The 144,179-nt window shown below is 40.9% G+C and overlaps 1 protein-coding gene across 1 annotated transcript; it reads right to left on the reverse strand.

The window, feature by feature from the left end:
* Nucleotides 1-30,058: 30,058 nt before the first annotated feature.
* Nucleotides 30,059-115,031, reverse strand: wdr11 (WD repeat domain 11). Its single transcript, XM_055646826.1, has 29 exons — nt 114,854-115,031; nt 106,228-106,339; nt 102,091-102,244; nt 100,069-100,242; nt 89,243-89,426; nt 86,456-86,621; nt 84,923-85,037; nt 82,230-82,428; nt 81,043-81,152; nt 79,222-79,398; nt 77,921-78,005; nt 75,263-75,369; nt 74,632-74,707; nt 72,677-72,785; nt 69,716-69,840; nt 68,661-68,808; nt 62,370-62,476; nt 60,775-60,889; nt 60,352-60,523; nt 57,271-57,379; nt 56,897-56,959; nt 56,682-56,747; nt 50,228-50,393; nt 47,665-47,760; nt 45,337-45,502; nt 43,564-43,661; nt 39,764-39,909; nt 38,344-38,424; nt 30,059-31,357 (listed from the first exon to the last, which is right to left on the reverse strand). The coding sequence occupies exons 1-29, from the start codon at nt 114,934-114,936 to the stop codon at nt 31,201-31,203; spliced, it is 3,666 nt and encodes a 1,221-aa protein (XP_055502801.1). The 5' UTR covers nt 114,937-115,031; the 3' UTR covers nt 30,059-31,200.
* Between the last annotated feature and the right edge of the window lie 29,148 nt (nt 115,032-144,179).

Raw genomic sequence — 144,179 nt, forward strand, 5'->3', positions numbered from 1 at the left:
ACTTATGAGCTTATGCCACTTCTTACCCGCACTTTTTAACCTGACAATATCACTTTTCATACTTTTTGGTCTTGCTCACAGCTCACTTCCCGATTCGGTTCATACAATCAGTTTTTACAGACTTGAATACATTACATGTTCTTTTCATCCACTGCGGAGTTTGTTAATACATTAATATGTTTAACGTAAAATAATATATCACTTGTCTAAATATCTCAACTTGATAAACAGGCAGTAATTATAATTGTTCATCTTTTAGTAAGAGAATTGATGAGTTATCTGAATTGATGAGTTGTCTGGATTAACTCAGCCTCTGGTTTACAGCAGAACATCCAATATTGATGAAGGTAAAAAAAACAAATTGAATTCACCACCCTTGCTTATTCCATAATATGTTGTAATAAATAATGAAAGCACTGATCTCTGCTTAGTGGTGTCACCTGAATCTCATGAGATTACTTCTTGATAATCAATCAAAAATGCTAATGTTACACATAAATTATCTGCTTCTTGAAGCATTAGACTGAATAGATTAAGCAAGGGTAGAGAGTGCAGTTCGCTGTCCATTTATTACACAAACTTAGATGAGAAAAGAACCATTGAATAGAAAAGACCATTCAACCCAAGTGATTCTGTAGATATGCAGATAAGAAAATTATGATTATTGCTTAACTTACCCATACACAGTATTTTAAAGGGTCGGTACTGGGAGAAGCATTCAGCTGAGGATTAGGTAACATTGATGCGATGATTGGCACTCAACATCAAGACCCCATTGCTATGTTCCAGAGCTTTACATTACTTTAAGTGGCGGAGCTGATAAGAGTTGCTGCCTCACAACGCCAGTGATCCGGGTTTGATCCTGACCTTCAGCGCTGTCTGCGTAGAGTTTGCACATTCTCCCAGTAACCACATGGGCTTCCTCCGGGTGCTCCAATTTCCCCCCCACATCCCAAAGGTTAAATGGTCGTTGTAAATTGTCTCGAGTGAATGCAAAACTGTGACAACATAAAACTAGTGTGAACGGGTGATCAATGAGCAAAAGAGGCTGTTCCACATTGTATTTATGTATCTATAGGTGCCTGTTGCATTGTGCTGAATAAAGATTTTGCAGTACCATAATGGAATCTTAAAATCAGTGGGTTAGTTTCAGTTTTACTCAAACCATAACGTCAAGATGAAATACGAATGAAACAGGACAGGCCATCTGCAGCCTATGCACTGAATTCAGACTTGGGGTTAGTAACACCCAACCCTGTCAACATGGCAGAGTCTTCCTTCAGGTTAGGTTTGAATTTATTATTGCCTTGTGTACCGAGGTACAGAGAAAAGCTTGGTTTTGCATGCTATCCAATCAAATCAGATAATACTATATATAAATACAATCAAGCCGCACTCAAGTACATTAGGTAGAGAGAAGGAGAAGATACGGAGTGCAGAATGTAATTCTCAGCTGTATAGGCTAACCATTCCAGATACAAAGACTGATGTCTGCAATGAGGTAGAGGCAAATCGGATAGTGCCTAAGCTTATGCAAGAACCATTCAGAAGCCTGATAACAGAGGGGAAGAAGCTGTTTCTGACTCTGATGGTGCAAGCTTTCATTCTTCTATACCTTCTGCCCTAGATGGGAGCAGGGAGAAGGAATGATCAAGGTGGGAAAGGTCTTTGATTATGTTGGCTGCTTTCCCTGATGCAGCATGGAGTCTAGATGGACTCAATGGTGGGCAGTCTGGTTTGTGTGATGGACTGGGCTACATCAACAATTATCTTCATTTGTTTTACAGTTTGGGGCAGAACTGTTCCCAAGGCAAGCTGCAATGCAACCCCATAGTATGCTACTATTTCATAAATTGCAAGAGTTGTTTCACAGACTAGCCAAGTAACAAACCTTATGTAAATGAAGAATACTGTTAATGCTGGAAAGATGGGAAGAGAAGGTCACATTTTTAAGATCTTATTTTTGCCCATCCCGATCCCCTCCACTAGTATCCCACATACATTGTGATGCATGTGCCATGGAAGATGCCTTTAAGGGACATATAAATATGCAGGGAATGCAAGGATATGGAACGCATGCAGGCAGAGGGGATTAGTTTAAATAAGTATTATGATGGTACAGACATTGTAGGCCAAAGGGCTTGTTCCTGTAGTGTACTGTGCTATGACACACAGCTACTACCAAAGTTGATGACTTTTGAGATACGTTTGGATTTTTGTGATCGTGTAAAGAGACAAACCCTTTCCCTCTCCAACCAACCGATTGCCAAAACACCTTTCCAATGAAGACATGAGCAGGACCGAGCGCTTTAGATTGGTTTAGTGATGCATCATGGAAACAGGCCCTTCAGCTCACCCAGTCCACGACGACCAATGATCACCTGTGAACTAGGTCTATCCTCACACACCAAAGACAATTTACAGAAGCCAATTCACCTACAAACTTGCACGTGTCTGGAATATGGGAGGTAACTAGAGCACCCAGAGAAAGCTCATGTGGTTGCAGGGAGAATCTACAAACTCCATACAGACAGCACCCAGTCAGGATCGAACTCAGGTCTCTGGCGTCATAAAGCAGTACTCTTCTGCTGCCCCACTGTCCTTGAGAAACAAAATCCCAATGAAACCTCAAGGGCAGCGTCCAAAGTGTCACGTGGAACTACCAGCATGCGAGATGGATTCATAAGCGAATCATCACCTTAAAAGGGCCATCCATGAGGCACTGTGAACCATCATCAGTAAATGTGTGTCATCCACTGTATGCCAAATCCTCATGGCTCTACATTTCTCTCACTCTGCTATCATCATTAAGACAGGAACCACCATTGTAGTGAGTGGATGGAGAAGAATCAGATATACCTATAACTGAGCTGCCAACCGGGTAGAATCAAATGATTAGAAGCATTCTGAATGTAAAAAACAGCACTCCATTAGTGGATCAGTTCAAGGTTTGACAGCCCTGCCACAACAAATGAATGGAGGTAGAAAAATAAATAGTCTAAGGGAAGGAAACAATCCAAGGACATTCCCAACCTCAGCTGTGGAAGAGTCCAGCTTTGTGAATGCCAAAGAAAAGGCTGAAACACTTCCAGCCAGGAATGTCAAATGGATGATTCATTGCAGCTTCCTCTTGAGCTACAATAGCACGGAAACCAATCTTCAGCCAATTTCATCCATTCCAGATGATATCAAGAATCAGCTGAGAGCTTTGGATGCTGGAATCCCAGCTATTGTGCTGAAGGTCTGTGTTCCAGCACTAATTACCCTGCTGGTCATGAATATACCTTGGATTTGATCCAAGGAGATGAAAAACAACCCATAGTGTCGCCTGTCCACTAACGAGAGGCCAATCTAATCCAGCTAATTACTGCCCAATCAGTCAACTCTTAATCAGCAGTAAAGTCATTAAACAGATGTCAACACTGTTAGAAGATGACATTGGCCCATGAATCAACTGCTCATTATTGGTCAGCTTGGCATCATTGGGACCATTCAACTCGAGACCAAATAAGAATTATGGGGACATATCATAATTTAACAAGGTGAATTCTAAAGGTGTGGTGGTATGATTGTCGTTCACATCAAAACAACATTTGATCAAGTGCTGCATTAAGGAACGTTTGCAAAACTGAAGTCAATAAGAATTGGTTTGAATCATATTTAGCAGAAAGAAAAATGGCTGTGGTTGGAGTCATAGAGACTTCCAGCACAGCAACAGGGTGCCTTGCCCAACTCATCCATGCCGTCCAAGATGCCCCTTCTAAACTAGTTCCATTTGCCCACATTTGGCCCAAATCCCTCTAACCATTTCTATCCATGTACCTGTCTAATCATCTTAGTGTCAGCACAACACAATGCAAGTCATGGCTGTCTATCGGATCAACCCTCATTGCTACTTCATCCACGACCTTCTTCCATTGTAATGGTCAGAAATGGGGATGTTTGCTGATGATTAGACAATGGTCAATTCCATTCTCAAGTCCTCACATTTAGCAAGTTCTAACAAATAGCAGACAACATTTGTTCCACTGAAGTGACAGCGTTGGCCATTTCTATCAGGAGGGAAAAGAACCCCTTCTTAATGACAAAACTGCTGATTTCCGCATCAACTTCTGGGGATTACCACTGACTGAAACTTAATGGGACCAGCCAAGATAAGAATAGATCAGCACCTTGGTATTCAGCAGTTGTGATACACCTCCAATGTCTCCAAAGACTCCACCAGCAACAAGCCATTAATTAGGAGTGTATTGGTATATTCTCCTTTTGCTGGAGCACCCAGAAGCCAAACAGTCTAGTTGATTAGCACCCCATTTGCCACCTGAACATTAATGTCCTTCATCATGTGGCCACATTGGGTCCCATCTACAAAAATCCACTGCTGTAAATCACCAGAAATCCTTTGCAGCATCTCCCAACCCTGTAACTTTTGGAAGGATGAGGACAGTCAGTGCACAAAGGCAGCACCAGTTTCAAGCATCTCTCCAAGTTATACTCAACCATGACTTGAAAATATGTCACAGTGTCTTCATCATCGTTGGTTCTATGTTCTGGAACTGCATGTGGAACTGGAAGTGAGTGCAAAGCTACACCTCATCAAAATGTACTAAAATATTTGAGTAGTTGTGAATGGAGTTGGCAAATGTTTTGAGAAAGTAGCTCACCATCACCTTTGTGTGAACAATCAGAGATGCCAATAAATGCTAGCAATCAATGCCAGTGATGTCCATAGGCCTTAATAAATAAAATATTGAATTGTGCCTTCTCAATTCAGTGGCTAACCTTCTTACTGCCCTGCCTTGCCTGTCTGAATCGTGCATCAGACTATAATGAGCATGCAGCATAGACATTTCCAACCATTTAAAAGTCCAATGGATGCTTTTAGCCACAAGCAAGGCTCCCTGCCAATACCACAGTCGCAAAATCACGCTTTACATTCTGGCTTTGTGCATTTTGGCATTCGTCAAAACCAACCAATTGAGATACAATACTGTTATTCACCTTAAACACACAGCTCTGTGTGCTGCTCCGAGATCATTTATGGATCAAGGTAATGCCGTAGGATTTACTAGTCGAATGATTGTTGAAAATTCATGATGGAGCTATCAATTGATATCTGCTGCCCCCCACTGGAACACGTATATTATTGCCATTTTCCATGCATGAAAACCGCCATCTACCTTTCATTACAACAACTGTGCCAGTTAATTGAATGCAGCTTTATTCACTTGTTTTTCACACTATTTTACTTAATAGGTTCTAATGAGATTCTAACTGACCCATTGCACATCAAGGTTTAACCTGGATCGTAACATAATTAACAAAGGATTTAAACACTTCTGTCCTCAGTCCCTCTCTCCTTACACCCAACAGTTTTGATGTATGACGTGACACATTGAACATCTTTCGGAAAATACAATACACGAAGCCAAAGTTGAATGTCACTTCAATCAAGTTCAAATGAATCAGCCACGTCCACTTATCACTGACAGAAGCAAAATGATCCAAACGTCAGTGAATTCAGCAAAGCAATAATTGTGGAGATAGGCTGTGTCTATCTGCAAAGAATCAGGAAACAACTGGTTATGCTGACCACTGGGATGGTCACAGCAATTGTGTCAAATCGATATGATCTAAATAGTTGGCAGTGATTTAAAACACAGTGAAACCATCCAAAAATCATAGAATTAAAATCCAACGACAATTATCTATCTGATTTATTAAACATATCAATTCAAAAGTAGAGCATTGCAATCATTTTACATCCATGTTCTTGCCTAGAACTCAATGTATGCAACAAATGCTTTAAAAGTGAACCAATGAAATACCTTCAGATCGGAAAATGAGTCAGAATAGGTGTTTGCAATTTGCAAGGTTTAAATGTATATGTAGAAATAGATATTACAGAACTCAAGTTACACAATTCAACTTTCAAGCTAAAAGTCACAGGAAAATTGGCCAACCAAATCTAAATGATTCCAGGTGGGAAAAATTGAAAGAGAAAGAAAGGAACACAGACAAGGGGCCTTAGTGTTGGCTCTATGTCCTTGGAGAGCTGGGAAAGCGGGGTGGAAAATGGGTCAAAAATTCCTGTTGGGATTCTCAGAAATTGGTGAAAAACTCAGTCTGGCTGCCTGGAGATTGCTATGGTAGAAGGATTTGTGAGAGCACCCATACTTATCCAGTGGATTTTCAGGAATTCTTCAATATTCAACCTATGACAGGGAAGGAAGATATTTCAGCCCATCAAGTCTAGCCAATCCTACTTATTCCCCACTAATGCCCCTGGAATCCACATTCCCATCAATATCTCCCAGCATTTTCTCCATCTGCCCACAATTTGCAGGGGTCAATTAACCTCCAGGACCACATGTTCTTAGGATGTGGGAGAGGGAACATGCACCTGAGGGAAACAGGAAAAACATGGACATTTTACTCAGATTGCACCAGTATTTGGATTGAACCTGGGTCACTGTAACTGCGAGGCAGCAGCTCTACCCGCTGCACCATTGTGCGCTCACTTGCTACTTTGCTGGCTACTTCTCAAATAGTTGCAAACATAGAGGTAGAGGAGATCTTCAAAATGAGCCAGTGTCAAATTATTGTTTTCATTTATTTTAATATGTTAATTATGTGCGTTCTAAAATTTCTAATACACTTGATTTGTAATTGTCACCCAATGTCAGAGAAATTTAGAACTCTCACACAGCCGCACAAACAAACCCCAGCTTTGCTTCCGACCAAAAAGTACTGATCACAACCCATCAGTACCCATCACATCCATACCAGTTCTCTGTGGAGCAATCCAATCAGTCGCACTTTTCCCTTAGTTCCCATGATTGTGCAATCTATTATCCCTCATATCTCCATCCATTCCCTTTTAACTCATTTGCTCCTTACCTACATTAGAGGCAATTTACAGTAACCCATGAACCTACTAGCAAATCTTTGGGATATGGTGGAAACCAGAGCTGCCTAGTAAATTCACCCAATCACAGTGAAAATGTACAAACTCCACACAGCATCCAAAATCATGAACTAAGATGGATCATTGGAGCTGCAAATGATAGACTTCTCCAATTTCAGATAATGCTTTCTCCCTCCTTCCTCTCCCCTTCCCAGTTCCCCCACAGCCCACTGTCTCCGCCTCTTCCATTTTTTCCCCGCCCCCTCCCACCCCCACATCAGTCTGAAGAAGGTCTCGACCCGAAACGTCACCTATTCCTTCGCTCCATAGATGCTGCCTCACCCGCTGAGTTTCTCCAGCATGTCCACCTTCGATTTTTCCAGCATCTGCAGCTCTTTCTTCGACACAAAATGCTGGAGTAACTCAGCGGGTCAGGCAGCTTCTCTGGAGAAAAGCAATAGGTGACGTTTTTCGGGTCGAGACCCTTCTTCAGACTGAGAGTCAGTCCCTCTCTCTGACTATCAGTTTGGTGAAGGCTCTCTACCCGAAACGTCATCTATTCCTTTTCACCAGAGATGGTACCTGACCCGCTGAGTTTCTCCAGCATTTTGTGTCTATCTTTGGTGTAAACCAGCATCTGCAGTTCCTTCTTAAATATTACTAAGTGCTAAACCACTGTGTACTCTCTTTTGTGTGGAAATCTATCTAATGCCTTCCGAGAGTAAATATAGCTTAAAATATCAAAAACAGGAGCAAGATTACACATATGCCCTCTTCAGTCATAGTCATAGAATTATACACACCCTTCGGCCAAACTTGCACATGTTGACCAAGATGCCACATCTACGCTTGTCCCACAAGCCCACATTTGGTCCATATCTGTCCAAACCTTACCTATCCATGTTAATAAATGTGAAAAGCTAAAGCAACAAGAATTAACGCAAAGAAGTATAATTTCTGATTGCCACATATATTCATTTAGTCTCACCTTGTCAGTGATATTCTCTTTGCTCTCCCCATCCCTTGCTTCACTTTCACTGTAACTGAAATGAACTTGTTTTCTCTCTTCCCCTGTGCTAGACCTAAAATTATAATTGTTTCACTTTCCAATGATGCTGCCCGACTTCTGCATGTGTTAACAGCATTTTCTGTTTTAATTCAATAAAAGGTGTCAGAGGTTATGGGGAGAAGGGAGAAATAGATCAGCCATGATTGAATGGCAGAGTAGACTTGATGGGCCGAATGGCCAAATTCTGCTCCTATCACTTATGATCTTATCAATAAAAGTGTCCTGTTCCACTTTTCGACCAGATCCTCTTATTAACTCATTCCCCCAATGTCCAAAAACCTATTGCTACATGATTTATTTCAGAATGTAATATCAGCTGCCCTCTGCTACTTGGAATTTCTCATCATCATCCTAAATGGATCACCCTTCCCCTGAGTGCAAGCTCAATGAACCAGTCTTTTGACATTTGCCCCATTAGTCTTCTGTGTTTATTTTGCATTTCAAGCACATCTAATAAATCTAACAGCTGCTTTTTAATAATTAGTTTCAGTTGACTGAAATAAAACATTCCAAAACATAAGATGCGTGCAATATTTTTTCTCCTCCTTCTGTTAGATTAGTTTGCAATATTTAATCAAATAGGCTCATAAGCATTTTTTTCCCTGTATAAGCTCTTTTTTCTAATACATTTCCTGTTAACTCTGTTAGAAATGTTATTATTGGCTTTGAATTGTAATAGGCTAATCTCCAGAAAATATTGTGCCATGCCAACAATATAAAGAATGCTCTTTCACTAAAATACCAGCCATATTTTCTTAAGATCTCTGATTACAAATTTGCAACACTGAAATCTTGCGTCTGTTTAGGCCAAAAGCCATCAAGGTCATTGGAAAAGGCAGGTCTTTGAAGCAAAAATGTATTTTTAATGGGAATGAAACAAACAACAGTTCTTAAGTCCACCCTATACCTGATTTAGAATCAGACAGTATCCTCCTTTCATTCCGTCAACTTTTTGATTCTACTTCCAAAGAAAGCAAAAACTGAGACTACCTCTTGTACAACTACCCGGGATGCACATACACACGCGTCCATGTGTGCACACGCACACACATGGACTCACACATGCACGACACATGTAAAATCACGGCTCTTGTAATGAATATTCATCTTCATGAATTTAAAGATTTCAGTCATAAATGGATGTAATTTCCCTTTTCTCAGAGGGGTGACCACACAAATTTAAAAGGTTGTCAGCACAGCTGTTATGCTGTAAAAAAATTCTGCAGCAGTCCATGTAAGATGCAGAAGAGGTTGGTAATTAAATAAAGTCATGTACAGTATAAAACCGGATTGTTTTTGCAGTAAGACTACCAAAAATAACCAAATTTTCCTTCATATCCATTTGTCTGCAAGTATACAGTAAGAAAGGACAAATAAGAAACCTAAAGGAAAAGATAAAGAATTAAAATACTAGGATCAAAAAGTAAGAGGGTTAAGAAATTAGCACACTATTCACATTTCTTAAATCTGACAATTTTACAGATGCTAATCTTATACATGTTGCAACAAAACATCTTGAAAAGCCAAAATCGAGTTTTGCTTTTAATAATCTAGCATGTTCATTTTTTTCCAATCTATTAAAGGACAATTGTCCATTGATACGCAATGGTAAATGTGCAAAGAAAATTCTGAACTGATTCCGAAACAAGGAACACTATGCAGAGTGTATTTACTGGACTAGCTTGCATTTAGCATGTGGGTATTTGATATGCACCAGAAGGTTTCAATTAATAAAAACTGAATGTTTATGCAGCTGTTTTCAATCCGGTGCAAAAGAGAAGTAACTCACAGATATTAACTGCTGAGACCGTGCATTTCACCACCTGCAAGTTATTCTAAAAGCTGTTGTGGATCTAGATTTAGAAAACAAATCCTGTGAAAATAAACTGGAATAGCAGAAAGTCAAAATCAGAGAGTCAATAATGAAATACAGATGATATCTGAAGAAAAGCTACTGATTTCATCTTACGCTTTACAAAAAAGCATCAAGGAGCCATGGAAAAGTGGATCTATTGTTACATTAGCTTGTAGGGCTGCTTTTAGCTGTGCTACCTCCGGGAGGAATGCCCCATTGGCCATGCCTCCTCTATCCCCCACCCTCTTCTACACTCAACCACAGTGCCATTGAAGGGGAAGGTCTTCCACACTCTCTGGACTTCAGTCCTTTTTATCTGTATTTTGTTCCACCTTTTTGTCATTTAAATGATAAACTTGCTCTTGGCTCTATCAATGGCATTCCTATCCTTTGTGTCCAGCTAGTTTAGAATGAAAAGAAGGCAAAGGCTCCAGTTAATACAGTTTAATTCATGAGCATCTGTTCTGTTACAACTAAAGAATGCCAAAGTTTATTTTTGCCTCCTGAGTGTCACCGCCTGCCTGTTCATTTGTTTCCTTCAGACGACCTTATGGGAAAACCCTTCATGTGTGCCTCTGAATACAAAAATATGACAGGGAATAGAATTTATGATATTTTTGTTTGAGGAAGATGTCTTGACTAGCCCCTTATGTTGAAGATGGGCTACCCAGGGAATGCTTGGCAATGTTTATCAGCAATAAAGTGGTGACTGGATTTTCCATTAGCTTTCTGTGCCATACATTATCAAATCAGGTCAACTTGAGTTTATTGTCATATGCACGCGAGGTACAGTTACAATGAAAATCTTGTGCAGTAATCATTTTCAGCACCGAAGCAGATCCTTCGATCCACCCCCCCCCCCCCCAAATGCATCAAGACCATATTGATTATCAAGCTCCTACTAACACTAATATAATACAAATCCCACATTGCAATCAGCTCTCCCCAGATTATATCACTGCAAACTTAATATAATGTGGGGCAATTTTCAAAGGCAAGTAATTTACCAAACCCACCTGTTTGCAATGGAAGGGGGAAGGGGGGGGGGGGGGGTGGGGAGAGGGGTGAAAGAAATCAGAGTACCCAGAGGAGACATGAAAACTTCACACAGTCATCACGGGTCATCAGGGTGGAACTCTGGTTAGCAGAAGACGTGAGATAGCAGGTACATCACAGTGCTGCTGCTTTTACTAACACTGGACAAAGGTCCTGGATCAATTAAAACCGGCGTCTCTGCATTGGAACTTTTGCCAGCTGATAGAAAGCATGGAACTGCATTAAAAGAAAAATGAAGGACTGGAATTTATATAACACTTTCCCTTACCTCAAAATATGTCAAAGCATTTTATAGCCAATTAAATACTGTTGTGAAACAGTAACTGGTGTAATGCTGGACACATAGTAATGAGTTGCTCATAGCATAATCCCACAAAAATCAAAGTGATTATGATAAATACAGTCTACCCTCTATTATGGCCAACTTTATAACAGATTTTGGTTATAGTGGACGGAGCACCCCCACAGTAATCAGACACCACTGTCTCCTCAAGAACACAGGCACCCCAGGAGGCCATGAAATTGGCAAGCCCATCTTCAACATAAGGGGCTAGTCAAGACATCTTCCTCAAACAAAAATATCATAAATTCTATTCCCTGTCATATTTTTGTCACTGCTTTGATCGACATTGGTGCAATGATATTCATCAACAACTATTAAAGAAGCAGCCTTTAGTATTTTTATCTTGCAGTAACAAAAAATGATTTTTAGCTGTTAAAATTAATTTTATACTGTACTTGAAAACTGCTTGTTGATGCACGGAGTGACCATTAGGTGGTTGGTTATAGCGGACATTCGGCAATAACGGACACTATTCCCCACCTATGGTCTGTAATAACAATTTTAAGTAATGCTGTTCTAGTAATGTGTAGGAAGGAACTGCAGATGCTGGTTTAAACCAAAGATAAACACATAAAGTTGGAGTAACTCAGCAGGTCATAAGCATCTCTGGAGAAAAGAAATAGGTGACATTTCAGGTTGAGACATTTCTTCACTCTGGAGAAGGGTCTTGACACAAAACGTCACTTATTCCTTTTCTCTGGAGATGCTGTCTGATCCGATGAGTTACTGCAGGATTTTGTGTCTATCCTGCTCTGGTAATGTTGGTTGTGGCAGAACTTTTAGTCAAGACATTGGTATGCACTTCCCTGTTGCTTTTAAAAAACAATTTAATGCCTCACACGATGAACAGCTCCCACTGTACTGTGTTGCTTATACTATAGACTGCTTTGTGGAGACCTACAGTGGACCTTGTGAGTTAATGGACCCCGTGTGGACCTTGAGCCCACAGCTACTAACACAGAAGAGAGCAATACCACAACTGATTTAGGCCTGGTACCCAAATATACTCCAAAATAAATTGCTCAGGATACTATTAAAATATTGAAGTTAAAGGATAAAATTATATGTTCTGGAAGTAAGAATCTGTGGAAATGGAAAGGTGCATATATCACCAGATCAGAACTGATTTAATTTTATTTCTACTTCACCTGTGGCTACATAAGAAATATAGAGCCAGACTTCTAAGTGACACAGTTCCATGCCTAAAATGAGTTGCTATTTCACAGATCCAAGTGCTCAGGTTCAATCCTGACCTTGGGTGCTGTCTGTGTGAAGTTTGCAAACTACCGTGTGAATTTGCTCGAAATATTCTGGCTTCTTTTCATCCCAAAGTTGCAGAGGTTGGCAATTTAATTAACTACTGTAAATTGTCGTTATTGTGTACATCAGGGGCCTCCAAACATTTCAGCATGAGGGCCACATTGTATATTTGGCACATATTTGCAGGCTGTAGGGAAAAATAAAGAAATGTCAGTTTTATCGATTTAATGAACTCAAAAAAGAACTTAAGTAAAACAAATGGAATAAATTCAAAACAAAACTTGTTGCCATCAATCAAGGTTAACCAACAAAATCATAAAGTTTTTGCAACCACATTCATGGGAAGGATAGAACAGCTTTTTTGATTTCAAAATTTCATTGAATTGAAGATCCAATTTTGAGGAGCCAATTATGAGGATGGACTTCAAATGCTCAAATGAATAATTCATTAAGAATTCTATATTACTGAACAAATACATGGATGAGGTAACACAAGAGTCAAGAATCCAGAGTGTTTTATTGTCATATATCCCTGACAGAACAATGACATTCTTGCCTGCAGCAGCACAACAGAATATGTAAAACCCCAAATCTATAACGTCTATCCATGTACTCCAGAGGTGCTGCCTGATCTGCTGGGCTACTCCAGCACTTTGTGTCCTTTTTTTGTAAACCTGCATCTGCAGTTCCTGGTTTAGATCCTCTGCAATTGGATCCTCGACTTCCTCATTCACAGACCACAGTCTGTTCGTATTGGTGGAAATGTGTCAGCCTCGATAACAATCAGCACGGGAGCACCTCAAGGCTCCGTGCTCAGCCCCCTGCTGTACTCACTCTATACTCATGACTGCGTAGTCAGTCATAGTGCAAACTCCATCATCAAGCTCGCTGACGACACCACTATTGTGGGACGTATCACTGATGGGGATGAGTCAGAGTATAGAAGAGACATCGAGCGACTGTCCATATGGTGCCAGCGCAATAATCTGGCTCTCAACACCAGCAAAACCAAGGAACTGATTGTGGAACGAGTAGGATGGGGACCCACAGTCCCTCTTATATAAACGGGTTGATGGTTAAAAGGGTCAAGAGCTTCAAATTCCTGGGCGTGCACATCTCTGAAGATCTTTCCTGGTCCGAGAACACTGATGCAATTATTAAGAAAGCACATCAGCGCCTCTACTTCCTGAGAAGATTACAGAGAGTCGGTTTGTCAAGGAGGACTCTAACTTCTACAGGTACACAGTAGAAAGCAAGCTGACCGGTTGCATCGTGGCTTGGTTCGGCAACTTGAGCGCCCGGGAGCGGAAAAGACTACAAAGAGTAGTAAACACTGCCCAGTCCATCATTGGCTCTGACCTCCCTTCCATCGAGGGGATCTATTGCAGTCGCTGCCTCAAAAAGGCTGCAGTATCATCAAGGATCCACACCATCCTGACCACACACTCATCTCCCCGCTACCTTCAGGTAGAAGGTACAGGAGCCTGAAGACTGCAACGACCAGGTTCAGGAAAAGCTACTTCCCCACAGCCATCAGGCTATTAGACTGGGCTCGGACAAAACTCTGAACATTAATAGCCCATTATCTGTTTATTTGCATTTTATCAGTTTATTTATTCATGTGTGTACATAATGGTATATGGACACACTGATCTTTTCCGTAGTCATGCCTACTATGTTCTGTTGTGCTGAAGCATAGCAAGAATTTCATTGTCCTACCAGGGACACATGACAATAAACTCTTGAATCTTGAGAGTTGATATGAGACATTTCAATGCACTTCATCACCATGGAAGTTAGTGCCTTGGGTCGGTACTCATTAAGGCATGTCCACTTACTCTTCTTGGGCACCAGTATTATCGATGCCCTTTTAAAGCATGGTAGGAACCACAAACCTCAGTAATGAGGGCTGATGATGCCTGCAAAAACTCCAGTCAGTTGGTTCACGCAGATTTTATGAAAGTGACCAGGTACCATCAAGTCCAGATATTTCCGAGGGTTCACCCTCCTGAAAGATCTTCTGATGTCGGCTCTGATGAGATAGGGTGAATGCAGAGTATTTTACCCAGGGTAGGTGAATCAAAAGCAAGATGACATATGCTTCAGATGAGAAGGGCAAGATTTAATACAAACCAGAGAGGCTACTGTTCACAGGTACACAAAATTGCTGGAGAAACTCAGCGGGTGCAGCAGCATCTATGGAGCGAAGGAAATAGGCGACGTTTCGGGCCGAAACCCTTCTTCAGACTGATGGGTTGTGGGGAGGGAGAAGGAAGGAAATGGGGAGGAGGAGGAGCCCGAGGGCGGGCGGATGGCAGGGTGGGAGGAGACAGCTAGAGGGTTAAGGAAGGGGAGGAGACAGCAAGGGCTAGCAAAATTGGGAGAATCCAGGCTACTGTTCACACTCAGAGATTGGTGGGTATGTGGAACAAGCTGCCAGAGGAGGCTGCTGAGGAAGGTACTGTAACAGCATTTAAAAGATATTGGACACGTTCATGGATAGGAAAGGTTGAGAGGGATATGGGCCGAAACATGAGCTTAGATGGGGCATCTTGAGCGGCATAGATGAGATGGGCCAAAGAGCACGTTTCCGTGTTGTATGACTGTATTGTTCTGAAATCACACACCTAACAATGAAATGTCAACAAAATTAAGCATTGGTGAGAAAGATCTGCTTTTACTGGAAAACAATTTGAGATTAAGTTGATCCACACACCGAATATTATTGTGGATCCATTAGATAATCAGAAGAAGCTTTTAGTTATCAAGCAACATCTTATATGAGGGAAGAATGACAAAAATTACACGTGTTGACAAATGGGTTTGAAAATCTTTACAAAAATTCAATATGAGTGGGAGGATAAGAAATTACAGCAAAGCAGTTGCCTTGATGAATGAGAATTGTTAGTTGAAAATGAGTAGCATTCGCAGTCTAACACATGACGTTTGTTCATCGACTAACAGTTTTCATCTCTTTTTAGTCTTCTGATATATTCCTAAATGTTGAAACATCTTCACTGCAATTCAATCTACTCTGCAATTACTTTACTACGTTGCTTTAGGCAACAAAACACTAACCAAATTTCCATCTCATTTCCATCCAAAGTTTTATTCCAGGGCCATGAATTAGCTTTTAATGTTTGTCTGAAGGTTTCTAATAGAGGCATTTACTCTATTCATTAATTCTCTCCCTGTCAAAATGTTACATTCCAGTAATCCATTTGGGACAGAAATTCCAGCAGCCAAAACATAGAATAATCACTGCACATAAATGTGTCCTAAGTGTACATAATTTGGGCCATGTTCATAAGTGACAGGAGCAAAATGAGGCCATTCAGCCCATCATGCCTACTCCACCATTCAATCATGGCTGATCCATTTCTCCCTCCCAATATCATTCTCCTGCCTTCTCCCCACAACCCCTGACACCCGTACTAATCACAAATCTATCTATCTTTGCTTTAAAAATATCCATTGACTTGGCCTCCACAGCCTTCTGGGGCAGAATTTCTATGTCATCATTCTGGACACCTGATGAACTTGCATGTGTACAGCATCAGGGGACAGGAGGAAATCTACTCGTAGATTCACCAGCTGCTGTTTGAGGTATGACTCTAGAGATAGTGTGGAAACAGGCCCTATGGCCCACCGAGTCTGCACCGACCAGCGATCACCCCGTACATTAGCACTATCCTACACACTTGGGACAATTCCAATTTTACTGAAGCCAATTAATCTACAAACCTGTATGTCTTTGGTGTGTGGGAGGAAACCAGAGCACCCAAAGAAAACTCACATGGTCACAGGGTGAACACACAAACTCCATACAGACAATACCGGTTATCATGATCAAACCCGTCTCTGGCATTGTACAGAGGCAACTCTACCGCTGCACCACTGTGCTGCCCTTATGCAACAACAGTAGGTTGAGAAAGGGATTTGGGGGAAAGGAATCAGTGACTAGGTATTGACAGAGAGGGTGACAGTAGTCAGAGTAAGGAAGGTAATGGCTTTAATGTGATCAAGATGATGCTGGTGATGGAGGAAGCTGGAGGACGAAACAGTGTTTAACAACAGGCCCAGGGAAAACACTCTCTGGATCTACATTCAGTTGAGCACAATTTAAAATATTTTAACAGAGGCATTTACTCTATTCATTAATCTCTGTTTGAAGAAGGGTTTCGGCCCGAAACGTCGCCTATTTTCTTCGCTCCATAGATGCTGCTGCACCCGTTGAGTTTCTCCAGCAATTTTGTGTACCTTAAAATATTTTAATGATGGTTTGCCAGTCAAACTGCTTTTAGTACCATCATTTCCAAAACATACTGGTTGCACCGAAGCAACCCTGTTTTCCCCACAGAAGACAGCAGGTTATTTTCTTCATACTGTGAAAGTCTTTATTTTGCCAAAGCCACCATGAAAGCTCTTAAAGACTAGGCATTTCGTAATTACCCAATAACACGTAAATGGATGATTGTGTATTCAAATTTCAGGACCCAAGGGCAGCATGGTGGCACAGCGGTAGAGTTGCTGTCTTACAGCACCAGAGACCCAGATTCAATCCTGACTACAAGTGCTGTCCGTATGGAGTTTGTACGTTCTCCCCGTGACCGTGTTGGTTTTTCCCAGGTGCTTGTTCCTTCCCGCACTCCAAAGACCAACAGGATTGTAGGCTAATTGGTTTCGGTAAAGATTGTAAATTGTTCCTAGTTTGTAGGATAGTGTTAGTGTGAGGGGATCACTGGTCAGCGCGGACTTGGTTGGCTGAAGGCCTGTTTCCGTGCTGTATCTCTAAACTAAACTATGATCCAAGTAACCCATCAGAATTTGGTAACTGCTCGTCTTTTTCCTGTTTTCTCACATAATTAATTGCTGCATAAAATAAAGTCCCCCCCCCCCCCCCAGTGTCTGTGTATCTTCTCAACAATGTTATTTTGAGAACCTGATTAAGTCAGAGTCATGCAGCATGGAAAAAGGCCCTTCGGCCCAACTTGCCCATGCCGACCAACATGCCCCATCTACAGTGGTCCCACCTGCCTGCTTTTGGTCCACATTCGTCTAAACCTATCTTATCTATGTACCTGTCTAAATATTTTGTGAATGTTGTGATAGTACCTGCCTCAACTACCCCCTACAGCAGCTCCTTCCATATACCTACCAATCTTTACGTTTAAAAGAAAATGCCCCTCAGGTTCCTATTAAATCCTTTCCTTCTCATCTTAATTCTATGTCCTCTGGTTCTTAATTCCCCTGCTCCGGGTAAAAGACTGTGAATTTACCCCGTCTTTTCCTCTCATGATCTTACACACCTCTACAAGTTCACCCTTCCTCCTCCTGCTCTCCAAGGAATAAAGTCCTAGCCTGCTCAACCTCTCCCTATAGCTCCATCCCTTAAATCATTTCTGCATCCTTTCCAGCTTAATGATATCTTTCCTATAACAGGGTGACAAAAACTGAAAATAATGCTCTAAATGTGGCCTCACCAATGTCTTGCACAACTGTAACATGACCTCCAAACTATGTGAAGATGTCATTAAAATTAGAAATCAAGCAATGACTAGCCCTCCAGAATAAATATTAAATACCATAGTATGCGAGGTATAATTAGTGAAGAGCCACATGATACCAAGAAAAGTAGAAATCACAAATTGATGTCTTGCTAGAATTAATGCAGAAATTGTAACAATACCCAGAAGTAACATACATGCCCTAATGTCAAGAAATTGGGACCTTGCTCTTTATTTAAGTTGTAGCTAGTTGAGACTGTTGGGAAATGTTGACATTTTATCTAATCAAATCATGTATTTATGAAAAGGAGTCGATGGTACATTAAATGTTCCAAAACATCATTACATTTTGATGGCATACTTTGATTTAATAGGATGTAGTTTTCATTAAAAAGCAGATCTTCATTTGTAAATAGGTTCTGCAAAAAACATTCAAAATGCCATGGAAGGACTTTGTAAATGGAAATGTGTTGTTTTTATTTCTATTTTTTAAGTACCTACAGTACCAACAAGTCACAGTAAACTACTCTACCACAGATTTAAATGAGTAACTTCCACAGAATCTTGCAAGATGATAATTGAAGCATGAGCGTCGGGATATTCAGTGCACGGAGAGAATTCTCTAAATCAGCCAAAGGATTTAATGAAAAAGTAATCCATTATTTCTCCTTCTTTTCCAGATCTTGCCACATAATACATATTTTTCCTTGACCTTTGCCTAATCCTCTGCCATTTGTAATTTTGGCCAATGCTCTCCTATTTACCAATACTGGTTTAAGATGATGGAAAGGGGGAGTCGTGATACAGATCTCCCAAATTATAAAGAGACAACATTGGATAAACATCGGGAAATACTTTTCACTCCAAGGATAGCCCATGAGATGAAATAAAGGATTTAGGAATTTTTGTACACAAACAGGAAGAGAGCGATCTTACAGTCTTGATGCTTTCTGTGTCTAGGAATTTAACAGTCGATTATATATTTAAGAACAGGATAGTGGCATAGCTGGTTGAGCTACTGTCTCACAGAACCACTGACCCAGTTCCTGAACCAGAGTGCTGTCTGTGTGGAGCTTGCATGTACTCATGTTCGCGTGGGTTTCCCCCACGGGTTCCGATTTCCTCCCACATCCCCGTCATGCGGGTTTGTAAGTTAATTAACCTCAGTAAAAATGACCTTAATGTATGTGTGGATGAAAAAGTGAGATAACGCAGAACTAGCGTGAACACGCGATCAATGATTGGTATCTCCCTAAGACTAAAAATGTTTAATTATACAATGACACTTATTCCCTTTCTGCTTCTTGTAACAATCCATTCCATCCTCCTAGATTCAGAGTGTTTGTCACATCCATTCTATTGATATCACTTTCCACTCCATATCTTGCTTTACCCCCTCACAGAGCCCTTGACCACATCCCTTCCACCATTCTCTCAAAACTTGGACATGGTTCACCTTCCACTCCACATTCAATGGATCTTCATCTATTTATGACACATCTACATCTGCCCTCCGCTCTAACCTTCCAGACCCCCGGACGCCTTGTTTTACAAATCTGTCGCAACACAAACTTCACTGTTGAAATGTAAACAAAGGTGCAACAATGTTTTGTGCACTTCTCTCCACCCACCCACCCACCCACCATGGGGCCCAAAAACCTTTCCAAGTGAAGCAATGATTTGCATGTACAGCTTTGATTTAGAATATTGTATTTGTTGCTTATGATGTAGTCTCCACTGGGCTGAGAGAACAAACACAGCTTTGGAGTCAGCATTACACAATATCTTTGTTCAGTTCATATTCAAGCTAGTCTCTGAATTTCCAATAATTGATTCTTTAGATCTCCATCCCACTCCTCGTACCTGTTCTATTTCAATGGGCTTAATCTTGAGAAACTGGATCCAACTAGGTGTATTGTTGCCTTTTGGTCAATACTTTTTTGTTCAACAATTTCAGATAATTGACATTTTGAGTATTTTTATTTTGGATTTCCAGCAAACCTTTTGTACTTTCACAGAATAATTCTGTTTCACCCACTCACAACATCCATTACATCTTCTTCAAAGTACTTAGGATATCAATCATATTTTTATTTCATTTGCAATTTCTCAGTATTTTACTCCCAGGGATTCATATTTATCCTTTTATGTTGTACTTTAAATCTTAACATTCTTTTCTATTGCTTGCTGATTTATTCTCTTGGGTGTTCTATCAATATTTTTAATCAACTGTTGGCACGTCCTAAATTTCTTCAAATTTTCCAGCTTACAACCCTTGCTAATGATTAGAATACTTAGGCATGGATGGATCATTAATCACATTTGTGTATCTTTCAATGAGGTGGACATGCATTGAGAAATACAAAATATTTATTTGTCGTGGTATTGTCAACTTGCTGTCAAACTTTTAAATTTAATTAGACCAAGTGCAGACCCGTTGGGTCTGTTTCCCCCAACGGGTGGTTGCGGGTTAAGGGGGGGGGGGGCATGCGGAGTCACATACACTAACTACCCCCCTTGATATTTTAATATTAATTTGCTCCTTTTACCCCATAACCACCCTATCCACTGACGCATAGCCCCCAACTCGCAGGCGCGTCTAGTGAGGGGGGGGGGGGGGGGGGGGGGGGGGGTAGTAGAGAGTGAGGGCAGAGAGAGAATGGGTAGAGACGGAGAGAAGGGGGCAGAGACAGAAGGGCAAGAGACAGAAGGAGAGGGGGGTGGAGGGGAGGAGGAGAGGGAGGCAATTGGGGCCAGGTGCAAAGGCATTGTGAGGTCAGCAGCTGGACAACCTTAATATTTTTTTTAAATGGCTGGAAGGGGGAGAGATCTCCCACCCCTGTCGCATTGTGATGTGATGGCACTGTGACTCATGCAGCAGTTTGGTTTTAGTGGGACCACGTGAAGGTTCCAATCTCCCACACCTGTCCCATTGTGGTGTCATATATGTAAATGAGATCCATCATGATTGGACATCTGTGAGGTGGCACTGTGACTCATGCAGCAGTTTGATTTTAATTTTTTTTTAATGTTTTGTGAATAATTTTATTCAAAATGAACTGAAATAGTTTAAGAAACACTGTGCTAGATCATCATGTTTACCAAAATTAATCCATTCTTCAATGTCAAGACAACCATGCTGCTTGATCAACTTAAACAATGCACTTTAATTCACTCTCAGTAATTTACCAGTAAAAGTCAGATACTGGGGCGAATCAAGCATTTCCATCATGTCAGAAGATATTTTTCCCCCAACAACAAATATCAGAAGAGACTGAACACAATGCAACTTGCTGGTGTCTTTTTGGGAAAGTCTCTGGTGTATAGATATAGATATGCCATTTATTGTCACTATACATGTACAGTGAAATTGAAAGCTGCTCGTGCATACATATAATTTAGTACAAAAAAACAAGAAACAGAAAAACAAACAACAGAAGGGAGGGGGGGGGGGATAGGTGCACAAATTCTGCGGCGCTATATACATATATACAGATGGAAGTCCGGGTGTTGGGCTGTGAAGTCAGTGCATGTGTGAATTTGAATTAAGAGTAGTTATAATTTTCGGAAAGCAACTATTTCTGAGTCTATTTGTCCTTGATTTGATGCACCTATAGCGCCTTCCAGAGGGCAGCAGGTCGAACAGTCCAAACGCAGGATGGGAGCTGTCTTTGATGATCTTCTTTGCCCTGCTTAGGCAGCGGGAGGTATAGATATCCATCAGGGAGGGGAGAGGGCAACCAATGATCTTCTGCGCTGTCCTAGTTACCCTCTGAAGCCTCTCCCTGTCTGCCATGGTGCAGCTGCCATACCATGCTGTAATGCAGTATGTCAGCAGGCTCTCGATGGACGAGCGGTAGAAGGTCAGCAGTAGGTTAGAGTCCAGGTTGTGCTTCCTGAGGACCCTCAGGAAGTGCAGCCGCTGTTGAGCCTTCTTGATGACCGCTGTTGTGTTGTCTGTCCAGGAGATATCAGCAGCGATATGGACGCCGAGAAACCGGAAGGTGTTGACCCTCTCCACACACTCGCCGTTGATGTGTAGGGGGACTAAGTCGGTGCTGTGCCTCCTGAAGTCGACAATGAGCCCTTTTGTTTTCCTGGTGTTCAGAGCCAGATTGTTTTCTGAGCACCAGGTTGCCAACTTCAGGACTTCCTCTCTGTAGGCTGCCTCGTCTCCCTTTGAAATAAGTCCGACTACAGTAGTGTCGTCAGCAAATCTGACGATGCGGTTGTTGTTGTGGGCCGGACTGCAGTCGTAGGTGTAGAGACAGTATAAGAGGGGGCTTAGCACACAGCCCTGTGGGGAGCCGGTACTCAACCTGCGAGTGGAGGAGAGGTGGGGGCCGAGTCTCACAGTCTGGGGCCGGTTGGTGAGGAAATCTTTTATCCAGGCACATGTGAGAGTGGGGAGGCTGAGAGTGACCAGTTTACCAATGAGAATGTCCGGAATGATTGTATTGAAAGCTGAGCTATAATCCACAAAGAGCATCCGGACGTAGCTCTGCCCCTGCTCCAGATGGCTCAGCACAGAGTGGAGAGCTACGGTAATGGCGTCTTCTGTGGATCTGTTTTGGCGATAAGCGAATTGGTGGGGGTCGAAGTCTGGTGGTAGATAGTCCTTGATGTGCTGGAGGACCAATCTCTCGAAGCACTTCGTGATTACCGGAGTGAGGGCCACAGGACGGTAGTCATTAAGGCTGGTGATGGGAGACTTCTTCGGCACTGGGACGATTGTGGCTGATTTTAGGCAGGACGGAATAACTGCCTGGTCCAGGGAGAGGTTGAAAATTCTGGTGAAGATGGCAGTGAGCTGGTGGGCGCACGCTTTGAGCACATTACCAGGGACTCCATCTGGGCCGGTAGCCTTTTTGGGGTTCACTGCCAGGAGCACCCGTCTGACGTCGTGCTCCCTGACAGTGAGTGGGGTAGTACAGGAGCTAGGTGAGGGTGGAAACAGGGCTGTAGCAGGTGAGTGCTGCTGTTGTGATGTTTCAAAGCGGGAGAAGAAGCAATTTAGCTTTTCTGCCAGCGGCACACTCAGGTCTTCTGACTTTGTGGCACAGCCTCTGTAGTTGGTAATGTCTTGTATGCCCCGCCATACCTCCCGTGTATTATTGCTGGACAAGTGGGACTCTATGCTCCTCTTATGGTCCGCCTTGGCTTTTTTAATATCGCTTTTCAGATCGGCTCGAGCAGCCCTGTACAGAGCTCTGTCACCTGACCTGAAGGCAGCATCGCGGGCTCCGAGGAGTGTGCAGACCTGGCTGGACATCCAGGGTTTCTGGTTTGGGAAAACCCGTATGTTTTTGTCCACAGTCACGTTACCGATGCAGAACTTGATATAGTCCAGCACCGATTCTGTGAGAGTTTCCAGATCCTGGTGTTCGAATATGTCCCAGTTTGTCTGTGTAAAGCAGTCCTGTAGATTGGAGAGTGCATTTTCAGGCCAGGTTGTAACAGATCTTATGGTGGGCCTGGCACTGCGTCTGAGGGGGGTGTAGGCTGGAGAGAGCAGGAGGGAGAGATGATCTGACTGGCCGAGTTGGGGGAGGGGAATGGCTCTATACGCGTGCTTGATATTGGTGTAGACATGATCCAGCGTGTTCACCCCTCTAGTAGAACACTTGACATGTTGATAGAATTTCGTCAGTACAGTCTTCAAATTGGCCTTATTAAAGTCCCCTGCGATTATGTGAACACCCTCGGGGTGATCCCGCTGCTGTTCGTTAATGGTGTTCAGCAGGAGAGAGAGCACCTTGTTTACATTGGCGTCAGGTGGAATATACACAGCCGTGACAATCACTACAGTTAGTTCTCTCGGTAGAAAAAAAGGCCGGCATCTTACAGACATGTACTCGAGGTCAGGGGAACAATGTTTGTCTATGATTATCCCGTTGTTGCACCAATTCTCATGCACGTATATACAGAGGCCCCCTCCCCTGCTCTTACCGGAGTCCATAGTCCTGTCCCCGCGGAGCAGAAAGCGTCCTGCTAGCTGCATGCTAGCATCAGGTATCCCCGGGTGAAGCCAGGTTTCGGTGATAATCATAACACAGCAGTCGCGGACATATCGATTTCCAGCGAGTTGTAATTCCAGGTCATCCATTTTGTGAACCAGGGATCTGGCGTTGGAGAGATACAGGCTCGGTAGAGGTGGCTTGTGTGGTCGATTTCTTAGCCTTAGCAAAGCACCGGACCTGCGGCCTCGCTTCTTCACTATGGTATCTTCACTAACCATAAAAAAAAGATGCAGTGCTTGAGTAATTCAGCAGCCAGGCAGAATCTCTGGAGGACATGGATTGGTGATATTTTGGGTTGGAACCCTTCTTCAGTCATCAATTTGATTACCATTCCTCCTCATGTTAAAATTGGCTGATTTAGTAACCGCACATTAGACGAAGAGAGCTGTAAATTCACTTTGAATTTCAATCTCATCTGATATTTGTTGTTGGGGGAAAATAGACTGATTCAGACATCAACGTATATGGGACCACTAACCACTGTGCCACTAGCTCACTCTCCAAAATCAAGTGTTAATCTTTCATCTTAGGCAGATCAATAATATTGTGACAGTCATAGGAAATGCTATAAAGAGGCACCAAAAGCAAGAAAACAGGCATGGGCAAGCCACTTACCAAATTCATTGGCTCCATTGTTCTTCAATAAAATGCTAGTTTGGAGCCTCAATACATCCAAAGGTATTCAAAAGTAAATTAAAGCCCGTTGGGTGGCATTTCTCCCCAATGGAAACAGCGATGATTTATCGGTTTGAAAAGAGAGTAAATGCAAGGGTTAACTGAAATTAGAGAAATCAATATTCATACCGTTGGGTTGTAAGCTGCCCCAGCTAAATCAGGTGACCTCTTCCACAGCCAACAATGAACCATTGTGGGCTCCGTGATCATCGCTACTGACTTTGATTTGTTCTTTTCCTGTCTTTCATTTATATGTCATTTGCACCTTTTCTTACCTCTAGTTTCCCACTCCTATGACTCTCAGGCTGAAGTAGGATCTCGACCCGAAACGTCACCTATTCCTTTTCTCCAGAGATGTGGTCTGACCTGCTGAGTTACTCCAGCATTTTGTGTTTAAACCTTTGTGGGTTTTGCTGGGTTAAACAATAGTAACCTCTGCTTAGGAGTGTTATAAAGATCAAAATCAGTGTTCAACCAAAATACTAATAATAAACCAGTCAAAATATATGAAAGCAGTGAGATTATTAAGTTAAAGAGGGAACTGCAGATGCTGGAGAATCGAAGGTTACACAGAAAAGCTGGAGAAACTCAAAATCAGCATCTTCAAACCGAAAAATACTGGGGACAATAGGGGAAAAGGAGGATAAACTGGAGGGTCAGACAGCGGGGGATATGAAGGGGAGGAGACAGCAGTGAGATTATTAAGTTAGTTTTAAGTCAAATGGTTTTATTTGGGATAGCTAGTCAATTGTTAGTTGAGGAGTCTAACAACTTGTATCTAAGTATCTTTGAGGAAATCAACATGCTGACAGAAATATTATAAAATAACTTTTTCCACACGACCAATGCAGGGAATTTTAAATAATGTGAAATTTTCCCTAACAAGCTAACCATATTGTGTTCCATTTTTATCAATTTCCAATATCCATACATTTAAAAAAAAAATTGTTTTCCAGTCCATCACAATGTTTATTTTTCCCCCAAGTTCATGGCATCTTGTGAGTGGGAAGCTACTGCAGCCCATCCAGAATAAAAATAATGGCAGAATTATATATTATCACACACTACTCAATGGACTCGAGTTAAAATATAACAATGAATGTAATTTCATTTGCAGACATGAACCCACACAGTAGAATTCCAATATGAATTAAAGGAATATCACAGTAAACACAAATTTAGAATTGCATTGAACAAGTTTGTATCTAGCTTACATGTCACTGTTCTTAGTGAATTCAGCCAAGGTGTCCCATCTCAGCCTCTGCCAATTGCCCTCATTGGGGCCATATATCCCTCTAAATCTTTCCTATCCATTTACAAGGAAACAAATTAAAATCATTACTTCACCAGCACATTTTTTATTATTTTGTTATTTTGTTTTCTAGTTTAATAAGATATCATTTCCTTCATGACTAATTTACTTTTTCAACAATCAATTACACAGTACACAACATGACAGAATTACTCAATAAAACAATCTTACCTTATAAAATGCTGCAACCCTAATTTTTACAAATCATATAAAAACTTTTTTTTTTGAAAGGGCAGCATGGTGGTGCAGCAGTAGAGTTGTTCCCTTACAGCGACAAAGACCCAGGTTCAATTCTTTACGGGTGCTGTCTGTACAGTGCTTGTATGTTCTTCCCGTGACTGTGTGCGTTTTACCTGGGTACTCCGGTTTCCTCCCACAATCCAAAGATGTACAAGTTGGTAGGTTAATTGGCGTCAGTAAAGATTGTAAATTGTCCCTAGTGTGTAGGATAGTGCTAGTGTATGGGGATCACTGGTCGGCATGGACTCGGTGGGTCGAAGGACCTGTTTCTGAGCTGTATCTCTAAACTAAAACAAAATCTTTTTACTTTATAGCATTTCAGCTTGATACAGACAATTAATAATTTCTGCAATTTGCTAAGATAAATGATAACAAGATCTCATTAAAAATGCAGAGTTCAATGAAGCCAGGAAAATTAATTCTGATAACACGATGATGATGACAGAGCTAGGCCACAGCATGACCTGATAGTAACTTCTAAATTATGAATAAACTGAATGGTAGTGGTTGAATTTTGGAATAGCCAAGTATTTTTTTTAAATATTCAGAGCATACTTAAAATATATTGGAGTCTGTTGTTAGTTAATATGTGGTCATCACTAAATATATTTTTGTTTTGGGCTCATTATGCTCATAGGTGCGTTGGTGCCATTGAGATGAGATGGGTAAAAACGATGACAGATTGCAGGTTGCACTGTGAGTTTTCAAATGAACGTGAACTGTTTAGCAGCAATGTGTGTTGAAAAGCAAGATTCGCTTGCAGACATTTTGACAAATTGTCCATGCGTGTTGTAAACGTTACCATGGAGATGAGAACATTCTGCTCATGGACATATTACTTCTGGCTTAGAGACACATTTTTGAACTTAAAGGAATTTCAAGAAAATTCTGGAAGAAATATGGTGTTAATGTAGAATCATTCACAAGTGGCCCAGTGAGAATTTCACATCGCCAGATAGAATCATTAAATCATAGAGATTGATGACACTGGAAGCCATTCAGCTCTTCATTTTTAAGTTAATCGCACCTTTCAGTACACGGTTCGTTGCCCTGCTGATCACAGGTTTATGTGCACATCCATGTGTTAGTTAAATGTGAGCTGCTCTGCCTCCACCACCTTGCAGTGAGTTTCGGACTACCTACCATTGTCTGGTGACATAAATCTTTCAACTTCACTTTTTCCTTTCTACCAATTATTTTAAATCTATGCCTCTTGGTTTTTGAGCCCTCTACCAAGGGAAATAGGTACATCCTATCCACTCTGACTGGGCCTCTCATAATTTCATATCCTTCAATTAATTTTGCCCTCAACCACCTCTGTTCCAAAGAAAATAATTCATAACTTATCCAATGTTTCCCCACAGTTGCAATTCAATCGTTAGTTAGACACAACTTGCCCTTATCAAAGCCAGACAGATTGTCCTCGATTAATTTGTGACTTTCTAAATGAAAGCGCAGATGGGCACCATCTACGGAGTTTCAAATGTGCCATAAACTGGCTTTTTTTTTCTCTTTAAATTAAAGACACCCATGAGAAAAATCAAACAACAAAAATGTTAAACCTAGCCAGGCAATATTAATGCTTGAAAATGGCAGAAGCTTTGACAGCCCTTTAGTTTTCAGAACTTGGTTTAACTTCAATTCGACGGGTTTCAAGGTGGCAGTGGAGACCAAATGTGCGACCTGCAGACTCTGCCACAAGTGGAGCACGATGGCTGATGGACGAGGTGGGTCAATAATTTGGCAGTCCTTGAGTTATGCTACAATTCTGTGTACTTCTGATAAATGAACATGGTTCTCAAAGGCATCCTGAATGGCCAGGATATGGGGCTGCTGCACTTCTTTAAGGCAGTGAATCTTTTCCTCTGCCCACAGAGTACGAACGGCTTCTAATGATGGTGGTCTGAATATGGTGTGTGTTTGAGAATCTGACGTTGGGCAGGTGAATAACTAACCTGGCTTTGATGATCATGCGGCATGTAATTAGGGTCTCAATGCTCAGTGTTTGCCTGAGAAAAGATGACTACGAAGGTTTGTTTAAACCTAAATTCTTCAGACTGATTATGGGGGGGGGGGGAGGGGGGGGGAGGGGGGGGGGGGGGGGGGGAGAGAATACATCTGAAAGAGGGGAGAGGCAGGACAAAGTACGGCAGGTAATAAATATGTGGACACATGGGGAGGGGGGGGGCTTTGACAGGCAGATAGTTGGAACAAATGCTTTCCAGCTCCCATTGATCTGATCAAATCATTCTGCACTCTTAATTATGGTAGGCAATCTTTCACCCCTTGCTTATCTACTTCTGCCTTAAAAATAATAGTCAAACTCTGCTTCCATTGTCTCTCATGAGAGAACTCCAAAGACACTCAACCCTGTGAGAGAATTCCCCTTAACTATCTTAAGTGGATGATCACTTATTTCAAAATAGTACCTTCATTACTTTTCATGTGCACCATCTGGATCTTATGCTTTATCATCACTATTTGACTTTATTGACAGATAACTCCTGAGATACAAGAAATTATCGACCTTTACTATAGTCTCATTGGAGGACCTTTTTTTGTTGGAGAGTAGTGTTGTAGTGAAAACAAATTGGCCGATAATCTTTGTTTTTAAGATTTCACATGCACAGCCCATTTTCCTGCATGCTTCAATGAATGAATACTACAGCTCTGAGGATAGAGTCGCATAGAAGGTGAGAGGAGGAGAGGCAAAAGCCTCCCATTTGTTTTGTAGACTATTTATCTACTCCTGTGGGAAGATAGTTGGATGTAAAGTGCAACACTTTAAAAAAAAGTGCACCTTCACAATCCTTAGCAACTGCAACAACAGAACTTAGGATCAAGAGAGAAATTTTAAAAATATTTAAGAAGGGTCTCGACCCGAAACGTTGCCCATTCCCTTCGCTCCATAGATGCTGCCTCATCCACTGAGTTTCTCCAGCATTTTTGTCTACCTATAATATTCACAAGGGTGCGTTTATAATTGCTCTGTGAAGAAACTGGTGTTCTATAGTAGTATATGATAGACACGATTTTATAGAATATTGTGGAAATTGATCTGAGACAAAAGATATTGAAATACAATTTCTTTAGTGTTGTTCACATCTAAAACCTGCATAGCCACCCAGTTTATAATTGCTGTGTGCAGGATGCATGGGAATTTGGCTACCTTATTCCACGCGAATCTTCTGACTGACTCATCAACGGAGATTTAGCAGATATCTCTACCAAAACAAAAGGTAACCATTTTATCTTACTTGCCCCAGCCAAACCCTTGAATGATAATGGAAGTACTTAAGGTATTGCAATGTCACCACTGAGAAAGTGTGTTTTTCTGTACAGATGATTTACTTTGCCGATAAGAAAAATGGGTAAAATATTAAAATGTGAAAAGCTGCCGTACTTTTTTTTATTTTAAAGTTATTCTTTTGATGGCACTTTAGTGGGATTGACACTTGGCATAGTAACTTAAATGCTAACATTTGATAGTGAATAATATCCTGATGGTGAACAACATTCTTTGATAGTGAACAATATCCCAATAGCACAATAAATTATGAAAAAGGGAAAAACAGAGTAGGTCTAAATTAAAGGAAAATGCTGGATATTATAGATCCCAGAGGACATTTCAACAAAAACCAAGAGTTTCCCCATACTGTCCAGGGCAACTCTAATCATTCAGTCAAAATTATTAATTGACATGTCATTCACAATAGTGTTACTGATATTATGCATAATCTGGCTGTGACATACTCCAACATTAAAACATTGACTATATTTAAAGAGTAATTTACAGATTATAAAATGCTCTAGGTTATGAAAGTGATAAATGATGCTTGCATCGTACTTTTATTGTACTGGAAAAGAAAAACAACAGGCAGATCCATACAAATGGATGAGTTTAGTTATTTCCTGTACGTAGAGAAAAAACTGCGATAGCAAAATAAATCAATTTTGTGTGATGGATGTTTGTAATCATGTTAATTGTGCACAAGTACACTGAACACAAGCAAACTTGCAATATAATTTACCAGCACGTTAGCACAAAATTATTTAAGCATATGATGAATGAAATATTTGGTTCCAATAATCACCATTTGCTCCTTTAATTTATTTTCACCTTATTCCTCCTCTTACTTTTCCTACCTTCTCTTCAGATGACAGTAACTCCTTACTGGAGAGGAGTCACCTACTTCACCCTGTGTTTGAATGTTCTCATCATTTCTGACCACTTTGTCATTGTTCACCGTACCTTCTTCTTTATACCAATGGTATCATCAGCTTCTGGCACATCAGGCCCAAGCACACAACCTCCCTAACACAGTTTTGTTTCTTCTTTTTTTGGGGGAGTAGCAATTTACACAAAGTAAACATTGAATTAAGAACAAGGTTGAACAACAATACCACGTACTTCATTTTACAAATCATTTATCCACATTTCAATAAACCTGATTATTCAAGCAACAAATACAGTTAATTGCTGTAATATTGCTAAATAGCAAGGAAACTTGAAGTGCAATGACACTCAGAAACCATTTTCTGACCTCGTATGATAAGAAGTCCACACTTTTGCCTAATGAAAAAAACCTAGTTGTCAAAGTGATAACTGCACAGACAATGTTGCTTGTGAGATTCCATATAGGCATCCATAACAAATTTATAACTAATAGGTGCTATAGAGAAATTTTAACCAGATTATTCATCAATGTGGAAGCAATAAACAAAAAATGAGTTTCCACTGTATCAAAAATTCTAAACATACCAAACAGCACTGCATGGAGAATCTCCTATACAAATGATTTTTGCCCATTTTCACTGCAACAACAACTGGAATGTATCTTAATCAGATCAAAATTAGAAACTGGAACGTGACATTTAATACATTACTTTCTAGTCATCGACTGATTAGGGTAAGCTTTGAAGCTCAAGAGGGCCACTGTTTTTTCAAAGATCAAGTCATGAAGTCGTTTTTTCTTCTCTGCTCTGATGCAGGTCCTTGAGTAGTTCAGCTCCAGCATCTCCTGCTTTAGTAGAAAAGAGAATTGCCCCTTCCTTCAGATTCAATATCTTTAAGTACCTCGCATAATCTGCATAAACTGCATTGTAAAATTTCTGTGAACCTTTATTAAGGAAAATACTTTTAAAGCACAATCATATTTCAATTGTGAAGAAATTGTGAAACTTTAATTATGGATCATCAGACATGCACTCAAAATGTTATTACGTATTAATAATTATGGACTGAATAAATTTCCTAATTGTTACAATTCTTAAATCAACACAATCGTAAACTGCTTTTCACAATTATGAATAAAACAATTATTTGTTGAACATTTCCAAGATAGATTGATTTCTGGAGGCAAAATAAAGGGGCTGTCCCACTTGGGCGAACTAATTGGCGAGTTTAGAAGAGTTTGAAAAAAAATGTCATGTTGAAGACCTCCTTCGACTATGTTGAAGACTAGCTTCGACTAGCTATGACTAACTTTGGGAAAATTGGACACCGAATAGTGGAGAGTGAAGACGACCTCCTTCAACTATGATGAAGACTGACTACGACTACCTTCGACTGCCTTCGATTACCTACAACTAACATGCCGACCTACTACGACTAAACCTACGGGTAAAAAAAGTATCGATTTTTTCCATGGCGACCTTTTTTTAACACAGGCATTTTTCAACACGTTGAAAAATTCGCCGCAACCTAGCTGAGGCCTCGAGTACACGGGGACTACACTCGAGCATGGAGGAGAGTTACAAAGACCTCCTACAACCACGTGACAACCATGCTGCGAGTACGAGTCGGGGGCAAACTCGCCAGAAACTCGGGGATTAGGTCACCCAAGTGGGACAGCCCCTTAAATCATCAAGATGTTTGAGGAAAGAGAGAGAAATTGGCATTGAGATAAATGATCAGCCGTGATAGTGCCTAGTAGTGGAACGGGTTTAAACCTGAAAATTAACCCATTCTTTCAATTTTCGACCAGTCCCGACGCGAGGTTCGATCGCCCGGCACGGGGGAGCTGACATCCCCCTGATGCGGGAGCGGATCGCCTCGACGCTGAGGGCCCGAACGCTGCCGGCTGCGGGAGTCAGGACCGTCCTGTCACCGGAGGGGTCGAGGGCCCCCGACCGAGGAAGAACAAAACGAAGGACTTGAACTTTATTTCGCCTTCCATCACAGTGAGGAATGTGTAGGAGTCACTGTGGTGGATGTTCATGTTAAAATGTGTTTTTGAGTCTGTTACTTTTAATTGTATGACTGACTTGGCCAATGAAATTCCTCGTATGTTGCAAAACATACTTGGTGAATAAAATCTGATTCTGACTTGCAGTACACAGCACTTACTGTTTCAACCTTCATGGTTTTGGATGTGGTGAGGGTGGAGGAGGAGGAGGAGGTCGAGGGGGGGGGGGGGGTAAACTGTATTTACAACAAAGGCCTGGCATGCATGCACTATATATTCAACTGGAATAATTTAAGCGCAGCTTCTTCTATTATTTGTTCAAATTGTTTTTAAATATTCTATTCCCTTATCAACATTGTAATTGTTTTTTTAATGTTAGGTTACACATGGAATAGAACACTGTTATAACGACTCTCCCAGGAGAAAATAAAAATTCTTCCACAATGAAGTGTGAACACAGATCAACATTCACGTAAGTAGCAGAGTAATTTTTGAAATTTTAAAAAGTGCTGCAGGAACTCAGCAGGTCAGGCGGCATCCGGTGGGAGAAATGGGTGTGTACCAGTGTGAGAGGGTGGGGGAGGTGGGGGGGGGGGGGGGGGGGGTGGAGGGAGGAGTAGGGGAAGAGAGGAAAGAAGGTTTTTGGTAGTATTACTTGAAATTGGAAAATGTAATGTTCATACTGTAGGTTGTTATCTAACCAAGTAGAATATGAAGTACAGGTGGGATGAAAGGTGAGGACTAAGGAAACTCTACCCTTATTCCATCTGGGAGGCAGGGAGGGGTAGTCAAAGCAGAACCGCGGAACACATTGGTGGCATGGGTGAGAGCTCCGGCCTCAACAGCAGGGGGATGCCACATTTATGGAAAAAAAGAGCATGTCTCTGATGTCCTGCAGTGCAAATCCTCAGTGTAAGCAGATGCGGAGATGGAGAAATTGAGAGTAAGGGATATTGTCCTTACTCCATTCTGACTCCCACAGATACCTTGAGTATAATCCCTCCCATCCTACCTCTTGCAAGGACACCATCCCTTACTCAATTTCTCTAACATCTGGGAGTATTTCTGCTCTCATTCTACCTCCCCCTCCCCTTCCCCACAGATGGAACAAGGATAGAGTTTCCCTGATTCCCCCCCCCCCCCACTTTATACTCCTCTAACCTCTGCATCCAACACAGCATCCTCCAACATTTCCGCCACTGTCGATATGATCACACCACTTTCCTGTTCTCAACCCATCCACTTTGAGAGATCACTCTCTCTGCAACTTTATAGTCTGCTCATCCCTCCAGTTTGTACATTGTCCCTAAGGCCTGTGTGGGTTTCCTCCGGAGAGGGATGATCCCAAGCCAAAATACTGCCCTGTCGAATCCCTCCTCATATGCTGCCTAACCCACCCACTTTGGTTTTAGCTCAAGATTCCAGCACCTGCAATGTTTTGTGTCTTAAATGTTGGAAATAATTGAGTATTAAAGGCATTTTCTGCATGTTGATTAATCCAGATGAATAATGATAATGAGCCAAATTAAATACTCAAAACATCCCCTCATTACATTTCAGCCTGATAACTAATTATTATTAATGAATAAATATCCATCTTTCCCATTAACTCTGTGAAATTAATTATCTGCATACTTAGAGAATAAGCTATTTTGTAAAGGAAAATTGCAAACCCAAGATAAGGTAGATTTTTACTGATTTTCAATCCCAGTGACAGTGACTGTGAAAAAGGATGAAATGCAAGAATGCCCAAGGGTAGGATCATAAATTGTGTCAGGCCAAAATTGTTCAGCCTTGTCAACATCTGCAGATCCATTCTCTTTGATTAAATATTTTATTAAATGGACCTATTGTTATTAGTTTAATGTTATTGTCACGTGTACTGATTTACATTGGAAAATTATGTTTTGGACTATCCAGGCAAAACATACTAAATCAGTTAGTGCAAAAGAGAAAAGACGTGTAGAACAGTGTAAATAGCTGTAGAAAAAAGTGCAGATAAAGAGCTGTAAGGAAGTAGATTGGGAAATCATCCTAGCATACGAGACAAAAATGCTGGAGAAACTCAGCAGGTGAGGCAGCATCTATGGAGAGAAGGAATAGGCGATGTTTCAGGTTGAGATCCTTCTTCGGACTGATGTGGGGGGGGAGGGGTGGAGGGACAAAGAAAGAAAGTGGTGGATACAGTAGGCTTGTAGGAGAGCTGGGAAGGAGAGAGAAAGCAAGGACTACCTGAAATTGGAGGTCTATGTTCATACCACTGGGGTGTAAACTATCCAAGAGAAATATGATGTGCTGTTCCTCCAGTTTGCGCTGGGCCTCACTCTGGCAATGGAGGAGGCCCAGGACAGAAAGGTCGGATTTGGAATGGGAGGGCGAGTTGAAGTGCTGAGCCACCGGGAGATCTGGTTGGTTATTGCGAACTGAACGGAGGTGTTGGGCGAAGCGATCGCCAAGCCTGCGCTTGATCTCAAGGATGTACAGCAGTTGACATCTGGAACAGTGGATGCAGTAGATGAGGTTGGAGGAGATGCAGGTGAACCTCTGCCTCGCCTGGAGAGACTGCTTGGGTCCTTGGAAGGAATCAAGGGGAGAGGTAAAGCAACATGTGTAGCATTTCCTGCGGTTGCAACGGAAAGTACCAGGGTAGGGGCTGATTTGGGTGGGAAGGGATGAATTAACCAGGGAATGAACAGTGACTTCTCCAATTTCAGGTGCTCCTTGCTTTCTCCCTCCTTCCCAGCTATCCCACAAGCCCACTGTCTCCGCCTCTTCCTTTCTTTTTCCCGCCGCCCCCCCGCCCCGACATCAGTCTGAAGAAGGGTCTCGACCCGAAACTTCGCCTATTCCTTCTCTCCATAGATGCTGCCTCACCCACTGAGCTTCTCCAGCATTTTTGTCTACCTTCGATTTTTCCAGCATCTGCAGTTCTTTCTTAAACTTAGCATATGAGAGGACTGTTCAAGATTCCGATTACAACAAGGAAGAAGCTGTTCTTAAATTATGTATAAGGTAAAGTGTTTGTATTCATAGCTTTTAAAACTTAATTTAGTTGGAATACAAATAACAAAAGTACACAGAGATTGAAATCACTTTGAAACCTGGTCTAAAGGACATGAAAGACACTGTTAACAAAATTAGTTAAGACGGATGAATCTCTCCCTCCTGTGGCTGTGATTGCAACTTACTTGCAAAGGCCTTGATACTAATTCAGCAAATGTGCCTCTAGTCTAGAGTGATCAGAGTGACTGGTTTGATAAATGTCAGGATCCCGTAGAAAGGAATTTGAATTTCACCAGCATAAACAATTAAAACTTGAACATGTTACATTCCATTTGGCATTTTTTACAATAACTCAAATTCAGTAAGAGTTTAATAAAAATGTAAAAAATCAGTTCAAACCTCAAATATGAGACACAGTTTCACTGTTAAAGTTCAGTCAGCACATAAACACAAAATAAATGGGAAACACTTTAGCTGTGCAGAACAAATTTTATGCTTCAATAAACACGACATGATGAAGAGAAAATGCTTGATAGACAAAAATGCTGGAGAAACTCAGCGGGTAAGGCAGCATCTATGGAGCGAAGGAAATAGGCGACGTTTCGGGTCGAGACCCGTCTTGAGACTTATGGTAGGGTGGGGGGGGGGTGGACGGGAAGAAGAAAGGAAGAGGTGGAGACAGTGCGCTGAAGGAGAGCTGTGAAGGGGAGGAGAAAGCAGGGACCTTGATTTTCCAGCATCTGCATTTCCTTCTTAAACAAGAGAAAATGCTATATTTCTCTAACACTTTTGTGCCTGGTTATAGGCAAAAGTGAACCTTTTCAAAAATAAATTCTGTTCAGACCATAGAAAAATAAAATCAGGAAGCCATTCATACCTTTCAGCTTGCCACACAGTTCAATGCAATTGTGATAGACCTTCAATCTCAGTGCCATATTCCTGCATGCACCATACACACCTCACAGAAATACCGGCAAGAAGAGCAACTGACTGAACCTACGTGAATGACATTGGAAGACTAACCTGGCATTGTCCAGTGACATATTCCTGGAATTGGCTGATGATTGCTTCCCATTCGCATGATGGTTGGGGAAAAAATAAGTTTTACAAGGAACTGCAGATGCTGGTTTATACCAAAGATAGACTCAAAGTGCTGGAGTAACCCAGCGGGTCAGGCAGCATCTTTGGTGAAAAGGGATGGGTGACGTTTTGGGTCAACTTGAAACATCGCCCATCCGTTTTCTCCAGAGATGCTGCCTGGCCCGCTGTTACTCCAGCACTTTGTGTCTAAGTTTTAGAAGGTTCTGACTGCAGGCTGTGAGAAGCATAACAGCCATGCAACAGTGGTAAGTCATTTAGTCAGGCCACTTGGGGAGCTTGTATATTGAGAGCTGAACTTCATCATACGTTGAAATAGAGGTTTTGCATGTCTTAATTTTGTCCCAAGTTTAGTCAAAATACTGACATGCGAGAATCGTCGATCTACATATGGCAAGGGTTTGGCTTGAGTCAAAGCAAAAAGCTTGTGCTGAGGAGTTTGATAGCTTATTTTACCTCACTTAAAATTCCCATTATAATCATGAAAATCGCACTCAATTGCCTCGTTATCAGACAGCTAAGGAAAATGGAACTGAAGTTTTATTTTCTAGCAAAATTCAAGGAAATTATATAGAGGGATTTTATTTTAAAATTGGGATGAATCAGACATAACTGGTAGTCATGACAGGCCCTGTATTCAGAAAAGAGGAAAATTAATTATTTTCCAAAGACTGCAGTCAAGTAAAAGGATTTTTTTTTCTCCCCCCAAGAGAATTCAGGGGTAGCAGTCTGAGAATAAACTGCTCATTCTTAGGAAGTTGCTCCTCGTGGGATCATTTGCAAATTGACTATCGCACAGAGATTATCGCATGGCAAAGAGGGGTAAAGAGTTAGAAAGGGGATCCCAGCGTCAGCTGTTGTATTAAGCTTTTACAATCTCAACTACTCGGATTAGTCATCTCACTCGAGTGTGGTGCTTGCTTAACCACAAAACATTGTCTTAAATGGAGTGGGCCCTTTTAAGAAAACATCTGACCAGTGGGCCTTACAGAGTGCAGGGTCTTTCCCAATGTACATTGAGAGGCTCTGCATTCTTAACAGCTTGGAAAGTCATAAGCCCTTCCACCAAGCTCACCACTGTCAGACAGGATCTCCTTGAACAAGCTCTGATATTCACAAATGTACAAGAATACAGAATTATTGAAATTATTACAAACACCATTAAATTAACGTGCTTCTGCAGCCATTTCATTCAAATAAAATCAATGAGCATGCTTGTCATACACAAACACTTAGCACAGGTTTGCAAGCTCTGCCCAATACGCTAGGCACTGAACACATTGCGGAAAGTTATGCTCCCCTGTTGGATTCAACATCATAGCACAGATATCCTGAATGATAACCAATGCGTCAACTCATCAATCAGAAAAAGGGTTCAGACTTGAAACAGTGTCTATCCATTTCCCTCCACAGATGCTGCCTGACCCACTTAGTCCCTCCAGCAATTTGTTTTGGTGCAGAAGCTCAGCTCACTTTCTGCTCTGGACTCTGACCTATTGGTCTATCACAAAGGTAATAACTGGCAGTTTTGAGTGGGACTGAGACATTTATGCAGAAGACCTGGATCACTGTTTCAATTACAAAATAAAAAGGTGATGATGTGAAACAAAATTGAGTGCATGGTGGACTAATACAAGGAAAGTACAGGTGATGTACATTCTCTCTTGGTTGATAAATGAATGAAAATAAACCAGCCTTCCTCAAGTCCTGATTTTGCTAATAAACAAAGAACGGGAGGATTTATTCCTGCAATCAAACATGAAACTGTGAATTAGATACTCATAATTTTCTCATTCAAATCAAAAGGATATCTGTATTTTCATTTACTTCAATAACTCCATACTTGAGACAAGCCTCCAGGAATAGTGCAGCTCTGTCAAAGTACCGCATGCTGAAATTGATAATGAAAACACACCATGGCAATGAAAAATAACATAGAATATCATAATAGAGCGCAAAAATCTTGAAAAGCTCAGAAAATAATAATTAGCCAGTAATTCCAAATGTCTACCGATTGCATCTTTGATTGCAGAACCCCTTGCGCCTCAACAGCTTTGGGCTACTTTTACAATCATTTTGAGGAGTCTCTTCCCAGTTACTTCATGCTCAAGCACAAGCTCTCTGTTGCCCGTTTGAATTTTCATACCATTTGCACATCATTCTGGTTCTGTTTTTTTTCCCCCACTAGAAGCCTCCCTGCCATTGCTTTCCATCCTCAGCTCAGTCCTTGCCAGTCAAGTGTAAGAACAGCTGGGGGATTCCTGGTGCCCACAGACCACCTTCCACATAAATCACTTGCAAGAGAACACCAATCATTACTGTAAGTGCCATCAGCTTTGACTTATTTTTGGAAGAGCATAATACTTTAAATTTAATGCTCAGAAAGTTGTTCCACAGATCATAGAACCACCTGGTAAGTTATTAACATTTAATGATGAGTTATGACTGTTTGGTATAATTAACAAGTTACATTGAACAAAGGGGGACCCGGTGTGGTGGGGGCAGCTGGGAACAAAGGGGGACCATTGGGGACTAAATGGAATACTTTGTGATTTTGTTGGTGCCCTTTAAGTGGCGACTCTTTGCATACTTGTGTATGCAAAACAAAGAATTTCACTGTGTCATGTCACTCGTAATAATAATGTATCATTCATTTAACAAGTTATTGCATTTAAAAACTGAATCAGAATGCATAGAACCCATCATTCCATCAGCAGCAGCTCTCCAAACAAAAGGTTTTCCCACAAATGCCACACGGCATCATTTTTCCCAGGACCCCAGAAAATCTTTCCCTTTCAAGTATTTATCTAATTCCTATTGAAAATCATCTCCGAATCTTCTTCAATCAACCTGTCAGTGTATTTATTGCAGCTCAGAACAGTTCACTGCAATGCGTTTCTGTTAGATGTCTCTAGTCTTTTACTCCAAACCACCATTTTCTGATTGCAAACCATCAGTCACTTGAAATAGCTTTTCCTTATTTACTCTTTCAAATCCCTTTAAGATTTTGAACAACCATTTTACTAATCCTCCGCTCCAAGAATGCACCTCAATACATTTTGGGGAAAATCCAAATAACTCAAAAAGCACCAATATCTAAATTTCAGTACGAATGTGTTAATTTTTGCCTTCGCTCTGTTATTATTAACAGCACATCTTGTTCACGAGCAAAGGTAATCTAGCAATGCATGCAAATACAAACATGTCTCAGTGGAAACAACATTTCTTACCTATGAAGCATTTCAGCAACTTTTCTAAAACAGCCCAATGAGAGAAGGACTAGGATGGCCTTTGACTTTTGATTCACTTGTGGTGAACAAAGATGGTCTACCCACCGTTTCAGCACTTCTGTACACTCCTCTGGGTTTAGACGTACCTTCATTAAAGATATTTAAATTACAATGAATATTTTCTACTGGAAAAATACCTCAAAATAACATCAAAAGACATCATAACACATTAAATGAAGAACCAGTTACGTCATTTTATGCACCAATAAGACATCCATGGTAGATAAGAAGTAAATTAAAATTATTCTTACACACAGAAAGGCTTTGAAAAGGTTTACTTGTCACACATCAATCAGTATTGTGAATTTCCAAAAAGCTGCCACAAATTCCAAAATGTTTTGTTTTTTTAATTTGACTCCTTAAATATTAACATTCATATTAATGTTCTCATTTGAATGTCTTATCAGTATAACATGAAAACACCGACCCAATCTATTTTAAAATGGGTTAAAATAGCAGAGAAGGGACAAAGAACATGAACAAGTTCATATGTTGATCTTAAGTAATTAGGGAAGGCAAGGTTTTGAGTTTGCATACCACATCACATGTTCAGGTTGATATTTACCTACATTTCTAAGCTGTCAGGTTCTCCCTTCATTGTGCACGTTAGTGTTGGCAAATTCGCCCGTACAAAATTATCAAATCACTCCTCAAAAATACAAGCTTCAGAATAGAATTCACTTGTGGAATTGATGTGGGGAAAAAAAATTAAAAATTTCAACTCTTTCTTGCAGATTACGTCATCTTTGTGATATGGCCTGTTTTCTAGGATCGCAAACTACTTTACCTCCCTCCAGAACTTGAGGTCACCTGTACTTCTGATGAACAGATCAATAACGAGATTAAACTGAGTCACCCACTTCACTTTGATATACATTTTACATCCAACGCTGTAATGCCAATTCCAATAATGAAAAATCAAGCTTGCTGTCTTAACTAGGCTCAATTATATTTTCTAACAATCACAAATATGCAGCAAGCTTACATTCAAGCAATTCCGCCATTTAAAAGAAATTCAGGAAATATCTAAGAATGCAAGCAATATCATTGAATGACTATAATTTAATATCTGGAAATTGATTAGCCTTTTCAATATCTTTACGGCCAAAAACATAAATTAAACGAATAGTTTGTTAAAGTAACAAAATAAATAGTCTTACAGTTAGACTGTCAGCAACACATTGGTAAGCAAGTCATTAACTGTTAATAATTCTAAATTAACAATGTATAATTATATTGCACAATTTTTTTGAACTAAAGGACAGTTTTATCAACATGCAGAAGATAAAATGCAAGGTAAAATTTCATAAATATTCTTAAAAGAATATCTCTCAAGATAGACACGAAAAGCTGGAGTAACAGCAGGTCAGACAGCATCTCAGGATAAATGGAATAGGTGATGTTTCTGGGCAAGACCCTTCTCCAGATCTCAATGCTGACCTGTGTAAATTATTTTTTAAAAGAGTGTAGCCAATGATTTTTCTTAACAACGATGTTTCAAACAGATTTTAATAGATATTTATATATTTTTAACTGTACTCAATTAAAAAACATTTCCCAATCACCTTAAAATAAAGCTGACAAACTGCATTGAATGCTAAGGACCCTGTCACAGTGAGAAGCAAGGGTGGAGAACTAATAGCAAACACATGGTTTTGAGAAAAACTTTGACATAAGGAGAGCCAGAAGAAAACCCGGAGACATTCTGATAGGGAACTTTAGACAACAGATGTTATGATTGACTGATCATCAAGTGGTGAAGCAGAAGAAATAAAAGGCAGTTCAAATGGAGAATCCAATATTGAATTTCAAAAGGAAATCACAAACACAGGAATGGGGCAAGGCCTCAGTATACCCAAGACCAAAGGATATCAGTAGAATTTGGAAAGAATGGGGTGGCTAGGAGTACAAGGTTTCATGTTGTATAGAGGGTTCCATAAATTGAAGATCCAGTTGGATTGAAGATGACGAGATAAATAAATAAAGCCAAATCACATTTTGAGATGACAGTCATTGGTACTGGAGTTTAGGTGAGAAGTGGGGAGGAGCTGGAGGCAAGCTTCACCGTAGAAGTTGACAGAAAAATCAGATTTAATAAAAGAGGGGAAGAACATTAATTTCAAGCTTGAGTAGTTGATCTCTCAAACTTGGTTTGTGATCGGGGAGGGGGGGTTAATGAAGTCCAGACTTAGCTACTTTGGGATCTGTGAGAAGCAAAACAAAAGTGGGTTATTTTAATTGCCATTAAATCCAAAGAAATTATTGCTTCACCCGCATTGTACATTTCAGCAAAGTAACTGGACGGTGTAGCAATCACTTGATAGTGTTTGAGAGTGTAAGGAACATGCGTGTGAACTTCAGTCAAACAGCATGGAAAATGGACCTTGGACCCAACTTGCCCATGCCAATCATGATGCCTCATCAATCGTATTCCCACCTGCCCATGTTTGGCCCATATATCCCTCTAAATGTATACTATCCATGTATTTATCCAAATGTCTTTTAAATGTTGTTATAGTACCCGCCTCCAATCATTTCATAAAGGGATGGCAATAAATTTATGAAACATGTTAAGCCTATTGTGGAAGATAATCAGCACCATTATGTTAGATGCACATTCAAGCATTGTGGAGGAAAACCCATTGAAAGTACAGGTCCACCACCAATTTCCTGGCAACTGATGGTGCAACACCTCCTATAATCCAGACAAAATTATGAGAGCGCACATGAAATCTCCTCTGGGAGTCCCCTGAAAGTGTTGCCGAAGTGTGGCTGAATTCAACCTCATCGGGACTTCCGTGACTGAATTTGCCCGTTTTGGCTGGGATTCTGGAACTCAGGTCAGCCGGAGCCAGCAGATCCATTCACACATCCAAATTCAGAGGCTTACTTTTCAGGCCGGTACCACAGCCTCCCTTCCATCCCCCCTCCCGTTCCGATATCGTTCAACTCCCATCGGAGGCCTACTCTATTTTTGGCAGATTCGGCATATCTCGGGCCGGTGGGGTCAGCCTCGTTCTTGCAGGTGGTCGCCGATCCGACCTTGATCGGGACTTCCGAGGCCGCTCATTAACTGGCATCCAGGCTGCCCATGCAACTTTTGCGATTAATTTTATTTACATTTAATATTTGTGTTATTTACGTTTCTAGCCGTCCGTGGTGTTTTAGTGACATAGGAGGGATATAATTAGTAGGTCAAAAGTGTATTGTTGTTTCATTATTACGCGACTCTTTTGATCCGGCAAAACCGATAACCCAACAAGGCCCTTGAAGCAAGGGTACTGAAAAATCAGTGCTGGACCTGTAATGCAATTCCTGTGTGTAACTAAAGAAAAACAGTGTCTTGAAGATAGAATACCAGGAGTAATAGAAAACGGATGCTTGTATCGATTGTCACTTGTGTGAAAATGCACACCGCCAGATTCGTGGACAGTTTCTTCCCAGCTGTTATCAGGCAACGGAGTCATTGTACCATAACCAGAGAGCAGTGCTAAACTACTATCTACCTCCTTGATGACCCTCAGACTATACTATATCGGATTTGCTGGCTTTACCTTGCACTAAACGTTATTCCCTTATCATGTATCTATACACTGTAAATGGATCGATTGTAATCATGTATTGTCTTTTTGCTGACTGGATAGCACGCAACAAAAAAGCTTTTCACTGTACCTCAGTACACGTGACAATAAACTAAACTGAACTGAACTTGCATCTCAATTAATTTATGAATAACTTACTTTTGCGAGCCATGCAGCTCGATTCCATTCTCCATAGGTCTGCAGATATCGACAAGCGTCTGCAGCTTTATCTATTAGGCAAAGCAGTTGGACACCTTCTACAAGCGAGAGCCAAATAAATATATTGAAAAAGCGTTCAACTGAATCAGAGAAATCATAAATGAAAATAGATTTTTTTCTTCAATTACAAAAATAACATTTTAGCATTTTCGACCTTTGTTGTTCAAATCTCCATCGCAATTTTCATATTCCTCAAGATTTTACTTTTGGTACTAACATTATTTTACATGTTCTTTTGACTTTCTAGTTTAGCTGTTTGTTTGTCCACAGCTTTCTCCTGGAAACACATGTGTTGTGTATTCTGATTTAGAACACTTTATAATACTGTTTTGTCAACCTGTTTAATCATTTGATCTTATATTTTGGGCTAGGAATCTTTCACGAACAGTTATCTTTCACTGCAATGCAGCACACACTTTGGCTCATTTTTATGTTTTTGCATTGAATCCCAATTAAGTAGAAACTAATGGAGGAATCTAGTAATTTAACAGCACTTTTTATGGCAGATAAAAAGAAAACAAATTTCAAAACGGCAACAGATGGCAAATGGATTTAATGAATTGGGGGGGGGGGATGCAATTACAGAGAATGACAATTATTTTTCAGAAGACAAGTTGCTGGCTGAAAATGTAAGAAACATAACATTTGAGTTTCTTAAATTAAATACAAATGTAAGTTGCACTTTCAGTGCTGAAGAATTTCCAGTGTTAAAAATAGGTCGAACTCTGCGTTGGAATAACTAAACGAGAATGTTCAGATTCTCTCATATTATATAGAGGCTGTGATGTAAACATTTAATTCAGGATAACAAGACTTTTTTTTTTTGATAGGCCACCAAAAGAAACAGGCAGTTAGATGTGATGGCTGTCTCAGGAATTATTGTTAATATTCATATGAGTATCCAGCACAAGTAAGTTAAGGGTTCTTCCAGGATTTCCAATTTTTTTCAAATGCTTTCTATGTTTTTGAAGATAAATTTAAGGATTTTTAACTTCCTTTACATTTTGTACTGCTGCAATGCATTGCACTTTCGAGCAGAAAACTTCAAATGTGGGAAGTTAATTGACTAGTAAATTCATTGTCTAGGGCAGTGATTTTCACTTTTTTTTTTCCAGATTGCCCACTTTAAATTAGTGGCTCACCCACATGACCCAATAATAATGGCAAGCTCTCTGGTTGCTTGTTTAAAGGAGACAGTTTCATTTAAGATCCCCCCCCAAGATCCACCTGAACATTGTAGCCATCACCTTGGAAACCAAATCTCTAGGGAACTGAAAATTTAATCAGGACAGCACAGTGGTGCAGCTTGTACAGTTGTTGCCTCGCTGTGCCAGAGACCAGGGGTCAATCTGACCTTGGATGCTATCTGGGTGGAGTTTGCAAGTTGTCTCTGTGACCATGTGGGTTTGACGTGTGGATTGGTAAATTAACTGGCCATTGTAAATTGCCCCTTGTGCGCAGGTGAGTGGTAGAATCTGGGAGGAATTGATTACAAGATGAAGAGAATAAAATTGGATTAGTGTAGTGTAGGATTAGTGTCAATCGTTGGTTGATGGTCTGTGTGGACTTGGTGAGCCTGTTTTCATGCTGTATCTCTGTGTGACTGACAGGCATTCAAATGCAACTCCAGCAAGCACAACTAACTATAATATTAAAGCTACTCCAGAGACTACTAGATATGAAAATGCACTTAGAGAACTGAAAGACTTTTACCTGCTAGTTTTCCGTTTGCTATCATGTTAGTAGCCACCAGTTTTATGGTGCTCTGGGAAGGACCTGAAGAAGTGATGGTGGTAACTAGACAAGCTTTCAGGGAGTCACAGTAATAGCTTGGATTTTCAGCGCTTGTTTCGAGCAGCAGCTGCACTGCCCTGTCCGTCTGTCAAATAAATCATCATATTTCAATGTTCTGAAGAGCAGATGTGTTGGTTATCAATGTTGCTATTTCCAATATTTCAAAGAACTAATTTAACACTAGACCTTAACAGAACAATCAAAAAAAGAATGAAGATTGGCACATCTCCAAAACTTACATTTATTTGATGCACAGCATGAACCCACAACCCATTTTCCTGCAGTAATACTGCTGTTTACAACTATCTCCATGTCTTGCCAACATAGATTTCTAGTCAGGCCACAGAGAATGAAAATCTGAATAAAGGACTTGGTCATTTTAAACATTCTCTGGTACCCTACTTAGTGTAACGGATGTACTGCCAGGAATAAACAAAACGAGGTTATTATAGCATTATATATCGAGTGATCATCGGTGTGGTTATTACTATAAAGAAACCTCTGGGCTAGGAAGAAATGGGCAGGGAAACAAAGAGTGGAGGAGAGAACAGCTTCAAACACATCCAACTGGTCATGATGAGGAATCAGAGCGGTCTATCAGCAGTGGCCACACTTATTGGCCCGGCTGGGGGCAGCTCCACCACTTAGTGCCGAGTGACCATCTGCCCAACACCAGTTCTCCAGCAAAGTGTCCTTGCCAAACCACATGGTGATTCATTAATGCGTGGAGGGGTGAAAGCGAGTCCCTCCATGTCCACTGCATACAGGTTGCTGGCACAGCACCGTACTGTCTGAGCATTTTTAATGTACATGCAACAATAGATTCTGATTAGAGGACAAGAGCACTGTAACAACTCAGCACCAAGTACAGTACCGATGCAATCAAATTCATTTTTATCAGCATATCAAAAATTTGATTAAAAAAAAAAAAATCACCATCTTATGTAAATTGCATCTTCCTGCCACATTATACAAGAAAACCACCACTCCGATAACATTGCCGGCGTGAAGTGACTGCTGACACCTCCAAGGTAGACAAAATGCTGGAGAAAGTCAGCGGGTGAGGCAGCATCTATGGGGCGAAGGAAATAGACAACTTTTCGGGTCGAGACCCTTCTTCAGACAGATGTGAGGGTGGGGCGGAAGATGAAAGGAAGAGGCGGAGACAGTAGGCTGAGGGAGAGCTGAGAAGGGGAGGAGAAAGCAGGGACTACCTGAAATTAGAGAAGTCAATGTTCATACCGCTGGGGAGCAAACTTCCCAAGCGAAATATGAGGTGCTGCTCCTCCAATTTACGGTGGTCCTCACTCTGGCCATGAAGGAGGGCCAGGACAGAAAGGTCGGATTCGGAATGCGAGGGAAGTGCTGAGCCACCGGGAGATCAGGTAGGTGAATGCGAACCGAGCGGAGGTGTTGGGCGAAGCGATCGCCAAGCCTACGCTTGGTCTCACCGATGTAGAGCAGCTGACACCTAGAGCAGTGGATGCGATAGATGAGGTTGGAGGAGATGCAGGTGAACCTCTGCCGCACCTGGAAAGACTGCTTGGGTCCTTGAATGGAGTCAAGGAGGGAGTTAAAGCGACAAATGTAGCATTTCCTGCGGTTGCAAGGGAAAGACGGGGTGGTTTGGGTGGGAAGGGACGAATTAACCAGGGAGTTACAGAGGGAGCGGTCTCTGCGGAAAGCAGACAGAGGAGGAGATGGGAAGATGGGGCCAGTGCTGGGATCCCGTTGGAGGTGGCGAAAATGTTGGAGGATTATTTGTTGTATGTGACGGCTGGTAGGGTGGAAGGTGAGGACAAAGGGGACTTTGCCCTTGTTACGAGTCGGGGGATGGAGAGTGAGAGCGGAGTTACAGGGCACAGAAGAGACCCTGGTGCGAACCTCATCTAAAGTAGAAGAGGGGAACTCCCATTCCCTGAAGAATGAAGACATCTCCGATGCCCTGGTGTGGAACACCTCATCCTGGGTGCAGATGCGGTGTAGACGGAGGAATTGGGAGTAGGGGATGGAGTCCTTACAGGAAGCAGGGTGGGAAGAAGTGTAGTCTAGATAGCCATGGGAGGATCACACCTCCAAATGGTTCTCCCAGGTACTATTCAAAGCCTCACACATTTTACTCTAAAATGGTTCACAAAGTTTTTAAACTTGTACATTAATAACTTTACATTTAAAAGTTAGGCTCTTAGCAGATTACTACAAATAATATTACATCATTATTAATTGGAGTGCATTTGGATATCTTACCTGACCTAATAAAAGCAACTGGTCTGCACATTTCCTTGTGTGATCATACGTTGTTCTCTTTGCCTCTTGCAGGTTAACTCGCTCAATTTGAGATTTCTAGAAATAAAATGTTTTATTTTTTAAACTTGTAAAATGATAAAGCATATCACAATTAAACTTATTTTCAATAATATCTTATTTTGCTGTGAAATATAAAGATTCCTCAAAACCAAGTTTATCATTTCAATCAATGAAAAATATTACATTAAGTAAACGAAGGCTGTTTTTGATTCATTTTCTTTTACTGTATTTTGACTTAAGTATCCGGTAACCTTTATTAACATTCCTTGAGTTTATGTTAGAGATACTGTGAGGAAACAGCCCCTTCAGGCAACCGAGTCCGTGCCAACCAACGATCACCTGTACACTAGTTTTTTCCTACACACTAGGACAATTTACAGAAGTTAGTCACCCTACAAAACTTGCATGTTTTTGGAATGTGGGAGGAAACCAGAGATCCTGGGGAAAACCCACGGGGTCACAGGGAGAATGTACAAACTCCATAGAGTCAGCACCCATAGTCAAGATTCAATCTGGGTCTCTGGTGCTATAAGAATGGTAAGTGGAATTTAACGCTAACAAGTGTTAGGTGCTGCACTCTGGTATGTTAAACCAGGGCAGGACTTGCACAGCAAGGATAGAAGAGGGGCACTTTGTGAAACTAGCGGAAAGCATATAGGTGTAAGGGGAGTGGGAAGCGGAGAAATGTGTAAAAATTGATGTGGGGAAAAGGGAAGCAAGGTGCAACAAAAAGGGGGGGGGGGGGGGGGGGGGGGGGGGGGGGGGGGGGGGGGGGGGGGGGGGGGGGGGGGGGGGGGGGGGGGAGGTTGTTTGTGGGTTAGTTCTCTAAAATTGGAGAATTCAATATTCCTACCGTTGGGTTGTAAGCAACCAGAGCAGAATGCGGGATGCTGTTCCTTGAATTCAATGTGGCCTCACTCTGTCAATGGAGCTGAACGGCCAGTATGGGAATGGGAAGGGGAGTTTAAATGGTTAGTAACTGGGAAATGCAATAGGCCTTGGCCGCCGAGCGCAAGTGTTCGATGAAATGATCGCTTCGGCTTCGCTTGGTCTCGCCAATGTAAAGGAAGCCACATCAGGAACCCTGAATGCAGAATAAACATAAGGATAGAAGAGGTAAACCTGAACCTGATGAGGTTTTTGAATAGATGTGAGGGAGGAGGTATAGGGTCAATAGACAATAGGTGCAGGAGTAGGCCATTCGGCCCTTCGAGCCAGCACCGCCATTCAATGTGATCATGGCTGATCATCCACAATTAGTACCCTGCTCCTGCCTTCTCCCCATATCCCCTGACTCCGCTATCATTAAGAGTCATATCTAGCTCTCCACCGCCCTCTGAGGCAGAACCACACTCACACCTCTGTGTGAGAAAAAGTGTTTCCTCGTCTCTGTTCTAAATGGCTTACCACTTATTCTTAAACTGTGGCCCCTGGTTCTGGACTCCCCCAACACTGGGAACATGTTTCCTGCCTCCATCGTGTCCAAACCCTTAATAATCTTATCTTTCAACAAGATCCCCTCTCATCCTTCTAAACTCCAGAGTATACAAGCCCAGCCACTCCATTCTCTCAGCATATGATAGTCCCGCCATCGGGAATTAACCTTGTAAACCTACGCTGCACTCCCTCAATAGCAAGAATGTCCTTCCTCAAATTAGGTCAGGTGTCACATCTCCTGTAGTTTCAAGAGAAAGTACCTGTGGAATGGGTGTTTTGGGTGGTAAGAGAGGTATGAACCAAGGAGGTGCAGAGGGAGCGGTCTCTACAGAAGTGGAAAAGGTTGAGGATAGGAAAATGTCACAGGCGGTGGCATCATGTTGAAGGTGGCGAACATGGTGGAGAATGATGTGTCAGATGTGAAGGTTGGTAGATTGAAAGCCGAGTACCACGGGAACTCACTCTTTGTTCGTTCTTTGGGGAGGGGGAACACGAGAGGAACTGCGGGACACATTGGAGATGCAGGTGAGGGATCCATCTATGAGAGCAGGGCGTAAACTACATTTATTGAAGAAAGATGACATCTCAGGTCCTGGAGTAAAACGTCTCATGTTCGGAGCAGATGTGGCGGAGATAGAGAAATTGAGAGTAGGCCATAGCATCTTTGCAAGAGGCAGGGTGGGAGGTGAGATAATCCAGATAATTGTGGGAGTTGTGGGTTTGTAGCAGATGTCAGTTGATAGTCTGTACCCGAGGATGCAGACAGAAAGATCAAGAAAGGGGAGAGAGGTGTTAGAGATAGTTCACGTGAGTGAGTTGGGGGGGGGGGGGGGGGGGGGGGGGGCAGTTAACAGTAAAGTTAATGAAAAAACGAAATCAACCATGAGGATGAAGTCTGACAGAAAACTGGACAAAACAACGGTCCACAAGCAGCAGTCCAGGGGGGAACAAAAAAAGTTTAGGAATCATCTACAAGGACAATAATCAAGTACATGACAGGTAATATGCTGGGCAACGGATCACAAGAGCAAACATCATACAACTTGTCAGCTGCAATTTGTATTACCTGGAAGTAGGAACTCTCACACAGAATATCGTAGCAAATATCCAGTGGGCTGGCCGCGTTCTCTTGTATGCCAGACGGTACAACAAGGTCTTTTCTTTTTGAGAACCTGTACAAATAATGAGCAGCAACTGTCCAGAATAGGAGTTCTGCCTCATCACCAAAGAGCCTACAAAAGGAAAAGATAGTGGAGTGATATGGAGAACATCAAGATTATGAAAGCCTTACAAAACAATGAATATTTTCACTATGTGCATATTTGTCATGAATATCAAGATCTGTTTAACCTGACATTATGTTCGGCACAATCATCATGGGCTAAACATTCCTGTGCTGTACTGTTCTATGCTCTATAATAAAAACACCCTCCAATGGTAACAGTCACCATTTCAGAAAGGTAATTGTAATGGTGATTTTATTTCCCTTTCACTATGGTTTAGAGTTAACCTATGTTCTATTTAAAGGTCAGAACGCACAGAGCACCGCAGACTAGCAGATAGCCAGGCACTCCTCACCAGGGACAAAAGAAAGGAAAGATTAGGAAAGAGGTGGGTGGAGGAGAGGATCACAAGATTCTTCAGTTCCATTTGGAAATAGGGAAAAGGAAATATAGACAAAGATATTGGGCATTAAGTTCAGACTTGAAATCCATGCCAGCATTCTCCTAGAGAGTAAATGGCCTGTCCCACTTGGCCGTCATTTACTCGACAGGCCGGTGGTGACTGACGTGCGATGGTCGCGCGCCTCATCATGCGTCCGCACAGCCGTCTGGAGAGTGTGACGTCATTTGAAGATAGACACAAAATGCAGGAGTAATTCAGCATCTCTGGAGAGAAGGAATGGATGATGTTTCGGGTCGAGACTCTTCTTCAGTCTGAAGATGGGTCTAGACCCGAAACGTCACCCATTGCTTCTCTCCAGAGATGTTGCCGGGCCGCTCAGTTACGCCAGAATTTTGTGTCTATTTCCAATCGTCTTGGCTCCGCTCTGGGAGTAGGAGTGGAGGCGGATCCGGATCCACAACGGCCGTGAGCCCCAGGCCAAACTTGGCGATCGTTTGCCTGCTTCTGCTGCTGTTGGAGGCAAGACATTGGGCCGCGCCAGGGTCTTGGGCCTGTCCCACTTTGGCCGTCAGTTACGCGACAGGCCGGTGGCGCGCGAAGATTTAGTTCAGGACGAAGTCCACAGTCATCCACACCACTCCAAACTCCTCCACATCCCCCATCCACATTAACGGCACGGAGGTGGAACGTGTTTCTAGCTTCAGGTTCCTGGGAGTCAACATCTCCGATGACCTCTCTTGGACCCACAATACCTCTACTCTGATCAAGAAGGCTCATCAGCGTCTCTTCTTCCTGAGGAGACTGAAGAAGGTCCATCTGTCTCCTCAGATCCTGGTGAACTTCTACCGCTGCACCATCGAGAGCATCCTTACCAACTGCATCACAGTATGGTATGGCAACTGCTCTGTCTCCGACCGGAAGGAATTGCAGAGGGTGGTGAAAATTGCCCAACGCATCACCGGTTCCACGCTCCCCTCCATTGAGTCTGTCCAAAGCAAGCGCTGTCTGCAGAGGGCGCTCAGCATCGCCAAGGACTGCTCTCACCCCAACCATGGACTGTTTACCCTCCTACCATCCGGGAGGCGCTACAGGTCTCTCCGTTGCCGAACCAGCAGGTCGAGGAACAGCTTGTTTCCAGCGGCTGTCACTCTGCTCAACAACGTACCTCGGTAACTGCCAATCACCACCCCCCCCCCAGACACTTATTATTTTTTTTAATTCAAATCGTTTGCTATGTCGCTCTTCAAGGGAGATGCTAAATGCATTTTGTTGTCTCTGTATTGTACACTGACAATGACAATTAAATTGAATCTGAATCTGAATCTGAATCCACACCACTCCATAAGCCTGTCCTGCGCTACCCACGTGCTACCCACACGCTAGCAGGTCAAGTAAATGGCGTGAGAATGACGGCCAAGTGGGACAGGCCCTTAACTGGTGCTCCCAGAGTGATGTTGTGAAGGCAGAATGGATGGTGACGTGATGGCAGACTGGATGGTGACGTTCGTGTACCCTGCAGTGTGGGGGGGAGGGAGGGATTGTTGGGTTCCTGTTGAGGTACACAGACAATAAAATGGGCTGCAAATATGAATTGTGATATGAGAAAGGCAACATTATGTTCCAAATCCTAGGGACTCTTGGCTAGCATGTTACAAAATGCTGATGCTCCCTATTGGGGAGATAATTCTGTCTCAGATGCAGAGTTTTGAACAATGAGACAAATCGAATTTTGGCTGTCTGAAGCGCAATTATCTCCGCCTCGGTGATGGGCGTGTGACCTAATTAAACTGCTGCAGACAAGGGTAATATATCTCGTGCCTTCCCTGGCTCCATTTGGGCTGCCTGCAGAGTCAGCAGGTTCAGTCCCCATTCCAGAACTCGAGCACTCAATCCAAGCCAAAACTGCAGGAGTGCTACATTAGTACAAAGCATTAAGCTAAGATTCTGCTTGCCAGCAGAGGCAATTTGAACAGACTCCACAGCATGGTTCCAAGACGACAGGGTAATTTTCAGTCAACCAAGTCCACACAAACATAAAACCGACCATTCATCTGAATGCTGCCTGTTGGGCACAAAACTATTAAACCCATAAATTAAAGTGAAGCACTGGGCATCAGCTTTCATTTCAAGTGTGACATTCTAAATGCAGAAAAGCGATACCAAACATGTCAGATGCCTCTTTTTGAATCGTTTTGTTGACAGCATATTGGATATTTAGAAATTATTTTTAAGTTGAAGAGATGGTAAGAAGGCTCTCGACACGAAACGTCACCCAGCCCTAATCTCCAGTGATGCTGCCGGACCCGCTGAGTTACTCCAGCATTTTGTGTCTACCTTTCATCAATACCAGTTTGACCAATCGTTTAATCTCATACTTTGTTAATACGGTAGCGCATCACCGTATAATAATTGAACAACATTAGATGTTGCTTGGGGGAAAAGCATTGAAAAATTAGTTTTAGGCTAAAAAAAGTGTTAAAATCCAATTCAAAGGCGCAATAGGTAAACAAAGGAAAATTTTGCTTTTAAAATAAAGAAACATGAAGTTTCAAAATGTAAGTTATTAACAAAGTAAGAGATCTGTATAATATAACTCCGGTGACCAATGTTCAACCCTGATGTCCAATATTACTTGTGTGGAGTTTGCACATTCTCCCTCTGTCCCATGGATTTCCCCAAAGATGCTCCCGTTTCCTCTCACATCCCAAAGATGTGATGGATGATAGGTTAATTGACCATTGTAAAATACCCCTAGTACAAGTGGATTTAATAAGAGTTAGGCACACGAAAGAGGATAAGGTGCAGGGAAAATAAAAGGCATGGCCGCAGGGAAGAGAGGGTGTATTGGGAGCACATCGTGGACCATCATGTACATGATGGGCTGAATGGTATTCTTCTATGCAACGAGGAAAAATAAATACAAGAACATAACACCCAAATGACCCAGAACACCCAGCTTACAACCCAGTGGTATGAATATTGATTTCCCTAATTTCAAGTAACCCTTGCATTCCCCCACTCTGTCTCTCCCCCATGTTAGTCATCCTGCTAGTTTTACTGTTTGTATCCCCTCGTTATCACATTCTCCACAGCCAATAATGGACCATTGTGGGCTCTTTGGCTATCGGTGACGGCTCTGATTTGTTCTGTCCCTTTTCTTGCCTCTCCCCTGCTTCTCAGTCTGAAAACGGGGTCTCGACCCGAAATGTCACCTATTCCTTTTCTCTAGAGATGCTGCCTGATCTGCTGAGTTCCTCCAGCATTTTGTGTCTACCCAAAGGAACAACATTGAAGTTCACAAGAGATAGCAAGACCTAGAAGATGTAAAGATGCAAATCTTTCTCAGCCATGAAGTAATTAGGCATGCATGAAGAGTAAAAAGATCAACCAGAAAATAAATGGATGGGAATGAATAAGAACCAGGAGGCTGGGCCAATATAGAACCATCAGTTCACATAGTATATTTTGAAAGTATATACTGTAAGAAATATGAGGGTCTGAACAACCTCACAAAATTCTCTTCATAAGAAATGTTACAAGACACGTGACAGTGCAAATTAGAATGCAAGGGGAGCAGGTGGTAAAAGCAGGAAGAATTATGAGGGCTCAATATTCATAATTTCTTAAAATATAGTTTTATAGGATACAATATTCATGGCCAAGACCTGTTCTTTGCTAAACAGTGGAATAATTCATTATAGATCTGGTTTTGAAGAATCTGGTTAATGGTGGTCTAGTGACTCGTGGGGTACCGCAAGGCTCGGTGCTGGGACCACAGCTATTTACAATATACATCAATGATTTAGATGAAGGGTTTCAAAGTAACATTAGCAAATTTGCAGATGACACAAAGTTGGGTGGCGGTGTGAACTGTGAGGAGGATGCTATGAGAATGCAGGGTGACTTGGACAGGTTGGGTGAGAGGGCAGATGCATGACAGATGCAGTTTAATGTGGATAAATGTGAGGTTATCCACTTTGGTAGCAAAAACAGGAAGGCAGATTATCAAAATGGTGTCAATTTGGGAAAAGGGGAAGTACAACGGGATCTGGGGGTCCTTGTTCATCAGTCAATGAAAGTAAGCATGCAGGTACAGCAGGCAGTGAAGAAAGCAAATGGCATGTTGCCCTTCATAACAAGAGGCGTTGAGTATAGGAGCAAAGAGGTCCTTCTGCAGTTGTATTTGGCCCTAGTGAGACCGCACCTGGAGTATTGTGTGCAGTTTTGGTCCCCTAATTTGAGGAAGGACATTCTTGCTATTGAGTGCAGCAAAGGTTTACAAGGTTAATTCCCGGGATGGCGTGACTGTCATATGCTGAGAGAATGGAGCAGCTGGGCTTGTATACTCTGGAGTTTAGAAGGATGAGTGGGAATCTTATTGAAACATATAAGATTACTATAGACACGCTAGAGACAGGAAACATGTTCCTGATGTTGGGGGAGTCCAGAACCAGGGGCCACAGTTTAAGAATAAGGGGTAAGCCATTTAGAACAGAGACGAGGAAACATTTTTTCACACAGGGAGTTGTGAGTGTGGAATTCTTTGCCTCAGAGGGCTCTGGATACTTTCAAGAGAGAGCTAGATAGGGTTCTTAAAGATAGTGGAGTCAGGGGATAGGGGGAGAGGCAGGAAGGGGTACTGATTGGGGACGATCAGCCATGATCACATTAAATGGCGGTGCTGGCTCGAAGGGCCAAATAGCCAACTCCTGCTCCTATTGTCTATTGGTCAAAATAAAAATCATGGAAGATCCATCCATGGCTGCTGGCTATTGCGCCGTTTGTTAAATTGTTTTTGACAGGATCGGATTTGTTTTGATTAACACGTGGGTTATGCAATTATCTTAAATTAAAAAACCAGCACAAAAGCAAGTTGACTTGTATTTGGTAGCTTTTTAAAGTCTAACTCTTGTACAGAATCCACATCAAGCCACATAAATGTGAACAATTCCACCTCCAATGTAAATATGCCATTGCATAACCTTTCTGAATGTCAATGATTTGTTCTAGCAATAAGTTCAGCTACTTTGTTTTTGATTTCTACGGCCTTATGAATGTTGTTTTAGCAGATACTTTAAAGGTATGGGGGAAAGATTTAATAGGAACCAGAGACCAACGAACTCGCTTTAATCAGACTTTATCAGATTTTATATTGCACTAAATGTTGTACCTTTTATCCTTTATTTGTGTACCATGCATGGCTCGATTGTAATCATGTATAGTATTTTCTTTGACTGGATAGCATGCAAACAAAAGCTTTTGACTGTACCTCAGTACACATGACAATAATAAACTAAACTAATAAACTTAACGAGGAGGAATAGTATATTCATGATCACATATGACTCTGTTTTGGTGCAGTGGCCAGTGAAGACTTGAGAGAACTGTAATACAGGTGGCAGAAGAGGTGGTAGTTTTACTGAAAGATTAGTATTGGAGTAACGGCAGAAGATGATGGGAGCAAAGAGAGAAACTTTTTCCAGAAAAGCAATTTTGAATGAGTTTGTGAATAAACCAGCAGATAGGGATTTAAAGTCAATAATCACAGGACTGAAAAATGGGAATTAGGCGATTGGGAATTATGATAGGAAAGGGACAATGGAGCAGATTGTTTCTGTGATAAAATAAGCTTAATGATGATGGGAAAGGAAATAGAGGAAATAGAAATGTAATGTAATCTCTGGGGCAATATGAATGTTAAATGAATATTACACAAAGTGTAATGCGTCCTGGGAGAGAATAGGGGGGGGCAGATTTGTGGAAAGATGCAATAGAGCCAGCACTCTTGGTTTTGGACAGGAACACTGCATGTGATGCCCTTGTGATAGCTGTTTAAATATGGGCAAGATTGAAGAATGCATTGGCCTAGCTATTCCAAGAATAATCCCACGTACCTTGCCACCAACAAACACCGTTGCAGCAGTTGGAACTCGGGATCTAGAAGGTGGTTCTGGATGTCACTGCAAAGAAAAAAGGGCATTAATACATATTATAGCTACACATACATTTGATGAAATCTTTATGTAGTAACATGTACTGTAAAGTTTTTATCCAAAGAACAGCATTTTAATGTTCGTGACATGAAATATGTCTAAAATAATGTACTCACTTTGATATAGAGTTCAATTGTTCCTGCATAAGACATTTTATTTCTTCTTTTTCAGAATATTGGCTGCAGAAAACAACAAGAAAATGTTATAAGGGTGAGAATTTGTTCCATGCAGTACATGCTGGTTTCATTTCAGGGAAAAAAAAAACAGCATCAAGTAACTACAAAATTTGTCAATATATAATTAAGGTGGAGTAGAATTTCAACACTTAATTGTTAACAATATGTTAATGCATTCTCAGCAAACATTCAAATGATTATCATAATTATCCGGAAGGATAATTGCGATAAGAACACACATTAATCTTTGTTTATACATCTGCAAGCTCCATAATCAATTCTGAAATAATAGGTTACAGTTGGCATGTACTTACATTTGCATAATATCGAGTGAATACTGTCCATTCCATGGTTGATGCAACAAGTAAGCTTTCAATACAAGACAAGATCTGGGAAGGAGGAGGTAAGGACACCAAACTGGATCTATGCAAGAAAAATATAAATATTCCAGTCATAAAACAAGCTTTTCACTGATAACCAGCAGTATGACTGCAATTAGCTGCAATTCTCTTATGTGCACAGGCTTTAATTTTGCAGGTTAAATCAAGCAGTAGGAATTCCATCATGGTTGAAAGGTGCAACATGTACATAATAAAAAATGAGGGGGGGTGGGAGGGAAGCATAAAAATTACTGAAATCAACCTTTTAACTACAAAAGCAGGCAACGCATTCAATTAATAGAGAACTGATCTTGAAGTGAAAAACTAAATTAGAAAAAAACATCATCTAGATCAATAAATACAGATGGAAAAACGTAAATATTAAAAATATTTTGTTGTATCCTGATATTGAAAATACCAGGCTGGGTTAGAGAATAAGATGACGCTGAGCTTTGGGAAGTAAAGAAGTCTGTTTAATAATGGAAAATAAATTGCAATTTGGATAATGGAGAGACCACAAGGGCACACCATCTGGCAGCAACTGGACAACCTAAACAGCTAAACATAGACATTCAGAGGCTGATGTCAGAGATTTTGTATTCTTCCACAGACTACCCCAACACAGCTGGCAGTATAATCAAAGCAAGTCAGTCAGTCCTTCAGTTCAATATTTCAATATCCCATGCCATTTTAAACTGTTTAAAAATATATATATATATTGTGGCTTCTATGCTGATATTTTATGTATAATCCAAACTATATTTAAAATTAGTTGAAACCTGAGATCTTTATTTCATAATATGACGACTTTTGAGAATTTTTCAACATTACTAATTATGATGACATTGATGTTGATGACATTGTTGCAACTCGATGCTAACAAACCATAGAACAGAAATTTGAGGACAACCAACAATAGAAATTAAAAACCCACCTAAACCTGTGAGGTCAACAGTAAGAATCATTGCTTTGCTGGTGAATGCCATTCCGTGCAATGCATGGATTGGGTTAATACTATGAACCTTTTTACGCAGTGTGGAAATGTTGAGTATAAGGCATGTTTAAAGTTTAAAGGAAATGAGTGGGGCAGATTATTTTTATTCATACATACTCAGAGGGTGGTTGGTGTCAGGATAGCACTGCCAGAGGTGATGATGGAATAGATAGTGGTGTTTAAAAGGCAGGTAGACGGGCATACGGATATGCAGGGAGTGAATCACGTCCAGGCAGATGAGCATGGTTTCTCTTGGCATCATTTTCGGTAGACAGTGTGGGCAAAGGGCCTGTTCCTGCACAGTTCTGTTTTATGTTCAGACCATTTACCAACCCTTAAAATAACCAACTATACTTCATAAAAAGGACCAACCAACATGCAGGTAAAATAATAGTGAAGATAGAATTTTAAAAAGATATTATGAATAAAAGGGAAAACATTTAAATATAGATCATATGATGATGTTTCAGGTCGAGACCCTTCTCAACCTGAAACGTCACCTATTCCTTCTCTCCAGAAATGCTGTCTGCCCCGCTGAGTTACTCCAGCTTTTTGCGTCTATCTTTCGTTTAAACCAGCATCTGCAGTTCCTTCTTACATAGATCATATGATGCTTTGCTTGAACACGATAATATTCTTCCAAAGTATTCCAAGTCTAGGAAATCCTTTTGTGTAGGAAGGAACTGCAGATGCTGGTTTAAACCGAAGATAGGCACAAAATGCTGGAGTAGCTCAGCGGGACAGACAGCATCTCTGGATAGAAGAACCTTCTATCTGAGTCTATCTGCAAAATCTTCATACCGATGCCTCTCAAAGGGGAACAATTAGAAAGAATGGTTGAAAGGTATATAAAAGATTTCAAGTCAGATTTAACCTCTCTTTGAACATTAGTAACCGCCTAACCTAATCTGAGAGAAGTGAATAAAAAGACGAGAAAATATAATTGTTGTAGTGTCGGGATTCCATCAGTAGGTGGAGTACAGGATTAACAAGGGTAAAAGTATATGAGAATTACACCCATTCATTTCCCCTTCATGTGTTTCAATAAATGGATTGCTGGTCATCTGTAATGTTGCCCAATTTTAAATAATTTACTGAAAGCATAGTAAGCTATGAAGTACAGGAGCACTCAAATAATGGTAATGACTATTTTATATCGACAGAATGCCGAAGCATTTATGGTTATGTGCACTGTTGTAACAGCTTAACATAGCTTTTTAACATAACTTCCAAATGCAGGGAAGCATATACCAATAAAGAGTCAATTTGACTAATTTGGCTGCTTGAATTACTTTGAGCAGTTATCCATCATGAAAGAAATGTTATGAATGATGTTCTGTTGAAACGACCTGCACAGGCAAAATGTTCATTCAGTTACTAGGAGAAATCTGCAATCCCTCAAATCCATTTATCTACTTCCAATCCTATTAAATTTGACGGTGAAAGAAAATAGATTTTTGACTATTTCTGTGGCACATTACTTAAGACTATATTTATACTCATGCTTTCTTCAAAAGTGTAATTCCACCAAACTTCAGATTACAAACATCACAGATGCTTAAAGAGAGGCAATTCAATCATAAATCTGTACTAGCTATGGAGATGAAGAAGACAATAAGATCAAAACATCAAAACCGGAGCCCAGGGAGCGTGCAGGAGCAGCTGGTAACTGAGCGTAACACATAAAGAGCTGAACATGAGGTTGGTGATGGAAGCGTGAGGGGAAATGGGAATCAAACTCAGCTGAGGACAAGAACTGTGGTATCATCAGGAGCATCCTTTATGAGTGGAAAACTACAAAGTCCAGGAAATGCAGCAGATGTGGGAGACGGGAGGAGAAAGTTGGCATCCACATGATGACAATACCATCTTTGGAACAGACTTTCAGTATGTATTAAAGCTTAAATGTTTTAAAAGCAAACAATTATTGGGAACATGAGCAAATATCTTTTTGCACACACAACTAAACGATAAAGCACATACAAACAATTATAGGTTTTACACTTGGGACACGTTCACACCTGTTAATTCCTGCTCATCAATCCTGTAACTTGCTGATTTCATTGCTATCTCCAGAACTCGGATACAGCCATCATCTGAAGCCAGAACAACTTTATCAGAACTGCACCAGTCTATGTCAAGGACCTTGTAGCTGACATTCCGACCTGTCCTCAAGCTGCTTACCATCTGAATCTTAAAACAAAATTGCAAAGAATCACTTTTTTTGTACAAGCCGTTGAAACTTTTCTATTAAAATTGTTTCAACAGATGCAATTTTGATCAAACACACAATGTGAAAGAAATGAAATTTGTGAAAGATTCAAGTAACAAATGTGACATTTATTAACAGCACGTGAAGCATAATGAACTAGAATGCAACGTATGTGATAGCTTATTAAAGAAAAAAAGTATAACAGGAAAAAATTGAACAACTCAAACACTACCTCCTTGGTATCCCATACTTCAACTCCATCGTTAAACATCATTAGAAGTTTCATGTTTCCCTTTCCAGGACCAAATCTAATCTTCTTTACCCAACCACGATGTGTAGGAATTCCTCTATTAAACAGCAATCAATCAAAACAAGACAAATATTTTAATGAATGAGCCTCAACATCAACAAGTAAAAATATAGATTGACATTTATCTGGTTAATCAAAAATCAACAGTTTATGTCCTATTTATGTGACACTTTGGGTCAGAACCCTTCTTCAGAAGCTGGTAATCCCAATGTGTCCATGTTCTCCAATGATGCTGCCTAACCCACTGAGTTACTCCAGCACTTTGTGACCTTTCATGAAAATCAGCATCTAAAGTTCCTTGTTTCTACAGTTTTTACTGTCCTTATTAGAATAGCACTACCAGATATTTGGAAAACTATGGTCAGCCAAGGAGAAAGGAAACAACAATTAGACTGAAGACTCTCGACCCAAAACGTCACCTATTCCTTTTCTCCAGAGATGCGGCCTGACCCACTGAGTCACTCCAGGATTTCGTATCTATTAGAGGATTCTAGATGCCCGCTATATGGTCTACATGACCTGCACACATATCCAGGTCATGTAGAGTTCATTTTATTGGAGGTCTTCTGTGGGTAAGGGAGAACCAGTGGATAAGAAAATTACCAGTGCATTTGATAAAATGCCGCAGAAACGTTATAAAGAAAAATAAATGTTCAAGGTTTAGAAGGTAAAGTTTTGGGCTGGATGAAAGGTTGACTGGCTAACAGGGAACTGAAAATAGGCATTAATGGATGTTTTACTTGTTGTCATGACGTGATGGGTGATGGGTCACAGATGCTTTGTACACTTTATATAGGATTTGGATGAAGGCACTAAACCTATGCTTGCTAAATTTACTAATGATACAAACATAGATAATACAGTAAGGTGCAAAGGAGATGTAAGGGGCTTAAAAGTGATATATAAGAGGTGAATAAATGGGCAATGAGCTTTAAACATTTTTTAGGCAATGGCAAATATTTATTTGATAAAGAAGGAAATGAAAAGCAACAAAAGGTAGTTGGAAATAAGAAGACGAGGTTACAGATCAGCCAATTGGCCACATTAGCACCTAATTTGTAAGTACTTCTATAGACAAATGATTGGGCGCAAGCAGGAGTTTCCTCGTGACAACCACAAGTAGACAACATTACTTCTGCTGCCATCCATAAGACGTTGAGGAGCATGAGTGCATCAACAAGAGCCCGCATCAACATCGCTGATTTCTGTGGGAGCCTTCATGTCCAATGTGAATGGTCAAGACTTGATGTGATGAAATACCTAGATGTATGACTGGGGGCAAAGGGCAGACCACTCAATCCCCTTTCCATCAGCCCACCACTGAAGAAGAGATCATACATAGTTTGGGATCTTCAAGGGAAACCTGTGAGCTTTGCATTGTGCCCATCAACAGATTCTGGGTGGATGGACATGAACCTCACCACAAACCAGCCAGCTGATCCTACAATATTGTGACCCTGGTGAAGCATAATCACCCAATTATTAGACATAATATTTCAGGTTCTAATTTCCCTTACCTTGAAAGCCTAGCTTTTAAGTCCCAAAAGTTCACGTTTCCATCGACATCGCCTAGCACCAGGACATCCCCCTTCCACGCAATGCACGTGATGCTGCCCATGTCTCCCTGCAAGTAGGTCAGAGTTATTTCTTTAGACCGAATGAGTAAGAAGAAAACAGCATTCAGTACACACACTGCAGATGTACATTTAACATACATTTACAAAACACCGAATTTCAGTGGCCATCGATCTTCATGCACTTGGGATTACGACAATAGGCTATCCTACAGCAGCACTTATGTACTGAATGATTCTAGCTTTAACACAGCCATATTGCAATAAATGTAATCAATATATTTTAAGAACCTTGAGATTGAAAGGCTATTTTTTTCTACTGGCACAATTATGCATACAATACTTGACAGGACTTTTTATTCCCTCTAGACTTATGCTTCAACTGAGGACCTTCTTGCCTGTTGTACATCGTTGTTCTTAAGCAATTTGAAAGTTAATTTACTTCCTTTGACAATCTACACTTACTTGGGACTTTTCAACAAGTTCATTTAGACTTTCAACAATGCTAAATTTTTAGATACAATCTTCTCCAAGGTTAAAATACCACCGGGTGGTGTCAGCAATGATTGCCTCGCCAACAGTCTGTCTGTCCCTTCCTTCTTTTTTGTGTGTTTGTGTGTTAAATGTATGTTTTTTGTATTTTTTAGCTTTAGTTTTATGGGGGGGGGGGGGGGGGGGGGGGGGGGGGGTTGGAGGAACCTTTTTCTAATCTCTGGGATGCTATTTTTATTGTATTGTAGCTCCATCCGCTCTGCGGCGTAACATTGAGATGGCAGCCTTTGTTCGAGACCAACTTTGAGAGCTCCACTGGACTTAATATCACGGAGCTCGCGGTCTCTGGTTAGAGGCCGACTTCGGGAACTCCAAGCCGCAGGAGCTTTGACCGCCCCGACGAGGGAGCTTCGATCGATCTGACAGCGGGTGGTTCGACTGCCCCGAGCGCAGGAGAATAAAGGAGGAAGAAGATTGGACTTTATTCCCTTCCATCACAGTGAGGAACATGGAATCCACGGTGGTGGGTGTTTATGTTAACTTTTATGTAATTGTGTGTCTTGTTGCTTTTTTTTTTAGTATGGACGTATGGTAATTTGAATTTCACTGTACCTTAATTGGTACGTGATAAATAAACTGACCTTGAAACCTTGAAGTTAGTAAGTAGATTACATAGAACGTAAAACAGTACAGCACATGAACAGGCCCTATTATGTGTGTCGACCATGAAGCCAAGTTAAACACACTTTCTGTGCCTGCAAGTGATACATTCCCTGCATTTCCATTTGCCTAACTAAAAAACCTCTTAAACACCACTAATGCATCTGCCTCCACCATGACCTCTGGCAAAGTGTTCCAGGCACCCACAACTCACTATTCAAATCTTGCCTCATCCATCTCCTTTAAGATTTGCCCCTCTCACCTTAAAGTTAAGCCCTCTAATCTGACATCTCCACCCCGGGATGTCTCTCAGAATTGTATATACTTCTAACAGGTCTCCCTTATGACATTCCAGACACAACCTTCTATCGTCTGTGAATAAACCAGTTCTGAATCCATATGATCAAGTCATCATGAATCACATACATCTTAATCTTTTGGACCAACCTACATTGAGAGACTTTATCAAAATGTTATGGGTGAACATATGATGAGCTTTTGATGGCACTGGGCCTCTACTCACTGGAGTTCAGAAGGATGAGGGGGTACCTCATTGAAACTTACCGAATAGTGAAAAAACCTGGATAGAGTGGATGTGGAGAGGATGTTTCACTAGTGGGAGAGTCTAGGACCAGAGTTAAGGAAGAATTTCTTTAGTCACAGGGTGGTAACTCTGTGGAATTTATTGCCACAGAAGACATTGGAGGCCGTTAATGAATATTTTTAAGGCAGAGATAGATTATTGATTAATGCAGGTGTCAGGGGTTATGGGGAGAAGGCGGGATAATGAGGTTAAGAGAGAGAGAGAGAGAGAGAGAGAGAGAGAGAGAGAGAGAGAGAGAGAGAGAGAGAGAGAGAGAGAGAGAGATAGATCAGCCATGATTGAATGGCCGAGTAGATTTGATGGACTGAATGGCCTAATTCTATTATTTAGGAAAAGTCTTACTAAAAGCCATGTATACGATAGGTACAGTGCAGGAACAGCAGGCAGTGAAGAAAGCTAATGGCATGTTGGCCTTCATTGCGAGAGGATTTGCGTTTTGGAGCAAAGAGGTCGTACTGCAGATGTACAGGGCTCTGGTGAGACCACTTCTGGAGTATTGTGTGCAGTTTTGGTCTCCTAATTTGAGGAAGGACATACTTGCTATTGAGGGAGTGCAGCATTGGTTCACCAGTTTAATTCCCGGGATGTCAGGCTGACATGTGATGAAATTATGGATTGACTGGGCTTGTATTCACTGGCATTTAGAAGGATTGGAGGGGATCTTTTAGAAACATATACAATTCTTATGGGATTGGACAGGCTAGATGCAGGAAAAATGTTCCCCGTATTGGGGGAGTTCATTTCCAGAACCAGGGGTCGCAGTTTAAGAATAAGGGGTAGGACTGAGATAAGGAAAAACCTTTTCACCGAGTTGTGAATCTGTGGAATTCTCTGCCACAGAAGGCAGTGGAGGCCAATTCACTGGATGTTTTCAGGGAGTTAGAGTTAGCTCTTCAGGCTAATGGAATCAAGGGATATGGAGAAAAAGCAGGAATTGGGTACTGATCTTCGATGATCAGCCATAATCATATTGAATGGCAGTGCTGGCTCGAAGGGCCAAATGGCCTACTCCTGCACCTATGTTTCTAATATCCACCGGCATAAAACAATCTCTTTTGTCACCTCCCTTATTAAACAAAGAAACAACATCGGCTGTTCTCCAGTCCGCCAGGACCTAGCATGTGGCCAGAGAAGGGGTAAAGATCTTCATCAAGCGTCCTGCAATTTCCTCTCTTGCCTCTCTCCATAACCTGAGATAGATCCCTAGGCCTTGGTGATTTATCCACCTTAAGACTCTTCAGAAGCCCCAACACCTTCTGGATCCCAAACTGCTCTTGAATATTAATATTCCACCACACCAACCTCACAGACCTCCATGTCCTTCACGTTGATGAATACAGAGGCAAAATAAAAGTTTAGTACCCTCTGTGCACCCTCTCATGCCAAGCATATAGTGTCTCCTTTATCCTTAAGTGCTCTTAACTTCTCCCTGGTTACACCCTTGTTTTTAACGTACATTTAAAATGCCTGGAGATTTTATCTGACTCGCCAGACATTTCATGGCCCCTTTTGGCCCTTCTCATGTTCTCTGATTTCACGTTTTTAAACCTTACATGCACTTCTTTTTGACCAAGTTTATGATTCAGTCAGTGGCTTATTTTCATTTAACTAAATAGGTTCCCATTACTGAAATAGGAATACTATCATTTTGAATAAAACATGCTTTTTCTTCCACACACTGACATTCATCAGTAGAAAAACAGACCAGAACCACAAAAAACAGAACCCATCACGACAATAATCTCAAGTGGTAGCAATAATGAGCCTCCCACAGAAATTACATTCAAGGTATATTTATGCTGACAGTATTAGGCAGCTCCGTTTGGAGAATATCAGAATGAAGATCATTAATATCATACTGTTCCCATTAAAAAATATATCATTCTCATGTTCTTAAATAAAAGTAGATTAATTGATAAATTTACAAATCAAACTGCAATTAAAACTGAAGAAAACACTATCATAAATTCACATGGGTCCTGCAACATCAAAAATTCTATACAGTGCTCTGACAGCATAGAAGCCTATTAAAATTAATGCAGCGAAAGCAACACAGTTAAGAGATGAACTTTGAAGAAACATTTCCAAAACACACATCTAGGGATTATACATCAAAAACAGGCACATAAGTATTTCCGAGCTTCTACATGGAGATGTCTACATCTGCACCGTTCATTAAGAATATCCTGGACATATCAAAGAAGCCCCATCACCTGGCTATACCTTCTGCCACTCATCACTCCTATCCCATACATCATCACTCCTCACATCATCTCACTTAATGATTACATCTTTGTTCAATTCTTGTGTAATTCTCCAATCATATCCTCTTCCTATCCTGTTTCAATCATTGTCTGGCACTAGTTAAAAACTCTCTCCCATTTTACTTTTAATTAGGTTTTCAAATTCAAAACCATCTACCATTTGGTTCTAAATTCACCATGCAACTAAACACTTAGGTCAACCTTTATCTTGAGTTATTGCATGTTAGCTGGAGTTTCACTTTAACCCTTCGTATTGTAAAATATGCACTATCTCTTGACAGCATTCTCCAAAACACAAACAGACTGATAATTCCACAGACGGATAATTCCACGCCTGGCTTATTGCCATTGTTTCTGTCCTGTTCACGGATATTAATTTGTCCGATTGCCACTCACCAATACTGGAGAGCTATTCGCAAAACTAACTAATAGAAAGGCCGAAGCCATTATCTTCTTGCTCCTTCACAAATTCCTTCTCCCTCTCCCAATCACAGTGTCATATTAGATTAAGCAATTCAACCTTAAAAACAATTGTCAACCACAGCAGCATCAGAACAAACCTTTAGAATAAATCCTGTAGACCAGCATTTCACAATATTTAGCCTGTAAACAACTATTTTACAGGAAGATGACTGAATTTCATTTTAGAATGAGGCAAACTAATACGATAAAGTTGCCTTCCTCCACAAAAGGAAAAAATTATTTGCTGTGCATGCATGCAGAATTATCTAGGGAATCAGGAATCTGGATTTCTTTTATAATATAGTCTGTGCCATGAGCACCGGCCCCTTAATGCCCAAGTGACTCAGCCAGCTGCAGTTCTTTCCACATCCATTTCTAATTATAGTTTTATGCTAGCTAGTTGCATATTTGAACTTGTGTGTTAGAGAAGGTAGTCAATATTATTCATCTAAGCGAGAAAAAAAAAGTAATGTTGTAAATAGAGTTTCCGAACAACATATGTTTGAACCCAGTTGCATGCAAATAAAATCAACTCAGAACAAAATTGAAAGCACCAATTTCATCAGAGCAAATACCTTATTCCTATCACAAGCACTTCAGCTGTTATTACTCAGTTAAGACTCCACTTAAAAGAACAGTGCACTTTGTCCCTACTTCAAAACTGTTCTACTGAGCAAGATGCTAATTGTGCACTGAAATAGGATGGCTCTACCCCAGCATGTGTTTTAACCCCATATTCAGAAAAATATGCCTAATTATAGTTTCTTCTTGCTACTTTATCAAATACAATTATCCTGTTGATTCACTGTATTATTCTCAATGATCAGTCAACAGCGATTGAACTGGTTGGAAATGGTGGATAACTAGAAATTAGAATTCATTCCACCTAGCTTCATACAAGTGTAGATGACAACAAGACCCTATGAATTAAGTGATTCAGGAAACCTACATGGGTCAATGTTGCTTGGACTACCATCACACATTCAGCAGCATGCATTCAACTCTTGAGACATCCTAACCTTTATCCGTGCAAATCCAAACCAAAGTTCTGGAGTAAGCTAGGGAGAAAACTTGCAAACAAAAGCTCAATTCTGGAGAAACCTATGCACAAGGATGCATTTATGTGGATATAAAACATCAATCCTGTATGTCTTTGAAATTTCTAATTTAGTGTTAGTCATAGTCAGTTTTTTTTGCCATGAACCCATGCAAACTGCTGGACTCGTATTACAATATTATGGGTATGACAATATTTTACAAAAACAGAAGCAACTCTCATTAAAGTCTGTGCTGAATTTGAATTCTGGCTGCTGAGGAGATCAGTCTCTGCCAAAATTACTGGATAAATGAATGTACATCAAAAGCACATTTATTACAAAACAGTAAGGGCACAGCTGGAGGTAAGGAAATATGGTCAATCAAATCCAATTTTTTCATCAACTGTGCACTCTTTACTTGATAATCTCTAGGCGATTGTTCTGCATAAACAACCCCTTATCCTGCATGTGACTGCTTTTCAAGAATATTAGGCTTCAACCTTCACTTAGAATCAATCACAAAGAATCCAATAATCGCCATCAATCATCAAATCTTTAAAACTGTAACGGAAAAATGTTCAATATATTTAGGCACTGTTATTAATAATTTTGCATCTGCTCTTATTACACCAGATGGTTAATTGTAGTTTTGATTTGTTGGTCATTTGCTGGATCATACAATTTGATGTTATTTCAATCGGTCTGCAAAACTTACATCTGGTGGAATTCGGACTCCATCCTTCATTACATTTCCTTCCACAGTGAGATGGAAGGCTTGTCCATCATTGTCAGTGAATATGAAGTGCTCACGTGCAGAGATGTTCTGGCTAAATTCAGCTTTACTTTCTGCCTCCTGTAGCAAACTGGAGAATTAACAGAGCAGATTTATTGCATTTATAGTCAATGCATCTTAATCTTGACATTTCTAATAATACATACATGGCTACTTTTAATTGACTCGAATCAAATCATTTTTAAGAACAAGCCAAACTATGATCCCACCACTCAAGCTAAATAAGGTAAAAGTGATGAACTGGAAACAGAATTAAAACTAATGTTTTTGATTCATTTAATTAGTGTCAGTCATAGTCAAAAGCAAAATGTCACTGCAGGACAAGAACTGATATCGAAGGAACTAATTGAACAGTGAAAAATACCGTAATAGGATCATTGGTACTGTTCCATTCCACAGGCATTTCTTCATGCATAGATAAATATAGATGATGCAGGCATCTTAATTGTGCAACTACCTTTTCTAATCATCATCTGCTCATCATCATCATCGGCGGTCACTCGATACAAGTATGACTGTCCTCTCATGGAGGACGCCTGTGTGTGACTTTGTTTAACGTGGGGAGACTGGTGCGCAGACACCCACCACACGGTCCTTGACAGATCTGGGTCAGAATCCAGTGGCATGGAATCCTAGATGACCAGAGACCCTTTTTCTACTGCAGCCTTCAATCGCCTTCCCAGCCATTGTGACGCTCCACTAAAGTCAGCCATCATCCTCCGCCTGTTCCACCGTTGAGGTCTTGGTTGGATTGCTCTTTGTCAGAGACCTCCCCCTCGACCTTACCGCCATGGACGACCTTACCAGGAGCATAGCTCCAGATGGCATCGCTCTCAGGATCTCAGAACCACACAAGCTTCTCCATCACGACAAGGTGACAATCGACATCATCTGCTACCCACTACATCTCCTCTTAGCGTCATGGAAAATCAATCCTGTCAGTATCAGCAGTACCCAGCCACTCTTTCTTAAGTTACCTGATCATAGGTGACTCAACATTGTTGGTTTCAGTATCAGAAACTACAGTTTGTCTGGCCATGGCTTCTCGAACTGCAAGCTGCTTTCTGCGCAAACTCTTCAAGTTATGGGAAGGGGACCACTCCTGTAGATGAAGCAGCATAGTGAATTCTTCTGTGCTTTCAAGTTATCTCAAATAATATTCCTCACTTTTTTTTAGTTCAATATATCAAATTAGACCAATCATTCTAAGCACATATACAAAAGAAAACCTATAAAATACATTGATGAGATTTGTACATCTAAGTTCCAGGGACCAAGAGTGAAAAATATAAACTCAGCTTCAGTTCTTTATTGTGCGTCTCTTTCAGTTTACCCAGTCTTTTAGTAAGAGCACAGAATGTCAAACATCTGCACCTTTCCCAATTCTATTCAGGTGTCCCTCTTACGGAAACATGCCCCACTTGTCCACTACAGGCAGCAAATCTAAAACCAGCTAGTTATCCTGGAGCATAAGGCTTACCTTCACAGCACCATCAAGCCCAGAACTCTCTCCTCCAAATATGTTTTCATATTGTGCCTTGGTGACCCTCTAAGCTTCAAAATACCACCACCCTATTCTTGAAAATGTTTCTTCACAGTAGAGAACAATTGCAAGTGGTCAAATGACGACATATGGCTTGCTTAGATGTTTGTGTGGAACAGTCTGAGTGCAAAAGCATGGACATAACAGGTTGGAGGTAGGGACAGACATGGATGTGTCAGTGTGAACTGGTGAACAGATGAAGACACATCCTGACATGCACACACAGACACGCAAAGAGACAGAGGCAAGGAGGCAGAGCAGCAGGAAATGGGCGAGCAGGGCAGGGGGCAGGGGTGGCATGAGAGAGAAAGAGCAAATGGCAGACCAGTAGGGTCATAGCAAGGAAGGTGGGGAAGATAGGAGGCAGGGACAGTGTGAGTGAACTAGAAAGAAAACATACCTTTAGGAACTGTTTTAGCAAAATATGAATGGAAGTGAAGATATAAACTACAGATGAAGAATTCTTAAATGACATGAAGTTGCTTCAAATGTTCTTTGAGATCTTATAATTTACAACACTGGTCAGTAGTAGGAGGAATACTGCTACCCTGGCACTACTGTGGGTATGCAGAACTGCAGGTTAGCCTGGTGAATGTGCATCGATCGCCCTTGGTACACGTTGTTTTTCCAAAAATAAACTTTATTCAGAATAAAAAATATAAACAAAACCAAAACTGTGTAAAGATTCTTCTCAGCGTCAAAACATTAATTACCTCGGTATTCACACCTATCTTTAAAAATAAAACACACCTGCCACATGTGGCCCCTGGGCAATATCCATCATCTTGTCTGAGGGGTATCTCCACCTGTCTCTGTCTATGTTCATCAGTGGAAGGTCTCTAGACTATGCTCCTTCCCCACAGAGCATTGGCTGCACCAAGCTTCAGTGAGTCCCTCAGCACATACTCCCGCAGTCTGGAATGGACCAGCCAGCAGCATTCCCTTAAATCTCACTGTGCTGGGAGGCCAACGTGTTTCAGAGTCTTTCACCAAGTTAATGATTTTCCAGCAGCATTTGATGGCAGTCTCTGAATGTGTCCCTGGGAGCAGTCAGTTAATCAGAATGGTATATAGTTGTTTGGGATGATCTGTGACAAGGATCCTTGCATCATTCTCCGGACCATCTTTGCAAATCCATACTCGGCAAAGAAGTGGGCCACCATCTTCCCTCCATAACAGCTATCTCATGGGCAGCATGTATCAATAGCAAGATTCCAACGGTACAGGCAGGATCTAATTAGGAGGGCCCTTTTCACTGTCAGCCAAACGAGGCCTTGGTGTTTATTGGGGAGTTATGGCGATGAGGAATTTTGCCAGACAAACTGTGCAGTCTGCTCAAGGATCCATTGAGTCCTTGTCATGCAGTGCCTACGGAATGTTCCGTGCTGATCACTGCCCGATGGACGTGGTCAAAGGTGTAGGTGTGGGAGAGGTTATCCTTGTTTTGCATCCTGCACACTAGGGACAATTTACAGAAGCCAATTAACCTACAAACCTGCACGTCTTTGGAATGTGGGAGGAAACAAGAAAAAATTCACATAGTCTCAGGAAGAACATACAAACTACGTACAGACAGCACGCAGTCATGATCCAACCAGAGTCTCTGGCACTGCAAGGCAGCAACTCTACCATCGCACCTCTGTACCGCCCAATGTTTTTAAAGACAACTTTCATTGGAATTCTGAATCTGGGTTGCAAGTACAATGATGGCGATTCCAAGCAAAGGTAGTAAATACCATCTCATTAAGTTACAAATCAAATTCCCAAGCATTGGTACATGCAAGACTAAACTATTTAGTCTTATTCCTTGCTAATTTAATCAATCAATTTATTTGTCTTCTACTGCTTGAAAAATGAAAACTTTCTTTCCGAGTTCAGTTCAGCAGGGTATCATTTGCATTCCATATCCCATCAAAATGACAGCACTGCATGGGAATATTGACAGATCATCAGGCAGGTGGTAGAAGACAATGCAGGCGAGTCCTGTGCTGAATTCAAATATGTTCATCAGGAGCTGGATTGCAGTCAGTACATGAATTCACACTGATTTTCCCACATTGAGAACAGTTAACCCGGATTTGATCACAGACCGTACGTGAGAACTTTCAATTCTCATCAACTCCTGATTGTTTCCTAGCAACCTGATGGTTGAAATGCTTCAAAATCTAGATGCTAATCCTCAGAGTAGTTTTAAAATCAACCTGATTAAATACATTGGGCTTAAAGATAATTGCCTAACTGGAATTGTATCATGTTTAGCAATTCTATACGAATTGGAACATATACATTTATATAACCACATACACACAGACATAAACATTGCACTTAAACATAAGACATAAACACTTGAGATAAACATAGCACTACATTGCAGATGGCAAATGGATGTCCATACCAATGCTGTTACTGCAGGAAAGTTCTTTGCCATTTCTCGAAGAAGAGTACAAGTTCTAATATCCCACAGCTCCAAAGGTTTATCTCTGAACACCACTACCAGGAACTGCCTAAATAAAATAAATACATCATCCTTTAGGTTAGAATGATGTGTTGTAATGATTATGTTCACCAATACATGATATAAGATGATTCACAAAAGGAAAAATCTTTATTTAAAAATTTAAAAAGTACCCACGTTTTCTCAACATGTATTTAACCAAGAGAAGCTTAAAGGGGCTGTCCCGCTTGGGCAACCTATTCCACGACTTTTGGCGAGTTTACCCTCAACTCATACTCGCAACATGGTCGACACGAGGTCGTAGGAGGTCTTTGTAACTCTCCTTCATGCTCAACAGTAGCTCCCATGTACTCAAGGCCTCAGCTAGGGCGCGGCGTTTTTTTTCAACGTTGAAAAATGCCCGCGAGGAAATAAAAGGTCGCCATGGAAAAAATCGATACATTTTTTACTCGTAGGTTTAGTCATAGTAGGTTGTGGTAGGTCGGCATGTTAGTCGTAGGTAATCGAGGGTAGTCGAAGGTAGTCGTAGATCGTCCGTCATCGTCAAAGGGAGGTCGAAAGAGATTGAAGAAGGTCGTCTTAATTCCCCACTATTCGGTGTCCAATTTTCCCGAAGTTAAGGGCCTGTTCTACTTTCACGGCCTAATTCACAACCTCTGCCGAGTTTGTCCTTGACTCATACTCGCAGCATGGTCGTAGGTAGGTCGTGATGCTAGTCGTAGGAACTCGTGGCATCAAGTAGGTCGGGCCGTTTTTCTAGTCTGATGAAAAATGTCCACGAGTTAAAAAGGTTGTGAATTAGGTCGTGAAAGTGGGACTGGCCCTTTAGTCGTAGTTAGTCGTAGCTAGTCTTCAACATAATCGAAGGAGGTCTTCCACATCGTCGAAGGAGATCTTCAACATGACATCTTTTCAAACTCTCCTAAGCTTTTCTAAACTCGCCAATTAGGTCGCCCAAGTGGGTCAGCCCCTTAAATCTCTGGATTTCTACCCTTTTGGAAATGTCATCACCCATAGATCGACGACAATTATATCTATTTATCACTAAAACTCTGCTTTTGTTTGTATGCATGCGTGCATGTGCATGATATCCCAAAACCCCGCCAAAACAGTACACGATAGCACTACAATTTTTGGCCCACTATTATCCTGGGATGTAAATGAAACAAGGAGGGGGGAGTGGGGGAGGTGGGGGGGGGGGGGAGGGGGGGGGGGGGGGGGGGGGGGCAAAGATAGAGGGGAGAGCAAAGAGGGAGGATAGAGGGAGATAGAGGGAGAGGAGGGGTGGTGGGAGGGGAGAGGCTTTCTGGAGGGAGTGACGGGGTAAAGGAAAGGAGAAGGGAGGGAGAGGCGAGGGAGGGAGTGGGGAGCGGAGGAGGAGAGGGGAAAGAGGGAGGGTGAATATGAGGGGGAGGGAGTGCTTAGTGCTGAGAGGGAATGGAGGACGATAGGGGTAGGAAGAGGGATGGTGAGGCGCAGTTGATGGAGGGTTGCCGTGACTCGCGTCACAACGGGGATCCCCTCAGGCGCCTGCAGTTGGGGGCTATGGGTCAGTGGTGGAATATTGCCATGGGAGACAGGCCCAACGGGTCCGCACCTGGTCTAGTCATTACTAAAGTTATGAACAACCGTCCTTACTACCAGCTCAAAAAGAACGTGCTCATAAATGAGCATGGATTATATTCTCAATGTAAATACTATAAGTAGCAAGGTGTCTTTTAAATGACTCCACTATCATTAGGCTCACCCAACATTGCCAGGGTTAAATATCAATGCCTTTTCTATCAAAACAGGCATAATAACAATGGTGCAAGTGCACAACTTTCAATACTACATTAGCAAAAGCCTCGAGGGTAAGTGAATAACAATGTATTTTGAAATACTGCCATACTTACTTTAAATGGGATATTTTAATCATTTCTATTGGTGGTTCATCATTCCCTCGTTCACCTCTAAATGCAATACTTCTCCCTAGGTAGAAAAATGATTTGCTGAGAATGAGAAAATCAAACCCAATGAATAGCTGGTACTATTATGGTTGACTTGGTAACATTTCTACATGCCTGCCATGTATTCTGATCAACAGTAATACAATGAAAAACAGCATCACAAAGATTTATAAGGACATATATAATGCGTATACCTATATAGAAACAAAGAATTGCAGGTCCTGGTTAATACCAAATATAGATGCAAAGTGCTGGAGTAACTCACATCTGCCTGTGCATTGTTTGTGTCTATCTTTGATTTAAACCAGCATCTGCAGTTCTATCCTATAGATCTTGATACAACTGGATTTGAATTTAGTTGAGCAATATCAATTTCTACATTGTCTACATTATTCACAAGGAATGGAGCACAAACTCCCTGTAGATAAAACAAACTTGCAGACACATCTATATCAAGATCTTTAATTTTGTCATTCTTATTTTGCTTATAAGCTTGCCATGCTTACAAATAAAACTAAATTGATTCTTCATCAATTTTCCACTTAAAAGCATGAAGTATATATTTTGTTCTTCTGACCTGTTGCTAGATCAACCAGCTGCAGTTCATTCCGCACTAATCCCAGATTATTCGGCGTTGAGGTAGCAAAAGAAAGAAAACTGGCCAGGCTTGCCCACTCAATGCCCCTAAAGAAAGATTCAGTGGTAAAAAAAAGCCAACAATCTTGTTCCCAGTTCTTCTTATTATTCTTATTATTGAGCTAGATTGGAAGCACAGCGACAGCACATGTTTATTTCTTCTGATTTACAAGTTTAAACTGAACTAGTTCAACACTGCTGGAAGCATACTTATTCTGTGCAGTGAATTAAAACATGCCTGTCAGGAAACACACTGAAAAGCTGCAAGCGGGGCAAAACTGTCGGCTTTCAGTTATTAAACCACAAAATTGCCCGTATCTTTAGTATTTCATGCATAAAAATCAACAAGAAAATCCCAAAGCCACTTTTAATGATATATCATTATCCCTCCACACAAAACCTTCACCGACTTTATCTACGCAAATAAAGAGAATTAATAAAATTGATAAAAGCTCCTAAAGTAGTTCAGCTGTGAAATGCCTTAAAATTATTATAATGCAACACAAACAAATTTTCAAAAGCATACCTTTCAATACCATAATTACTGCTTTGCAAACTTTGTCCCCACAAAAGCCTTTTTAAAATATGTGAATTACAATTTCCACATGGAAATAGGTTAAAACAATGGGTTTCATTTTTAAAAAAAAATATTTTGAAATACCAAAATCCTGCGAGTACCTCAGTCTTAATTCCACAGTAAAGCGTTCAAACTATTTAATGAACTGCAGCCTTTCCTTTTTGTATTTAATGGGAGTGGCAATTCAGCCAAATGTTGGAGATCTTTTGAACTTACACTTGACAGTAAACAATGTTGGGCAAGGAGAGCAACATCACAGGCTAATGGATCTTTGGCGGAGATGCTTTTAATAAGGGTCTAAAGTGGCCTTTATTAATAATTTCATTGACTAGCCCCAAACATTTCTACATAAAAGAATATGCTAAGCTACATTTTCCCGTCACCAACCCTTACACTGCCACTTCCAATCCACACAAATATTCATACAAAGTGTTACAATTGTTTTAAATATCAATTTTTCGTGCACTTCTCTACACGTAATTAAAATATACCTTATTTTGACAGGTTATAGCCAGTGACAAGATACATTCAGGAGATGGAAGAAGGCATTTAATTTAAAAATGTTGAGATAACAGGAGACATCAAACACCTGCTAACCTAGAAATGCATTCAACAATAATTAACCTCTGCCTCTCCGTTAAATTTATTTAGAAACAAGGAACCGCAGAAAAGGACCAAAGGATACAAAGTGCAGGTGTAACTCCGCGGGCCAGGCAGCTTCTCTGGAGAATGTGGATAGGTGACGTTTCGGGTCGGGACCTTACTTCAGACTGCTTTATTAAGATTACTTCCTCACCAGGTGGCCTTATGGCACTGGCGAGGTTAGCAGCGAGAGGCCTCAAACAGTTCATGACGCATGCCACAGAAAATCAGCTGACATTTCAAATTTACTTAGTTCTTTTAATTTATAATTTTTAGTTTAATTGGCCAAATAACACGAGTGAAAAGCCCATATTCACCTAATCTGAGGTTCCTCTAATCTATTTTAAGATTGTAGATCTCAATGTTCCTTAATCTATTGTCACTGCTTATCCCATTTTTTTGCTTCTCGATATAAGGAAGAAAAATCCTGGCTATATAAAAGTTCAAGTTTCAAGATATAAAGCAAATGTAATTTTAAAGTGTCACTCTCATTAAAGCCTGCTGTGTTTCTTGCTGTATTCCACAAATGTAACCAAGCTGACATACAGGCATTAGATGCAACCATCACAGTTGAACGCTTGCCATCAGATTCTTCCATCAACCAAGTTAACTATGCTTGCCTAGGATTTTCTTTTCAAAGTGCAGACTTTATTCTAGTGAAGAAAGCTTCTCCTTTACTGATTTTCAATACCTTTAATTGTGAGTGCAAGAAATAGTTGGCCTTAAAATGCCAAGAAAGAAAAGTACATGCACTCCTCAAAATAATTATCCATTTTACATTCCACTTTCCTTTCTGGGGAAATCCACTCTTCTAGCTGCTGCGTCGCCCCAGCAGCACAACTGTTTAATGAAGTCTGGGTTACTTTGAATAGGTCAATTTTAGACTGTCATACTTTGTGTTACAAATGAGAGTTCTTCTAATTAAACAACCAGTCAATGAAGCATAATGGAGTTTGGATTTTTATATCAGTGCAATGTTACCCGAGTGTGACTAACAACTAACGGAATCTTCCCCATTATGAAATATTAACATCATCAATATCAGTCATCCTTTAACATTAATTACATACACAAAGTGGGTTTGATAATTTGGAAGCAGCTGTTGCATCATTCCCTTTAATACCATGTCAATATGCTTTTAAAATTTGCAGTAAGGCATGTGAGTAGGCAGATGTTTATGAGCAATACTCATAACATGAAACAATGATGAAGCTCGTGGGGTAAAAGGTCACCTTCCAAAACAGAGAGTTAATTTTGCATTCTTCACGCTAATGTTTTTAAATCTCTATCTAACGCAGGTCATTTATAATTATGACTGAAAAGTAATGTATTTTTTGCGTTCCTTTTGTATACATGGAATGTTTATACCAAAAATCTTACTTGACTTCGCAGGAATGTATACTTAATTCCTTGTATAACAATCCACTTGTGAGATGATAAACCAACACAGATCCGTTGCTGGTACCTGAAATGCAAATTGATTAAATAATAACACCATTAATTCCATTGTCAACCAATTGATCGTGGAAAAAAGATGTAACATATGGACTCATTGTATAATTTTATATACTCATTGGAAGTTGAGAGTCAATTCTTGTCAATTCAGTTATCTAAACTGTGATCCAGATCAATCTTGCAAGTTCAGAGATACTCAAGTCATTGGATCTCCATGAGGCTAAGCCAAAAGCACGGATCCATCAAATGAGCTACATCACATCAAGTAGGGGACATTGGATCATTTAGAGCAAGTTACCACAATACGATTAGTGCAAATAAATTACATCCAATAGGCAGCTAATGACATTCCAAAAAAAAAAGGAAATTGAGTCTGAGGATGTATAAAGATGCAGGGGAAAAAAAATGAATCCCAATTCAAAATTGGTAATTTATATAGGGCGCCAGAGTTAAAAGTATAAAAAGCTCTCAGATCTGGATTTAAGCATAACTTTGTTACAAAACTGAAGCTAATAAAATCAATGTTCTCCGCCCAGCTCGGCCTGTGGACTCGGAAGCCGCGGTCTCCAGTACGAAGCAGCCGATTCGGAAACTCCAAGCCACGAGTGTGTTCCGATCCGTTCCGACGTCGGAGTTCCGATCATCATGGCGAGAGGGCCTGTACATTGGGCCGTCCGTAGCGACGACTGCGGAGGGTTCAAAGGCCCCGACTATGGGTGAACAAAGAGGAAGATGACTGAACTTTATTGCCTTCCCTCATAGTGAGAACGTTGATTCCGCTGTGGGGGATGTCCATGTTAAATTCTATCGCGTATTGTGTACTGTTTATTTGTATGGCTGTATGGTAACTCAAATCTTCTGTACCAATTGGTGCATGTGACAATACATGTAACTTGAGCTTGAACTTAAACTTGAACATTTCAAGTCTTGCAGTTTCTGAATAAAATTTCATAGGTTCTTAAAAAATGACAAAATATTTAAGATGTTAAAAACAATTATTTCCCAAGTTGGTTATTATTGTAATATAGTGAAGACCATGAACAAACTTGATCACTATGAGAGGCACATGCATCACAAATTTATGCATATCCTTCATGTTTTGGAGCAAGTACATGGACATTGGTGAACATGTACATTGCCTTAATCTCAGCTTTTTATTGAATGCAGAAAGGCCTTTGTCTCTCATTGTACAACCTCGTAAATAATTTCCTGTATCAAGTACTCACCAACAGCCAACAATGGCTGATAGTTCTTTATGTTCTTGGTAGTAAGGGGTGGACACATTCGGATAACAAACGGTGGCAGTGGAAGACCCGACAACAAGCCAGTCAACAGGAACTTCAGCTGAACCCCCTGCTGGTGCAGAACCTTAGGCAACACTTCATCTACTGTTAGACTTTGTCCTGTCAGAAAAATAAATTGTGAGAACATATGGTAGACACGAAATGCTGGATTAACTCCCTTCTGAACGGTCTCGACCCGAAACGTCACCCATTCCTTCTCTCCTGAGATGCTACCTGTCCTGCTGAGTTACTCCAGCATTTTGTGTCTACCTTCGATTTAAACCAGCATCTGCAGTTCTTTCCTACACATTGTGAAAACAGATCATGTGGTACATATTACAATTACATTAACCATCACATTGAAAAAGTCAAGTTCGCAGCTCAAGCCACCAAATTGTTTGCAAGCCATGCTATAGAAAATCAGCTGGCAATTTCAAATTCACCTTTAATTCTTTAAATTTATACCATTTAATTTCATTGACCACATTTTTAAAGTAGCAACAGGGAACTGCAGATGCTGGTTTACCAAAGGGAGACACAAAATGCTGAAGTATTCCAGCATTTTGTATCTTTCTATTTTTAAGTGGATTGGTTGTAGAAAATGTAAACTCTCTCTCAGAACTATACATCACTGTTTCCACTTCATGCCAATGGTACAAACCTGGACTCAGGGTTGGCTCATGGGCTTGGCCATTGATCTTCAGGAATTTCATCCAAGAAAGTGCAGGTATAAGTGTAAAAGTTGGAGTATTGCATGCAATTCTGGTCACCCCGTTACAGGGAAAATGGGTGAGGGTACAGAGGAGGTTTACCAGAATGCTGCCTGGATTAGAGGGTTTCAGCTACAGCGAGAGTTTGGACAGGCTTTAATTATTTCCTTTGGATCATCGGAGGTCGAGGGAGACCTGATGGAAGTGTATAAAATTATGAGGGCCATAGGTAGGAAAGGCAGCCAAAGCCTTTTTCCCCAGGGTGGAAATGTCCAACATGAGATAGCTACAAGGTAAAAGGGGGAATGTTTAATGCAGATATGCAGGGCAAGTATTTGTTTAAACACAGAGAATGGTGGAGGCCTGGGCCACATTGCCAGGGGTGGTGGTGGAGGTTGACACAATGGTGGTGTTTAAGAGACTATTAAATAGACACATGGAAGTGCAGGGAATAGAGGGATATAGATCATGTACAGGCAGATGAGATCAGTTTAACTAGGCATCATGTAGAAACAAAGAACTGCGGGTGCCGGTAGACAATGCTGGAGTAATTCAGCAGGTAAGGCAGCATCTCTGGAGAAAAAGGACTCGGTCTGAAGAAGGGTCCAACCCTAAACGTCACCACCCTTTTCATATTTCACCCTCTGTCTTATTTTCAGTTTAAAAGATATGAAGAGCTTATTTCACAGCGTGCAAACATGCAGTGCAATAGATATGATCAAATCTTCCATCTATTAAATGTTCTTTGCATAATAAGACAATATGCTGAATACTAGTTTCTGCATTATTAGATGTTATTCCTATTAATACCCAGACTCACTTTGAACTCAATTATTTTAGGTGTTACACAGCAATACCACACATTTTCCAGTAAACAGTGCAAGCTGAGTGGGAGTGCAGGAGAATGGGGCCCCATGAGCGAAGGGGAATGTGTGAAGCATCAACTGGTGAGTCAGAAGCAAACCATGGTATTTCCAAACAGTCAGGTAGCAGATTATTAGAGGTTTATTGTATTGTGCATTACTAAGGCAAGAGTCCAGAATATCACTGTTACCTATCATGTTATCCAAGGAGAGGTCTGCAAGCTTTTTTTGTTGGGTGCTCAAAGGAATTCCACAAAATGAAGCTGGACAGTACAACGGAGAGGCTGTGGAACTTGAGTAACTGATACAAATAGAAAATAGCAATTAATAATGCAGCTGTAAAACAAAAACATAAATATCAATATCAATACAAAATACCACTGACATGTGAATTGAGATAATCAAAATATGTTCAATACAATGACTAAATGAATTCAATAAGCAAGTTCATTTCACTACGAAAATTTGAGGTGAACCTGGGAATTGCAATGGAATAGAGCCCATACACTAGTAAAACTGGAACTGGTTGATTGAAGACAAAATGATAATAAGACATGGGAATTAAATGCCAATACATCAACAACCTCAAAAAATAGAGGAATGTTTTGTTTTATTTCGTTTAGAGATACAGCATGGAAACAACCTTCACCCCACCGAGTCCATGCCGAACAGTTCACATTAGTTCTACCGCTTTCTCATCCACTCCCTACACATTAGGGCAATTTATATTGGTCAAATAACCTACAAACTTGCATGTCTTTGGGATGTGGGAATAAACCGGAGCACCCAAAGAAAATACGGTGCTTTGAGGCAGCAGCTCAGCAGTGTGCTACTGTGCGCCTAAATGGTTAGTGATATTCTCAAATTGGAAGTAAACAGGCAAGACAAAATTTCAGTCCAACATTTATTCTCTGTTATTATGTTTAAGCAAAATAAATGAAAAAAAATCTGTATTCTGTGACTATTATAAAGCCCACTAAACACAGTGTTTTGAAAACACTTAGTTTTCCTTTTTTCCTCTCTAATCACAAGGACAATTTTGTGATGGTTAATCAGTGAATCATAAGACACGTAGAATTACTGTTATTATACTCAATTTTGGCACACGGCTTTTAACATGCGATACAATTTAGAACACAGAGCACGTTAGCATGAGTGGCTTTTGAAGAAAGTCAATCAGATTTAAGAGAATTAGACAAAGAAGAAGAAAATTAGGAAAGAGTTTCGGAAAATTGCAAGGAAATAGAATGTGATTCAAACATTAACAGATTCACAAGAGGCCAAACCATTTTCCACAAAATTTTCTACAATTCAATAAATTACTTGATACTGAATATATCAGAAATATTCTTTAAAGGGCATAGAAGACAAAATATACCTGTAATGAGGTTTTGGTCCCAATAGGCTGGATTTCAATTCCCACAACATCACTCTGCCATCACTAACAATCAATGCAGCAGAATTTTCATTGACAGCACAGCACACCATATTGAACGGACGAACTGTCTTAGTAACTCTGATAGCATCACATTGACAATGCAGATTATAAGCAAGTTCTTGAGCAGGTTGATCTGGATCTAAAGACATTACAAAAATGCTCATTTCTATGAAAGAATCGTCTGGAAGCTGATTATTTAAACAATGTTACAACTTCATCTATCTTGCCTCTATTTTCCAAAAACTTAAAATATTTTGAACATAGATAAATGAAAATTTTAGGTGGAATTATCTGGTATGATGTCTCAGGCCCTTTCCGTCTTTATATTGTTAATTCAATTTTAGTAATATTTTTCAATTTATAATACTCCTATTCAAATTTTCAGCAGTAATTGAACATAGTTCAGCCTCTGAAAAAAAGTTATTAGGCTTGATCTTACAGTTAGATCTGCAAGCCCTGGAATATTCTGACACTTTGACAGATAGAAAAACTAAGGACAGAGCGTTCCCTTCTATCAAAGCTATCATGGGATTTTAACAATTTTTATAGGCCTGTCTAATTTAGCAAACCTTTATAATGATAACATCTGTTTCAAGAGAGATTTTCATGCTGCTCTTTCGCAGTGTCAAATCTTTCCCACAGAAACATTACAATAATAATGTTCAGCCAACATTTCATGGAAAGTCAGGGTTATTTCTCTCTCTTTTGAATGCACTGCTCCTACATAAAATTCAGAATACTGTTTGTTTTATTCGTAACCTTTCCAGACTATGGCAACCACAATTTATTTAATCATTTTAATGTAGGAAACATAATAAGACACCATCGCTTTCAAAAATGTATGAATTTGCATTTCATTTTTTTCTTCACTCTTACTATTAAGCATGTTTTTTTTCCCCACTGTGGTTTATCCCAACTCCCAAGATATACTAGATAAACTGAAGATTATCTACTACCCAGACATTGATTTCTTTTACACATATATACCCTTGTGCATTCCCAAGAATGATCCATACTGATAATCATATCTACTTTTTGTACACTTCCATTTGCTCAACACCAATTGCAAGACCAAGTCTTCCTCTCGAAAACTGCTAATCCCATCTTTGACAAGTAATTTTCCTTGTGCAGAAAATCTTAGTTTACATTAGCCAATATTTTATATTCCCCCTCGTCAAAATGCACTAATTGACTTTAGCGTATTTGCTTAACTACATAAAATATGCAGCAATATTATGTTGAATCAAAAGATAAAGTTGAAAATTGTAGCATAATTTTGTTTTGCAAGAACACTTTTAAAGGCAATGAGTTTCAGAAAATAGAATAGTATCTCTTCAAATTATTAATAATAATACAACAATGTATTCCAAAATTATGTATTGAAACTATAAAACTAAACCACTATTGGGGGATTATTAGAGAGCAGTAATGAGCTAATGACTGCATTTTGACAATCTTAATGACAAAGTTTGGGTTGTATACACAGGATGAGAGTCGGCTCAAATTAGTTAAAAAATAAAATTTAGAAGAGGCAAGGGAAAATGATTGGTGAAATTTATAGTCATCAGTTGCCTAGAATAGAAAACGAAAATACTGTTTTGTGATTTTTGATGAACTTCTATAATGAAAGAATGTTTAACATACTTTCTACCCGGAGACATTAGCTGAAATATTGAGCACACCACAGCATAAAGTTCACCGAAAAAAAGCACAATGTCTTTCATGTTTATTTCAAAACATCCCAAATTGCTTTACAGCCAGCGAGATAGATTTACAACTCCTCCTACACTTTACGCTGCCTCAGGAAAACAGCCAACATAATCAAGGACCATTTTCATCCCCCGGTCATTTCCTCTTCTCCCCTCAATATAAAAGCTTGAAAGCACATACCGACAGTTTCAGGAACACCTTCTGCCCCTCTGTCATCAGACTCCTAATGATCCTCCCATAATCTAGGGTGTAGTCCCAATCTCACAACCTGCCTCAATGCAGACCTTGCACTTTAAAAAAAAATTGCACCTTCTCTGGAGCTATAATATGGCATATACTGTAACACTATATTTTGCACTCTGGTATTTTCCCCTTTGCACTACCTATTGTACTTGAGTATTGTTTGATTGTACTCGTGCTTAGTATGATTTGACTAAATAACACCAAGTTTTATATTGTATCTTGGTACACGTGACAATAATAAACCAGTACCAATATTGTCCCAATGAAAGAAATAAGAGGCCAGTTTATTCATATCAAGCTCACAAAATAGCATTGTGATGATGAGCAGATAAATGCTGATTCCAGAAAAATATTACTGTACTCTATTGGTTATATTATATAGGGTTACTTGAGACAACTTTAATGTAGTGATTCAGCTGGAAGCTTCTGCAGAGCAGTATTCCCTCAGTAAATCTTTGGAGACTTGAATTTGGAATCTCAAAGGAAAAAGTGCTACCAAATGTCTCACCCTCACAAAATGTAAACATATTTATTTTTCATAATTTTCAGCTTAACACCCAGATTGGAATACTAGATAGAAATATTTTAAACATTTCAGTCGTTGAATGCTGGTAACTTTATTCAATGGTAAATAATTAGCATTTTGTTGCCTAGTAACAATGATTAGCAGACATGCTCACCCGGCTCTTCAGCGGGGAGCGCCAGTGAACTGGAATTCGATCGACGTATTCTTAATGTTATACAACCATTTTCGTGTAAACAGAACAAAGCATCTCGTTGACGACAAGGAATGACCTAGGGCACAAAACTAAACAGCTTAAAAAATTCTACTTCTCCAAAGAATAGTGCATTTAAACAGAAGAAAATGCTTGAAGTATGTTTTCACAGACATTATGGCATAAACTTGCTGGATGGTAAATAACCAAATGAAAAATAGTGACCTCACTTGCGTCTTGTATTTTTCATTATCTTTATTTTAGTATCTGTCAACAGGAAACAGCCAGATTGTACAATTATTACAGGCACTCGGATTATAACCAGCAAGATGCGATGATGAAAATAAGCATATAAGAAATTGGAGCAGAAGTCTTGCTCCCATCGAGTCTTCTGCTCTGTTTCCCTATCCATATCTACTTCACCACCGATGCTCCACCTCTCTTGATTCAGGATACAGGCATTGAATGCATGCAACGATTGAACGGCCATTGAGTCCACGCCGACTCAGTCCCCTCACACATATACTATCCTACACATGCTAGAGACAATTTACAATTATACCAAACCATTTAACCTACAAACCTGTACATTGCTGGAGTGTGGGAGGAAGCCAGAGGTCTTGGAGAAAACCCACGCAGGCCATGGGGAGAACGTACAAACTCAATACAAACAAGCATTTGTAGTCAGGATCAAACCCAGGTCTCTGGCGCTGTAACCAACTTTATCTCTGCGCCACCTTGCCGCCACAATGGCTTTGCATTATTCTAATCTCCAGAGAGTGCAGGCTCATCCAACAGATTATTTTTGAAGGACATCCACACAACTCAGTAATTAATGTTGTAACATTTTATTGCAACATGTTTACGGAAACGCACCAATTTAGTTTTGGATTAAATTGGTACAGCAAAGCAATACTTTCATTAGTTACTGTATCGTTGCCCCACAAATTGCTCATCTTAGTATACTCTCTGAACCATGTTTTTAACCTTCTCATCTGTCTCACTCTCATGCCAAACTACACAAAGCTTGGATAACAAACCAGAAATCTTTACATTATCTCCTCAGAAAAAAACTTATTCCTATGTCACTGGTTACGACATGAATGTTACATCACTGGTTCCTACATGGATGTTTCGGCACTGATTACTACAGGCGCTGCTCCAAGTCAGCTGGAGGCAAAATGTTATCCATAACCTGGCCAAAGAGCAGTGAATAAATTCAAACATTCCCAAAGGGTACACATTTCAACCAATCTCATGTGGAAATAATGAAACTAAATAACTCTTCAATCCTTCTCCGCATTCTTATGCAGCTCTGATTTTTAACACAATTGAAAATGCAGGAACTATCATTCCATGGATTTCCAAACACCACTAATTCCAACTTCAATAATAATGTCACGAATGAACTAATGCCACAATTGCACCATTTAAATACTCTACAATATACACAATGTGTCATGTCAGAAAAGGTCAGTGCCTCTGTCAAATATTTACCTGTAGAAAAGGTGCTCCTGTTCTTTCAATTGCCACAATGCCCACAGTTTGGTTTACCTCCAGGTCAAGAATCAGGATTTCTCTGGGGTACAACAGCAGCATATGGTTCCTCTTTGATGGCATATAAGATAACTGCAGACAGTCGTTCAAAGTTACAGACTCGGCGCTGAAAACCAGACGAACATTAAAATATATAAACCCAGAAGCTTTTTTTATTATCAAACAATAAAGGATAATGAAAGTGGATACCTGGCACTGAAATAAAATATTCCATCTCAGGTCAGAAACCTCAGATGTCCAGCAATCCTGAGGGTAGAACATGTTTGGACATTAGATCTACAAGAGAGCTGAGGTATCATTTATTCCTTGTACCGTCTCCCAATGTGTTTCTCCATTGAAGTTAATGGAACTGAACCTAGATGTGGGTCGGTGGTGCTCTGTTTTGTGTTTAACACTAGCGTCTAAATTAACAATCAATTGAGACACTACTTCTGCGCAATACTGAGAGAAAACAGTACCTTCAGAAGTGTTGCCTTTTAGCAGATATACTAAATTGAGATTTTGTTTGCAAACAGGAGATTCACAAGATCTCATGACACCAAAACACAAAGGAAGATTTTTTGGGAAATTATTTACTCAACTTCATTGCTCTCCATGATGCAAATGGTGTCTGCCTATGCTCATACAACTCGCAAACTGACATGTCAAAGAAATACTTCATTGCGTTTGATATTTATGGGGACAACCCATGCTTATCAAAGGACCAAAGTAAATGCAAGCTGTTCAGCTGTCAACATTAACACAAAATGTTGAACACGTCAAACATTCTTTGTCATTTAACAATTTGCATTTACAGTAACATAATACTGAGCAAGACATAATACTGACAAACATGTCCTTCAGCTCGTTATGTCTATGCTGGCAATGATGTACTCTCTGTACTAACCCCATTTTCCAGCACATGCAATTGAAATTGAAAATATCAGTTCAGACATTAATCAAATTCACTGTCTGGACTGACAGCAATGGCATTTGTACACTTTTCCTAATTTTCTTTTACAATATTTATCAAACTAATTGCTCATATTACTATGAGATGGCAGTCATGGTGGCGCAGCGGTAGAGTTGCTGCCTTACAGCAAAATGCAGCGCCGGAGACCCGGGTTCGATCCCGACTACGGGTGCTGTCTGTATGGAGTTTGTACGGTCTCCCCATGATCTGCGTGGGTTTTCTCCGAGATCTTCGGTTTCCTCCCACACTCCAAAGACGTACAGGTTTGTAGGTTAATTGGCTTGATAAATGGAAAAATTATCCAGTATAAAATTGTCGAACTAGTATAGTCCCTGGTGGACACTTTGGAAGGAATAAGGTGCAAGGTACAATTAAAATAATTATTAAGATGAAATGTTTAGTGCTCATTTGAGCAATGGGTCATATCAAAATATGTTTTTACTACCTAGGACCCATATTGATAGGCAAGCAAAACAGCTTGGTTATCAGTGAAAAGTTATAATTTTTAAAAATATACTGCAATTTAATTTTTTTTTAATATATACTGCAATTTAAAATTTGGGATTAGACAATAGGTGTAGGAGCAGGCCATTTGGCCCTTCGAGCCAGCACCGCCATTCAATGTGATCATGGCTGATCATCCCCAATCAGTACCCCGTTCCTGCCTTCTCCCCATATCCCCCGACTCTGCTATTTTTAAGAGCACCATCTAGCTCTCGCTCAAAAGCATCCAGAGAACCTGCCTCCACCACCCTCTGAGGCAGAGAATTCCACAGACTCACCACTCCCTGTGAGAAAAAGTGTTTCCTCATCTCCGTTCTAAATGGCTTACTCCTTATTCTTAAACTGTAGCCCCTGGTTCTGGACTCCCCCAACATCAGGAACATGTTTTCTGCCTCTAGTGTGTCCAAGCCCTTAACAATCTTATATGTTTCAATGAGATACCCTCTCATCCTTCTAAACTGCAGAGTGTACAAGCCCAGCTGCTCCATTCTCTCAGCATATCACAGGCCCGCCATCCTGGGAATTAACCTTGTGAACATACGCTGCACTCCCTCAATAGCACGAATGTCCTTCCTCAAATTTGGAGAACAAAACTGCACACAATACTCCGCCTATGGTCCCACTAGGGCCCTGTACAACTGCAGAAGGACTTTGCTCCTATACTCGACTCCTCTTGTTATGCATTACTGTAACTAAATTGTTTCTGCCTCGATTAAAAATTCCAGCCAAAATCAAGAAACCTTTACAAAATGAACAGCAATTCAACAAAGGGGAAACAATATTCTTTCAAATATACAGCTATGACATATTGTTAAAATAATTCAATTACGTGCTTCTGATTGATGGAACAATCAAAATGTACATTATCTAATAATACACCAGTTGTTGTTGTAGAAATGTCCATATTGCTAAATATTCCTGACTGGAAAATTTGGAGGATTAATTAGGAAAAGTTCAATTGATGGAACATTAGGATCATGAAATGCAATGTCAGATAAATAAAAGTTTGGTAATGCTTACTATATTGTGTGATATTCATACCACAAATTATACATCGCAAAATTATATTTCAAATTTTCAAATTACACAAAGCCATGTGGAGTGTAAGCAGGAAGCAAATAATTTCATTGTACCTCAGTATGTGACAATAGTAAATTAAACAAAGTTAACACTAAACAAGAGAATATTCAGTAATTAAATATTAATCCCAAAATAAAAATGAAAAGACAGAGCTTGTAAAATGTAAATGATTACCTTAAAATTGAACTTACTTTGGTTTTTCGTTAGTGATGAGGATTTTCACTTTGTTTAAAGCTTTCTTGGCACCAGTAGCTGCTGGTTTTGTGTGGGCAGGACTTGAATGGGGACTCGATATATAAACCTTCTTTCCCGAGCTGCTGGGAGGTTTGGATGGTGAAAAATCTGAGATAAACACTATGCCCTCACTGGTCAGCACTGAAATAGGAAATAACAGGAAAAAAAATCCTGCTTTAATAAAACTTGGAAAACTTTACATGACAAAAAAAAACTTTCAAAAAGTTATCTTACAAAAAATGTCTCCCTTGAACCCAAGATGTTTTACCTAAAAATGACCAGCAACCTACTAAGAAATCTGCATAAGAAAAATGCCCACATCAATTCTCAAAGTTATTTTTTGTTCACCACGGAATCATGGAAAATTTACAACAATAGAATGAGAGCATTCAGCTCTTCAAGAGAACTTGCTATTACCCCACTCGAGTCCTCTACCTAAATGATCAGCCATGATCATAATGAATGGGTGGTGCAGGCTCGAAGGGCCGAATGGCCTACTCCTGCACTATTTTCTATGTTTTCTATGTTTCTATAATTTAGTCACATTCAGTGCATTTCTTATTGATAGCATAATCGAATCAGTAGGTATATATGATGCAATGGCGGCATACAGAAAATAGCCCCTTCAACCCAACCTGTCCATACCAAGAAGTCCACCTGAGCTAGTTTTATTTACTCGCTTTTGCCTCATGACCCTAGTTAAGTTTAGAGACACAGCGTGGAAACAGGCCCTTGGGTCCACCAAGTCCGCGCTGTCCAGTAAACCCCGTACACTAGCACTATCCTACACACTAGGGACAATTTATAATTTTTACCAAAGGCAATTAACCTTTGTCTTTGGAGTATGGGAGGAAACTAAAGCACCCAGGGGAACAACCCATGCATTCACAGGGAGAAAGTACAAACACCACCTGTAGGCAGGATCAATCCCAGGTCTCTGGCACTAAGGCAGCAACTCAACTGCTGTTCCACCCTGCTGCCATCTGAACATTTTCTATCCATGAACCTGCACAAATATCTTTTAAACTATATAATTGCTTCCTCTGGCAGCTTGCTCCATACACCCATCACCCTGTGTAAAAAGGTTGCCCTTCTGGTCCCTTTTAATCCTTCCCTCTCACCTTGAATTTTTGCCCAGTATTAGACAAGGGTCAACCTGAGAAAAAGACTGTGGCCACCCACTTTATCTATAGCTTTTATGATTTGATACATTTCTAAGATCACCACTCAACTTCCTAAACTCCAGGCATAAACATGCCAGCCTATCCAGCATGCCCTTACAATTCAACTCTTCCAGTCCCGGTAACATCCTTGTGAATTCTATCTGCAACTTTTCCAGCCTAAATGACATCTTTCCTTCAACTGGATGATCAGAACTAAACACAATACTCCATGTGTGGTCTCACCAACGTCATGTGTGAATACAACCCCTGTACTCTATGCCCTGTTAAATTTGCATTAAAATTCTTGTCACTGCTGCTTCTTTTGTCAATGACCTTAAATAGGTATCCTCATGTGGTGAGCCTTCAGCCATTGGAAATACATTTCCTTTGTTTGGCCTTTCATGATTTTAATCTGCTCTATCAAACATTTACCTACTGCTCCTTGGCAATGAATCACAGCTTCCCCAGTCATTTTATGTAATTGTCATCTCTCGTTCCAGAAACAAATCTAATAATCTGTCTACTAAAAATCTTAACTGGTTTTTCAAAATGTTGTACAAACCACATCCAAAATCAGATTTGAATGGTTTTATTATCACAGCATCCTATATTTTTATCCCAATCTATTGTCCAGCCGCGTTCATGTTCTACTGCTTTGTTAACCTATTCCCCCCTCCCCACCTCCAAGGACTGCACGCAAATACTCAGTTTTTTCCATTTCCATACCACTTTTTAAGAATTAAATATTTATATGTATTGGCTCTACTCATTATTCCTACCAAAAATGCATCACCTCACTATTCTGCATTAGATTTCATTAGCCATGTGTTCAGCCATATCAAAGGCCTGGCAACATCCTAAGTTTATTACTACCTTCCTCAATGTTTAGTACAGTTCCATGTATTTTTAATTTAAATATTTTTACATTATACCCTGTATCCTAAAAGAGCAAGTCATTAATGTGCATTTAAAAAAGAGCAATGGTCCTAGCCTGAACCACCAAGGATGTTACTTTATGCTTCCCTCTGAAAAATGGCCATTAGTGGCAACTGCCTGCCACTGTTAGTCAATGTTCCATCAATGTTGCCTACCCCTTTATGTCTCATGGTTTCAGTTCTACCACCAACCTTCATGCATGGTTCTTTATCAAATACCATCAAAACGTTTTTATATACACACCATCAATTACTACACTAATAAACTGTCTCCTGGCTATTTATCATTCTGTTTATTGCAGCATGTTATGTCGAGTTGGTTGCTGGATTTACTCACATTATATAATTGACTACACTGCTTTCATCTACTCTGTAAATGGAACAAAACAAAAATCAATCAGGTCAAATTGAATTTGTTGTAACAAATCCTCGCTGGCTTTCCTTAATTTCTTCACTTAAATTATCTCTCTGTTAGCTAATATTTTCTAACACTGCCCTGCGACTAATCTAAACCTTATGATACCCTGATCATTATTCTTATATTACCTCCCAAATGTGACCCAGTTCATTTGTCTTGTGTTCCTCAGAACAGATGCAGCAATGCTTTCTTAATTCCTTGCAGGCAACACAGTAACCAAGCAAAAAAATCATCTTAATGTGCCTTGCAAAGTCCTCCCTGTCTACCCTTAACTCAAGCATGATCCATTTCAATATTGTGGTCAAGTCTCTGTTCTACAGAACTTGCATCTCTTAGTAATAATTTATTTACCATTTTCATGACAATATTTTCCTTCTACTTAGTTTCTTGCAAAATACAGCAAATAGTTATTTGGTTCCCCAATAACATTTTAAAGCTACTGCCTCAAACACTTGCAAGCTGCCATCTGCATTGTAAATAAAAAGCACCTTTTAAATGAATGAATTAATTAATAAGTTTATTTGCCAAGTATTCACATACAAGAAAATGCCTTGGTGCTCCTCCCGCAAGTGATAATATGACATAGTCACCGTTAGGAATGGCACATAAAACATTAAACATTAATAATAAAACATTATCAATAAAACATGTGAATACCAGAGCAAAAGGAGACCACAGATTTTTGGTTATTGAGTAGAGCTACTACGTGTGGATAAAAGCTGTTTTTATGTCTGGCTGTGGCAGCTTTGACAATCCAGAGTCGCCTTCCAGAGGGAAGTGATTCAAAGGGTTTGTAGCCAGGGTGAGAGGGGTCAGAGATGATCTTACCGCTCACTTCCTGGCCCTTGCAGTGTACAGTTCCTCAATGGACGCAAGGTTGTAGCCAATAACCTTCTCAGCTGATCGGATGATTACTGCAGCCAAATGATGGTGCAGATGGTGACCGAGCCAAACCAGCCCATGATGGAGAAGGTGAGGACATACTCTACGATGGCCGTATAGAACTGGACCATCATTGCCTGTGGCAGATTGTTCTTCCTCAGCTGCCGTAGGAAGTACATCCTCTGCTGTGCCTTTTTGACTGTGGAGTCGATGGTAGCCCCCCATTTAAGGTCCTTGGAGATGATGGTTCCCATGAACTTAAGACTCCACAGATGTGACTGTGATGTTGTTGATGGTGAGTGGGGCGAGGGGAGGGGGAGCTCTCCTAAAGTCTACAATCAATTCCACTGTCTTAAGAGCATTGAGCTCCAGGTTGTTGTGATGGCATCAGGATGCCAGCTGTGTCACTTCCTGTCTGTAGGCAGATTCCTCCCCATCCTGGATCAGTCCAACCAGGGTTGTGTCGTCCGCAAACTTGAGAAGCTTGACAGAGGAGTTGGTGGAGGTGCAGTCATTGGTGTAGAGAGAGTAGAGGAGAGGGGGACAGTACGCAACCTTGCTGAAGTTCTGCGGGTCCGAGATATGCTTTCCCAGCCTCACATGCTGCCTTCTGTCTGTCATGAAGCTGGTGATCCACCGACAGAGGGGTTCAGGCACAGTCAACTTAGAAAGTCAAGTCAAGCTCTGGCACAATGGTGTTGAATGCAGAGCTAAAATCAACAAACAAAATCCTCGCATAGGTCCCCTGGTGGTCTAGGTGCTAGAGGATGAAGTGCAGGCCCAGGTTGACTGTGTCATCCACAGATCTATTGGCCCGATATGCAAACTGCAGAGGGTCCAGCAGGGGGGTCGTGATATTTTTCAGCTTGGCCAGGACAAGCCTTTCAAGGGTCTTCATGACTGGAAGTCAGTTTTTCCAAAGATTACACATGACTGTGTCAGTAATTGATCACTGCCAAGACAAAGATCCACGTGCATGTATTTATACAAGTGCAAAAATCTCTACTGTGCAATCTTGAAGTTTTGTCTATTTTAGGAAGACCAGGAACACACGTTCTTATAACCTTATAAATAATATGAGATTGGCTGTGAAAGCCAAACTACCTATAGGGTTTAAATCTCTAATATACCAGAGCCAAAAATTTGTAACCTTACTCTTTGCATTACCTGAAGGGGGCTATTGTAGATTTCACTGACCATGGACAAATTATTTAACCGTCTTCTGCTACCCATTGAATGGGGACTTAGGAAGCATAAAGTAAACAGACTGCTCTGATTCAGTCTGAGATCTATAGATGTGCACTATTCATTCATTTAGTAAGTGGCGGCGCTGCCCTGGCAGTCCGTTTGTTTTTACTTTTTTTTTTTTTTTTTTTTTTGTTTTGTCTAGTTAAGTTTTTGGTTTTTAGGTTGTGTGTTTGTGTGGGGGGGGGGGGGGGGGGGGGTTGAAACGGGGCTTGCTGTCTCTCCCTTCGGGGGAATGCGACTTTTTTGTCGTATCCCCCTTCTCTGCCTCCGTCTGCGCTGAGGCCTAATGGCGGAGCTGGCGACCTCGAGACTCCGGAGGCAGAGCCACTCAGGACTTGCCCTGGGCTCGCTCCCATGAGGGCGGTCCGGCTCGGGGCTGAGACTCTCCCGTGAGGGGCTGTGGCGCTCCCGTCGGGACGGCCCAGCCCGAGGGTGGATTGCCGCTCCCGTCGGAGCGGCCCAGCTCGAGGGAGGTACGGCGCTCCCGTCGGAGCGGCCCAGCTCGAGGGAGGAATGGCACTCACGTGAGGGCGATCCGGCTAGGGGCTGGAACGGTGCTCCGGTGGCTGGGACGGCGTTCTGGCGGCGGTGACCTGAGTCTGGGGTTCAGCCGCGGCCCATCGGCTGCGTCCGCTGGACTGGAGGGCGGCAGCTTCGACCACCCCGGGCCGCGGTGTTTGAGCCGGCCCGTTTGCTGGGTTCGGTGAGCCGCGGGACTGGTTGTACCATCGCCCGGTGGGGTATCGCCTCAGCGCAGAGGGAGAAGAGGAGGGATGAGACTGCAGCACTAAGATTTTTGCCTCCACCACAGTGAGGAGATGTTTGGAGGACTCACTGTGGTGGATGTTAATTTGTGTTTGTTGGTGTTTATTATTGTATTATTGTATGACTGCAGGCATGGAATTTCGTTCAGACCGTAAGGTCTGAATGACAATAAAGGTAATTCTATTCTATTCTATTCTATCAGCTTTCAAGTGCTGATATAGCACTAACCCTAGTACAGTTGCAGCACCAGGAAAAGATATGGGATTGGTCGCAGGAATGGGAATTATTATCGGGATGCAACAGGGACAATGCAGGGGGAATTGGGAACTTTCAATGACATGCAATTATGACCCAGAGTAAAGATGAGGATGTCAAGACCCTGACTTAAGTGTTCTATCAATTTCATTCTCAACAGACAAAGTGTTTTGAATAAGAACATACAGTGCTCTCCATAATGTTTAGGTCAAAGACCCATCATTTAATTATTTGCCTCTGTACTTGAGATTTGTAATGGGAAATTTTTTTTTTTTTAAATCACATGTGATTGAATTGCTCATTGTCAGATTTTAATGAAGGCCATGTTTATACATTTGGGTTTCACAATGTAGAAATTACAGTAGTGTTTATACATAGTCCCCCCCCATTCTAGGGCACGATAATGTTTGGGACACAGCAATGTCATGTAAGTGAAAGCAGGGCTCAAAATTAACGGTTGCCCGTTGTCAATGGCCATCAAAAGTCCCGCCGGGCAACCTAAAAGCCGTGCCATTTTGTCCAGCTTGGCAAGCACTCGGGACACCTGCCGTTCAACTCTGAGCAAGCCCCCCTCTCTATCTCTGTCTGTCACTCTCCGTCTCTGCCCGCTATTCGTGTCCGGGCTCCACTCTATGATCTTTGGCCGGGTCTCGGGTCTCCGGCCGCTCCTCATCCGCCGGCACGGCCAGCCGCCTTGCACATGCACACGGTCAGCGACCGCTGAAAACTAACGCAGAATCACTCCCTGGAGCTGGAGTAACTCCCTGGAGTAACTCTTGCTTCAGGGAGCAAACGTTACTCCAAAAATATTCCAATGGAATTTAAACTGGAGGTGGTGAAGGGTCCACCACCAAACTCCAAACAATAACAGCCCATTGCACGTTATCTGTTTATTTATTGTGTATTTCTGTGGTCTATGGTATATAGACACGCTGAACTTTTATCTCCTGTTCTGTATTATGTTTACATATTCTGTTGTGCTGCAACAAGCAAGAATTTCATTGTCCTATCTGGGACACATGATAATAACATTTTCTTGACTCTTGACTTGGACTTAAGCAAATAAAAGGGTTCTTGGGAAAAAAGAGCTACCTTAAATTTAGTTGCGTCTGGTTGGGTAACTATGGTATGGTGAAGACTATTCCATACTTTAATTGTGCGGGGGAACTCCATGGAGCAGCCAACATCTCTGTATAGAAGATATTGGGTGACGTTTTGGGTTGAGGCCCTTTTTTAGACTACATCTGATTTTAGTGTTTTTAGTTTAATTTAAAGATACAGCGTGGAGACAGGTCCTTTGGCCCACCTAGTCTACGCCGCCCACCTGTAAGTCAAGAGTGTTTTATTCTCTCACATCCCAGTTAGAACAATGAAAACCTTACTTGCAGCAGCACAACAGAATATGTTATAAACAAGAGAACACACACACGCACGCGCGAGATTAATAAAGTTCTATCGTATAGTATCGTGTGTGTAGGAAGGAACTGCAGATGCTGGTTTAAACCAAAGATAGACACAAAAAGCTGGAGTAACTCAACAGGTCAGACAGAATCTCTGGACAAAAGGAGAATATTACGTTTTGGTTTGGGTCTGAAAAAGGTTCCTGCACACCTTTGGAATGTGGAAGGAAACAAGAGCACCCGGAGAAAACCCATGCGATCAAAGGGAAAAGGAGCAAACTCCATACAGACAGCATCCATATTCAGGATCAATTCTGGGTCTCTGGCACTTTTAGGCAGCAACTTTATGGCCAATGTACTGCCACATAGTCTTGAACTGAATTAAAACATACAGTAGCTGTAAAGGGGGACATAGCGTCCCTTAGAGATTTCAGAATGAAAATGGATAGTTTCTTTTTTTTTTAGTAACCAAAGTTATCAACGTATCATTTTTTTGTGTGGCACAGCTGGTAGACTTGCTGCCTCAGACACCAGAGATCTGTGTTCGATCCTGTCCTCGGGCACTGCCTGTGTTGAATTTGCACATTCTTCCTGCAAGCGTGTGGGTTTCCTACCATATCACAAAGGCGCATTGGCTTTGTAGGTTAACTTGTCTCTGTACAATTGCTCCTAATGTGTAGGGAGTGGGTGAGGAAAGTGGGATAACAAAATGTGTGGGAATGGGTAGACAAAAATGCTGGAGAAACTCAGCGGGTGAGGCAGCATCTATGGAGCAAAGGAAATAGGCGATGTTTTGGTTCAAGACTGATGTGAGGGTGGGGAGGGCGGGAGTAAGAAAGGAAGAGGCAGAGACAGTGGGCTGAGGGAGAGCTGGGAAGGGGAGGGCAAGGAAGGAGAAAGCAAGGACTACCTGAAATTAGAGAAGCCAATGTTCATACCACTGGGGTGTAAACTACCCAAGCGAAATATGAGGTGCTGTTCCTCCAATTTGCGGTGGGCCTCACTCTGGCCATGGAGGAGGCCCAGGACAGAAAGGTCGGATTCGTAATGGGAGGGGGAGTTGAAGTGCTGAGCCACAGGGAGATCAGGTTGGTTATTGCAAACCGAGCGGAGGTGTTGAGCGACGCGATCGCCAAGCCTGCACTTGGTCTCACCGAGTTTGATCATACGCTGAATAATCCAACCACATTTTTGTTTGAAAGTGGAAAGAAATAATAGAAATTGCATTAATTGCAACATGTAAAAAGAGTTGAGATACTGTATTATATTTTGCTGCATGTCATTGTGGTATATATATATATATATATATATATACTAAACATATTCACCAATCAAGACATGAGATATATATATATATATATATATATCTCATGTCTTGATTGGTGAATATGTTTAGTTTGTGACTTTATTTGAAGCAGAAATAATATGTGAATGCTTCATTGAGCATAATTCCAATTGGTAACTACGCACTTCGTCCGAGCACATTATCGCACACGTCATGCAAGCCATCTTAGATGACCACCTAAATTGTCATTTGGCAACTTAACAAGCTGCCTAGGTTGCCCGGTTAGCAATAGAGAAAAAAGGTTATTGAGAGCCCTGGAAAGTAGTTATGTTTAGTATTTTGTTGCATATCCTTTGCATGCAATGACTGCTTGAAGTCTGCGATTCATGGACATCGCCAGTTGCTGGGTGTATTCTCTGGTGATGCTCTGCCAGGCCATTATTTCAGCCATCTTTAGCTTTTGCTTGTTTTGGGGGCTAGTCCCCTTCAGTTTTCTCTTCAGCATTTAAAATGCATGCTCAATTGGGTTCAGATTGGGTGATTGACTTGGCCACTCAAGCACTGACCATTTTTTAACTTTGAAAGTATGTTTGGGATCATTGTCTTGCTGTAGAATGAACCGCCGGCCAATGAGTTTTGAGGCATTTATTTGAACTTGAGCAGATAGGATATGTCTATACAACTCAGAATTCATTATACTACTCCCATCAGCAGTTGTATCATCAATGAAGATAAGTGAGCCAGTACCTTCAACAGCCATACATGCCCAGGCCATAACACCCCAACCACTGTGTTTCACAGATGAGGTGGTATGCTTTAGATCTTGGACAGTTCCTTCTCTCCTCCATACTTTGCTGTTACCATCACTCTGATATGTTAAAATTCGTCTCATCTGTCCACAAGACCTTTTTCCATAACTGTGGTTGCTCTTTTAAGTACTTCTTGGCAAACTGTAACCTGGCCATCCTATTTTTGTGGCTAACCAGTGGTTTGCATCGTGCAGAGTAGCCTCTGTATTTCTGTTCATGAAGTATTCTGCGGACAATGGTAATTGACATATCCACAGCTTATTCCTGAAGTGTGTTTCTGATCTGTCGGACTGGTGTTTGGGGAATGTTCTTTATTATAGAGAGAATTCTCCTGTCATCAGCTGTAGAGGTCTTCCATAGCCTACCAGTCCTTTTGTGATTAGTAAGCACACCAGTGCTCTCTTCTTCTTAATAATGTTCCAAACATTTGATTTTGGCAAGCCAAAGGTTTGGCTGCTGTCTCTAACAGTTTTATTCTTGTTTCCCATTCTCATAATGGCTTATTTGACTTTCATTGACACAACAGCAATAAAAGTTTCCAAAGGTGATGGAAAGACCGGAGGAAAGACTAGGTGCTGAGAGCTCTCTTACACCTGCATTAAGGAGGCAATTAAACACACCTGAGCAATTACAAACACCTGTGAAACCATGTGTCTCAATCATTATGGTGCCCTGAAATTAGGGGACTATATATAAATACAGCTGTAATTTCTATATGGTGAAACCAAAATGTATAAAAATGGCCTTTAATAAATTCTGACAATGTGCACTTTAACCACATGTGATTTTTTTTCTATACAAATCTCAAACTGTGGAGTACAGAGGCAAATAAATAAATGACGGGTCTTTGTCCCAAACATTATGGCAGGCACTGTATACTCTCATTACTCTAATTTCACCCCTTTTGCCAACATTACCACCCTGTTCAATAATCTGAATCTGCAATTGCAAAGAAAATGACAACATTACGACAACATTAAAGCATTATATCTTCAACATCAACTTCTAAAGTTTTAGAAATTTGATTGGGAATGGGAAGAAATTTGATGGGAAATAATCGTTTTGGCTCAGAATATAGCTATGGCCTCCAAGCAACAGAGTTTGGCTAATGTTGACCTAGAATTAACCTGACAAAATTAAATTTCCGAGCTTCCATTTTTCAAAATGTTGGACTTTTTATTCTGTTTTTTATATTCTAAGCTCATAAATTCATAGGTTTTACAATGTTCCATCATTGCTGGCCCCACATTGAGGTTTTAAAAAAAACACAATCCAAAACATTAATGCTCCAAATACATCAATTATTCAAAATAAATCTTGAAAACAGTGTTAAAATGTGTTAACGGTTTAGGTTAACACAAATTACAGCATAATTCTTCTGAGGTCCCAAGATAGTGATTCTCTTTATAGCCAGAGTTAACAATATATTTCACTGGGTCTTAGTTACCCTGAATGTTAAGACTGCAGCAGACAACATGCAATTGTAGTTGCTTTACAGAAATCATTGCAGCAGTAACAGAAGATTAACCCATTATATCATCACATTAAGTTTTAGTTTTGGCCTGACAAATGAGCTGTGCTCATTGCACACGTAACATTAAGGATCAAGTTAAATCAACTTACATGCTAGATTGGATATCTCAAAGGGATCAAATGAAAAAGATAGTATATTTTCTGCATAACTTTTCTTCCATAGTTTTGTACCAGTGTCTGCATTCCAAAGAACAATATAGTTTGGTGGATGAACTGCTAATAGTAGGTCCCGAGAGGCATCCTGGTTCCATAGCCATTCCATGTCTATTAATAAAGTAGGAAAGTGCAAATATCAGTAACAACATTTCTCTGCATTGGGAACAGGAATTTAAGCTTTACAGTAATACACAATTTAATAATTCCATCTGAAAAAGTTTAATATTCTAGGGCTACGGTTACAAAAATTATTTAATACACCATCCAAATGTTAAGATATGGTTCAAACTCCAGATCAGGTCAATCAAGGATCATTCCCTTCTGCTGATAATGAAATTACAATGTTAATCAAGTCTGAGCAAGTTCAACCGCCCTGCACAAAACATAATATGTTGGAGGAATTCGGTGTCAGTCAGCATCTGTGGAAGGAATGGACACGACGTTTCGGATTAATCTGAAGGGTCTTTAGTCTGAAGGGTACCGACCCCAAACGCCGCATGTCTATTCCCTCCGCAGATGCTGCCTGACCCACTGAGATCCTCCAGCACTTTCTGTGTTGCTCAAGATTCCTGCAACTGCAGTTCCTTGGTTCTCTCTTCAATCATCCTGATCTTGAAATGTGCTGTTTGGTAAACACAGCATTGTTTACTAATTCTAACAGTTTTAAACCAAATAATTTTCCAAGGAAGAAATGTAATAGCATTGCATTTGTATATTTGAATTATTTTAAAAGATGATTTGCTTTGAATATTAGTTTGTAAACCAATAATTAAAGCAAATATGAGCTCGCTGGTTAATAATAGATCCAAACATAAATTCCCTTTAAACACCAACCAACAGATAAATGAACAGAACGTTATGGTAGAAAATTGTCAATTAAAAAAAGATAAAATAAAATTAAACAGCATCTGCCTGAAGAAGAAATACAGCTTTTCCAACATTGTTTAGAAATAAGTTAGTATTTTACCTAACATAAGATGCTTAAAGTTATCTCACAGGAGTAGTGATGATACATGTGCTCTGGGCTCCCACTCAGGCCACAAACAAAATGAAAGAATCTGCCATTACTCAGGAAAGCTCTGAACTAGAACAGTTCTTTCTGGCAATAGTTTGCTGTTTTGCTTACATTGGAATTACACATTTTAAAATACTAAAACACAAGTATGCCAGAGAGATAGAGAGACATTGTAAACCTTATACAGTAAATCACAGTACCCTTGGAATTTAGGTGGTTCCAGAATAGCAGATTTTCTGAACTATTGGATGTTATCCCAATTAATATCCAACACACTTTCATTCTATTGCTTTAACATGTTCGTTTTTAGTTTAGTTTAGAGATACAGCATACCAAAATGTCCTTGTGCCCAACGGTTCCAGGGCAACTGCCGATCACTTGTACACTAGTTCTATATTACACACAAGGAACAATTTACAGAACCCAATTAACCTACAACCCTGCAGGTCTTTGGAATGTGGGAGGAAACTGGAGCACATGGCGACGAGAAGAACATACAAACTTTGTTCTGACAGCATTAGTGGTCAGGATCGAACCCGGATCTCTGACGCTGTAAGTCAGCAACTATACCACTGTGCCAACGAGTCCATGCTGTCCATTGACTACCCACACTAGTTCTGTTATCGTACTTTCTCATCCACTCCCTACACATTAGGGGCAATTTACAGTGGCCAATTAATTTACAATACTGCATGTCTTTGGGACGTGGGAGGAAACCTACATGGTCACAGAATTAATGTGCAAATTTCACACGGACAGCACCCGAGGTCAGGCTCAAACCTGGGTCTCTGACCCTGAGGCAGTAGCTTTATCAGCTGCGCCACTGTGCTACCAATCCTTTGCTGTGATCAATCCTTTGGAATGGGACTTAAACATTAGGAATGTCACCAAGTCACATAATATACCAGCCACAGAAGCATGTACCAAGATTCAGCCTTTACCTTGAATGGGTTTGGTGTACTCTTGAATCTCGCATCGAGCTGCCCCTGTAGCAACATCCCAAACAATGATCTTGCCTGTGGTATCGGCAGATGCCAAGCGCAGAGAATAGGGAGAACCAATGTTATGGTGATAATTTTCCCTGGCCCATTTCACCTGTGGAAATTAAAACAGATCGTGAAGTTGGATGAAACAAGGTACAGGTACTGTCAAAATAGTGCTTTAAGTAATTTGCCATTTTTTGGAAGTTCAATCATACAGCAGAATTTAATCCAGACTTTTCAGTTGTCAGTGGTGCCCATAATGAACACCACAGGGTGCAGGACAAAAACACATGCATTGCATAACTATTGCCCATTTAAATCAATTAGAGAAAATATTCCACAAGAAGCAGAATACCTATATACTATAATCCCCATTCGGAAGCACGAGTGGACTTCAAAGTACTTTCACTGATGCAAGATCTTCAAACCTTACTAACAGCATGCCATACAAATCCAGGTTATCAACATGCATGGAGACAAATACTGTGAGGGTCCAGAGGTGCACAGGGCTTAATACTTGCAGGCTAGAGCTTATGTTCATTTTGAAAGCATGTAATTAGCCTCTGATGTTATAAGCATCTTCCAGCTAAATCGAAAATATGCTTGAAAAAATGCGCAGCTCCAAGAATGAAATTAAACCGAGATGGGCATTTCTGTGGGACATTATAAAAGGCCATTTTTAAGCAATATTATCTGCAATATTTTATGTTCCTTTGCAAGATGTGACTACACATTTGTGACAAAAAAGTTCAGATAACACAAACAGGAACATTTTTAAACAAAAAATGCTACTTTCCACTTGAAAGGTTATCTCCCAAGTTTCAGTCAATTTTGCTTCCATGGGAGACAAACAATTCACATGCATTGTTCATGCAAATAGCCTCATAGCTCTTGACGCACCAATTACATAAGGAAAAGTAAAATCCTACACAAAAATAACACATCTAGAGATTTAGCGTGTACTCTACTAGTATAAAAATAACCTTCAGCTTCCAAAGACAATCAAGGAATACACAACATTGGATTAAATTAAATCTATACCTGCAAACCAATAACTTGCAATCAAATTTTTTTAAAAAGTGCTGAGCTCAAAATCCAAAACAAAAGAAGAAGAAAAATTCCTTGAAATACACAACTGATTTCTGATTTTAGTGATTTTGGATGATCAGCCATGATCATATTGAATGGTGGTGCTGGCTCGAAGGGCCGAATGGCCTATTACTGCACCTATTTTTCTATGTTCTATGTTTCTATATCAGGCAGTGTGTGTTGAAAGAGAAACGAGTATTAATGGTAAAGGTCAAAAACCCCTCCTGATAACTAAAAAGGTTTCAGATTTCCGTTTTCAGATCTTTTTGTCAGGTCTCATGAGGGTCTTTTAACCTAAAATATTAAATCTGCTTCACTTTCCAGAGATCCTCCCCATCCTGCTGAATGTTTCCACAATTTTGTTTCTAAATTTGCGATCCCATTACTTTTTTCACATTTTGCTCTCTCTCACTTAGTTTCAAGAGACAAATATTGCTCAGTTATTATCCACGTCACATATTGCGGATAAAAAAAGGATTATTTGTGGTCTTGTCTATGGAAAACAAGTCATCTTTTGTTCAATCCAGAACAGAAACAGGAATAGCATTATTCAGATATCATGTGTTGCTTAATTAGCTTTGAATATGGAGACCAAAACTGCACACGTTACTCTAATTGAGGCCTCACCAAGACCCTGTGCAATTACAATAAGACGTCCTTGTGTAATTAACTACACCTGTGATAAAGGCTAATATGTTGTTTGTCTTTCTAATTTTGTTACACCTGCATGTTGGCACAAGCACACATTAGGCCACTTTGAACATCAATACCATCCTACAATGAAAATATAAATGCCGAAGTTCCCTTTCAGAGAATGCGTTTAATGATTAAAATTTACTGAACATTTCCACATTTATTCCCAGGAGCGCAGGAGGATGAGGATGATTTTATAGAGGTATATAAAATTACAAGGGGAATAGATAGTGTGAATGCACAGATTATTTTACCCAGAGTCGAGGAATCAAGAACCAGAGGGTATAGATTCAAAGTGAAGAGGGAAAGATTTATAGGAGTCTCAGGGGCAACTTTTTTTTTTACACACATAGGGTAGTGGTTATAAGGAACAATCTGTCAGAGGATGCAATTGATGCAAGTACTACCGCAACATTTGAAAAACATTTGGACAGGTAAATCGATAGGTTAGATTTAGAGCTATATGTCCCAAGGGTAGGCAGAATACTGTAGGTGGGGCATGTTGGTCAGCGTGGGCAGATTGGGCCGAATGGTCTGCATGACCCTTAAAAACAAATGAATCACCCAATAGTCTTTCTTTCTAAAATGACCTAACCTCTTTGCAGACCTCGCACCACCCGGCGTGGCTTTAATGCCAGCCGCGGGACAATTTGACGCCATCGGCAGGGGGCAGTGGAGAGGGGGGTGGGGGGCTTTGACTTGGTGGGGGGGGGGGGGGGGGGGGGGGGGGGGGGGGGGGGGGTGGGGGGGGGGGGGTGGGGGGGAGACAGATGTAACTGTCCTTCTGATATAATCTTCATGACTGCTTCTCTGTATCTTTAATTTATAATTCTATAGATTATTCCAAAACTCTAAACAGTTCAATGCAAAAATGGCCTAATTTCTCTACTTTTCAGTTTATTCCCACTAGGAATGAAGAATAATGCTTGGTTCGCTATTTTCTTTTTTTTTTAAATGGCATTATTAACCTTAGTAATTTGTGATTGTGCACAGGTATTCAATGAAATTACAAAAGAGATGTGTTCCTGGCAAATGTTAAGCAAAACTTTGTAAATCAAAATGGCTAAGTAAAATAATTATAGGATCACATTCTACTGAAATGTCCACGTGCAGAGTGAAAACGGGCTCTGCAAATTAGTCTTTAGTCTTTTACATTGGCGAGACCAAGCGTGATGACTGTTTTGCCCAACACTTGCGCTTGGTCCACTTTGTCCTGCTGAATCTCCTGGTTGCTAACCTGTTAACTCCCCTTCCCCATCAACCTTTCTGTCCTGGGCCGCCTCCATTGCCAGAGCGAGGCCACAAGCAAACTGGAAGAACGGCACATCATACTCCAATATGAGGAATAATACCTCCAATTTTAGGTAATACCCCCTCCTTCTTTCCCACCCCTCTCGCTTGCCGGTGCCTAGGACCTCATGTTCCACCTTCTGCCACTCTGAACAGCTATTCTGCCTACCTTTGTTCAATACACTCTGCATTGCGGTGAGCTACTGATTTATTCATTTTGTTGCTTTTCTCTTGACTTCAAATGATCTGACCTCAATACTTAGAACAACCCAAAATACTTTCAGGAATTAAATGTTACTTTGTTTAATCCCTCCTAGTTTTAGCCAAAAGGTCAATTTAACCAAAAATTGATTTCAATCGTAACTTCTTATTACTGGCAAAAGTGAAATAATTACTTTTTTTGCAAATATCAAAATAGATAAATGGAAATATTAAAGAAGCAAGCTTTGTTAAATAAATTACTAATGTTATGTTCAGTTTGCAGGATCAATCTGTGCAAAGCAAACAGTTTGCTGCTGAAGTAGTGTATTGCATTGTACCATGAGTGCACTTAACAGTTGAGAAGCAGTATTTCAATTTAGCTAATACTCTTGCTGATGGATCAAGTTTTATCCGAGATGGAAAAGTGACAATGCTGCTAAGAATAGAATTTATTTTTTACAGGGCTGGATAAAATCAGTGCAGAGCTAATATTTTCTCTGGCTGAAGTGTATAAAACCTGGAGTCGCCGTCTCAAAATATATGCTTAGCTACCCAGAGGGTGGAGAATGTTTGGAATACCAGTTGTGGAAGGTCAATCGTCATATTCACAAGGGGGAAGTGAATTGAACCTTAGATAATGAAAGGGATCAGAGAATTACGATAAGATAATAGTGCAAGGCAAAAAATAAATTTAAAAAAATCAGCTGAGAGCTTATTGAATGGCAGAAGAGGGACAAAATCATATAAACCTGCTTCTTTTTTTATATTCTTGTTCCATGAATGTGCAATTTAACGTGCCACAAAGTGACTAATTAAGATTACCTTCACAACATTTGCTTTATGCCGTTCCAACACCTGAATGGTTTGCGAAGTCCTTGGATCAATTATCAAAACAAGTGAATGACAGCCATGGGCAATTAATCCTTGCCAACCCCTGGAAGAAAACAATAGTTATGTATTTAAAGTCAGGAAAAACGTGTTATATTATGTTATGATTTATTTTTGTTATTCATTGCTACAAAGATTAGTATTTTACCCACTTGAAACGTATGTTGCTGGGGCTAGAGATTGAATAGAAACTCTGTTTCCCCTTGTAGGAGAATCTACAATTGGAGTTCACATTTCAGAATAAGTCATTACCAAGTTAAGTTGAGACAGAGGAATTTCTTCTCTCATTCGCTTAAATCACTGAATATACGTTAGGCCAAGTTCTACAATCTACAGTTCTGGACAACAGACAGGAAATCAGAGCCGAGGACAAGATCACAATAGGCTTAATCCTACTGAATGGTGGAGTAGGTATGAGAAGCCATTTGGTGTATTCTTGAGTTTACTGACGAAGATCTTAATTGGTCTCAATATACTAGTGGTGAACCACCTTCCTAAAGCATTTGAGTCCTTCTGATAAGGGTATGGTGCGCCAGGATTTAGATCCAACTATGAGAAAGCAACTATGATATAATTTGAAATCAGGATGGTATACTGCATTGTTAGTAGTTACGTTCTTCTTGATGCTGCAGGTCATGGATGTTGGTGAAGTAGATAGGTAGGTATAGTACATTATATATGTAGGAAGAAACTGCAGATGCTGGTTTAAACATTATATAGATGGTCATAGTGTGCCAAAGGGAAGTGTGCACATTTAGGGGAGCAAATTGGGTGCCAGTTATTTTGCCTGGATTATGCTGTGATGTTGAGCTTCATCAGATTGTTCGAGCTGCAATCATCCAAGCAAATTAAAGGTATTTTGATTGCACTCCTAGGTTGTGCCTTGTAGATATAAAAATTCTGAGGAATTTGCTGCAAGATATCCAATACCTGATCTGCTCATGGAACCAAAGTTTTCATGTGGCTGATCCAGCTGAGTTTTTCATGAATAGCAACTTCATCATGTTGATGGCAGAGTGCTCACCAACAATTATAACCATCTTCCACTGTGCAAGTTATATTCCAAATACCACAGTTGTGTGATTTTTTTTTTGTTGCATCAAACAAGATACAAATTCTCTTTGCAGCAAGGTGTTTATGTTCATAAATCACAGGAGCAGAATTCGGCCATTCGGCACAGAGACTACTCCTCCATTCAATCACGGCTGATCAAATATCTTGGCATCTGCAACTTAAGCCGGCAAAGCTAAGTTCAAGTTCCACCCACAATTAATGACTCTTGCATAATTGGCCACTTGTGCCATAAATTCTGATCCACTTCTATCTAAATAAGGTATCAGACAAATGCATCAGACAAAATCAGAGTTGTGAACATGGTTTACAAATTTCCCAATTCTTTGCTCAAAACAATTACAAACCAAGGATGACAACATAAACATAGATTTTAATAATTAAACCGTATGAAAGTTAGAAACTGAGTTTAAAAAAACCGTAATTATCAATGAAGTAAAACATTCAAAAAGTAAAACACACTTCCATAATATTGGCCAAGCTTTTTAAACAAAGGTGTTACCCTCCACGTACCAATCATCCTTCACGTAAAGGGCAAAATGAAAGGTGCCCCAGGCCCTTCTCCTCAGCAGGTCAATGCTCTGCCTCCAGCAATGGAGTTAGAGTCTGAAGAAAGGTCGAGACCCAAACCGTCCCCATTTCCTTCGCTCCATAGATGCTGCCTCACCTGCCGAGTTTCACCAGCACCCAAGCTCTGGTAATCACATCTAACTGTACTGAAGTCCACGACTTGCTGATGAAGCCCAAATAGCTGACAGCTGGAACTATCCGTCAACTTTATTCAGTTTATTATGCTTGTTGAATCTTCCTTATCCGAAACACCTAAACATATTTTAGTTTAAAATATTTACGATAATATAAGTAACGTGGCAACTAATGTTTGTAAACAATAACTATTTTTGTTATGTAAAGACATATTTTACCAACTGATCTGCAATCATAATATTGATGAAGCTAACACTGCATGAGTTGTTAATTATGGCAACATTTTCAAATCTGGGATAGCCAAAACTGTTGCCTCAGTTTTGTTAACTTTTGCAAAGGTAGCATTTCACTATCACTATTAGTACCAATATACACCAAATGTGCAAATTTGTTATACAATAACTGCTTCTCTATTTGGCATTTTACTTTAGCTTTTAATCATTACCATAATGTAATTCATAACTTTACACGTTGATTTGTGCTATTTGACCGTGTAATAGGTTATTTGCAAATGCATCATCTTGTCAAATGTCTGAGAATTAAATTGTTCAGAAACTGAAATATTTAAGTCATGTGGCTTCTTTAACACACCTTCGCACATTGACATTTGTTTTGAGTTGGGCACGTTGGGAAAGAGCATCTCAAATGACAGGCCAACAAAACAAGGACCTGACTGTTCACACTGGCTTGAAAGGAGCATTGCCAAGTACATTCTTTCCTTTAAATCACATTGCTGCTGATTTGCCGGTTGGATAATTACTGGATTTTACACACTTTGACAGAATAAAGGAAAAATAATTTATCACTGACATAATAAACCGTCAGATATTCCTTCCAGGTTCAAATTAGATTCTGCTTAATACCAACTCACTAGATCTCAACAAATAACCACAAATATTCGGTTAAAAAGTCAAGCTATCATCTTTAAAATTATCTTGGGATCACTTTTTAGCAACCAAAAATATTCTCAAATCTAAGTTAACTTACACTTTCATCTATCATGATATACAGGAGACAGCGAGTTGAAAAAGCTATAACATCTGCTGGGAATTTAAGGTAGGCTGTCATCCCAATTAAGGCAGAATCCTGCTTTGATTGTCTTCCAATGCATAAATTAAGTGTTAATCATAAAATTCAATAATCATGCTCCACATTCCTGATCAGATTCAGGTTTAATATCAAACAAGAAACTATCACTATGCTTAATAAACATTTTTATCTCTGAGCTATGAATCATTATGTCCTCCCTATACGTGGCAAGCTTAATCAATGTGACATGCCTGGTTAATTACGATTAATAAACGTCAACTCTGAGTTTGAAGCATCAAAGCAATGGAATATATAAAATTGTAAATAATACAATGTATAAACTTAAACAAACACACCCCATCAAGAACAAAAAAAATTGCAAGCGTTTCCAACAATATTCTCATTTCTGTGGTCTGTCATAGGAAAGTGAATCTAGAAATTAAACATGTTTCTTTGTTTATTTTTCTAAATTATCAGTCTAGCAGTTTATCAGCAGGCCAAAGTACAGATCCAGCCTCAGATTTTCAAGAACACATTTGTTGTTACAATCTATCTTGGTGTAAAAATGGATGACAATGTCATTGGATATTTTTACGGCATAGATAAGATTCTTGATTCGTACGGGTGCCAGGGGTTATGGGGAGGGCAGGAGAACGTGTTCAGATAGATCAGCCATGATTGAATGGCAGAATAGACTTGATGGACCGAATGGCCTAATTATTCTCCTGTCACATAAATAAGCATTAGATAGTGGGGTGGGGGTACAGTTTCCGTACTATTTACCCAACAACAGATAAGTTGTGTGTCTCAGAATTAAAATTAATTTCTCTTACTGTAAAATTTGATGTTTTTTGCCCGAGTTTCTGAAAATAAAATGAATTTCAAATGCATAAAACATCAAAACTTTCAAAAGATAAACATCCTTTGTTATGCCCATGGAACTTGGTCAGCTGTACATGAGATTTGCACTGAAAGTTCCTCTAGTATCTTTGGCCAGGATGAAGTACCAGTAATACTACGAGCAGGGCCGGATTTCGATGAAGAGAGGCCCTGGACTATTCCATTTATGAGGCCCCTCCCAATCCCCCACCCCCTCGACGAGAGGAAGATGGAGGAGTCCACCAGATTGACACCGATGTGCAGCCGAGCGCGGGCAATGAGATAAGGGTTGGAAAGCTGCGCTTTTTATTCATTTATTTATGCCAGTGCTAGTGTTGAGTTATCAGCTTAAAACACTATTTTTCTGAAATGGAGGGCAAGGAAAATTACTGAACTGTTGTTTAGAGACTACAGTGAATTGTGACAGCATATGTAAGAAAGGCCTATGACAAGTGTCAAAAATATTATACACCAGGCCCGTATTAAGCTTTTCAAAAAAAAAGGGGGGGGGGGGTGGTGGCATGGCAGGATTACAAAAATTATGTGAGATAAGTGTACGCAGCGCATATCACAAGCGCAAAGCTCAATGTCCCTTGTGGCCGGGGGCCAGGGCTCGCTTAAGGCCCTGGAAACTCATGGGGTTTTAGATGCTCTCTGGTGCATTCTGAGCCTTATTTAGGAGCATTTTTGCAACACATTTACGATCAATATTTCATAAATAATCTTGGTTGAGTCAAGAGTAATGAGTGGTTGGAATGGGATGATTGGTGTCATTGTTGTATCCTTTTTTTAAATCAAGAATTCAAGTTATCTCCTTGTTTTAATAATCAACGTGTACTGTAAAATGTTATGTAAAATGTTATAAAGGAGCATGCAAACACTGCAAATAAAATATTGTAGAAAATGTTTTGTGTGTTAATTTGATTGCCTATTACTGTTTAGAAAATGTTTTGTGTGTTGATTTGATTGCCTGTTACTGTTCGACTGTGTTAGTGTGTGCACATTAAAAATGATGCCAAAAGTCGCAAACTATGGAATTCATATTTTTCAGTATTGTTATCAAGGAAAAGAAAGCTGTTCCAATTGTTTGATATTATTCATATGGAGGAGAAAATATAATTGCTCTAAAACCTACCTTAATTTTGCAATCTCACTAAAGATAATCCCCCCCTCTCCCCCTCCCTCTCTCTTCCCCCCTCTTACATCCCCCCTTTCTCTCCCTCCATCCATCTCTCTCTCTCTACCTCCCACGTAGCAAGGCTCCTACTCCGCGCCGTAGACCCCTGCCGCCCCCCCACCCCCTGGCCCGGAGAAATGGGCACTCCCACAACGCAATATTCCACTGCTTACCAAGAGTAGACATAAGGCATCGAGGTGATAGTGTGGAGTGCAAATGAAGATCTGAACCCGCCCGAGCCACCCGCGCAGTGAGATAGCGTCATTTTGCGTCGTTACTGCGTCACTGGCTTCCTCCAAGTGCATAGGCACGTATGGTCGCTATTCCCTCCCCCAAAAAAACTTCCAGTGGTCCGGAACCAGAATTTCAGGTAATTTCTGTCAAAGTGGAAACGCTGATTGCGCGCCAATTTTTTTTTTTTCCCCCCTCAGGATTTTTTTGTACTTTGGGGAAAAAAACACCTTGGCCAGAGGACCCCTAGATTTTGAGGCCCTAGGCTTCAGCCTATGAAGCCTATAGGGAAATCCAGCTCTGACTACGAGCAAACAAGTCGACAAACAAGGCCAACCAAATAGCTTGATTAGCATTTTATCCACCACATTTAACATCCACCCTGCTTAATTTGCACCATGGCTGCGGTCTGCTCCTTCAATAAATGCACTGCACCAACTCACGAAGGCTTCTTTGACAAGATTTCCCAAACCCATGCTCTCCATTTACTAGAAAGACAAGGGAAGCAAACGCTGGCATACCATTAGTTGCAAATTCAGCAGCTTTTATTTCTCTAACACCATTAATGTAATTAAGCATCCCAAAGTATTTTGAAGAGCAGCATCAAAATTTGATATAAAAGCAACAGAACTTTAACCCAAATAGGCTGGTTGTAAACATAATTATGAAGCAGGAAAGGGTGGGGGATTTGGATTGAGAATTCCAATGTTTAAAGGTTTAATAGTCAAGACACGGCTGGCATTAAAGATTAATTTTCAGTAATGACAGGATGAATGCACAAAACATGAAGGGTGAAAAAGCTGAAAAGTACAATGAAAGGATGGGATGTGACAATGAAAGAAAAGAAAAATGAGGATGAGAATATTTAAAATTCAGTTATAAGCAGTGGGCAGTATATACATCGCAATGAATTGCAATTGATCTAAGTTAGGATGTCAACTGCAGACTTTTGGATGCCTTAAGTTTGCAGAGAATAGAACAAGGGAGATAGGCCAAGAGTGCACTTAAACAAGACAGAGGTGGTAAGAGAGGGTCATAGCCATGGCAAGGAAATGGGATATGTATCAAAAAAGTTGTATACTTCATTAGATAGATACAATCATAATCATACCATCATAATTAAACAGATGTCCATGAACATCACAGACTTATTATTCTTCCAACACCTCCCATCCTGGCTTTGAAGTACATCATTTCCTCATTATCACAAGATTTAAATCCTATCATACTGTGCTTTGGGGAGTATATTCACCACAACATTCAAATTTACAGTTCACCACTAAATTATAAGGCATAATTAAGAACATGAATCTAACGTTGTATTTGTCAATTAAACCCAAACCTCACAAAAACAAAGTAGAATATTTTTTTAAGTAACTTCAGAGTGAAAGTGGTAAGGAGCCAATCTATCTTCCCAAAAGGATAAGAATAACCAGGTGGGTTTATACATAATTCCAAAATTGTGTTGATTACGTTTACAAATAACACCACCTTATTCCAGATGTATTTTTAAATATACCTCACATATTGTGCCATATTATAAAAAGGAGCTATTTAGATTATAGTTGCCAAAATAGTGCACCAAGGATGATCAAAGCAATTCACACAAAATGAAAATGTATTCTTGAAGTGTTATCACAGTTAAAATGTTCAAAGCAAAGCAGCCAGCTGCAATCTGCAAGATTCCCCATGTAGCAATAGGGAAGGTACCATAGGGAAGGTCTATAAAGGTAGTGCAGCTGTGCTAATTAATTTTTGAAATGGTATTTGACAAATGATCACACAATAGTCTTGTAGGCAAAAATAAAGTGCATGGATTGAGGAGACCCTGACTGCAGGCATAGAAGTGCCAGAAAGCAGAGTATAGTAAACGGCTGTTTTACAAACTAAAGAAGAATATGCATGGTTATTGTTTATTACATCAGTCGATATATTGAATCCATTCCCTTGATTGTGCTCCCACATTTCTTGTCTTTAATTTATAAAATTCCCTTTTTATAGATATTGGTCCTAATCGTATTCGCTCAGACTTGTCATGTACAATCATCCCATGGGTGTGATAAATTTGAAAGTTTGCATGGTTACCAGTGACCTTAGTTCCATTACCATCCTGTGAGTATCCACTGTTCTCTGGACAACACTTCCTCAGGTCTTGCTCAAGCACTATCATACCATGGTGAGTCTAGATCCGAGTGAACAGCCAGATGTGCCCCAGTGTGTTGGGAAGGAAATCTACTCATGTTCACTATAGTTAGCCAGCAACTCTACAAGCAACCATCAGATAGTCAATAGTGCAGTCTGGCACAGTTTTGATTCTCTGTCTGCCATCTGTTCAAGCACTGTATTTGAGTCAAAACAGTTCACTGCATTTAAGAACAAATTATTCTTGTCACATTTGTTTTATTTGGCCATAACCTTAATTTGTGTTGTCCACCTATCTTTTTCTGCCTCTGGAAGAAAAATGTCCTTATTTTCCCCAATCAAAGGTATTCATGATATTAAAAGCCTCTATCAATTCTCCTCTCAGGGAAAACCTCAGGATCAGCACACAACCAAAGCCTTGTTTCAGTATCAATCTTGTAAATCTCTTCTGTACCCTCCCTGAAGCCACCGCATACTTCTTCACACATGATGTGCCAAATTGAACACAATAAAGCCAGATTAGTACATTATCTGATCAGTTAAAAATGGTCAATCTTTCCTCTACACTTGTTATTCCGAAATGCTTGGGAATGTCCAGGAACGAGATTGGCTCTTTATATCCATAAAGAGCCGTTATTGCTATAAAAAGGATTTTAGCAGGTTTATAGGTGGTTGACAACAAATTGAATTTAAGAACACTTTCATGACACCAGACTACATACCTAAATACATCCTGAAGCAGGTGTGTGTTTTATACCAATCCTATGATTTAATTTATGTCTAAATGATGTCTACGTATTCAAGTTTAACAAAAATCTGGTGGCAACTTTCCACTCTAATTTGACAAATAAAAAATAAAATATTCCACGCAAGTTGCACAAGACATGATTGTTTACGCAAAACATTGTGCTGTGGCCGAGGATCTATATTGTATCACTGGCATATAGAGAAACCCATAAAGTGCATTTAAAGCACCATTTGTACCTACTGCTCTTCCTCTCAGGCAAGGAGATTTCAGTTACACTTAGTGCAGCAAATGCATACAAATAATTTTCTGGAGCATGAGTAGCGACCAATACAGGCCGCTGAGTTGAGTTTGAGGGGAAGGAGGAAGATTTAATTCAATGGAAGGACAGCGCACACAAGTGTCGTGTACTTTGCAACATAAAGCTGATCTCTCAAGTAGTGTCCGAGGTGAGTTGCAGAGCTGACAGTTCAGGAGGAGATGGCTGGATGCTGTGCTCCTCTTGTATTGAAAGTCACCTCGGGGTGGGCCGGCCTCTCTGCCCAGCCCAGCCCTTCCCTCCCGCTGCTGCCGCCACTCACCAGTCCGCTGCCCCTCTGTTCTGGCTGCTGAATGTTCCCGTCAAGGTCCTGGCGGAGAGCTTGATGTTAACGGAGAACAGCATCCTCGGCGCGCCTCAAGACCCAGCTCCTCTCCCCTTCACTCACGGCTTCCGGGCTGCCATGTAAACAGGAAGCAAGCGGCCCGACCGGAACAGGCCGTCTCTGTCGGGTCCGCTCACCGCGGCGGCAATCCCCGCACCGGCCACCAGGCGCCCGGGCGCTGTTTCCACCCCAGCCGGCTCTCAATGCAAGTTCAACTCAGGAGAATACCATGCTTTAACCTCAGTCAGTCCATACATTTTTAAACTTGCCATCAAATTGGTTCCCATTCTAAACCACAATTTAAAAGTTAAAAAGATTTGAAATTAAAACACAAAATGCTGGAAATAATCAATGGATCAGGCAAGGCTTGCAGCTGCAGCTGTGTCTGAACCATTTTGCACAATTGTGAACTCACCCACTCTTCCACTAAGGAGGATAAGGTTGCAAGGAGAGACTGCAGATACTGGTTTAAACCGAAGATAGACACAAAAAGCTGGAGTAACTCAGCAGGGGGATAAGGTCACCATTGTTCGCGTTTTTCACCTCCTGCCCCACCAGTCTCCACATTTGTGACAATATCCATGTAATTTTCATTCTCATTCTCATTTCTCATTCTCGCACCTGTTCAGTAAATCAGTCAGTGACCTTTGATTTGGAAATAAATAATTTCTGTTTTTGATCCCAACACGAGTGTGTGTGCAACCATCTTTCTCTGTATTATGTGCTAGTTTACTTATTTTGTAGCAGATATATATCAAAACATGGTGGCAGTGTTGAAAGTGAAGTTTTGTGAATCAAATAGACACTATGATGATTTGCAAAAATGCTTTGAAAAGCTTTCAGGAATCAGTGTTTCAACACTCATCGACCGGACTAGCTGCATGCATGAGAGGAATGCAGGTCAGTTAGCACATAAAGATAAGACGCTGCATGTAAATCAGTGCTGTGGGAGTCGGTTTAAAACAACATGTTGTGAGAGTCTGCTTAAAGATAAAAGAAGACGCTGATATTTCAAAATGGCACAGACCAGTCCATCTTTCCACGTGGCTCCACCACCCAACCTAAAGCTCAAAGAGAACAGGGTGGAAAGTGTTTAAACAGATGTATGAAAATTATGCAGTGATAACAGAACTGGATAAGAAGGAGAAACAGTATCAAAAAGCAGTATTCCTGCATACTGTTGGACCGGAAGGTGTGCGAATCTTCAATACCCTGATGTTCGAAATGGTAGCAGATGAGATGGATGTGAAAGTCATCACTGCCAAGATGTCTACCATCATAATTGGAGAGACGAATGAAACGTATGAAAGATTCATTTTCAATAAACAAGCCCAAAAATCAGGGGAAACCATTGAATTGTGTGTTGCAGAGCTGAAGGCGTTTGCTAAAACATGCAACGTCTGTGAGTGCCTGAGAGAAAGCCTCATTCGAGATCACATTGTCATTGGTATTGCAGATCAGGCAACTAGGAAGACACTCCTTCAGAAGAGGAATCTGAAACTGCAGGGGACTGTGGACATATGTAGATCCTCAGAGGTAACAGCGGCATGAATGCAGGTCATCGACGAAGAGCCGACAATATACAAGGTGGAACAATTCAAACCGAGGGAAAAGATGGTTGATTTTCTTTCGCAGAGGAAGAATCAGGGATTAGTCAAGTGCAAGTTCTGTGCAAGGACGCACAGGCGTAGGAAGGAGGAATGCCCAGCATATGGGAAGGACTGCAACAGATGCGGACGACAAAACCACCGCCTGCTGCTGCAAGCAGAGGAAGGAGAGCATGCAGAAACGGGGTCTGCATAAAGTCGTAAAGACATCTGACACAACGTCCATTTCCGACACAGTCTGTGAGTTGCATTGAGATCAATGCAGCTGGAAACAATTCCTCTTCAGGCCTATTCACTGAGATGCCGGTCGGCACAGAAGCCATCAAGTTTCAGATTGACTGGTGCCAGTGTTAATGTGATTCTCAATCATCTTGTACCCAACAAAGAGGACATTAGATGAGGGAAAATCACCTTAAAGATGAACAACGGATCCAAACTGCTGGCGGAAGGTAGGACGAACAACAAGAAGTACCGGGTTCACTTCCTTGTGGTAGTGGAAGGCTGGCTCACACCGCTCCTGAGCGGCAAAGCTGCACAACAGATGAAACTCATCACGGTTCACTACGAGAACTTCAAGAGCCTGAATGCTGTTAGTGAGGCTAGCTCATTACTCAAGAGCTACAAAGATGTCTTTGACGACAAAAGACCTGGGAGAGTGCCTGGCAAGGTCAAGTTGGGAACTAGGATGGAGGATGTGACCCCATCACAGTGTTCTGCAAAGCCGGTACCTGTAGCAATGAAAGAGAAGGTCATGAATGGTCTCATGAAGCTGGTCGAACAGGACATTTGACCAAAGTTGAAGAACCAACTGAATGGTGTAGCAGGCTGGTCGTTACGAAGATAAAGGACAGCACAGAGTTGAGGTTCTGCATAGATTCTAGACCCCTCAACAAAGTCCTGAAAAGGGAGATCCACAGACTACCAGTCCTAGAGGATGTACTACTCCCTGAGCTGTCCAAGGTGAAGATTTTCGCCAAATTTGATCTGAAGTCAGGATATTGCCACTACAAACTAGATGAGGAAAGCAGTTTCCTAACAACCATGAACACCCCTTTTGGGAGATATCGTTGGAAGAGGTTGCCATTTGGACTGAAAGTAAGCGCAGAGATCTTCCAGAAGAAGCTGCAACAGGCACTAGAAGTATTAAAGGGAGTGGAATGTGTTGCAGATGACATCATCCTATTCGGAGTAGGAGACACCAGAGAAGATGTAGAAAGGAATCACGAAGCAAGATCTTCTTCAGCGATGCAGAGACAGAGGCATCAAGCTGAACCAGAAGAAGTAGGTAGTGAAAATTACTTGTATTACATTTCTAGGACATATGTAAGTTATTGGGGCAAATCCTCCAAAATCATGGAAGAACTCGGATAAGGACATGGACATTTTAAAAAGACAAATTTGCTGGCTGCAACGGGAAAAAACCCCAATCCACAAACCTGTCTGGCATGTGGACTTTGGCATCAAACAACTGTGCGAATTGGGGTGGACAGGAAAGGCTGAGACGGAGATAACGAGATTATCTTGGATACACAAAGGAAGGAACCAAGCCTCAACAGACGGTGGTAGCCCAAGCTCAATCACCATCTTGGATGACCCATCCATCGAGACAACAGGAGCCCGTCCAGGCGATGGGATAACGATCAGGCTGAGGGATCATGACATCAGCAAACCCCTTATCATCGGAAGCCTATTGTTCATGCCAGATCGAAACTGGGAATCATCAAAAGAACCCTTTTCATCCAGAGGACCACCTGGGGGTTTCAAAGGAAGCTCAGGTATAAAACAGAAGTCAAGCCAGAACTCTTTCTCTTTCTTTCTGCCCTGCTGGATGGCTCGTGAGCCCAACTATAACTCTCTTTTTCCTGCCCTGCTGGACAGCTCGTGAGCCCAAACTGTAAGTACCCCAGTGACCTGGTGAAATTCCCAAAATAGTATAGAGGTTAAGAAGATAAAGGGGTTGTACTTGCAAGTAAAATTGTGTACAGTAAGTTTTATGACGTGCCCGATAGTTTTCCGTCCACAGTCTTAGTTTAAAGCATAAGTTTAGCCACTTATTATGTAGTGTTGGTGAGATTCGATTTCTCATTGTTTAATAAAGCCTGTAAATTTTAGACTTGCTTTGAGTCCATCTTTGTTTCTGTTTTCCCTCATCAGCACACTCTGGTCAATTCAACCTTTTATCATATCCCACCATAATTCCGAGGTCTAGAACCTAGGGGAATCCCTTTTGTTGTATTCTCTCTCTTGGAAATCGCTCAAGTGGAGTGGTGGCCGTTTGACCCTCCGACAAGGGAGAGAATAACTCGGGCAGTTGGGCCCAAAGGAAAATAAAGGGAAACGCAAAACCCCTACACATATAATTACAGATCGTGTCCTGAAACCAGATCCAAAGAAGATCCAGGCTATCCTAGAGATGCCCAACCCAACCAATCCAACAGAAATCCAAAGATTACAAGGCAGTGTAAACTACTTGGCAAGATTCCTGCCAAAGTTTTCGGGCACATTTGAGCCTTTGAGGAGATTGACCCACAAGGAAGCAGAGTGGGAATGGTCATCAGAACATGACATGGCAATGTCAAAGATCAAGGAGCTCTCGACAACGGCATCTATCCTTGCGTACTACACACCAGACCATACAATGTGATGCAAGCAAGGCAGGTCTAGGTGCAACACTATGAAGAAAGGACAACCACTGTCCTATGTGAGTCGAGCATTGACGCCAACCAAGCAGAGATATGCTCAGATTGAGAAGGAGGCACTAGCAATAGTGTTTGCCCTCGAGTGCTTTCATCAGTACACCTACGGACAGAGAGTGATCGTGGAGAGTGACCACAAACCATTGGAAGTCATAGTCAAAAAGCCTCTGCATACAGCACCAAGACATCTTCAGGGCATCATGATGAGGATACTACACTATGACATCGAGATCAAATGGGTAAAGGGAAATGACATGCATCTAGCAGATATGCTCTCCCAAGCATACCTACCTGACACCACAGGATCAACCAGATTCACTCATGTCAACATAGTTGAGTCCTTGAGCATGGGAGAGGACAAGGTCAAATGCATCCAAGCCCACACCAGGGAAGATGAAACACTACAAACAGTTAAGAGAGTAATCCAAAAATGGATGGCCATATCACAAGGCAGAAGTCCCAGAGGCAGCACAACCGTACTTCAACATCAGAGGCGAGTTGAATGTGCAAGACGGCCTAGTATTCAGAGGAGAGAGAGTTGTAATCCTGTCACTCTACGCAAAGATATGAAGGAGACACTCCTTCACCTAGGAGTGGAAGGAACCCTCATACTTGCTAGAGAATGTATTTTCTGGCCCGGAATGAACTCTGATGTGAAGCAGTTCATTTCAAACTGTGAAGCCTGCAGGACGTATGAACAACAGAATCAGAAAGAAACTCTGATGCCCCATGACCTCCCAGATCGACCATGGGAGAAAGTGGGAACCAACATGTTTGAACTTGAGGGAAAGCAATATTTAATCACAGAGGACTGTCTATCTAATTTCTGGGAGGTAGACAGACTGTACCACCTGAGCAGCAGGACAATCATTGTGAAACTCAAGAACCACCTTGCAAGATACGGAATTCCAAGCACTATGGTAAGCGATAACGGGACACAGTTCTCATCAGAGGAGTTCGCCAAATTTGCCAGGAAATGGGAATTTGACCACTACCCAATTTCTCCAAGACATAGCCAAGCTAACGGTAAGGTGGAATCGGCAGTCAAGGCAGCTAAGCGAGTGCTGAAGAAAAATAATCACTCCAAGACAGATGTCTACTTGGCAATACTGGAATTGCGCAACACCCCTGTGCAAGGAGTGAACAGTAGTCCTGCATAAAGACTACATGGAAGGAGAACAAGAACGACACTTCCAACTACATCAAACCTCCTCAAACCACGTGGTGCTGAGATACTCACAGAAGAGAATGAAAAGATGAAGGATTTGCAAGGAAAACAGTCAAAAATCTATAACCAACATGCCAAGGATCTGCCAATCCTGGAACACCAGAGAATTACCCCCACACATAACTCCAGAGAAACCACTAGACGTGGAGGAGACTGAGAAACCTTTGCAACCTCAGCTGACACAGAAAAAACCAACACAACATGCATCGCCAGAAAAAGATGCAACTTGTGAAACTCGTAACACACAGAAGTCTAAACAGAAACAAAGTGACACACGAGAAGAAACTAGAAGTGATGCACAGAATGTACATACTGAAAAGAAACACTGAAAGAAACACCACTGAACGAAACACCATCACAAAGACTAGTGCAGGAAGAGCTGTCAGACCGCCGGAAAGGTACGGCGAGTATGTCACGAAGTAATGCGTTTTGTTGTGATGTACCTACTTGCTTATGAGAAGAAAGCATATGAACATTATTTTATGTTATTGAAATGTCACAAGTGTGACTATGATTGAAATTGTGAAATAAGACAGAACAGTTGTTTTATTCTGTTAAGTTAAACCATATTACTACGGTGTAATATTATGAAAAGTGTTTAAGTTTGCCTTGTTTTGGATCGTTGGAAATGTAATCCCTAAATGTCAAAAAGGAAAGGATGTGGCAATATCCATGTAATTTTCATTCTCATTCTCATTTCTTATTCTCGCTCATGCTCAGTAAATCAGTTAGTGACCTTTGACTTGGAAATAAATAATTCCTGTTTTTTATCCCAACACGAGTGTGTGTGCAGCCATCTTTCTCTGTGTATTATGTTTTAGTTTACTTATTTTGTAAGCAGATATATATCAAAACAACATTCAACATTGCTTAATATGTATTGTGGTCACATGCAGCGTGATTGGAACAGCAAGGTAATCTAACTAAACTAAACATTCATAACTAATTTAATCGTCAATCCTGTACCTTATAAATATTGAACATCTTTCTGAGTTATGTATACAATCGCACACTAATGATGTAACATTGTAAGACAAAATCCATTCTACACTATTATACTATACATGAATACAATGTATTCTTTATTCTTCACCCTTATTGCTCTTTATTATATATTTAAATGTAAGCTTTTCAACCTTATAAACTAAATTCTAAACTCCTGAACCTCGGCCTTGAGATCTCCATCTGCAACTGACTTCGGGACATCCTGTCCCTTAGACCTCAGTTGGTTCGAGTGAGAATACTTTTGTTCAGTCCCATGCTCTACTTCTTGTACACCCATAACAGTGTTGTCAACCATAGCGCCTCTTTGACCTTTAATTTCGCCTAAGATACCAGTATTGTTGGCTGAATCAACAACATTGATGTGAAAGAATACAGGAAAGAGTTTGGGAACCTTGTGTTATGTTATCAGAACAACAACCTAGCCCTTAACAACAGCAAGCCACAAAGTTCATTGGTGACCTAAGAAAGCAGAGGGACAAACGACCATGCCCTCATCAATCGAGCTGCTAGAGAGATGTCAACAACTTTGTGTTCCTAGGCTTCCATATCACCAGCAACCTAATCTGGCCCTTCACACTGATGTTGTGAACAAAAAAAGCACATGAGCATATTTACTTTCTTAAGCAATTAAAAAGTTCTGTCATGTCCAGGAGTATTTCCCGCACGTATACTCATGTGCTATAGAAAGTATTCTGATGGGATGCATCTCAGCGTGGCATAGCAATTGGTTTGCTCCTGAGCATGTGAACCTGCAGAGAGTGGTGAACACGGCACAGTCCATCAAAGACTCATCGCTATCTTCCACCAAATCTATCTTCACAATGCGGTGCATTAGGTGGGTTGGAAGTAAAGTCAAGCATGCCTGCCACCTTGGCCATTCCATTTTCTCTCTTCTACCTTCTGGAGAAGACAGGAGCTTGAAATCCTGACATCCAGATCTATGATCAGTCTGAAGAAGGGTCTCGACCTGAAACGTCACCCATTCCTTCTCTCCAGAGATGCTGCCTGTCCTGCTGAATTACTCCAGCATTTTGTGTCTACCTATCCAGATCTAAAAATAGCTTCTTCCCCACTGCTATTAGACTCGTGCAATCTCCTTTTTTCACAACTCTCCCATGGTAGAGTTGCCATATACTCTTACTCTACCTCATTCAGTTATTCCATTAATGAATTGTAATTGTTTTGCATTAGTTCAGATTGCACTACAATCTTCACACCATTCTGCTGATTTGCATTTGTTCTATTTATAGTTGTTTCTCTCATTACCATATGAGAGATACAACTATATACAACTATGTATTGCAAAGTCCTAATTCAAGGAGGGAATTTAATGTACCCCGGACCATAAACTAATGTGAATCCGAATCAAGGTCAACAATGATACAAAAATAGACATCTTGTGATGAGAACATTTTGATTTTGCAATGAGATATAACAAATTCAGTGGACAAAAACATGGCAAATGGAGTGTGAGGTCTTGTTCTTCAGTAAGAGGAATCAAAAATCCTAAATCTTTTTTAATCTAAAAATCTTGTGTATAAAATACTAAGAGAGCGCGAAAGTGTTGATGTTGAGATACTTGCACTAGTGGAAGAATCGTGAACATGGGAATGTTGTTATAAGATGAGGGGCAAAGAAGTTTCTTTTCACAGAGTAGTGACCTCTGGAATTGTCAGCACCTTCAGGTGATGAAGGACAGATCATTGGATAGATTTAAGATGCAGATAGGTAAATATTTGAAAAGTCATGAAATTAAGGGTTATGGAGAACTGGCTCAGAAGGAGAATTGAGGAGAGCATACTGAATGACAAGGGCAGGCTTGAGGTAGCCTGCTCATGCTCCTGTGTTCTGTAATGTCCAGAGATGTAATCTACTGACACCAAACACAAAGTTGAGATAAGTTGGTGTAAATGTTTAGCATGCAGGATGAAGTATCAATGGAGTTGAGAAATGATGAGAAGATGAAACATTAAGTGTATAATATTCTGACCTGTACTCCCAATTAGACTAGTGAGTGAGGATACTGTCCATAGCTGAGAATGAACCAGGAATGAAAAGGATAAAGATATTTCTGGGAACTAGGACATCATCACGAAATAAGGGAATGGTTTGAGAAAATTGACAGCTGTAAGGTATGTTGCTGACAAACAGTGCATTAATGAAGTGGAAGCTGTCAGATAAATTGTACAGTTTGCCCAAATAGCTGGCTGACATATCTATCATTACATGTGACTGACCATATTATTGGATTTCACTTTTCATTGCTAAAATCATCCGCCCTTGATTGTGAATATAACACAGTTTCCTTTCCACACTCTTAACAGCTCTTTAAACTCATTGTGCTTTTGAAATTCATGAAGGCAACATTAGTCCATGTATAAGCCATCAACAATGTCCATCCATTGGGGAATCGCGCTATCTGAATAGAAACAAAATGTTGTCTTCTTGTGATGGGCAGGGTCCATGGAGAAGGTTGCTCCAGAAAAAATAACATTTAAATTATTTTTAACAAATGTTTTGCATGCTTGCCTTACCACAACAAATATGCGCAGGTCATACTAAGTGTAGCCCCTATGATCATATTCTCCAGACCTGGCCATACCTGTCTATTGTTTTCTAAAAGTTAACAGCAGTGTATATCCAATGATTATGTGCACCTTATGAACATTTTGGCTTTAGACTACTCCGTGTTAAGAAAGTTACAAATTAAATTGTTTTGTGTTAATTTCAGAGTCATATTAAGCACACAAGATATGTAGCATGGTCAACAAAATAATTTTAAATCGGAATATTAATGGAAGTGTTGGGGATATGGAACAAGCAGCTAGACGAGGTAATCGAGGCCGGTACTATAATAACATTACAAAAACATTTGGACAGGTGCAAGGATAGGAAAAGTTTAGATGGATATGAGCCTAACGTGGGCTGGTGGGACTGGCAAAAATAGAACGTGATGGTCATGTTGGGTCGAAAGGGTTGTTTCCGTGATGTATGACTCTATGACTCGAAGTAGAGATGTTCGATAGTTTCAAGAATGATAAAAAGATATCTCAGTGCTTTTCACCTGTTTACTGAAATCTATTAGTCCAGCTTGAATTACCCAGATGATGTTACTTTGGGCAAAAGTGTTCATTTTTGTGTCCAATTAATGTTTGAATGAATCACTGAATGTTTTTTATTGCAATCAAGTTTATTCATTTTCAAATTGTGTGCGTTGCTGAGTTTCAGTGTGTCATACAGTTCTGTTCGATTAATTCTACATGCTAGTTCTTCCATTTGTCAATTTGAGTTTAGTTTATTTATTGTCATGTGTTTATGAGGTGCAGTAAAAATCTTTTTTATTGCATGCTATCCTGTCAGCAAAAAGACTACACATGATTACAATCAATCAATCCACAGTGTATAGATACTGGATAAAGGGAATACTGTTTAGTGCAAGATAAAGTCCAATTAAAAATAGTTCAAAGGTCCAATGAGATAGATGATAGGTCAGGGCCGCTCTCTAGTTATTTGTTGGGTAGTTCAGTTACCTGAGAACAGCTGGGAAGAAACTCTCCCTGAATCTGGAGGTGTGTGTTTCCACACTTCTGTATCGCTTGCTGATAATAGAGGGGAGAAGATGGAGTAACAGGTGTGAGACTCCTTGATTATGCCGGTGGCCTTGCCAAACCAGGGAGAAGTATAGATGGAGTCAGTGGAAGGAGGCTGGTCTGGGCTGCGTCCACAATTCTCTGCAATTTCTAACAGTCTTGGATGGAGCTGTTCCCAAGCCATGCTGTGATGCATCCGCATCAATTGCGTTCTACGGCGCAACTATAGAAGTTGGTGAGAGTTATTGGTGACATGCTGAACTTTCTCAGCCTTCTCAGGAAATAGAGGCATTGGTGTGCTTTCATGTGCATTGCTTTGATATGGCTCGTCCAGGACAAGTTACTGGTGATTGAGAAATTGACGCTATCGAACATCTCTACTTCGACGCCGTCAATGGGTATGTGTACTGCTTCACTTCCTGAAGTCGATCGCCCGCTCCCTTCTCTTGCTGACATTGAGGGGAAGATTGTAGTTTTCGTGCCAGGTTATGAGGTACTTCATCTCCTTCCTGTACTCCATCTCATCATTACTTGATATCCGGCCCACTACGGTGTCGTCATCTGAAAAATGTGTAAATTGAGTTGTATTTATTTGGCTGCACAGTCATAGGTGTATAAGGGTTAGAGAAGGGGGTTGAGAATGCATCCTTGTGGGGCATCGGTATTGAAGATTATTGTCAAGGATGATTTGTCCCCTATCCTCCCTAATTGTGGTCTGTTGGTCAGGAAATCGAGTATCCAGTTGCAGAAGGGAGTAATGATTCTGAATTCCACGAGTTTGGAGATGAGCTTGGATGAGATAATGGTATTGAAAGCAGAGCTGTAATCTATAAATAGTTAATTTGTCTCATTGTTTAAGCACTAGTTTCATTCCACAATTTTTCACTGATCGCTGGTTAAGCCTCTCCTTTGTCTAATGCCTGTTTTATTATATTTTTCATACGTGCTTCGTTCCACAATGTGGTTGCAGCAGAAAGTCATAAAAAGCTTTGTTCCTCCTTTTACATATTGTTCAAAAGATGACTGTTTATGCCATTCTCTCTGCCTATTCATGATGTTCCTGAGCCTTTTATGGATTATCAAACTCAGGTCAAGCCTGCGATATATTTAATTATACCTCCAGCTTATGGCACAATATTTACACAGACAATCACAGACCAAATAACCATGAAGATATATTATTAGTATATTAGTATCCTGCTTTGATTGCATGCCCTCCTGCTTCTTTCAAACATATTTTATTTCAACCTTCTCTGGTGGTAAACAATTCAAGAAAATCTGACGTCTTCCCTCTGGTATTTGCATTTTTCAATACAGATATCATTGTAGCTGTCATCTCGATAAAAAAAAAAATATTTTGGAAAGCTGTCAGAACCTCTCACAGTTACAGTATATGGCTCATTGCAGTAATGTTTACCATTCCGTCTGAATACTGGAAATTTAGATCCCAAAGGCTTCATATCGCATTGACTTTGCATATATTTCGCTGTCATCAGCACACTTTATCTTTGCACATCGTTCCCCTTCATGTTTCCCGACTGCTATATCATGATATTTCTGCCACCTCTGGGGAAATCTGTGATGAGTTGTTTATTTAGCTTTCACTATCGATCTTCCTTCATGGAGAAACACTTGCCAAAATGATCCCCATGATCATGCTCCCTTTTCACTCTTCATTTTTCCACTACGACTTATGCCATATTCTTTGTTTATAGCTTTTTCTATCAGAAGATAATAAATAGAAGAGATAAATAGAATAAATAGAAAAAATAGAATAAATAAAAGATATAAATAGAAGAATAAATCTGAAGAAGGGTTTTGGCCCGAAACGTTACCTATTTCGTTCGCTCCATGGATGCCGCTGCACCCGCTGAGTTTTTCCAGCATTTTTGTGTTCCCTCTAAACCATTCCTGTCCATGTACCTCTTCAAATGTCATTTAAATGTTGTTATAGTATCTCCTCTGGCAGTTCATTCCATATACTTACCACCTTTTGTGTGAAGAGGGTGAATCTGTGCAAGGACTTTTCTTTACAAACTCACAATAAAGTATCAAATCTGCTGATCAAAAATATTATAGCAGACAGATCACCTCAGCACCATTTTCCCGTATTAACTATATCTTCCTTGAATCCCTTCATAAGACAACATTTATCAAATGCTGCCTTGAAGTTGCTCAGTGACCTGACTGCAAAGCCCTCTTAGGTAGAGAATTTGAAATATTCATCATTCTCTGAGAGAATTCACCACCTTCTGTGTAGATCCCTTCTCATTTCCATTCTGAATAGCCAAATCTTTATTTTGATATTGTGATCTCTGGTTCTAGACACCCCAGCCGACTTCCTATCAAGCCTTACATTTCAGATAAGTAAATGTCACTTCAATGGGAAGAGTTTGTCAAATCAACAAAGCAGAAACTCGGCCAAACGAGCAAACAATATTACCCCTGCAGATGTTCCAATGCATTGCAATGTTGGGAATCATGACCAACTATAATTCTGTTTCACCCATAGACTAAAGGGAAGCAGAGAATTGGACTAATTTTAAAACCATACATATCACATTGATTTTACATTTTCAATTAAATGTCATTTTTCTTTTCATTGGGTATTAGATATAGGTATTGAGATCACTGTCATACACTAATATTTTGAGATCAAGAAGGAGGGGGTGTTGAGTCTCCTGAAGAACATTAAGGTTGATAGGTCCATGGGGCCTGATGGTATCCCACCTGGGATAAATAAAGTTCTATCGTATCTATCCCAGGTTATAGAGAAAGAGAGGAGATTCCTTGGGCCTCAAAAAAATGTAGTTTTTGTTTGTGACTAGAGAGGACTAGAGATTAACCAAAGATGTTCCTTTGTTTATGAAGAAAAATAGAGATTGAAAGTTGATGAGTTTCAATTCATTGGTATAGAAGGTATTGTGGAGATTTGAAGAGCGTTTTGAAGAGAATGGGTTAATTAAAGGCAGTCTGCATGGCTTTGTGTGGAGTAGGTCATATCTTACAAATTTGATTGAGTTTTTTGAGGAGATGACAAAGATGTTTAATGAGAGTAGGAGATGTTGTCCACATGTATTTTAGCAAGCTTTTGACAAGGTCCCTCATGATAGGCTGATCCAGATGATTAAGATGCATGGGATCCATGCTGACTTGGTAGTTTAGATTCAGAATGCAGGACTGATGATGAGGGATTGTGGGGTCTAAGTTCATAGCTTCCAGTAAACTAGTAACACAGGTAGAGAGAGTGGTAAAGAAGATGTATGATATGCTTGCCTTCATCAGTCATGGCATTAAGTACAGGAGAAGGAAGTCAAGTTGCAACTTTCTAAAAATTTGGTTAGCTCGTATTGGAGTATGGTGAACTGTTTTGGTTGCCCTATTACAGGAAGGATGTAGAGGCCTTGGTAAAGGTGGAGATGTGGTGTACCAGGATGCTGCCTGATTAGAAGGTATCAGCTATAAGAAACGGTTGGACAAACTTGAATTGTTTACTTTGGGGTATCAGAGGTTGAAGGGAGACTTGATAAACATTTTTTAAATTATTTGAGGTATAGATAGGACAGACAGTCAATGAAAAAAGAATATGTGTTATCTTCATCGAAACAGTCCAATTAAAATTCATGCGCACATAAACTCCAAGTTTTTTTACTTTGTACGAGGCCTTATTGGCATCCAATTATACAGATCTAAAAGGGATCAGAAATGTGCAACATTCAGTCTTCAGGTCACCTTCACTAGTATGAGCAGTTTACACTTTATATATATTACTAAAAGTCTGATCTTGACCATTTCCTGGTGTTCTGTATATTGATTTTAGAAAAAACGCTGCCACTTACAGCTGTGATTTTTGGCCATCTTACTCAGATCCCCCTCCGCTGTGCAGGACGAGAGGATTTTTCCCATCAATGAAAAATAAAAGAGTTATTAGTGTTTAAAAAATGTTGAGATTCTCTCTCCTGAAGGCCACACCCTTTCCGGAGGGACTATAAAACCCGGACGTGTTGAGTGCCTCAGTCACTCGGCAAGATGGGGGAGCGAGAGGGTCACATCTCTCAGTCTCAGCTGTGAATAACACTGAACACATGTCTACTAAACTGTGAGTGGTTTTACTGATCTGTCAGTGCCCTTAATGTGGGTTGAAAATCTATATTACTAAAAGTCTGTTCTTGAACGGTTTTGGCCATCTGTGCTGCGATTTCCGAAAGAACGCCGCCACCTACGGCCATCATTTTTGGCCACCTTGCTCAGAGTCCCCCTCCGCCGCACGTGTGCCGAGGATTTTTCCCGTCGATTAAAAATGACAGAGATATTAATGTTTTTACAAAATTCCCCATTCTCTCTGCTGCCCCCGCTGGCGGCAGGGGGGAGGGACTATAAAAGCAGGAAGTGGTGGGCCTCACTCACTCTTCAAGATGGAGGAAGGCAGAGGGTCATGTTTCTCTGAGCTGTGAATAACACTGAACACGTCTACTCAAATGTAAGTGCCCTTAGTGGTTCTGAAATGCTTGCAGAATGTGTCTATTGGTTCTAAAGCTTGCAAAAAAGTGTCTATTGGTTCTAAAGCTTGCAAAAAATGTCTATTGGTTCTAAAGCTTGCAAAAAATGTCTCTATTGGTTCTAAAGCTTGCAAAAATATGTCTATTGGTTCAAAAGCTTGCAAAAATATGTCTATTGGTTCTAAAGCTTGCAAAAAAATGTCTATTGATTCTAAAGCTTGCAAAAAATGTCTATTGGTTCTAAAGCTTGCAAAAAAAATGTCTATTGGTTCTAAAGCTTTCAAAAAAAATGTCTATTGGTTCTAAAGCTTGCAAAAAAAAATGTCTATTGGTTCTAAATCTTGCAAAAAATGTCTCGATTGGTTCTATGGCTTGGCTTGGGTGTGTCTTGAAATTGAAAGGCACTACTTACTGCAAATGGTGGCATGAAGGTGAAAGGCACTACTTACTGCAAATGGTGGCTTGGGTGTGGCTTGAAGTTGAAAGGCACTACTTACTGCAAATGAGGGGTGTGGGTGCATTGGCCTGAAATTGAAAGGCACTACTTACTGCAAATGGTGGTATGAAGTTGAAATATACTACTTACTGCAAATGGTGGCTTGGGAGCTTTGGTTTGAATTTGAAAGGCACTATTACTGCAAATAGTGGCTTGGGAGCTTTGAAGTTGAAAGGCACTACTTACTACAAATGATGGTGTGGCTTGGGTGTGGCTTGAAGTTGAAAGACACCACTTACTGCAAAAGGTGGCATAAAGTTGAAAGGCACTACTTACAGCAAATGGAGGCTTGGGAGCTTTGGCTTGAAGTTGAAAGGCACTATTACTGCAAATGGTGGCTTGAAGTTGAAAGGCACTAATTACTGCAGATGGTGGCTTGGGTGCAATGGCTTGAAGTTAAAATGCATTACTTACTGCAAATGGGGGCGTGGGTGCATTGGCTTGAAGTTGAAAGGCACTACTTACAGCAAATGGTGGCTTGGGTGCTTTGGCTTTAAGTTGAAAGGCACTGCAAATGGTGGCATGAAGTTGAAAGGCACTACTTACTGGAAGTGGTGGCTTGGGACCTTTGGTTTGAATTTAAAATGCATTACTTACTGCAAATGGGAGCGTGGGTGCATTGGCTTGAAGTTGAAAGGCACTATTTACTGCTAATGGTGGCTTGGGAGCTTTGAAGTTGAAAGGCACTACTCCCTGCAAATGATAAAGCACAAGGCATTGGGGGTTCAGTATTGATGTGGATAGAGAACTGGCTGGCAAACAGGAAGCAAAGAGTAGGAGTAAATGGGTCCTTTTCACAATGGCAGGCAGTGACTAGTGGGGTACCGCAAGGCTCAGTGCTGGGACCCCAGCTATTTACAATATATATTAATGATCTGGATGAGGGAATTGAAGGCAATATCTCCAAGTTTGCGGATGACACTAAGCTGGGGGGCAGTGTTAGCTGTGAGGAGGATGCTAGGAGACTGCAAGGTGACTTGGATAGGCTGGGTGAGTGGGTAAATGTTTGGCAGATGCAGTATAATGTGGATAAATGTGAGGTTATCCATTTTGGTGGCAAAAACGTGAAAGCAGATTATTATCTAAATGGTGGCCGATTGGGAAAGGGGGAGATACAGCGAGACCTGGGTGTCATGGTACACCAGTCATTGAAGGTAGGCATGCAGGTGCAGCAGGCAGTAAAGAAAGCAAATGGTATGTTAGCTTTCATTGCAAAAGGATTTGAGTATAGGAGCAGGGAGGTTCTACTGCAGTTGTACAGGGTCTTGGTGAGACCACACCTGGAGTATTGCGTACAGTTTTGGTCTCCAAATCTGAGGAAGGACATTATTGCCATAGAGGGAGTGCAGAGACGGTTCACCAGACTGATTCCTGGGATGTCAGGACTGTCTTATGAAGAAAGACTGGATAGACTTGGTTTATACTCTCTAGAATTTAGAAGATTGAGAGGGGATCTTATAGAAACTTACAAAATTCTTAAGGGGTTGGACAGGCTAGATGCAGGAAGATTGTTCCCGAAGTTAGGGAAGTCCAGGACAAGGGGTCACAGCTTAAGGATAAGGGGGAAATCCTTTAAAACCGAGATGAGAAGAACTTTTTTTTCACACAGAGAGTGGTGAATCTCTGGAACTCTCTGCCACAGAGGGTAGTTGAGGCCAGTTCATTGGCTATATTTAAGAGGGAGTTAGATGTGGCCCTTGTGGCTAAGGGGATCAGGGGGTATGGAGAGAAGGCAGGTACGGGATACTGAGTTGGATGATCAGCCATGATCATATTGAATGGCGGTGCAGGCTCGAAGGGCCAAATGGCCTACTCCTGCACCTAATTTCTATGTTTCTATGGCTTGGGTGTGGCTTGGGTGTGGCTTGAAGTTGAAAGCCACTACTTACGGCAAATGGTGGCTTGGATGCAATGGCTTGAAGTTGAAAAACATTAATTACTGCAAATGGTGGCATGAAGTTGAAAGGCACTACTTACTGCAAATGGTGGCTTGGGTGCTTTGGCTTGAAGTTAAAAGGCACTACTGTAAATGCACTTTCTTCCTGTTTGCACTGTATATTGATTTTAGATAAAACGCTACCACTTACGGCTGTGATTTTTGGCCATCTTACTCAGTCCCCCTCCACTGAGCAGATGCAGAGAATTCTTCCCATCAATGAAAAATAAAAGTGTTATTAGTTTAAAAAAAAATGTTGAGAATCTCTCTCCTGTCAATCACTCCATGAAAGCCACACCTTTTCCGGTGGGGGGGGGGGTTATAAAACCTGGAAATGTGGATGTGGCTCAGTCTCTGCAAGATGGAGGAGGGAGAGGTCACGACTCGCTGTCTTTAGTGGCTTTGCACCCTACTTCAAATGGTATGAAACTGCACTTGAATTTGGTGGCCTTGCACCCTGCTAGAAGTGGTAAGAAACTGAAAACTGTAAAGAATCCATTTGGCGCATAATTTGCATACTAGCCCTCTGGAAACCAGTCCCTTCAGCCCACAACACCCATACTAGCTTCCCCCCCCCCCCAAATATTAGAATTGGTGGAGAGGTGGAATATTGCGTTGGATGATCAGCCCTCCTGTGTGATGCTGGGACCCAACGGGTCCCACTTAGTCTAGTATAGTTTGGAAATGCTAAAGCTGTGTTGCCTATGGTTTGGAAATGCTAAAGCTGTGTTGCCTATGGTTTGGAAATGCTAAAGCTGTGGCCTTGCCTAATTAAAGTTGCCTTGCCCAATTATAGTTGCTTTGCCCAATTAAAGTTGCTTTGCCTAATTAAAGTTGCTTTGCCTAATTAAAGTTGTCTTGCCTGATTAAAGTTGCCTTGCCTAATTAAAGTTGACTTGCCTTCTATATAATTAAAAGTCTAATCTTGACTACTTCCTGTTTGCGCTTTATATTGATTTTAGAAAAAAACGCTACCACGTACGGCTGTGATTTTTGGCCATCTTACTCAGAGTCCCCCTCCGCTCATCAGGTGCCGAGGATTTTTCCCGTCAATGTAAAATAAAAGAGTTAGTGTTTTTTAAATGTTGAGATTCTCTCTCCTGTCAATCACACCATGAAGGCCACTCCCCTTTTGGTGGGAGGGGGGAAGAGACTATAAAACCCAGAACTGTGGGCATGGCTCATTCTCTGCAAGATGGAGGAGGGAGAGCTGTCTTTGGTGGCCTTGCACCCTGCTTGAAATTGTATGAAATTGCACTTGAATTTGGTGGCCTTGCACCCTGCTTGAAATGGAATTTCAAGGAATATTGACTCCGTGAGTCAACTGCCAGCCCACCAGCCGTGAGTGAGTGAGCTGCCAGCATAACAGGCTTGAGTGACTGAGCCGCAAGCCCAAGAATCCATTCGGCCCACAATGTCCATACCAGCCCTCTGGAAACCAATCCCTTCAGCCCACAACACCCATACTAGCGCTGCACAAAGCTCCCCTCCCCCCACTGGCCACCAACATTGGAATTGGTGGAGAGGTGGAATATTGCATTGGGGAACCAGCTCTCCCATGTGATGCTGAGACCCAATGGGTCCGACTTATTCTAGTGGTAATGTAAATGTCTGCATGCAGCGTTGCATTAGAATGGAATCTGCATTGGTTAGTGTTTGTTAAGCTAATCTAGCAGATCAAATCTACTTTTAAATTTTAAAGGTGGCTGTTGTTATCCAGTACCACATTGATAAAACAATCAAATGGTTTTCATTCTGCAGAGAAATCTTTGTTTTATTTACATACTAGTCAAATATTGTAACTTTGCCGTATACAATTTATTTACATCACTATATAAAGGCCAACACATTGCAAAGTACAAATGATGGAAAAACACAAGTGAAAAGTGGTTTAAAAAATAGTTTTCAAATCTTATCTGATCCACATTTCAATTTAGCCCGATGATCTCTGTACAAGCAATTTCCGAAATATGTAAAAAATAGTTAAGAAATATTTTTTTTGTTTGCTCTTTCCTCCTTGAAAAAGTGTTACATTATTTAGTATGTTTGTTTTGTTCCCGAATGCTAAAATCTTTACTGAAAGGCATTCTGAAATTAAATTCAACTCCCATGCAATGCCTTCATATAACTTCAAGTGTAAAGGGCCTGTCCCACCAGCATGCGACTGCATGCGGCTAGCGCGACCTAACGTGGTTGCTTGAGCCGTACGGCCTCGCGGGGCCGGTCCCACTTCAATCGCCGGAGCCGTATGGAGTTGTGTGGGGCTGGTCCCGACATCGCGCGGGGCTCCGAAAAACTGACACTGTCCAAATGTTCAAAGCGACAACGGCCTGTCGGCACGCAGCCGCATTGAGGCCGTACGCAACACCTCGACGGGCGTACACAGCATCTCGACGCCGTACGTAACGTCTCGACGCCGTACGTAACATCTTGATGACGTTTCCGCCCAATGCCGTGTGACATCCAAATTCAGTCGGACCGCCTCCTTCCCAGCCGATTGGTGAATATGACGTTGGGACCAGCCCCGCACAACTCCAGACGGCTCCGCGGTTGGAAGTGGGACCGGCCCCGCGGGGTCGTACACCTCAAGCCACCACGTTTAGTTGTGTTAGACGCATGCAATCGCATGCTGGTGTGACAGGCCCTTAAGATATGCTGTACAATTTCATATGAATGAGCTACACATACATTTCATTTTTACATAATTCCTGTGTTAAGGTCAATCATAATTAACTCAAAATGGATTTGACAAGTCTAACCACAATTTCTAGCTGAAAGCTTGTAGTTTAAATCAGAACCACTTACTCCAGCCCAGAGATATTTGCCACATTACATGTTTACTCGCCATCAAGTTTACAACACCAAACCTCAATTGAATAAAATGGTGACTGGAGGTTAAATTTTAATAGAGAAAAAAAAAAAAACTTTTTTGGACTGTGGCGTGGGTCTTTTATTCCATACACCTGAAGCTGTAGATGTTGGCTGAGCAGCAAGAATGATGGAGAAACCAGGAACTGCAGATGGTGGTTTATACTGAAGATAGACACAAAATGCTGGAGTAAATCAGTGGGTTAGGCAGCAACTCTGGAGAAAAGGGATGGGTGATATTTCAGGCTGGGACCCTTCAGACTGAAAGTAGGGGGTGGTGATGTGAAGAATCAGGGGCGGTCACAAATGTCCTCAAGCTGTGCTGTGCCTGGTAAACCCATTGTTGCCAAGAGAAGGAAGGAAAGAGGAAAACAATGCAAAGAACTGCGGAATTGGTAAAACGACTAGGGTGGAGGGAGGGAACAAGGGATGAGGAGGAGGAGGGGGTAGAGTGCAAGTAGAAGTTACTAAAATTACTGACCCACTGTTACTCCAGAGCTTTGTTATTATCAAGATTGAGGGGTTTGCATTGAATAGTGCTTCATATCAACAATTCTCCCCAGTGCTTACTCAAATCAAGCTAGAAACCTAATCCTGCTCCATAAGCAATGATTACATTTTCTGTTTTCAACCAGAATTATAAGGAAATAAACACAAAATGCTGGAGTAACTCAGCGGGACAGGCATCTCTGGAGAGAAGGAATGGATGACGTTTAGGGTCGAGACCCTTCTTCAGAATCTGAAGTCTATCTTGTGTCTTTCTTCGATTTAAATCACCATCTGCAGTTCTTGCTGCACATAGTAAGGACACAAGCTGGATAAAGTTAGAAAACTTCTTAATTGATAAGCATAATATAGACACAGTTTAGATGTGATGCGAGGAATGTACGCTGGAGTTTCAAAACATTGATACAGATTCATTGACTTGATTTGCATACAAGATCCCAATTCAATTTAATTGCATTGCAGTAGGTTACTGGACTAGTTTTATCCGAGTGATGTTATGGCCTGTGTAAATCCACGGTGGCCCATGTTATAATGTGAGCTAACTCAATGTACAAACCCTTTTGAACGCATTAAGAATTTACATGAGGCAAATAGAGATTTATTTTTCAAAACATATGTGATTTAATGAGTGCAGATAAAAATGAATGCACCATTTATAGTACTACATGCATTTCCCATTACCCAAAATTAGGCGATTAAACACTAAACACATGCAATTTTCATTTCTGTCAGCTATTTCACTGAACAATACATCCCAAAGCAATTCTCAGGCAAGTTATTGCACACATTTTCACATCAAGTTTCATGATATGTTAATGTGCGTAATGCTCAGTCGTGATTTTAAGGATAGCCTGAAGGAAGGAAGAGATGTTGAGAGATAAATGTTCAGGGAGGGAATGTAGAACTATTGCTTTTAAGGGTGAAGTGATGACATTTGTGCATGATGAAGAAACCAAAATTGGAGGAGTGCAGATTTTTGGAGACCTGGGGAACTGGATATAATCACAGAAAGAGAGAGGGCGAGGCTACTGATAAATCAAAGCAAAAGGAAGAGAAATGTAATGTCAAGGCTTTGTTTTAACTGGAGTCTGTGTAGGTCAATGAGCAGAGGGAAGATGGTGACTGGTGCTTGATGAGAGTGTCAGCTGTGAGTTCAATTCCCACACCAGGAACTTGAGCACAAAATCTAGACTAACACTCCAATGGCTTACTGGCAGAGGTGCCAAGAGCCATGCCTCTATTTAAAAAAGGCTGCAAGGAAAAACCTGGGAACTGCAGACTTACATCAGGAGAAGAAATTCTGAGATAGGATCTACATGTATTTGGAAAGGCAAGGACTGATTGGGGATAAGAAGACACAAAATGCTGGAGTAACTCAGTAGATCAGGCAGCATTCCTGGAGAACATGGATAGGTGACAGTCCGTGTTCGAATTCCGTCTCACCAATTTGATTTTGGCCAAGTAGATTGATGAGTGCAATAGGCATTGTCTATATGGCCTTTAGCGATACCATGGACAAGGTATTGCATGGTAGGCTAGTCTTGAAGGTGAGATCACACAGGATCTAGGGATCTAGGGTAAACTCCGATTAAGGATAGGTGGAGGCCCTCGGACTACCTTTAATCAGACTTTACTGGATTTTATCTTGCCGTAAATATTATTCCCTTTATCATGTATCTGTACACTGTGGATGGCTCAATTGTAATCATGTGTAGTCTTTCCGCTGACTGGTTGGCATGCAGCAGAAGCTTTTAACTGTGCTTGATTAACTGAGCCAATGGGCTGAGGAACGACAGATGGAGTTTAATGAGATAAATGCAATGTGTTGTACTTTGGCAGGACATACCGGGTCAGAAACAGTAATTGGTAGGGCCCCATGGAGTGATACGGAACAAGAAAACTGACGGTTGCAATTACATATAGTTCCACGAAGGTGTGACACAGATGGACATGGTGCTAAAGAAGGCATTTGGCACACTTGCCTTCATAGGTCAGGGTATTGAGCAGAGGAGTGTGTATATCATATTACAACTATCAACAATTTTGGTGAGGACATACTTAGAGAACTATGTACAGTTTTATTTGTCTTGTTATAAGAAAGTTATCATTACACTGAAAAAGGTGCAAAACAAAAACCCATGAGGGCGTTACTAGGACTGGAAATTTTGAACTATAAGAGGAGGCTGGATAGACGGTGGGCTAGGATGCTGAGGGGTGATCTCAGAGGTATATAAAATCTTGAGGGCCATAAGAAGGTGAACAGCTGTAGACTTCCCCAAAGTAAGGGAGTCAAAAACTAGGGAGTGTAGGTTTAAGTTAAAGGAAAAAGATTTCAAAGGGACGTGAGAAGTAATAGAATGGGAATGATGGGGAAGATATGACTGGTGTGTGGTGATAGAACATAGAAAATACAGCACAGAAACAGGCCCCTCAGTCCACAATATCTGTGCTGAATGATGCCAATATAAACCAAACTAATTTGCCTGCACATAATCTATATCCCTCCATGCCCTGTATATCCATGTGCCTATCTAAACGCCTCTTAAATGCCATTATCGTATGTGCCTCCACTACCATCCGTGGCAGCGCATTCCAGGCACCCATCACTCTCTGTGGAAAAAAAAACGTGTCCAGCAAATTTTGTTAGAGCTGGTCCATGAAGATGCAATCACATACATTTTTTCCAATCTAGCTTGCCAATGTTTAGTTTATTTTAGTTTAGAGATACTGTGTGGAAACAAGCTCTTCGGCCCACTGTGTCTGCACCGACCAGCGATCCCCGCAAATAAATATCCTATACATATTAGGGACATTTTTTTTTACACTTATACCCAGCCAATCAACCTACAAATCTGCACGTCTTTGGACTGTGGGAGGAGACCGAAGATCTTGGAGAAAACCCATGGGGTCACGAGGAGAACGTACAAACTCTGTACAGACAGCACCCATAGTCGGGATTGTACATGGGTCCCTGGTGCTGCAAGAGGTGTAAGGCAGCAACTCTAACGTTGCGCCATTATGCCGCCCCAACTATGATTCAACTTAGCAGCATCTTTTAGGACCTTCAGCATCAGCATCAGCATCACATTAGCAGCATCTTTTAGGACCTTGGGGTTAAGTCCATCAGGGCGTGAGGCTCTATCAGCCCACACCCATCAACTGGCTCACAATAGGTGATTGTAATTTTCCAGAAACCCTCTCTTCCAATTCACTGCTGTTTTTATAATATAACACCCTAAAACCCAAAGTTTACAACTGGTAATGTCAATGAGAACATCTAGAAAACAGTTACATATGGAGGTAAAGTAGGCATGGAATTAGTTGCTGCCAAATAAAGGTGGATATATGTAGTTTCAATGAAGGAGTGGATCCATGATCAGGCAGAAACACCAGCTCCATTTAAATTCCCTGATTAACACTTATTTAGAGTTCCAAAGATTCGAGAAACAGTATAAATAACTTTGTTTCCTGATAACCATAAGGCATAATGCTCCAACATCTAAACAATGAAATTTAAAGGGAAATTGAAAATGCAGGTTCTTAATTGCATATTCTTTATTCACTTGGAGCATCATTTGTGAGAAAATTCAGTGTAAATTCTGCATTAGTATTCTCCACATGCCATACAATGTGTTCTCTGTACCCAAGTCATAATGAATATGTTGTGAAAATGTACATAACCTTAACAACTAATTGCTATCCTATTTCTGCTGAAAGTTTATTTCTACCTTTGTACATTTGCATATACCTTTGCAAAACTCAATTACCAGGTGCAGGGGTGATTCATTGTAAAAAGCCTTTAAATGAGTATGATTGCAGTAGACAGTTGTATTAATTTCACTGTTGAATGTCTGCAGGCACAGCAGGCATGCAAAAGCTTGAGATCCAACACCACTTAACAATAGCTTACACCTCTTAAATCCAGCCTGTACCTCAAAGCCTTCAGGGACCTTCTCAAGAAGTATTGTATTTTGGCTAGCGCTGTAAACATAACTCAATAACAGTAGCCCCATAGACACTCACTCACTCACACATGGTAGAGCCATAGAGATTCAGCACAAAAACAGGCCATTCGAACCTTCGAGTCCATGCTGTCAATCAAAGACCAGATTTATGCCAATTTTTACTCAACCTATTTTATTTTCAAGACATGTAGACATTAACTCACCCCAGATTAAACTACTCGCCTACACACTCAGGGAAATTTACAATGACCAATTAACCCATCAACCCGTATAGCTTTTTATAAGAGAGGAAACCGGAGCACCTCCTAGAGGAAACTCATGTTGTCACGGGAACAATGCACAAATTCCACACAGACAGCACCGCAAGTCAGGATTTAACCTGAGCTATGATGTCTTGCAATCCATTCCTTGGTGAGGTAGTGCTAGGAGAATTGCTGTATGAACATTCTGGCTGAGAAATCTCATATGGCTACATGTCTGCAAACTGATGCTTTTCCACCCTGAGTGGAATATGATTAAAATTATTTTTCCACAAATGTAACCAGGAACCTTTGATTTGGATTCTTTCATGTGCATCTGGTGTGATTTCAAAGTCAGTTGCCCATGGGATGATGCCATTTCAAATCTAGTTTTGGATGCATCAGTCTTCAGAAGAAGGGTTCCAATCCAAAACGTCGGCTATCTATTCCCTCCACAGATGCTGCCTGCCCAGCTGAGTTACTCCAGCACTTGGTGCTTTGTAATTGTTTTATTTCCCCCCCATTCTCTTCAACTCTGCCCAGACACGACTACTCATCTCCACATTACTCACCCACACAGCATAGGCAATTTTCAATGCAATCTGCACATATTTGGGATGTGGGAAACACAGAAAAAAAGCCCACACTGTCACAGGGAAAACATGCAAACTCCACACATAAAGCACCCGAGATCAGGATTGAACTCGGGCATCTGAGCTTTACTACTTATACTACTGTGCTGATTGCTGATGATGCATAACTAGATGGCAACACTGGTTGTGAAAAGGATGCAGGGAGGCATTGGGGGACATAGATAATTTAAATGAGCGGGCAAGGAAAATAATTTGGAGTCATCACATCATAGAAAAAAATGGAAAGGTGGAAGAGTTGCTAAATGATTGGAAAGTGAAATTGAAAGATGGGATCATTCCTGCCACCGAATGTATGTCCTATTATTCTCAATTACAAACAGGCATTAGTTGAAATGGTAAGCAGCAAAGTGGTGGCACCAGCTTCAAATTCAAGGACAGGCCGATAGATGTTGTGATCTGTCCTCCCTGAATATATCTGGTATACAAGCCTTCATTCTAATACAGCTCCTGACATGACTTGCCCCCCACCTGTTTCAACATCGGGACACTTTTGGAAGTCTAGTGGCATCAATAAAACAAGCAGAAATGAATCTTGTGCTCTTGGGCACCCGAAAAAGGGACCACCACCCCGATTCTGCAACCACCACCCCGATTCTGCAACCACCACCCCGATTGGGGTTACTGATCAACCCGCGGTCTAGGCACAAGCTCAGGGGCGACCGCGCTTTTGCGGTTTCCAGCTCCTAGACTATGGAACAGCATCCCTCTTCCCATCAGAACTGCCCCCTCCATCTACTCTTTACAATCTAGACTTAAAACGTATTTCTACTCTCAAGCCTTTCTTGAGATCCTCTGAGGGAACGCTGTATGTATGTATCTATGTATGTAATGTTGATTCATATACCACTGTTTGTAGCATGTTAGAACCTGCACCAATGTAAAGCACTTCGGTCAACGAGAGTTGTTTTTAAATGTGCTATAGAAATAACATTGACTTGACTTGACTTTTAAAAAAAAAAAAAATCTTTTTTGTAAAATTTCTAAGTTTCCTTAAAAGTGCTTTATTTGTTTTGACCCTTGCATGACCAAACAAAATGACAGTTTTGAATCAAAAGATAGCTCAATGCTAGTGGCCCAGCCTCTACTCCCACAAGTTATTGACTTTATGTCAGTGGTGATTAACTGCCACTGAATGCAGGAAGACTGGGGAATGCAGGTGGTTACTGGAAACAAATGTAAATTGATTACGCTATTTTGGTAAACTAGAGGAGCATTGTATAATCCTAAAGCAGAACAGGGTGTGGATGGTGAAATAAATCAGAAACTTATTAAAAAAAACACATTTAAAAACAAGCTCAATGTCATTCTTATTATGTACCACACATGGAACAGTGAATCCTTGAAAGAAGAAACAGATCCATAGACCATTAACCAAAGACATGAATAGATGTGATTGAAAGTAAACCCACAAAAGGTTGTCAGGAAAACAGATAGAAAAGATTGCTGACCAGAGACAGAAGAGCTGAGATAAAATGGATGACAATATGGATGATTAGATTGTAATTGTAAGAAGGTTGAACCTGAGAAGAATGTTAACTTGGTTACACAAAAAAGCTGGAGAAACTCAGCAGGTGCAGCAGCATCTATGGAGCGAAGGAAATAGGCAACGTTTCGGGCCAAAACCCTTCTTCAGACTGATCGGGGGCGGGGGTGGGCGGGGACAAGAAAGGAAAAAGGAGGAGGAGCCCGAAGGCTGGGGGATGGGAGGAGACAGCAAGGGGACTGAGGAAGGGGAGGAGACAGCAAGGACTAACAAAATTGGGAGAATTCGATGTTCATGCCCCCGGGATGCAGACTCCCCAAACGGAATATGAGGTGCTGTTCCTCCAATTTCCGGTGCTGCTCGCTGTGGCCATGGAGGAGACCCAGGACAGAGAGGTCGGAGACGGAGTGGGAGGGGGAGTTGAAGTGCTGAGCCACCGGGAGGTCAGCTTGGTTATTGCGGACCGAGCGGAGGTGTTCGGCGAAACGAACGCCCAACCTCCGCTTGTCTCACCGATATAGATCTGCTGACATCCAGAGCAGCGGACGCAATAGATGAGGTTGGAAGAGATGCAGGTAAACCTCTGTCGCACCTGGAACGATTGCTTGGGTCCTTGAACGGAGTCGAGGGGGGAGGTAAAGGGACAAGTGTTGCATCTCTTGCGGTTGCAAGGGAAAGTGCCCGGGGAGGGGGTGGTACGAGAGGGAAGGGAAGAATTGACAAAGGGAGTTATGGAGGGAGCGGTCTTTGCGGAAGGCAGTTATGGGGGGAGATGGGAAGATGTGGCGAGTGGTGGGGTCACGTTGGAGGTGGCGAAACTGACGGAGGATTACTTTTTGTATGTGACGGCTGGTGGGGTGAAAGGTGAGGACTAGGGGGACTCGGCCCTTGTTGCGAGTGGGGGGATGGGGAGAGAGAGCAGTGTTGCGGGGTATGGAAGAGACCCTGGTGCAAGCCTCATCTATGGTGGAGGAGGGGAACCCCCGTTCCCTGAATAATGAGGACATTTCAGATGTCCTGGTGTGGAACGCCTCATCCGTGGAGCAGATGCGGCGTAGACGGAGGAATTGGGAGTAGGGGATGGAGTCTTTATAGGAAGCAGGGTGGGAAGAAGTGTAGTCCAGATAACCATGGGAGTCAGTGGGTTTATAGTGTATGTCGGTCAGAAGTCTATCACCTGCAATGGAGATAGTGAGGTCAAGGAATGGTAGGGAAGTGTCGGAAATGGTCCAGGTGTATTTGAGTGCCGGATGAAAGTTAGAGGTGAAGTGGATGAAGTCAGTCAGTTGTGTGCGGGGTGCAGGAGGTGGCACCAAAGCAGTCGTCAAAGCGGAGGTTGGGCGGTGTTTCGTTTCGCCGAAAACCTCCGCTCGGTCCGCAATAACCAAGCTGACCTCCCGGTGGCTCAGCACTTCAACTCCCCCTCCCACTCCGTCTCCGACCTCTCTGTCCCTGGGTCTCCTCCATGGCCACAGCGAGCAGCACCGGAAAATTGGAGGAACAGCACCTCAAATAAATTGGAAACTGCATAAAAAAAACACATGAACATCGAATTCTCTCAATTTTGTTAGTCCTTGCTGTCTCCTCCCCTTCCTCACCCTTGGAACTCCTGAATCCCCCAGCCTTTGGGCTCAGATCCTCCATTTCCTTTCTTAACCCCGCCCATGAATAGCCCCCGATCAGTCTGAAGAAGGGTTTCGGCAGGAAAACGTTAGAAAAGATTCCTTCGCTCCATAGATGCTGCTGCACCCGCTGAGTTTCTCCAGATGACAATATGTAACCTTCGATTCTCCAGCATCTGCAGTTCCTTCTTAAACAAAGAATGTTAACTTAATCCACATCTAAATTAGATAGGACAAGGAGAATACAATGACTTTAGAGATAGTCTGACTGGCAAGAGGTTGTCAAAGTAAATGCTGATTGTTGAGTTGAGTTGAGTTGAGTTGAGTTGAGTTATTGAGTTATTGAGTTGAGCAGGTATAATGAAAATAACTATATCTGCTCATTAAACTGCACCCAGTTAAGGTACAATCTCAGTTCACATGGCATTTGAGAATAAAGGGCCTACTCAAGAAATTCCGTACCAACAACATATTTACAAAGCAGCTCTAAAATTTAAAAAAGGCACTCCATGGCACTTGAACAAAATGATGAAATGGAAGTAAAATTAATTGTCAGTTAGGTGACCTGTACCTTCAGCAGACATAGGTTAACAATAAACCAGACACTAAGAGGTTCCTGCAATGGAAACTAATCTTATATTTTTTTATTTCATTCTTTGTTAATACAAAAACACACAAACAAAAGTAGTGTACGGTAGTCTTAAACAAATAATAAACAGCCTTGCATGTCTCAAGTCTCTTGGTACTGCCCGGGCCCCATAGCAGAAGCCTGGCTGGAATCTGGAAGTATCCCGAGCTAATTCTGCTACCGCCATCTATTGCAACAAGTGATGGCTCCCACTGATGGTCGCTGGAAGCTTGCATCCCTT

This window comes from Leucoraja erinacea, chromosome 15, assembly GCF_028641065.1.
Source record: "Leucoraja erinacea ecotype New England chromosome 15, Leri_hhj_1, whole genome shotgun sequence".
In the NCBI taxonomy this organism is placed as follows: Eukaryota; Metazoa; Chordata; class Chondrichthyes; order Rajiformes; family Rajidae; genus Leucoraja; species Leucoraja erinaceus.

Coding starts and splice junctions, on each gene's coding strand:
- wdr11 (XM_055646826.1), bottom strand. CDS start 114,936: ATGCTGTTCTCCGTTAACATCAAGCTCTCCGCCAGGACCTTGACGGGA. Junction 106,340..114,853: donor AACAGAGGGGCAGCGGACTG/GTGAGTGGCGGC, acceptor GTTTTCTTCCAG/GGGTTGGCAAGGATTAATTG. Junction 89,427..100,068: donor TGAGATATCCAATCTAGCAT/GTAAGTTGATTT, acceptor TTCCTATTTCAG/TGCTGACCAGTGAGGGCATA.